Source organism: Phalacrocorax aristotelis, chromosome 7 (genome assembly GCF_949628215.1).
Source record: "Phalacrocorax aristotelis chromosome 7, bGulAri2.1, whole genome shotgun sequence".
NCBI classification, from domain to species: domain Eukaryota; kingdom Metazoa; phylum Chordata; class Aves; order Suliformes; family Phalacrocoracidae; genus Phalacrocorax; species Phalacrocorax aristotelis.
Window position 1 is genome coordinate 29,583,954 of NC_134282.1, and position 136,669 is coordinate 29,720,622.

The 136,669-nt window shown below is 48.9% G+C and overlaps 4 protein-coding genes and 2 long non-coding RNA genes across 13 annotated transcripts; 4 read left to right on the forward strand and 2 right to left on the reverse strand.

Annotated features, from left to right (window-relative positions):
- Positions 1–9,298: 9,298 nt before the first annotated feature.
- On the forward strand, positions 9,299–30,113 carry TRA2B (transformer 2 beta homolog). Of its 2 annotated transcripts, XM_075099563.1 has the most exons (9): positions 9,299–9,413; positions 16,318–16,451; positions 20,278–20,440; positions 21,282–21,470; positions 22,878–22,993; positions 24,120–24,203; positions 27,965–28,027; positions 28,761–28,834; positions 29,714–30,113. In XM_075099563.1, the coding sequence occupies exons 1-9, from the start codon at positions 9,378–9,380 to the stop codon at positions 29,722–29,724; spliced, it is 870 nt and encodes a 289-aa protein (XP_074955664.1). In that variant the 5' UTR covers positions 9,299–9,377; the 3' UTR covers positions 29,725–30,113. The 2 variants fall into 2 exon arrangements, with proteins under 2 accessions (XP_074955664.1, XP_074955665.1); XM_075099564.1 differs by lacking the exon at positions 29,714–30,113 and having other exon boundaries at positions 9,301–9,413; positions 28,761–28,842.
- Positions 29,769–38,145, reverse strand: LOC142060034 (uncharacterized). Of its 4 annotated transcripts, XR_012661581.1 has the most exons (4): positions 38,060–38,145; positions 36,864–37,077; positions 32,540–35,812; positions 29,769–32,405 (listed from the first exon to the last, which is right to left on the reverse strand). It is a non-coding gene; the product is annotated as an uncharacterized LOC142060034 (long non-coding RNA). The 4 variants fall into 4 exon arrangements; XR_012661580.1 differs by having other exon boundaries at positions 29,769–35,812; positions 36,864–36,967; XR_012661579.1 differs by having other exon boundaries at positions 29,769–34,035.
- IGF2BP2 (insulin like growth factor 2 mRNA binding protein 2) lies at positions 37,301–63,658 on the forward strand. 3 transcript variants are annotated; one of them, XM_075099559.1, is made up of 17 exons: positions 37,301–37,732; positions 38,255–38,315; positions 48,187–48,235; positions 48,586–48,637; positions 48,927–48,990; positions 51,843–52,115; positions 56,164–56,298; positions 56,726–56,848; positions 57,118–57,253; positions 57,454–57,582; positions 58,501–58,524; positions 60,024–60,092; positions 60,251–60,367; positions 60,652–60,726; positions 60,862–60,993; positions 61,298–61,411; positions 62,044–63,658. In XM_075099559.1, exons 1-17 carry the CDS (start codon positions 37,543–37,545, stop codon positions 62,137–62,139), a joined length of 1,839 nt encoding a protein of 612 aa, XP_074955660.1. In that variant the 5' UTR covers positions 37,301–37,542; the 3' UTR covers positions 62,140–63,658. The 3 variants fall into 3 exon arrangements, with proteins under 3 accessions (XP_074955660.1, XP_074955661.1, XP_074955662.1); XM_075099560.1 differs by having other exon boundaries at positions 58,504–58,524; XM_075099561.1 differs by lacking the exon at positions 58,501–58,524 and having other exon boundaries at positions 37,302–37,732.
- Positions 63,659–66,434: 2,776 nt separating this feature from the next.
- Positions 66,435–87,702, reverse strand: SENP2 (SUMO specific peptidase 2). Its single transcript, XM_075099562.1, has 17 exons — positions 87,561–87,702; positions 84,310–84,365; positions 82,578–82,711; positions 81,697–81,772; positions 81,098–81,176; positions 78,979–79,123; positions 77,964–78,067; positions 76,005–76,099; positions 74,710–74,767; positions 72,931–72,994; positions 72,076–72,225; positions 70,594–70,725; positions 70,272–70,475; positions 70,064–70,143; positions 68,552–68,636; positions 67,768–67,863; positions 66,435–67,198 (listed from the first exon to the last, which is right to left on the reverse strand). The coding sequence occupies exons 1-17, from the start codon at positions 87,659–87,661 to the stop codon at positions 67,136–67,138; spliced, it is 1,722 nt and encodes a 573-aa protein (XP_074955663.1). The 5' UTR covers positions 87,662–87,702; the 3' UTR covers positions 66,435–67,135.
- On the forward strand, positions 85,368–86,964 carry LOC142060035 (uncharacterized). The gene is made up of 3 exons (XR_012661582.1): positions 85,368–85,453; positions 85,491–85,503; positions 86,546–86,964. It is a non-coding gene; the product is annotated as an uncharacterized LOC142060035 (long non-coding RNA).
- An 18,461-nt stretch (positions 87,703–106,163) lies between the features above and the next one.
- On the forward strand, positions 106,164–113,891 carry AMOTL2 (angiomotin like 2). 2 transcript variants are annotated; one of them, XM_075099566.1, is made up of 10 exons: positions 106,164–106,282; positions 106,794–107,623; positions 109,069–109,303; positions 109,825–109,969; positions 110,123–110,215; positions 110,861–111,156; positions 111,265–111,557; positions 111,668–111,879; positions 112,046–112,201; positions 112,512–113,891. In XM_075099566.1, exons 2-10 carry the CDS (start codon positions 106,881–106,883, stop codon positions 112,568–112,570), a joined length of 2,232 nt encoding a protein of 743 aa, XP_074955667.1. In that variant the 5' UTR covers positions 106,164–106,282; positions 106,794–106,880; the 3' UTR covers positions 112,571–113,891. The 2 variants fall into 2 exon arrangements, with proteins under 2 accessions (XP_074955667.1, XP_074955668.1); XM_075099567.1 differs by having other exon boundaries at positions 112,049–112,201.
- The last annotated feature ends 22,778 nt before the right edge of the window (positions 113,892–136,669 follow it).

The window sequence follows — 136,669 nt, forward strand, 5'->3', positions numbered from 1 at the left end:
ATCTGACTTTACACGATTATATATCCCTATATATATATGAAGTGTGCGTAAATAAAATACATATTTCTACATTGACATGACGTCTGCATGGACATTGAGGTGCTGCAGCGTGTCCAGAGAAGGGCAACAAAGCTGGTGAAGGATCTGGAGAACTAGTCTTAGGAGGAGTGACTGAGGGAGCTGGGGGTGTTTAGTCTGGAGAAGAGGAGGCTGAAGGGAGACCTTATCACTCTCTGCAACTACCTGAAAGGAGGTTGTAGTGTGGTGGGTGTTGGTCTCTTCTCCCAAGTTGCTAGTGATAGAACGAGAGCAAATGGCCTCAAGCTATATCAGGGGAGGTTTAGATTGGATATTAGGAAAAATGTCTTCACTGAAAGAGTGATCAGGCATTGGAACAGGCTGCCCAGAGAGGGGGTCGAGTCCCCATCCCTGGAGGTGTTTAAGAAACATGTAGACGTGGCACTTTGGGACATGACTTAGGAGGCATGGTGGTGTTGGGTTGATGATTGGACTTGATGGTCTTAGAGGTCTTTTCCAACCTTAATGATTCTATGATTCTACACTACCCTATATATTAATATATAGAAATATAGGTAGCACTGCTGACCACACCAACCCCAGGAGCCCCAAGGCCACTCCTCCCCCATCATGTTTTGGGGTAAAATTGCTGCAATCTGCCTCAATTTGTACCTTTGGGGGCTCAAACCACAGCTTTGGTGGTTGAACGGGGATAGCTGAAATGAAAAGGCCTGGAGGAGCAGTGTGGTTAGCAAAGACTTACAGTCCAAAACAAGGGGTTACTGCAGAGTTTCCTCGTGTTTTTCTGCATGTTTCTGCCTTATTCAGCAACGTAGACAACTGCAGGATGGGGGCTGGTGGTTATTTAGTTGTTTACACCAGTGTTTTCATGCAGTGGTTCAAATATGTTGGAAGTGAACTCTTGTTTGCGGTAGTGGTGATGGCCTTGTACTGGGGAGAGGAGACGGGTGGCACTGAGCTCCCTACCTTCCTTGTTGCCACAGTTCGAGGTAAGTGAAAGGGTGAGAGATACATTACGTTTATCAGGATTGATGGGCGTGCGCTTTTCAGGAAAAATGAGGGATAAGTGGGTTAGGCACATCATCCCTCTGCATTTTCTTCTTTCTTTCTCTCAGCGCTGGGCTGCCGTCACACCCACAGACAGCTGGCCGGGACCTCAGGCTGGGAGGCCAGAGTGCAGATGTTGCACTGAGGTTTTTAGAGCTGGATCTACAAGCAGTCAGAGGCAGTTGAAACAATTTTTGGAGTTCTTGACTTTTCTGTGTGCAGCTGTTCACAGGCCAGCTGGCATGAGGTGGCTGCTGAGACGTGGGATTTGGCTACTCAGGCCATGCGTCGGTGAAGGCAACTGCAGGATCTGAATCCTTGGCATCTTGGGAGGAATAGCAATGTACATGGCTTTGCTGTACTGTCGTTCTTCAAATCCTGGGCTGTTTTCATTTCCAGTGGAGTATGGAAACACCCGAACACACTTTCAATTGCCCAGCTGTGCAGTCCCAGCCCCAGCCATGCTTTGCCACACTGATGGCAGCGAAGCCTGTCCCTGAAATAGGCTGAGTAGATTAAGGAATCTTCTCTAGGTGCCACAGAGGGATTTTCATACTCATTGCACTGACAAAAGTACAGTTCAGTCAGTTTAAACATACACATCCTCCTCTGTCTGCTCTGACATCTCTCCTGCAACTGAAACTGAAACAGGTTAATTAAATAAAATCTATTTTAATCCCCAGTTTAATATTGCAAGTAGTATCAATAACAATCCCAGACAAAACTCCTCCCCAGTCTTTTAAAAAAGAGAGAGCTTAAATAACGCATATAGGCTTGTAAAGCGCATTAAAGTAGCAGCCTGGAGAGAACAAAAGAACCACTGAGGTCTGGGGCCACATGGCCTCGTAAGTCTGCGTAGGATTGCCTACAGTCCCTGGTGCATCCATCTCCTGCTCACAGCCCTGCAGTGTCACCTAACAGATCTTTCAAGACTCCAGTGCAGAGACTGAATCTCCCCACTGCGAGCTCCCCAGGCTCTGAGCTTTTCTCATACTCGGCCGTGATGAGGTCCAACTCACTCATTAATTCCTGGTGGCAGGTTGTGCTCACTTCTTGGCTCCGTGTGAGCAAGAGCTAAAAGCTCTTTGTACACTTGGGCTTATATCTAGAGTATCTTCAGTTTGGTCTGCACTATGTGGTAGCCACACATTCTCTTTCCAGCTCTAGATCAGTGTTTTATATAATGAACCTTTTATCGCTTTTCATTATTGATTTTCCTGTATGATTCCACCAGCCAGCACTAGCACTGTTTCACTGGAGAGCTGTATGGGCACCACGGCAAGCGCTCCTGAAGCCACCTTGGGACTCATCACATAGGTCCAGTGATCTGACCAGGACGAAGGACTTCATGACAGCCATAACCCGTGGAGGGCTTTGTGGAGGGTCCAGGAAAGCCACTTCTTTCTCATAATCCTTAGGTGTATTTTCTCATTTCAGAAAGCTCTTTGTTCTGATCAGTAGCTTTTGCTGCGACCTATGATTCCTCCATGCAGGGTCTCATGCCTTACTTGTAATGCCTACAGCAGCTTCAGGAAGAGGTGTTTTGAACCCCCGGCTAGCCTGGCTACTAAATCGAACCTCCTCTGGGTGTGCTATGGGATCACTGTTGGTGCGTGAGTCACAGCAAAGGGAATATGAAAGAGCTGCCACTGATGACTGTGACAAGAAGTGCTGCGGGTAGTAATCCTAAGTGTTATCGTTCCTGCCAGGATCAGCACCTGCCCCTGCTGGCAGCAGTCACACCTCCACACCACTCTTCATGCTTGTCACCACCATCACCTATGGGACATCTGCTGTCACAGTTATCAGCGGCTACTTCCTCCGTTGGCCACAGCGGTACTCACTAACATCCCCATGCAGATGGCAGTGCCTGTAGGGACACCCTCCTTGAGTCTTGGCAGTAGGCAGCCTCACTACTGCAGCTGGAGGGCAACTCTCTTGGTGGTACCCCACTGGCAATGGTGATATTTGCTGGCAGCAGTTTTATGTAGTCCAGAAGCTAATCCCTACCGAGCACCATCCTGGTTAGGAAAAGCGGTTAAGTGGGGTAGAAGGAGCAGGATGGATTTGGGGGAGTCATTCAGAGAACCTGTTTTACCTTCCTGGTATCACCAGAAAGGTGGTCAGCTTTGCTGGAGGGGGCTCTGCTCCCTTCCCGCCTGCATGGTGTGTGGCAGGGAAGGGCAAGCACACCTTCAGGGCAGGCACTGGGGTGTTCTTGGGAAAGCCCCACTTGTTTGAGAATGTCTCAGCAATCTCTGGGCAGCAAGTTGTTCCTGTAACTGCTCCAATGTAACTTAGCATCATGGCAAGATTGACCATGTTGCGGTTCAGAGGATGCTTTGCTCATGGCAGCCCTCCAGCAGCTGTTCCAACCACAGGGCATTCCCCCTGTGCAACTGTCACTGCTCCAGGTTCAGCAACACCAGCTGGATCACTCTTTAGATGTTGGCAGGAAATGCCATGGTTTGGTAAGAGCTAATAAAATCTTGTCATTGTGGGGAGAGGCGTGTCACCAAGGACCTATGCAGGCTCCATCTGAAGCTTGGTTTTCTCTTTTGGAAGCATTCTGTTCAGCCTCTCTGAAAAGCCAGCCAAGAGGGTTGCTGTTTGTGCCAAGCTGACAGAGAGGCTTCTGCAGAAATTCTGGAAAAGAGCTTTGGAGAGGACTTTGAGGACTTCCAGGAAACCTCCTGCTACCCGCAGTCTCTACCTACAGAGATTTTCCTGTATGATCGCACCAGCACTAGCACTGTTTCGCCAGAGAGCTGTACGGACACCATGGCAAGCGCTCCTGAAGCCACCTTGGGACATCATGTAGGTCCAGTGATCTGATCAGGACGAGGGATTTCATGGCAGCCAAAACCCATCTAACCCAACAAATAGGAATTCTCAAGACAGCCATCCACAGTAAAAGGAGATAAAAAACTGGGCCTCTTCAATAAACAATAGCTTAAAATTGCATCCCTATCATATCAAGCTAAAACATAGAAAGCATTAAACTGAGAACTGGCAAGTTATTTATATAGCAAATTGCTATATTATTAAAAATTAATCTCATCAGAGCAGCTTGCTGTCCTCATAGCCAACTGCAGATAACAAGTATTCAATTTACTGTGTGGACTACAAAATTAAGAGTGAAGAGGCAAAGTCCACCAGATATGTGGAAGACTTCTTTGCTCAGACTGTTCTTCACTCCTGTGCCGGAGTTCTGTTGGTATTTCTTTCCTTTGTTTTATACACTGTCATTATACCCGGACAGAAATGGCACAGCACCATCACTGTGCTGTTGTAGTCCGGGTTTTGGTGCCTTGCCATACTGGCAGAGCTAGTGCCTGGTTATATCTGAAATGCCAAAATGAGCATCTGCAATTTCCGCTGCTCACAGTGCCCTGCAGAGACCATTATTATTGGTTCCTTTTGTCAATAATACACATCATATGAATACATTTACATGGGAATTGGGATCCTGCTGATTTGTGTATAATAAATGTAAAATATTACGCTTCTTTATGCAGAGTATGCAATGCTGTGACACTCACAGGAAGGAGCCTGAAGGGATCAGGGTGTTATGTCCCTCCCTTATAAAGAGTCCGAAAACCATGCAAAAAGGGCAGAGCGTTAGACTCAGCGGGTCGGAAAGCTCCCTCTTGCCTTCCTCCTTTCTGAAGAAAAAAAACCACAGAATTAGGGAAGGGAGCCAAAACACAGCAGGAGCTGTAGTGAACTGACTGCAGTCAATATACTGCAATGGGGGGTGAATAAAATAACAGGTACTGGGGAAGAGAGAAAAGGGAAAAAAGCAGATAAATCCTTTAAAAGGGTTTATTGATCATTGCGGACATGGGTAGATTACAGCACCAGCACTACAGCCACACATAATACACTAGATTTTGAAGTTACAACCAAGTGGCAAATCCGGTAGTTTTTAAAATCACATTTTTAAAAGGATCTGGAGGACAGCACAAGGAGGAACAAGGAGGTACAGGGAGTTTAACCAGCACTGTCTCCTCCACCCAGATCTGCCAAGGACAATGGCACTTTGCAGGGGAAACGGCCTTTTCAGCCCAGTTTTTTTACCTCTCAATCCCGCTCCTTCCTCACATCCCCCATTAGGAGGTCAGTGTCACGGAAGAACAAAGATTAAGTGAAGATTAAGAACATTTAAGTGAAGATTAAAGATTAAGAACAAAGAGTAAGTGAAAAGTCCTGAGTAGAAAACACATGTTCATGGCAAGGAGCTGCTGGAATAGCTCTCAGAACAGCACTTTCATTCTGTCCAGCAGCAGGAGTTACGTATAATCCCCCAAAATTGATCCTCAGTGGAGCAGAGGGGCTCATGTCTACACTGCTCAGGTCTCTGGAGCAGACTGGGCTGCTCTTGCTGCTTCAAAATCATCTCTTCGTGGTAACCTTTTGGCTGTTCCCCAGCTGGGGAAAGTACTGAAGTTCACCTGTAGGTCCCCAGCTGCTGCAGTAAGGTGAGCTGGGCCTTGTTCGCACTGCCGCTGTTTGCGTTAGCCATATCCATGCTAATCGAGTTTGACTTTTTGGTGTTAATACTTTCAGATTTTTTTTCAACAGATAATAGACAAGGGAAAAAGCGAAAAAAGGTGGAAGTTCCTTAAATTCCTGATTTCAAATGCATTTGAATACTTTTTAATAAATCCACCAACACAGTTTCGTTTCAGGATTGATGGAGTGAAAGTTATCTGATGCATTTGGTATGTTTTTATCAGTATTTTTCTGTTCCTGATCAGCTGTTGTACCAAATTAGTGAAGTTCGTGCTAATGGAATTTGTACACGCTGGGCACAGTACAAATGCAATAGCTCTTGTAAAACATGTCGAAAATAGAAGGTTTTGATTCTGTGCTGTTTAATGCTGCTGAGCAAGAATGATGAACAGCCTATGATCAGCTTCAGATGACTAACAGATATCATATGTAATTCGAGTAAAGGAAAAATCCGCTCCCATGAGTAATGCAAGATGAGGAAAAATTATTTTGACAAATAGATCTTTATGATGTAAAACGCAAATAGTGATGCTCACTTGGGAGTTACTAATTCTTTGGCATTTGCTTACTGAATTGCAGCCTATGAAAAAATACGCACTTCTGAAAGTTTTGAAAAGACCTTTTTTCAGTGGTGCACTGATTCCAACATGTCTGCAGCTGCAGAGCCAACCTGACAGCTCCCTGCTCCCCCTCCCCCTGTTCTTGCCCCTGCACCGTCCTGCACAGCGTGCCAATGTGCTTACTAGAGCACACAAACCATGTTAGGGAGTGAGCCAGCTCAAAAACAATTAGTGACCAGGAGTTAGATGGCTCTGCTGCCGAGGGTGACGGTCCAGTTTCTCAAACAGCTTTTCAGCAGCAGTGCGAGTGTAAGCTACCACCACCACCTCGCTGAACCCCTTCTTAGTGGCTGTGTGCTGCCCAGAACTGTGCCAGACCACACACTTGTGCAGCTTTTCACTGGAAGGGGATCGGAGAACCCATCCTATTAAGAATAACCTTTTTCCCTGAGCGCTGGCTCACCTTGCTGCTGAAAGAGCAGATAGAAATAAGGATAGAGATAAGCACAGTCACTGCTTGAATGCCAGTCATGTCTGAGCGTGCTCTGAAAACAGAGTGCATGACCTGAGCTGTTTGTAGATTTTGACAGATCTCTTCTCAGGAATGAGTTGCCCCTGAAGATGACGTAGCATGTGTGAGACTGCTACTTCAATTGCACAAGTGGTTTTTGTAAAATCTGACAGGAATATGGCTGTGGAGAACATGGTCAGGAGTCCGACAAGTGCATATTCACATCATAGGAATGCAAGATGGAAATGGTCCAAGCAAACCAGAAAACATCTCTTGAATCCGATTGCACTCCCCGCACAAAGGGAAAGGAAGGGATGCACCTTTGGGCGCCTCTGGGAGCAGGTATATAACCTCCTTGGGATCATCTCACACATCAGCATCAGTGTTGCAGAGGCCAAGGACAGTGGACTCAGATGTTTGCCAAAAGGTAGGTTTGCTTAGGTAGCTCTTGGTTGGTCAAGTTTAAATGTGAGTAGAAAGTATCAGAGTGCTCTCTGACCTGCTGTCCCTTTTCCTTTGCGCCCTGTTCTCCTCCTCAGAACTTTATCAGGAGTGTTGGGGTGCCTGCCGCCACTAGGACAGGGGAGCTGCAAGATGCCTGTGAGGCAAACTCCAGCTGATTTATCCCCAGTGGTGTCCCCTTGGTCCTGCTGGTGAAGGGGAAGAGCTCGAGGAGGGGTGAGCAGACCCTGCAGGTCAATGCCTGGATCTGCAGCGGGTGTTGTGGGCAGAGATTTGGCTTTTGCAGTTACAGGACCCTCTCTGAGGGTCGAGGACTGCCTAGCTTTATAAGCACAAGGCAAGGGCTGGAAAACAAATGGCCAGTAAATTTTTTTTGCAGCAAAAGCGAACCCAAGGAGATCCGCTGTAGAGTTCTGGTGCTTTCAGTCAAAACTCTCTGCTGCACATTTTGTGAGTGTTAAGGTTTCTAAAGTCAACCCAGAATTTCGATGTCATGCTCCTGAATATTAGCTCTGACAGCTCGTGTCAGATGTCTCTCCCTGCCCCTTCAGTACAGGGTGCTCCTTCTCCCCATTGTTACAAGCAGCATATAGGGAAAACTGATTTTTGTGAGCTTGAGTTCTCAGCGATTCAATAAACACAGCGCTGCTTTCTGTAACTACATCCTTTCACCCTTGCTTATGACTTTGTACAGTGCCGTGTATCACTAACTGCACAGTAATGCCAGCAAAGCATTGAGATGAAACCATTGAAAAGTGGCATTAAAAAAAAAGCTGTACTATCTTTAAATCAGCAAAAGCCAAGAAAATACTGTTCAACCTTCCTCTTTGGTTGATAAATTAATCTTTGTGTTTCGGGGCTGGGAGGGAGAAGGCAGGCAGACAAGCAGCCTCCAGCTTCTCTCTTCTCATGAGTGTCAAACCTAATAGAAATGGAGCTGGAGTCCCCCCTGGGCATTTCAGGAGTCATCACGTAGAAATTTGCAGTGCTCGAGCTGCTCGCCACGCAGCAGAGTTCAAAGCTGTCAGCCAAATTACTGTCTTCACTTTGCAGTTTGCTGCCAGCCTGCTGCCTGGTGTTTTTAGTGTTCCTGCTCGAGCACATTGCTGCCACCATTTAAATCTGTGTGGCAAATGGCGCTGGGAATAACCTTGGCAGCAAAAAAAACACAGTTAAAAAGAGGTACTGAGCCGTTCAGATCTCTGCCTTGCTGCTCGTTTAACAGCACAAATGCAGGGGTGTGCAGAGCATCATCCCAACTCTCACTATACAGAAAATGCATTTAAGCAAAGCAAAGTAATTGCTGCTGGCATGTCAGATAGTTACGGGAGCAGTCAGAGTGGGATCACATCCTTCAGCCCAGGCGCGATGACTCCTTCTGTCTCCAGACTTAAACCCTTGTGCAGTGCCGTGGTTTCAAGAGTGTTAAATAAGTCACCGTGGTGCTTAAAGTGAAGGGGTGTATTTCAAGTCGTGGCAGTCAACTCCCTTTGGGTGTCCTTGCTTAATACTTGCACAAGACAGAGCTGCGTTGACCCTTTGGGGATGATGGTGCTTTACTTGTGCTGCGTCTCTTGTCAGGGTGACATAAACCAAGCACCTATGACAACAGTCGGTCACAACCGGAGTGCCTCCGTTGGAGAAAAAGGTGTTTGTGTGGCTCCTCACAGACGCAGTGGTACGTGTCTTAGGAAGAAATAATTGAAGGACTGGGCAAAAATGACTACGTGATGCTATGCTGCCCTCGCGTGGCTATTTTAGAAATATCCCGATCATCAATCCCAACCTGCGGTAAAATAATGCTTTAAAACTCATGGGCATCTTCTCCAAGAAAGCGCCTTGCAACCACAATTATTTTTATTTTTTTAAAACGGTTTCCACAGCCCCGCGCGGCCCGTGGAGGGTGAGGGCGGAGGGGAATGAGGAGATGCAGGCTTTGGACACAGCCTCCCCCGGCCGGGCGGGCAGGACCACCTCCACCCGGCACTGGAGCTGGCTCTGAAAGGGGTCACTCGTAAGGCTATGACCGCCGCTGAGGACCGAGCAGCTCCCGACCCCAGGGCTGGCGACCACCGACCGCCACAACCTCCACCTCAGGGTGGGCGGGGGCGGAACCTCACCTCAGGGCCGGCGGGGAGGGGGCGGGACCTGGCGCGCGCGCGCGTTGGCGTCACTTCCTCTGCGGAGAGCCTTAGTGCCGGGGACGGTCGGGTCGGCGCGGCAGTGAGCGGCGCGGTGGGACGATGAGCGACAGCGGGGAGCAGAACTACGGCGAGCGGGTAATACACGGAGCCTGAGTGTGCTGCCCGGCCGGGCCCCTTCCCCTCCCTCCTCCGCCCTTCTCCGGGCAGCGCCGTCGCCCCTGTGTCCACGTCCCGCGGCCTGGGCGGAGCGGGTGGTGGAGCCGCCGCGGGTGAGAAGGCCTCGGCGGAGGCGCGGGGGGCCCGGCGGGCTCGGGGCTTGGTGGGGAAGATGGCGGCTGGCCCGGCCGGGGAGGCGGTGGGGGCGCGCGACGGGGACGCTCTAGATGCCCGCCCGCCGGCGCGCTCCATGGTGAGTCTGCCCGGCGCCATCTTGGGCTGGTGACCGGGTGCGCCGGAGAGGGACAAAATGGCCGAGGGTGGAGGAGCCGCCTGTCGCGGTGTCCGGGCCCAGCCCCCGCGCCTCTCCCCGGTGGGGCTGCCTGGGAGGGTGCGGGCAGGGGCTGTGGCGGGGCCGGGCGGTCTCCGCCAGCTCTCACGGCGGAACGGGCCGGAGGCAGCCGGCTCCGTTCCCCCGTCCCTCCTGCAGCAGCGCCGGCGCTACTCAGCCCCCTCCGAGGTCGCAGCTGGGCTGCGGCGGTCTCGGCTGGTGCCGTAGTGCTTCCTCCTCCATTCCTCGACCCTGTTAGCTAACGTCTGGGTAGGGAAGAAAAACCTCGAGCCGGCAGTAATCTGAGCCTTTGTTACATATGCTCTTTCCAAAGCTGCATTGCAGTTCACTTTTGGTGAATTACTTTCTAAATCGAGCTCCGATTTGCTGCTTGTCGCGCTTGCTTGTAAAATATTAACTCTGCTTCTCGATGTGGTTGCTGCCTTGCATCCAGGTGGCTTGGTCTCTAATTTAATTTAAGTGTGATCGCAGTAGTCGAAGGGTTAAACCTCAAACTGAACGCACCCAGTGGTAGGGCAGTATCCTTGCTTTGTGAAACCCGCATCAGATGATCTCTTAAACTCATGTAGTTACTGCAAGTTATTCCACTGTCTGGGTGGAATGTTACTAATATGACAGTAGACGGCTTGCAACGCTTCACATTTGCGATGTACATCTGCAATGCAGATCACCTATAGCTGGTTTTTCTTTAGTGAATCAGTCTTCTTTTCCTTTAAGGTCTTCAATTTTTTCTGCCACAGGCAAGTGCAGCGCAGGGATTGATACTGTGTTTTGGGGTTTTCCTTCAGCATCAGTCTAACTTTTTCAGTTATTGCAGCATCACAGGGAGTCATGAAGGTGATAAGTCGTTTTAAATTTTAAACCTTTGCTGGAGGTGGCAAAAGAAATTAGTGTCATAATTCCGAGCACAAAATTGCAGTCTCTTGCAGTGTTTTTCTTTGAATATGGCCTTACTCAGATGCAGTATCATAAGCTTCAACACTATGAGTGTTTCTACATCAAGGTAGGTTAGGAAAACTTTGTCTCCAGGAACCTAAAAATGCTAGATGGATATGAATACTGAAAGATGGGGATTAAAGAACAGGCTGTTCCACCCCCAGTATTATCTTTTCATTGATGTCTTCATGTCATCCTTACAATTGGTATATTTTTAGTGAGGGAGTATTACTGCTGACTTACTCAAGGTGGATTTCTGCATGTTTTAGTTTAAAACATTGATTTAATTGCTATTGTGCAAGTCAGACTGAAAACCAATTTAAGATGGTGGCCTAACTTTACTAAAGTTTGCCCGGGTAATCTGCACTGTATTTTTACTCTGAATGAGTGGAAGTGTTAAAACCTTTATAGCAAAGTCTTTTTGAAACATGATTGTGCAAGGTATGGTAGGACTGAAGTCCCATGTGCTTTTCTATTTTACCTTTTCTGTACTTCTATAAAAAAAAGTATAAATCATGTGCAGGCAGTCTTCACCACAGCTTAAAATGAGTTATGTCTGAAGTTCTGTGAATTGTGAATAGGTAAGTTGTATGCAGTGTATGTGTCTGTAAAACTAAAAGATAAAACCATAGATTTACAAGCCTGCCACTTTAGACTAGATCAGGGAGTGGCTTTTCTAATGCTATTTATTATATTCTTTGCTTACCTAAGGCTGGTATTTTACCAAGTCAGCGGCTTTCTACTTCTTCAAGCTGGGAGTGCTAAAGTCTCTGCAGAGTAGAACAGTCTTCGGATAAATAATCTAGGCATACAACTTTACAACTGTCTGTTAAGCTGTTCCAAGTCCGTGCTGTCAACAAGAATTGTGTTCCTGCTTTCTCCCTTGTACTAGTGTTTGTATAGTCAGTCAGATCTGGCAATTAAATCAGCTGAATTTTTTTTTTCTGATTCCATTTCCAGCTGCATTGGTTTGCAGGCTTGACTTGACTGTGTAGCCACGAGTCCTAATGTCAGCATTGGGGATGAAGAAGAAATACCAGGTGCTTTTGCAAGTAATGGGACTTGCTATTTCAGCAGCAACACAAACTTAAACTGGCTTATGTCATGGTTAAAAAGAAGAAAAATCCCCAGTCAAATTCTCTTTTACAGCTCATATTCCATAGTGGGATTAAAGTCTGGAAACTTTTTAACTGTAGAGACTAAAAATTATTAAATTATACTAATTTCAAATACTGGAACATATTTCAAATACTGTCAGTATGCTGTAGTTATTGTCATGTTTTTCAAGTCACTTTTGTTTTGTTTTAACTCAGTGAAATTGGGCTCACTGAAGTGCATGTGATTCAGGCATGGAAGGGTTGGAAAGAAGACTAGTTAAAGGGAAAAATACTGTGAATTCATCCTGCGAATTAGTTAATGCTGATGGTGATTACTTGGTATGTGTATGTATGATCAGGAGCTGTTTTGATATGGTAGTCAGGTTTTTTTGTTATTTTTTTAATCAGAGTAACTTGTACTCAATGAAATGCTCAATTTATAGATGTTCTTACAAGGTACTTAACAGATCTAATTTCAAAAAATGCTGATTTTATTACTGAATAATGAAAGAAGGTCTAAGGAAGCAGTTTGAGAAGGTTAGAAGCAAACTGATAGTTTCATGGCCCTAAAAGAATAGGTCATCCTCTGTGTTCCTCCTTCATCAACTGGCACTCGATCTGACCTCTAGGTGGGCTGATTCAGTTCCCTAAGCTGTCAGAAAATCATTTGCTTTTTGCTGATGGCTTAGTTTCCTGCCAACTTGGTGGACTGAATAAGCTCACAGGGTCAGGGCTGGGGGCAGAGGTGGTGGGAGGAAGCTGGGCTTCCATGCTTGTGGTCTGTTTGCTTGATCTTTTTAAAAAAAAATATGTTCTTGTCTTTTTTGATGGAGTTGGGAAACTGTTGTGGAAAGGAGTTCTCCTTTCCCTCTGAGTGGATTCTCAGCCCCCTCCCCTCCTCCCCCTCCTCCAGCAGTGATCTGATCTCGTGATCAGGTTCTTCAGGGGGGAAATGAGGCAAGAGCTGTAATTTTTCTGTTGGATCAATTACTAAATTCGGTAGTAGAGTTGTTGAAGGAATGTGAAGTGAGCACAATAACACCTCTATCAAATCTGCAGTCAGATTTATTCATGTGTAATATGAGGCTGCACCTTTCTTGAGGAAAACAAGTGGAAATATGTAAGTTTATAGGGATTTAGGATTTTAAATATACTAGTAATTTTGGCTGTGTCTTACATTCTTAAGTAACTGAAATCTGTAGCTTGTATTCCCGTGAGGAAAAAAATGGGTCTCAGAAGTGCGAAGAACACATGACCCTCACTTATATTCCTTACAGCTACTTCTGTCCATGGAAACCTTTTTCTTTCTACTGCTCCCCAAAATAATCCTGCTGTTGTGACATTCCCTGCTTACAGAGGAGATGGCTGGAAAACATCTTCATGAATGTGCTTAGAGGTGTTAAAAATGTCATCTCTACAGTATTACACATTTTTTAATATGCTTAAAGTATGGAAAGAATAATTTGGAAACCCCAAGCCTGGACTTCAGGGTTTCCACCTAAATTCCAATAGTGGATCCCCCTGATGAAGGGGAAGAACTGTTGGTAAAGATCAAGGGATCTGGTGGTTTTTAAAATCTATGCTTCAGAAAATCAAGTTTAGAAAAAAAAATTTTATAGTGACCGTCAGTCTTGATCTGCTTGCCAGCAGCATTTGAGTGTAGCTAGGATAAAGAAGGTTGTTTCTTCTACTCTCCCACATGCCATGACAGGAGCCTACTTTGGCAGTTCTTAAAAAACTTAAAATTCTCAAAAGAGCAAAAAGTAGAAAAAGAAAATGTATTAAGAACAACAAAACTGGATAGTAGAAACTCCAATTTAAGTGGGCTGTGGGAGTGGCTTGTGTGACCCCTCGGTGTTGGAATAATGGGTTGTAAACCAAGCTTGGAGTGCTGCAGGCTCCTGGTATGTGGAATTTTGGGTAGGGAGGATTTCCTGGGGGTTGGGGTGGGGAGGGTAACAACTTCGAAATTTTAGGGGTTAGTACCAGTCTTACTAATATCTGGAGCAGGTAAGATGCAATGTATTCCTTTGAGGCTGGAAGTAATGAAGAAGTGGCATAATCCTGTAAAATGTGGTAGATCGAAGATAAAGGTTTAGAAGTAGTATGATCTGGAAACAAAATGTGGATGTGTAAAAACTGGAAAAAGTGAAGTCCAAAGGAGGTAGATGAAAATAAGCCAGCTGTTTAAGTTTGATTTGTATATACAGTTGTCTTAAGTTTTTTTTCTTCCTGAATTTCTTCTTGGATCCTAGGTGTCACATCCCACATAAATCTTAGCATAATATAACAAAGATTGTCCAAAAAGTCTATCAAATAGATGAAGGCTTCAGTCATTTGCTTATGCTGATACCATGTCTCTACTGATTTTCTTCAAAGCTTACTGCCTTCTAAAAACTCTAAAAAAGGGTCTGGGGTATGTTTATGGGCAAGATCCTCTGTGCTGCTTCCCTCCCATCATGTGTTTCTTGTGTCCTTTTCAGTATGGCTCCTTCTGTCTAGCCTGAATCTGTCAAGAGTGTTAAGTTTTGTGAATGATTTTTTCCTCACATGAAGAACAGCCTTAGTTTTGTTTTTTTATCCCTCCTTCAATATTGCTTTGTCTAAGAGTTGAAGACTTCTTATGGCTAAATAAATACATTAACTCAGAACCCATCTCCATAGATTGTTTTCTTTTGAAGGTAGTCAGAGGTTTAGGTTAAATTTGTTATTTGTAACTTAGTTATCAATATTTGCACTGCCCTTTGCAGTGTTAGTATATGAGGTGGCTATAGTTTTGGACACCTTCTTAAACATTTTGCCAGAGAAAAATATGGCCTTGATTAACTTTGCTTTATTTCTGTTGCTCTTGGTATTAATTGAAAATCTGCTTTATCTTGCAAGTTGTGTCCCACCCTGTCTCCCCAGTATTGTATGGTAGACAATTGTAAATAGTTAAACTTTGTTTTAAGTTGTGTGGAAGAGGTTTAAGCATGATTAAATTTTGGTTTAGTGAATTATTTTCTGAACGGTTAGTATGGAATGCCCATGAAGTTGAGTGTTCAGCCTGAAGAGATGTTACAAAGATAAAACAAGTGATTTTTGAGAAAAATCTGGTACTCTGGTGTTATTGATCAGAATTGACACAATATTTAGAATGGTTTCTTTTTTTAGGAAAAGGTTGAATTCTGCTGCTGAGTTTTAAATTTTCTCTAATATCTTGAAATGAATAATACTTTCAAGTGTGTTCAAACCAATTGTTTAAGCAGTGTGACTGAAGTTAAGCATTATACTGAAAAAAATTACAAAAGTTGATAATGCTAATTAGGTTATATCATTACTGAAGATTACAAGTAAATAATAGAGTAGGTGGGGTGTTGTTTCAGAACAGTGTTTGAGTGTTTTGCACAGAATTGTGTTTTTGGTTGATGGAAAGTTATGATTTACTTGGAAGCATGAAGCCTGCATATGTAATTACACTTGTGTGGGCAGGATAGGTGTGAGTGTCCTCATAAACCTACAAACTAGGCATTCTAAACTGCAAGAATGTCCCAAAAAGTAAAGTAATTGTAAGTCATTGAAGGACAAGCAGCATTGAGCTTTCTGCATTCAAAAAGCACATCAGTTAGTTGTCTCTGGCTGCAGTAGGGACTTTACTTAAGTCACTTCTCATTGATTTTTGTCTAAGTATGTGGCTGACAGTGCAAACTATTTTCAGTTTCCTAATGCTAGAATTCGTTAATAGATGTGCATTTGCTATTAAATATAGGCATAAATAGCAAATTCAGTTACTTTAGTGCTAAAGTTAAACTGAATTGACTGGATCTGTTTATAAAATAGTAGGGCATTTGGTAGATTCGATTCTTGAACTGCATATATAGTAAAAGTCCACAAAACTTTTTTTTTCTAGTTTCAGTTTTGGCACTAGATTTTATCCTGGAGTTTTTAAATATTCTTCATCCTGTTCTTTTTCTATTAAGGTTAATGTTGAAGAAGGAAAATGCGGAAGTCGCCATTTGACAAGTTTTATAAATGAGAATTATTTGAAGCTCAGGAATAAGTGAAGCTGAAATTTGAAAAAAAAGAAAGTGAATGCATGCTAATTATCAGACCAGAAGTCCCACTTGTAGAATATTGAGCAATTTGTGTGAAGTGGGGAAGATGAAAGAAGTCAGAATTTGAAACGGAAGAATGAAGAAAAGGAATAAAAATGAAGTTAAGATAAGAAGTAATCTGGAATCTGAAAGCACTACGCTAAGTAATTACTAGTCTGTTTATGTGTCCCTGTATATTTTGCTAAACATGCATGCATTATCTGTTTAATAGCAAAAGTATATGCAGGGTAAAGAAGTGTCTACCAGGGAAAAAAAAAAAATCTACTTAAATCTAGGCAGTTCTAATGCCAACTGCCCGGACACATAGATATGAATTTTTACCATTTATTTCACTGGAGCTTGTTTACAGACCTTAGGTAAAGGAGAAATTGTGTACAAATTAGGCTTTCAATATCTGCGTGCAGGAATCCCGTTCTGCTTCCAGAAGCGGAAGTGCTCATGGGTCTGGCAAGTCGGGGAGACACACCCCTGCAAGATCTCGATCTAAGGAGGATTCCAGGCGTTCCAGGTCAAAATCTAGATCCAGGTCTGAATCCAGGTGAGTTTCTTTCTTTTACCTCTTCCTCCTCTTCGCAAGTCAGATGATTTTCTGAGGTGAAGTCCAATGTAGCCCAACTCTGTTTCCAGAGATAACTGGTGATCTGTGGATATTGAATGTAAAGGGGCATAAGTGGTGTCAGGGTTTGAAAAGAGAAACTGTAGAGTTGCATCTTTTTGTAGCTTTTTTCCAAGAGGTAGGCGGCTCTGTACGCTTGTACCTCTGCTGATACAGTTTGGAGGTGGCCTGCCTTTTAACTCTTAGAATAATGGCTAGTTTCTTAGCATGAAGCATTAGGAACTCTAGGTGTTAGTTTTTCTGTGCATTAAAAGAAATACATGCATCATCAGATTTTCCATTTTGGGTCACATTAATGTATTACATTTTCTCACTGGAAGCAGTGATGTTTCTGGAGTAGTGAATGGTATATTCCATGAAAAAGGAGCAGTAGAGATAAATGTGAATTTCAGTTGACACTTGTCTGACCCTTTAAATATATATTAATTTAAGTTGAAAATGAATGGGCTTGGAAGGCTTTAAAGATTAGACAGCTTTCCAAGGTCTCAAAAAAAGTTGTGGAGGAAGTAGCTTGCTTATTGTATTTGTTACATGGCAGTGCAAATGTACACTGTGAAAATGCTTTTTGCACTGTATTATCTATCCTTAACTTATACTCATCTGCTGAACAAGCTGTGTGCAGTGACAGAATTCCTCTTAAAACTGTTAAGAGATGTAACTGAGATGTAAAATATGCTGATAGTCGAAAAATAAGAATATAAACATCACTGCTGGCAACTTTACATTGGCTTTACGAAGTGTGTCATGTAAGAGGTATGCATTTAGTAAAGAATGACTAGAGAGGCAACAAAACCTGTAAATGGGTGAATGACCTTATTAAGAGTCTAGATAATTGAGTGCTGGCTATGGAAATGAGTATTGATAGTTCCTTTGCTCATTTGTAAGCGTTCAGGTTAAACCATGGGTTTCAGCAGTGGGGTTTCCAGTTGAGCTGTTCACAATATACTTTTACGTGTATAAGTGATGAATAAGGCTTGTCAAAGCTTGGGGGTCACACTAGAGGAAGGATGACAACTCTGGGAAACATTGTGCTATTAGCTATGACCTGTGTTTAGGTCTCCTTGCAAGATCAAAGTTATCAGTTTGAAAGGCTTTTGTGAGAAGTAAAATACTTGGGAAATTTTGTCAGCAGAGGAATAGGCTTACGACCGTGTCAGAAGGACACAGAAAAAAATAAGTGTCAAATCATGCACTTGGCAGTCCCTGTAGTGCAAGTACAAATATGTCAAATTACTTAAATAATTGGTAGAGTAATAACCACTTCATAAAGCATGAAATTGGAGTTGCTAGTAGTGGGAGATTCATAGGACAACTCAGGAACGGTCAGTCCAAAATCCTGCTAAAGGCGGAGTCAGCCCTGCGCTCAGACCATGTTCTCAGGGCTTTATCCAGTTGGGTTTTGAAAAGCTCAGAGGGTGGAGACTGCACATCACCTTTGGGGAACCTTCTAATTTTAAAATAACAAGCAAGTCAGGACCCAGCCAGCATGTCCTTCTGCACCTTAAGCCATAACCCCCAGGGATTCCATACTCTTCAAAGCACCGTGTTTCTCACTTGCAGAATAACTAATACTGTGTAAGAATGCAATCACAAATTGTATAAAATGCTGGAAGAAGCAAATACAAGATCTAGAATTTATTAGAGACCTGACAAATAATTTACTTTTACAAGAAATAACTCTCTAAATAATACCCTGGCAACTGACTTTACTTTTTGATGAACAAAAGAAGCTTATGACTACCATGGCTTCCTGAGCATTTAACAGCTGTCATGAAAATGCCTATCACTGGAAACACTGGGATTATGTTGCAGAGTTACTGTGTTCATTAGTAGGTTTGGGCAGAATTGTGTCAAGGCACATATTTAGAACCAACATACTTATCTCTTTTCAGTGCCGTCACACGTTTGGATGTGATCACGAGCAGGTCATCTAACTCTGGCTCTCACCAGAGAAATAACCTTGTGAGAACTTTCATATTTCTTGGTGATTTCTGTGCAAATGCATTTTTGAATTACCAACTTTAATTAATTAAACTTTGATTTGGGAACAAATCTGTGTCCTGGCGTATTTGTCAGTTGGGGTGTGGATGTACATGATTTAAAAATATGCTTTTATTGAAGTTATTCATCATCAGCATAGCAAGCTCGTTATCTTTGGCTGACTCTGTGAAATCTAAACAATTTTTAATGAAGGAATAGGTTTTCCAGCTGCGGTTGCTTTGCAACAAAGGACAGTAATGGCAGTATGACATGTAAGGCAGCAGTATAAGCGGTGCCTATTTAAAATAAGCCTTGTTCTCTCACATAATGGGCTATCCGGTTTAGAAGTGTCCAGCTTTTTTTCAGTGTAATGGGTGTATTCTGTTACCTGGGACATCAGTTCTGTGTCTGCCTTCCCTGCCCCCTCCCCCCCCGTAAGCAATTGAAATATGGCTGTATGCATGTGTTGAACTTCTTTTTTTTTTTTTTTTTAATTATTATTTCTGTCTGTCTTTACTGTCTTCCCTGCCTCAGGGAAGCTCTCTTTTTACTTTCTGTTGCCAAAAATAATTATTTCTAAATACATAGTTAGAAGTATTGCAATGGAACACGCTGAAGTAATTTCTCCTGGACGTGTATAAATGCTTCCAAGTTGAGGGTGACAGAACTTAGCTGGCTCACTTTTGACAAGGTTGAAAGCATTATTTTAAGGAGGCCTGTAACATACAGAGTGTATATTGTGCAGTTTGGCTGTCTGGTGACACTTACCTAGTGAGAAATCCTGACTCTGGAAGAAGCTGTTAAATGCTCAGGAGTAAAAACGGGTCCAGGTTAAGAGTTCCATTCATGCCAGCGTAGTGGTGGTGTTACTGTGAAACACGGTTGTGCGATGATGGTAGCTTATGGGCTCAGTCACTTGTTAACTACCTTGACTTCCACAAATTAGAGGAAGGACATTTAAGACACAAAGAAGTCTGAAGATTAACAGTTTATGACTAAAAGGCTTTGAATATTAAACTGTTTATTGCACTTGTTAGGCTTGCAGCTATTTTCTTTGTAGTTGTGTGGAATGCATATTATTCGGTGGCTGCCATCAGCGGGCCAAACTTATGTGTAATATTCCAGTTTAAGTGTCTACCCAGCTTTTCAACTAAGATAATGTGTTGGGAGGGCTGAGCGTTTAGTAGAAAGAATTTAGGTGTTTCAGAACCTCATCTCCTGACAGCACTAGGTCCATGAAGTTGTTTCTGGAACTGTTCTGAGGAGGCCTGTCATGAAATTAGTGAGCAGTTGCATCTTTGCCTAAATACACTTGAAGTGTGAACATGTAAACATTCATGAACAGCTAATGTTAAATAACTCTTAAAATACCAGAAGGTAAATAAGCCTAATACTGCATCATTTCCTCAGTCATGTTAAGCTCTTTCAGGGGCATTTGCCAGACTTCTGTGCTTGTAATTATGTACTGTGTAAAAAATTGTATTTGCTTTTCAGTGTCACTAAAAGCAGCATTAAGAGTGCTAGAATAAGCAGAAGTGTGCATCTCTGCAATTGTGCACGCTTTGTGTGGTCATATTTACTATTTACTCCTTAGTCACTACTCTCAAGAACCATGCACTAAATTCATTATAGCTGAATCATGTGGTACCACAGGTTTTTAGAAAATGGTTATTTGGTCTTTTTATTTGTGAATATCTGATGTATTTTTGAAGGGCTAAAAACACAAACCCAATACTGTACCTTTTTTCCTTTTTTTTTCCCCCATCAGATCTAGATCAAGGAGGAGTTCCCGTAGACACTACACAAGGTCACGCTCTCGTTCCCGCTCTCATAGGAGATCCAGAAGTAGGTCTTACAGTCGGGATTATCGGCGACGACACAGTCACAGCCATTCACCCATGTCTACTCGCCGACGTCATATTGGAAACAGGGTATGTCTGTTATAGAAGCAGATGGCTCCTATGTAGTCCTGAATACATCCTGAAATCAATTAATTAATGGGGGGTTTCCAGAAAAACATTCTGCTTCCCTCTCAGGTCTATTTAAAAGAGATTGTTGAGGTTAATTGTCATTTGGCTGTTGATAAGGTATGGATTTCCTTAAGATTGCTTAGGATTGTGGGGTGGGGGTGTCTTGTCTGTCTTCTTAACAGATGCCTTTAGAAGTGCTACCAGTGCAAGCTGTTGTCATTATACCTGATGTAATAAATGAGCAAATGTAGGCAGTGAAGGATGGGGGTAGAGTTAGGAGGGAGAAACATTTGTGCTTTTCTTGATTAAAAGCCTGGAAAACTAAAACATTTCACTAAAAGCTGTTTTGATGGTGGCTTTATTAAATAAGCATGCAAATTGGCTTGCTTTTAGCTGCTTTACAGGCCGAGTGCAGTGTGGTTCATGCTGAAGTAGCGGGGAAAAAATGATAACTAATGCAAATGAAGATGTGATCCAGGCCTCTGTGTGTGTATATATATCCACATTCAACAGTCATCAGCTAGCCTTTGGAGGGAAAACTTTTTAAAATACAGTACCTGTTATGTGTTGTAACTGTAGTTTGTACAGTACTCCCAAGAAATGCAAAGTATTTTTGTGAAAGGAGGCTTGTGTAGTCATAGGTTTGATTTTAATAATGTCTATTAGCAAGTTAATGCAACCTGAATCTCAGCAGGCGTTTTTGTTTTGGTTTGAAGCTTTGACACTGACAATTTATGAAATACCTGTACTGCAAATAAAAGCAATTTTATTATAACCCCTATCTATTTATCTGTTCCTTCAGGCAAATCCTGACCCAAACTGTTGTCTTGGTGTGTTTGGATTGAGTCTGTACACCACAGAAAGAGACCTGAGAGAAGTTTTCTCCAAGTATGGTCCAATTGCTGATGTTTCCATTGTGTACGACCAGCAGTCTCGGCGTTCAAGAGGATTTGCATTTGTGTACTTCGAAAACGTTGAGGATGCTAAGGAAGTAGGTTGGGGTACAGAACGTATGGCATGTTTGCTGTGGTTTCAGGTGCTGGGATGTATACTCTGTAACAGGATATAGCCCGGGGAAACTCACTGTTTGACTTCTCAAGTGGTATAGGAACCTTTAATGTTAATTCCTTTTGACCGTTTGAAATAATCATAACGCAAGAAAGTCCAAAGTATCTTCCCTGCCTTCTTTGGGCCTAAAAAATACTTGGCACCTCATAACGTCAGTCTTAGTTCAAAAGATACTTGTTATGTACCAGAGGAGAGAGGGGAGAGGCGTGAGTAGTGGTCCCTGTGGAGACTGAGCTGTAGTGTAATTCACAAAAGCAAAGTTCGGGCTAGCCATAGTGCAAGCTATGCCAACAAGAAAAGAAAACAGGAGCACAGGCTCTCTGTTTTAATTATGAGATGAGAGTCCTTCGTAACTCCACATATGATCCTATATTTAATAATACGCATGTTCAGAGTGGACTAGATGGCCATTTCAGAGCTCTCTATGGGAGTGCTAACATGCATTCTGCTGACTTCTAGTGCTTCAGCCTGAAAGGCGGTGGGGGGAATCTCCTCTGAAAATAAAAGGCCGGGCAAATGTACAGTGGCTTCTTGGTCCCTTCAGATGCCTATGGGAAACCCTAAGGGATTCAGTAAATTGAAGGAGTGTCAATATCATATAACAAATTACGGCATTTGGACTTACAAGTGCTACAGAATGAACAGGAAATTCTGTACCCGCCAGGTATAGAATTCTACACTCAGGCCAGCCCTTGGAGAGTAGTGTGCTTACGGGCTGTAACTAGGCTTATATTCTGCTTAAATTCCACTACCTAAAGTCTCTAATGTCTTCTTTTTTCCAAATTTGGCATGAAGACTTTCATGTTAGGCTGGAGCTTTGGATGTAGGTCCTGCTAGTTGGCAGAAAAAACCAGTGGTTTGGGGTTTTTTTGCTTCAAATTTACTTATGACTCACATATAACTATATTCAAGGTGATAGCAGGCTTTAAGGATGTATTGGGGAAAAAACATCAACGTAACTGCTCCTTTGTTAACTTGTGAATGCTTTGCTTAACATTGTGTGTTGGAGTAGTTACATCTCCCTCATTAGAATGTTCAGAGGTTCCTCTTAATCATGTTAGAAACAGAGGCACTGAAACAATTGTTAAATTACGTTCCTTTTAGGCTTCTGATGCAATAAAAGTCACATTTTAAGTGGTTACTGAAGCTTTAGCTGGCTTAAAATGTCTTCAGAGTGTAGGTTCAGTGTTCTGTATAAGGCATAAGTGAAACTTAGACATGCATCCTAACTGAGCCATCATAGGACTTAGTACTTGAAGCAGTTGTTACAAACTTGTATTGGTAGTAAAGTTCATACTTACAGCTAATTGTATTTTATCACCCCGCTCAGGCAAAGGAACGTGCCAATGGAATGGAGCTGGATGGAAGGAGGATTCGGGTAGACTTCTCCATAACAAAAAGACCTCACACACCTACCCCTGGAATCTATATGGGAAGACCCACTTAGTAAGTTACCTGTGTGGATTTTTTTCCAAATCAGTACAAGATGGGATTAATTATCTTGTGTTTTGGTAAAACTGTTCTGTATCCCCTTCAAGAGACCTGATATTGTGTATTTCCTAGTTTATCAGGCTTTTGCATTAATGCACTATTCTGAAAGCTGTTCCCTTGCTTCTAACTTGTGTGCTGTACAGTACATGGATGTTTCAGTACTAGAAACTAAAATACAAAATTCACCGCCTAATTTACTTCTTTTTTTAAAGAGAAAAGTCTCTGTAACGAGAGCCATGCTAACACTGATGGGGTTATCTCACAAAGCTTCTGAAAACTAAAAAACCTCCACTGATAAAGGAGACTTCAGAATTAAAAAACAAAAAGACTGCATGTGGACAGGCATCAGTGGTAATGATCTAGGGTCAGCCTGGATTACAGAGAGTGGAAGCCTGGGTTCCTAGTTATGCGGCCCAGACGTGAGTTATCTAAACATTTAAATAAGTCTACATAGATATTTTTTTCCCACAATTTCAAATCTATTTTCAATTGTCCTATGTACCTTCAAATATTAATGTCTTTTGCAAGCTCAAGTTTTCAAGAGTGAATAAACAAATAATAGTTGACCAGCTGTGTGACGAAATTTCCCTATCCACAGAGTATACTTTTGGCTTAAAGTAGCCAAAAACGTCAGTTGTTTTCCCAAGTCATTTCCCAGTTGTCCTCCCAAGACTTTCAGCTTATGGTACTGGTGGTTATGTAGTTGATGTGTTGAGACTGCAGGTTAGGTTTTTAATGGGAAAGTCCTTCCAAAAGGAGCTTTCTGAGAGTTAAAAGTGGATGAAGAGTTGTAACAGAATGAAATGTCTCAAGTGCCTGTGATATCAAAAGGTTAAGAGGTTTCAGACCAAGGAGGAAAGTAGCTGTCTTAAAGTTCAAGCATCGATAAAAAGCAATTATTCAAGTAGTTCTGTTCCAGTCTGCACTGATGGGAAAGTGGGAGCACTCTCAATCATTTCAACTGTGAGGATGCGAGGTAATAATACAACCCAGTTAAAATGGTGTAAACTTCACTGACAGAAAAGCACTGCAAACAGTGTTTTATGTTTTATTAAATATAATTCTCTTTCACTACTTGCAGTGGCAGCTCACGACGACGAGATTACTATGACAGAGGGTATGATAGAGGGTATGATGATCGTGACTATTACAGCAGATCATACAGGTGAGACAATATTCGTAATATTTTACTGCTTTTTAAACCATGCTTTCTCATCTGCATTCCTACCTATATTAAGCCGAGCAGTTCATCTTGTATGCCAAAACATTCTTGCACTCAGTCATTCTGCAATCTTAATATGACATCACCAAAATGACTGCTCAGTGTAAATCAGATTGGTTAGCTTGAGAAACACTTCGTGATGTTTAACCTGAGGCATGAGTTAGTCCATAATGTGGTTTTTTTACTGTGCATTAAATCTTGAAAAACAAAGTATGTTCTCTGTGGTCTCATTTTAAAAGAATCTTCTGTTGATTCATCTGTTAGCATTGAAATGGTGGGAATACAGGTGCAGATCAAATATTTGAGTTGGTACTGTAGTGCCAACTTACGTTTTGAGCATAATGTAGTAGACAAAATGGAAAGTGTCAGTGGTCACCAGTATCCCCTACTAAAAATTATGACACCTCAAATGTTGCCAAAAATAAGGAATCAGGGACTAGAACACTACCTGTTCTGTATTGGACACTTGCATTTTAAAAAAAGGGTTTTTTTAACATACTCTGTCAGGTTGGATGTGTGTGTGTTATTTGAAGGACTTGCACCTCCTGTTTCTGTCATCTTCAGCCTAAATTTCTGTGTTTGACAGCATAGTAGTTAGCCAAAAGAGGTCAATATTCAGGTAGCAATATACATTGCCAGAGGGCTAGTAAAGCTGATCCAACCATGTTTTCAACAGATTTTGTTATGTAATCGGTTTTGGTGATAGAGCAAGCTTGTCTTCTGCCTTTTCCATTAAGGCTGCCAATGCAACTTGTTCCCTTTTAAATGCCCACAATTTCTGGGATACTTCTAAGTTGGACGCAAAAATAAGAGTTCATTTTTTCTGCCTGCAATTACCAAATGTTCCTGTAGTTGTAGAATTCTATAGTAGTACTTCCAAAGTGTTTTGCAAAGCTTAAATGAATCTGCAATGGATGGATTTATGATTGTTCCCTGATGGTAACCATGTATTCATGGAAATACACTAATTCAAATGGCATTATCACATTATAGCTCAAAGACAAAGGAAAGAATACATTCTGTGATCTTAGCTTCTGTTGCTTTCTAGGTGTAAAAGAAAATATATCGATAGCTGTGTGGTCGTTCTCAGTGACCGAGGGTAGCTATTTCCTCCTTCCCCTCCTACTACTTTACTTTCAGCCACTGTTTCTCCTTCCCAGGCATGGCTTCCAATCTGTTCCTCCCCTCCCTATTGTCACTTAAATCAGAAGCCTTGCTGCTGCAGTGCTTAAATGCTGCTGTGGACAGGGAGGGGATCAAGGTGTGCTACATCATCACAGTGAACACAAGCAGAAGCGTTCTGCTCATGTTTCTGGGAAGCAGTCATAGAGGCAGAGAAGTACCCTAAACAGTCCATTTTCCTGAAACATCAGTGGTTTGAATATTTTGGAGAACTGTAGCAGCTAAAATCTGAAGCTGTTACTGGGTATACATAAAGAACCAAAATGTGCTGGGTTTCACTTTGCCAGTGTATGTAGGCTTTCATATGTGGCGCTCTGACCAAACTTCCAGTTTGTTTCAGAGCACAAGGTACAAAAACTTGCTTGGGATAATTACTTTTAGTACATTAAGTAAGATGAGGCTATGTTAACTAACTGACGCAGCTCATCGACGTGTTGGGAAACAGAAAAGACTTGCAATGTAGTCTGTTAAGTGGTGCTTCTCACTTGCTTCTCACACATTCTGGTTTGGTAGGGTTGGGGGGTGGGGAGTTTGGGGGGTTTGGTGTTTTTTTTGTTTTCCTCATGGGGTTCTGATGTAAACCTATCAAAATGGCAAAGGCACTTAAGGACCAGCAAAAGCTGTGGGGCTATGCGGTAAGGGTTTTACACCATCAGTCTTTCTTCTTACGCTTCATAGTACAGATTTCCTTATTCTTTCATAAAGGGTCAGTCAGGGTATACTGATTGTCCTTGAAATCTGTTGTTTGTTGCTTGCGTGTTCTTAGAATGTAATTTACTCCTTGTTTAGACTATAGTATGACCCAAAGTCTTTAGTGCTTAAGTGTTACTTTTCTCATTCCTGATAGTGAAGAGTGGCTCAGATGTCTGTAAAATGTATTCAGAAGTTTTAATTACATCAGTTCTGGGTGCATGCTAGTGAGAAGAGTTGCAGACCGTGATGGCGACTGAACATAAAGAAGAGTACATGCATTAGATAAGGAAGAGCAGACTAGTGAGAAGTGATGTAAGATGATGGATGACATAGTGTCCTAGTCTGTGTAGCATATCAGAATTCATGGCAATGCTTCGGTCCTGCATTTTGAGGCAGTCATATCCTGGGCAATGTTCTGACCTTCCTACACGCTCTCCCATCTTGTGTCTGTTGTGAACTAGGGCTTTGAGGTGGAAATAGTCAGAATATTGACAATTCTGGCAATTCATTTCCCATCTTAAACCCAAAACAAAAAACGAAAAAAAAAAAACCCACACCCCCATGTTTTAAAGTTCACCGCAGAACCTTTATAATGTCTCTTCATAGCTGATACAGAAAGGGTGAAAGTAGGCCACAAATGGTTTGTGTGTGGCTATTTCAAAAATATCATGGTCTGCCCACTTTCTCAACCTGTAGATATCGGTCATTTGAGGGAGGGAGAAGACTAGTGTTATGTATGTCATGAGTGCTTCCTTGAGGAAGGGAATGTTAGAATTGTAATGCTCTGCTGCATCTTTAACGTACTAGTACTCCACCCTAGAAGATCAATTGGTAACGATTACTTTGCATTTTTCCCTTCCTTGCCCTCTGCAGTGAAGCCTTAAGGGAAATAAAATATCAGATGGGAATTGTCATGTTAAAACTTCAATTTCTCCTTATTGCTGTGGGATGCTGAATCTTGGGTGCAAAAGTATCTGTAAACTGAAGAATAACCTTAAAAAACAAACACCCACAAAACAAAACCCCAAACAAAACCCCCAACTTGTACACTAGCTGGCTACCAGAGAAGACTTGGGGGGGGGGGGGGGGGGGTGGCAGGGGAGATTCCATCAGCAGGCCTCCTTTTTTTATAGCGTGGTATTGTGTTTTGGGCGTTCTTACAATTTATGGCCCTTTTGAACTGCTGTGAGACATCTGGGGCAGTGACTGTTCCGTAATCCAAGTTTGGTTTAGCCTCCTGGTAATGCTTTCCTGTGTCTAAATCTGTGGAGGTACCAGCCCAGCCACTTCATATTGTTAAATACTATAATGTATTATTTCAGTTTAGGCAGCTTCTATGTAAGGAGAAGTTGTACCACAGTTCTTAAATGGCCTTGTTTAAACATGATTATGAAGTGTTAAAATGTAAGGATGTGGGATTTCTTTTGGAATCTACTTTTTCCTCAGGACAGTGAACTGATCTTGCTACTTTCAAAAAATATAAGTAAAATTACTTACATCAAGTGGGTAAGCATCTGAGAACAGAAATAGTCTTAAAAGTGAAGGCTATGTAGTGATCTTAAATTGCTGCTCATTGGAGAGCATGATGTCATAAAATACAATAATGGTCAGCTGGAACCTAAGTTGTCTTTAACTGTTCCTTGACACTGAGTTCAGCTAACCGGGAATACATTAAAATGAACGTAGTGAAGTAATTTAGCATTATCCAATGTAGGAACCGGTGGTGGTTTTTCTTCACGTTTTCTTACGCTTGTTGCTGCTTTTTACTTATATGATGAACTTTGTTGTTTTTAAAATTTTCAAAAGTCGTTCTGCTTTTGTATTCACAGAGGAGGTGGCGGCGGAGGAGGAGGAGGATGGAGAGCTGTTCAAGACAGGGATCAGTTTTACAGGTATGATAGGAAAGCTTTCAGTGCCTGGTCAACAGTAGAAGTATTCTTGGATATGGTATTTTCTTAGTATTCTATGAATCAAGTCTAGGACATCTTTAAACACATTAAGAGAAACTGGGTGGATGCAGAGTACTTGCAACTCTTCAGTGAGCAGTGCAGTTAATTTCAAAGGTTCCCTCATTGCTATGTAAAGGGGTGAGGTTGATATAGGGACAGGTTTTGTGCAGCTTTGCACAGGAAAAACTCAAGATTTATGCCAAGAAGTCCTGAATGGTTGGGGATTTTCCTAGGCAAGGAAATGTAAAACTTGGGAGTGCCTGGCTTGGAGGGGTTTGGGGAAGGGGTTGGTTGTAGCAATGAATACTGCTACTCAAATCAACTCTTCATCTCAAAACAAATAATTGAGATGAAAAGTTACGGTGTGATTTGGCTTACACTGCTTGTTTGGGATGCTCTTGGCTTGAAACACTAAAATTGCTGTAGTCAAGCCATGAATGTGAGAGAACTTATTTCTTTTATTAGTGCAAAGTAGTGTTGCTCTGACCAGGTAATAGAGTACTAAGAAAATTGACATCTTTGCTTTGTTATCCAGTAGAAATGTTGATCAGCTCTTTATGTGCTCGTTAGATTTCCTGAATGCACTCTTGATACCAGGATCGGGTTAGAGGTATCCACATAGAGCTGCTGCTGCCGGCTTTAATGCAGGGATTGTTTCTGTTGCCTTCTTTCACAGGAGGAGATCGCCATCCCCATATTATAGCCGAGGTGGCTACAGATCTCGATCCAGATCTCGATCCTATTCACCTCGTAAGTAGTCTTTAGAGCTCGCATATCAAAAGCAAATTTCTACTTTGGCTGAACTACTTCTTTTTGAGGTTTTGCATCCATGAAGACTATTCAGCTTCAGTGTGGGTTTTTTAAACCACAATTCCCTTTAACAATTCATTGAGCAATTGGGATCCTTGAGGACAGACCAAATACTTAGTTTGAAAAAAAAAAAAAGAAAAGAAAAAGAAAAATTAGGTATACCACATGTTTGAAAAGTCTGAGGTATGATTTTTCTCTCAAACTGTCTTAAAACAGGAGTTTGTAGTATGCTGACGGTGTGGTTACCTCTAGGATACAAAGGCTGAATTCACAGCCTTGCACGTTCTAAGACTGGAACTAAATATCCTGATGTAACTTGTTAAAGAGGAGGTTAACTTCACCTGATGTCCAAATAGTGCTTCTTTTTCCCTGAATTGCTTATTTGCATGGAGGATAAAGCTGCGTTTTGATGGCAGAAATCTAATAGAACACAACAGCATGCCTGGCATACTCCCTTTGTAATGGATACAGGGTGAATGAAGAGGTGGTGGTCTCACGTTCCCCCGTTGCATCCAAACAAAAACAAGGGCAACGGCTTTTACTGATGCGTAGGGAAACTGGCCACTGCGGAGCAGTTACAATGCGAATTCTCATTGTGCGCTGAAACACCACGCCTGGGCGTATGATGGGAATCCGGGGCTTTCTCTCCACAGGGACTTAGCGGCAGAACTGTACTGGCTGCTGGACTTTGTCGTAGACAAACCGTAAGGCTCTGGAATTCGATGCAGATTTGAGGGGTGGCAGTGAATCTAGAAATCTTTAAAAAAATCTGTCTGTCCTTGGGAAGCCTGACAGTGTATATATTGTTTTTTCTTTCAGGTCGCTATTAAAGCATGACACAAAGGAATTTCTAGCTACAGCATTTGAGTTGAAACTGCAAGTTGTGGACAATATTTCTATTGTCTCTTCTGTTTAAACAAGTGAACAGTGCCTAGTGAATAGGTGACTTTTACACCTTTTATGAAGACTACTTCTGTGATGTTAAATGCTGTTTCATTCTGCATATTTGTGTAGTTTGGTGCTTTGTTTCAAGTTGTGTTTTGAAAGAAGTATGTTTTGCATGTATTTTTTTAGTCTCAATTTTGACTCCTGAAAGGTTTCTATTGTAAAGACAAACTGTTCGGTTAGTTTTTTCTACTGATTCCAAGGTATTCTGAAGATCAAAACCTGTGTAAAATGCTTTCAAAAAGTGAAAAAAAAAATAAAAAAAATAAGTTTGGTTTTTCTTTTCCTACTTACTTTTTCCAAGTGTAAGTTACGGGTTGAAAAGAGACTACAGCACTTATGCTGGGTATTCCGGAATAATGTTTTTAAAGCCCAGAAGTAAAACCCACTGTAATTTTGTGTTGCTGGGTGGTTCTTGACATCTAGATCATTTGTTTTTCTAGATCATTCTAGATCTGAAAAACTGTGTAAACCCAGGGTGTAGAGAAGTCCCTGTACAAACTGCAGGAGCAAGGGGCGTCATTCTGCAGCACTGTAGGCACGGAGCAAGACTTGTAATAAACTCTTGGTAACACTGTTGAGCTTTCAGGTGGGTGAGCTGTTAGCAGACTATTGTCTGTAACACACAGAGAGGGCTTCAGTGGAAGTAGATAACTGTACACTTAGGCAATGTAATAACATTTTGATTACTTTTTTCTTATTCACTGATGATTGTCCTTTTAAAGAGTACACATTTATCGCATTTTAGCCGCATATGTGGATATAGCTATCAGGTTACAATCTCCTACCACTACAGTGCCATTTTGCCTACTCGGGTTCATGAACTTTATACGCTTACTGGAAAATGATGTGCAAAATTTGGAGCGCTTCTGTCAGACTAGAACTTCCCTCAGCCTTGTATCATAGCTCTGATGGTGACCACACATGGAAGACTGGAAAACTGAGCAAGAGCAGTGAGGCTACATCTGCCACTGTTCTCTCAGCTTTTGAACCCCAGTTCCTCTGCCTCTTTCCTGGGTAGTGATTTCCACACTTTTTTTTTTTTTTCATGGACTAAGAGCAGTTACAGGACCCTGTTGACCTGCAGCCTTGTGACCTTTTGTTTGATTTCCACTGTGTTGTTTTACCTTGTACCTGTTTTACCCTGAAATTTTTACTCAGTGGGAGCTGTTGTTAATGGTCTTGTTGGCCTAACAAAAAAACAGGTAATCCCAGGGCAAGTGCTGGTGTACTCTGAGCTACATCCCATTTCTCTTGGGAGGGGCCAGTCATTTGCTGTGCCGTGAAGGATAAATGCCCTTAAGGTTCTTCGTCCATTTCTCATTTTTAAAATGGGCACGGAATCACTCATTTTGGATTTCAGCTGTTACATTATCTATTGTATTTAAATGATCTTAGGCAAACACTCCATAGTGTATCTTGTCATCCTGCACAGTAAATCTATGCTTTAATTATATTTTCAATCTTTGGAGGAGGTGCATTGAGCTTTCCACATCAGCTTACACTGAGAGTGGTTTGTTTTTTTTTTTGCATAGAAGTAGTAGTATACTTCCTGGAGTCAAAAAAACCTATGTTCTCTACTAATGTGGGGAAGAAAATGCTTTCCACTTTTGCACTCTGAAGCAGTTTGGCAAATAATAAGCAATTGCATGAAGCAAGAGACTGAAGAAATAAGCCTTACCTGCTGCAGCTGCCTGGAGACGAAGGCGGCTAACAGTATCCCAGGTGTCTTAGGAAGGTTTTTGCAAACACCTGGATATTCTTTAAGAATCTGTATTGGTTTTTTCTGTCTGGATGTAAGACTGGCCAATGGGCTTTCAGCAGTACCATCCCCTCCCTAGCCAAGTTGGTGCTCCTTTCTACACACCCTGTGGGTTATGCAGCACTGCCCCACGCTGAGAGCGTCCCTGATCCCCGCCCAGTTCCCTGCCTGGCGTGAGCGTTGTGGGGCCACGGTGCTGTGGTTCGCATTTTGGACGGTGCAGGACTGTTCCGTGGGAAGGTGAAGTCCCCGCCACTGGAGATGACCTTTGCAGTCTTTTCATTCTTTTTCACCGCGTTTTCTTAGTCATGGCCTTACGCTTCCTTTGAGTTACTCAGCAGGGGTTGACAAATGCAGAGTCAAGAACACGTGTCCTTCGGTACGCGTCTATGTTTTAGTGAAATGAGGATTTTGCAACTCGCGGTGCAGTTCCTGGCAGTTCATCTGATGGCTTGTAGCTGCCAGAAGAGCATCCTCCCGACCCTTCCCCGCAGAGTGATACCTGGTACTTTTGGTTAGGCTTGGATCTTTTGCAGAGCTGTGCTCTGGTGGGGATGAAAGTGAGCTTTTCCTCTACAGAGGCGTGAAAGAAAATGGGGATGTTGTGTCAGTGGGGGGTGGTGTGCAGAGGCGCGCCCTAAAATCCATGTTAAAGCTGTATCTAGAATTTGGGAAAGCATCGGCTCCGGTAGCCTTGCAGCAGGGAGAGCCTTTTGTCTGGATGTTTCCTGCTGCTGAATCACTCCACTTGTCGGTCCAGAAAGAGCCCCTGGTCAGATGCTCCCTGGCGTGTGTAATGTTGCCCTGTTATGCGGGAATGACAGATTGCTGTGGTATGTGATGCGCTTCGAAACAGCGGCTGAATCACTGCTGGATGTCCTGATGCCCTGCCAGCGCGTACGCAGAAATTCATTGTAGGGGAGGGGGAAAAAGCGTACCCTGAACTTCGGCAGAAACCCCACCGGCGGTGGGGGAGCACCCTCTCCCGTGGCGGCTGCAAAAGCAACGTCCGCTGGGGTGGATGTGAAGCGCTGTGCCCTTTGCTGACCTGCTTTCCTGTCAAGAGTAGAACAAATAAACTTCAAAAGCACATGGGGAAAAAGGAAACAGGGCACTGGTCTCTCCTCACCGTGTGCAGGTGGAGTTTCCTCTGGGTCAGTTTGTGCCTCTCCCAGCGTGAGGGATGCTCCAGTCCCCATGGGACCCCACAGCACCTCCCCGGTCCCCTGGGCACGAAGGGGGTCCCCACGGCAGGTGGCGTAGCTTGAGGGAGCTGCTGAGCATTAGCACGCGCAGATTGATATAGTCAGGGGTAGTCATGGGTTTAGCATATACAGAAAAGCATTAAAATCAACTGGTAAGGTGGTTTACAAGCACAAATTGACTTAAAACTGGGTATTAAGAGCATCTGGGTCCAGCACGGCACTGAGCATGGTGAGTGGAGACTGAAGGGAGAGCACAGGGCTGCGACTCTGCTGGCACCCCTTGCACAGCAGTGCAGCAGCTCTCTGCTCTCTGCTGAACCTCACGAGTTATAAAAAAAATAATGTTTTCTGTAGTAACCCCTTAATTTAAGTAGTTTATTTTGGTGGTCACGCTTTAGTTCCAGCATATCAATCGCACAAAAGGCAGGTACTCCCTCCCCAACAGAGCTGCTTTCTGGTGCCAAGAGAAGCTGACCCTTTCTTTTTCCTGCTTCATTAAGTACGGCTCCTCAGGGCTCTCTTGGGAGTCCACCTCTGGCACCTGGCCTTTGCTCCATCGCTTTGGTCCTAGATATCCATACCTTTGAGATCATCTCAGGAGAGTCAGCCTGTTGGGAAGGAGCTTTTGGTACATCACTACTGACAGTCTCTGTCCATCGTTCCCATCGTTAAAAATGTTGAAAGTTATTTTTCAGTCGTGCTCAGCCCCCGTACAGGTGTAATTAATGAACACCCAGTTATTAATTCAACTACCTGGCCACAACAGTTACCTTGCATCTCACCAGTTTTAAGGGCTGATGACCTGAAAGCTGTTAGTAATTTCCACTTGGGTCCTAGCAAATGGTGAGCAAAATGATTCCACCATGGCTTGAAAAGTACAGAAGCAATTTTCAACCAAATTAGGCATTATTTTCTCAACTACCCTGTTTGTGATGGATCATCTCACCGCACCGAGCAGACTGCCTTAGTGCCCTGCTGACTGCAGCCAGTTCTGTGATGCTCTTCACTTGTCTCCGTAGCAGCTGCTCAGTTTTCTTGCTAGGCGGCTTCTAAAAGCCAAATGATACTTTAAAGAGAGTTCATCAGTGCTTTATTGGATTTTGGGTTTATTCCAGTCTCACGGTGCCTCACCCCTGGCACGTGGCGATGGAGCACAGGCAGGAACCGCTCCACCAGCGCACGCCGATCCCTCTTGCAGCACGTCATGGCACACGAGGTCACTTCTGTGACTTGGTCAGAAGGAACAAAAATAAGTCCTTTTGTAAAGGAAACAAATTTTATTTGTAGTTCATTTGTAGGAGTGTGTTTATATGGGGCGTTTTGGTTTTTTTGGTCCTGCCTCTCTGGCAGTCTCGTCCGCAGCCAGAGGTGTATCCTGCACAGTGACGAGCAGCTGCACCCCATTGTGCTGCCGAAACCAAGCTGGGACGGGCAGAGATGGGGCAAAGCTCTGCTGAGATTTCTCCCGCGTGACAGAAAATACCCATAAGGATTCGGGGAAGATGGGCAGGTCAGAGAGGCGAAGCAGGTTCCTCCTGAGCTGGGTAGCTGGGCTTTCTCTGCCAGATTAATGCAGCCACCCCGGAGCATGGCGAGTGGGGGTCTGGCCAATTTTCCTCCCATTGCACAACCCATTTATCCACCTCTGGGGCGCGTACCCACAGCTATAACCCTGCTGCATTCAGTTGCAAAGAGTACACGTGTGATGTTCTTGTCTGCTGGCAGAAAAGCCGCACTCTTTGCCCACCTGGGTTTGACCAAGAGATCTGGCCAGACCACAGCCAGATGTTATGTTTTCCCACAGATGCTTTCACATCCCCTCCAGCTGCAGGGGATGCCTGTGCCTCTGATCCCTGGTGACAATGAGGGATGGCTCACAGAGGATGTTCCCCAGGGAATCATCCCCGAGTCCAGCTTGCTGCCAGCCCTGCCAAGCACACCACAACTTCTGGAGCCCCACTACTGACGGAAATGTGGTGGCTTCACCATGTCCTTCGCTCTGGCTTGAGGCAGGACCCACCATCCCCATGCTGTCCCATTCTCTGTCCCGTTTCCAACACGCTCCGGGAACAGATGCTCCACTTGTAGGATCCAAGGAGGGATCCCAAGATGAATGCCCCGACGCAGCCCTAGCTGGGTCCCCCCAACAGGAGCTGAACCAATGCCCAGACCACAGGTCCCAGTAAGACCAGTCCATCAGAAAAGGGTGATGAAACCTAATTGATCGCAAGCTGCCTGCTCCGAGAAAGGCTTATCAAAGGCTCAGGGTAAAACAGTTGTGGGTCAACCATTTATCCCAAGCTTGGAGGGGACTTTGGAATCCCTCAGGCCAGCCCTCAGCACTGGGGTGGATGTAGTAGACTCAGATGTTCGTCCTACCTCCTCCCAAAACCTCCAGCCAAGGAATGGCACCACCTCTTTCTCTTCCTGAGTCTGATCAACCAAACACTCATCTTTTTTTCCTAATTTCGCCTGCCTTTTCAAAGCAGCCCTTCACACACACAAGCCTGTTATCATGTCCTTCTCCAGACTAAATAAACCCTCCCTCAACCTTCCCTGGCTCTCAAGTTTTTTTGCTCCTTTTATCAGTCTCGCCACCACCTCCTGGACTTGTTCCATGTCAGTAACTCTTTTCAGAGAGGAATGATTTCACTGCACATCTAATGTGCAGGGCTGCCTTTAGAAGACAACCTGCCTTTCCTGCTGGATCTTGCACCACCTTTGGGACCATTTACCCTGAGCTTTGCCTGTGTGGTTGCTGCCTTGACAGCTGTTTCACATCAGTGCTCATAAATCTTCCTCTCCAAAGTGCGTTCTTCCCTTGACTGTCTCATCTGGACCAAGGCCGGTCCACCAAAACTCTGGGGAAGAGAGCACCAGCTCTGCAGGATTGGGAAAACACCTGAAGAAGGCTGTTGAGGTCCCTCTCCAAAGCCAAAAATCAGGGACAGGAGGGATGAGATCATGCAGGTAATTGCAGGAGAATTCCTACGTTACATCCAGCTCCTGCAGAAGACCAAGTGACAAGTCATTTATGAGTATTGCAACCCTGTAGGCACTAATTACTCCAGAAACCTCAGGTTTCTCCTGCCGCTTCCCAGTGGCAATGACCTCACGCAATGAAACAGCAGCTCCCTGCCCCGTTACTGCCGATAGCTCATCACTGAGGATGAATTAATGACCTGAATGAGAGTAAGCCTTTATAAAAGGACATTATCGACATGTTTCAGCCTAAAAGCACCCCAAAAAGGTGCTGGGGACGGAAAAGCCCCCAGTCCCGCTGCTAAACGGCAGCCCAGCAGGAGCTGCACTGAAAGCAAAGACGAAGAAATTGGAGGAGAAAGGATTCTTCTCGCTTTGCATCATCGCAGTCCAACCACATCTATTTTTGCTACACGCGTGGCATCAAGCACCCGTCACTGCTATTCCTACTCCATCCAGCACCTCCACATGACAGGGGAAGAGTAGCAGCAGGATGGAGCATGGCCGAAGGGAGCGTCACTTTTAATTGTCCTGCCACACAGTTTAAAATCTGGGGAGTTCTATTACCGCCCTTCATCCCACCCCCCAGCCAAAGGCGACTGGCCCCAGGGCACAACGCTCCGCTCCAAGGACACTTGTCCCCTCCCGTCACCCAGTGTTACTTCTGCATCTTATTTTAGTCTCTGGTCACAGCCTGGATGCTCTTCCATAAAGATTTGCCTTTGTATTCTCAAGAAGAGAGAGCAAAAGTCATTTAACCTGCAGCATCCAGCCTCAACCAGCCAAGGCAGATTGTGACGCCAACTCTTGGTCACCTGAGGACATCCTTCAGAGCCCCCGAGAGCCACGTGCTCCAAAAGCAACAGCAACCCTCTGAGTACTAGGCTAAGAACATGCAAAACTCAGTGCTGGGATATCAGAGCACTGGCTCACCATTTCTTGAAGCCTTTCGGATGATGGGTTTGCACGTAGCAGTGGCTGCTCGGACCTTGGCTGGAGTGGGTTTGCATGCTTGTGCTTTCCAAAAAAGCGCATTTAATACAGGCTTGTATTTATTTATGATATTTTTTTTTACCTTGGTTCCTGAGCAAGACGGTTTTCCTCTCCCTGAAGGAACTCCTCAAGTCATTTCGAGCAAGGACAGGAGGATCTGCCAGTGGGACGCCAGAGATGGGCAAGCTGTTGGACACGGGGTGTGATGGGTTTAAGGGCAGAGGCATTGGGGTGCGCAGGCAGGGGAGTGTGCTGCAGGCAAAGGTGCTGCAGGCAGGGCCGGTCCTCCCGATCCACTAGGAATAAAAGACCTGGTATGGCTGGGACCCCGCTCCAGGGGGCTGCGGGGCCCCGCTGGAAGCCGCTTCTCCCCGGCCTTGGCAAACCCTCCCGCGGAGGGGAGCTGACTCCGGTCGCCGGTCGTCCGTCACCCCCTCCCCGAGGCGGGGACATCCCGGCCCGGCCCCACGGCGGGGGTCTTGGCAGTTCCACCTGCTCCCGAGCCCCGCCACCCGACGAGGCGGCCCCGTGGCCGAGCTCCCCGTCCCGGCGGGGGCGGCGGGCTGGGCTGGGCTGGGCTGGGCTGGGCTCGGCTTAGCGCGGCTCGGCTCGGCTCCGCCCGCTGCCCGCCGCTCTCGCAGGCTCCTGCGGGGCTGGGGCTGGGGCTGGGGCAGGGCGGGTGGCCCAGAGCCGGACCCTCCCGTCCCCGCGTCTCTACCGGCCGCCGAGGGCGGGGAGGAGCCCGGGGGGTGCAGCTCCCCATGAAGCGACGGAGGATGAACAAGCTATACATCGGGAACCTCAGCCCCGCCGTCACCGCCGACGACCTCAAGCAGCTTTTCGGGGAGAGGAAGCTGCCCCTGGCCGGTCAGGTCCTGCTTAAGTCGGGCTACGCTTTTGTGGATTACCCCGACCAAAATTGGGCCATCCGGGCTATCGAGACCCTCTCGGGTGAGCCAGGCGCCGCAGCCCCCCCCCCAACCCCCCCCGCCCGCCGTCCCCCGGCCGGTGTATCGTCCCCCGCCTCCTCCGGGGCTCCCCCATCCTGCTGACCCCCCTCCCCGGCCACCCCTGCCGGTCCCCTGTCCCCGTCCCGTCCCCCCCCCCGCGCTCTTTCCCGCGGCCGCCCCGGCTCTTTCCAACCCCGGGTATTTTTCGCTGATTTTTTTCTTCGATTTTATTAAGAGGCGACCGGACGTCGAACCCCCCGACCCACCGCCCCCCCGGCACCCGCTCCCCCTCGGGGACCATTTTACGAGGTGCCCTGGCCCAACTCACCGGGGGCGCGGAGCAAAGGGCGGCCGAAGGGGGGGCTGGGGGCCGGCGGCGGCGGCGGCCGGGGAGGCGCAGGCAGAGCACGGGCAGGGCGGGTACCGGCGGGGGGGGGGGGGGGGCAGGCAGGGCGGGGGGCCTGGGGGCGTGTGGGGGGGGGCTGCCCCGGGGTGATGCTGAGAACCCCACTGTCTCCCGCAGGGAAAGTGGAGCTGCACGGCAAAGTGATGGAGGTGGATTATTCCGTGCCTAAAAAGCTCAGGTAACCCCTCGCTATTCCGCCACCCACCCACTCGCTCATCCCACCGTGGGGTGTTGGGGGGGGGATCCGGGAGTTTGGGGGGGGGAACCCCGCAGGGTTTTACTTTCGCTCCGGAAAGCGGAGGCGGGGGGAGGGAGCTCCCGGCCCACGGCAGCGCTCCCACGGAATCGGGACCCGCTCCCACGGGGCCGGGACCCGCTCCCGTGGGGATCCCGGCCGCGGGGCCGGGGGTGGCAACGGGCCCCCGGGGGGGGCCGGAGCGGCCGGGTGCTCCTCGCCGCTGCCAGCGGAAAACAGCTGCTTGGGGTTTCTTTTTTCTTTTTTCTTTTTTTTTGGAGGGGGCAAGAATAAAAAAGCCCTTTTCCCCCTATTTTTCTCCTTGGGGGCCGGGTTTTACACCCAGGGAGGCCGCGCACAGCAGTGGGGCTGCCCGCGCTCTTCGAGGATGTTGTTTTTAATAAGTAACACAGCAATTTGCTCATTCCAAACGCCTCTTTCCCCCTTTATACTGCCAAAAGATCCAGAAACTCAATGCATTTATACATTGCGTCGAAGCGCAGCCTCTTATTTTAATCAGGTATAGTTGAGCGCTGAGGCCGGACGGATGGGGACACGCTCGTTTAATAGAGAAAATAAAACCCAGGACCGCGTTGCGTAGCTGCCTCATCGCAAGATTTTTGACCCCCCGACATGCATCGGGATAAAAGGTCCGTGCGCCGGAAAAATACACATCGGATGGTCCCACCGGATAATTTGCTGTCGCTTGGCCTGGAGGTTGGGCCCGTGATTGACGCTGTAGTATTAATTTTGAAGTTACTGGCGGGGTGGGGGGGTTGGTGGAAATGCTGTTGTGTAATTGAGGCTTGGTGGGGGAACGGCTCGTGCCCATCATCACGTGTGCCAGAGCGGGATTTCTTCTTCATCAGGGATCACAAGCTCTCTCACCTTAAAAAACTTTCAAAAACAAGCAGAAAAAAAAATCCCAACTGTAAATAATATTTCTAAGCTAAATCTTTGCAGCAGCCTCAGGCTGGTCAGGTGATGACTTTTTAAGAGTGATAGAGCCAGAAATTGTGAGTTTGGGAAGATAGTACGGACCCAGGACTCGACCTTTGTCATGTACGAAGGGGATGTAAACAAGGAATTCGTCTTTATTGAAATTCTCTTGTCAGGCTGGGGTGCTGCTGCTTTTCCTTCCAACCTTTAAAAGAAAAAAAAAACATTTAAATAGCCCAGAAATAAAGTGCTGATTTATTTTGCACCAGTCTGTTTTCAGCTGGCTCCAAGTTTTCTACTCCAGCTCGGCTCCCCAGCTTCCTCAGGTTATTGAGATCTAATTTAAGCTGATATCTTTTTTCCCAGCTAAAAAAATATATATTGCTTTATATAAACATACCCAGTTAGGGGGCCCTTTGCTTTGGTTGATTATAGATTTTATTTTTATAACGTGATCTTTGGCAAGAAACAGAGCCTCACGTGGTCATGTTTCAGTTGTGTCGTCCACCCCCCCTTCAGATTTGTGGAAAATCCAATTTTTGTAGTTGCAATCAAGTCCCAGCGAGGTGCCCGGATTTCAGGGTGAGGCTCAGTCGGGGAGAATCCCCATGTTATTTAAATGAGTTTGAGCTTTAATTGGGTTTGGGGAACCCAAGCCCCTCTTGGCTCCCGTCCCCCAGCATTTCTGCGTCACGGGGATGGGAACCAGGAGGTGCCGATGCCCGGCGCTTCCCCTCTGCGCCCGTGTTCACCTGGAGTGTTTTATAACCGAATCTAATATAGATCTATTTTACCAATGTATTTATATGCATATAAATATGGTTTGATAAGAAATGGGCCAGAAAACACCTCCAGCGTGTATGTAGGGAAGGGGTTTCCTCGGGGCGCCACTGGGAGTTGCTGGCAGGGGGTTGTTTCTGTTAAAGCGGTGGGAAGGAGCGTGAATCCTGCCTGCTCGGCCGATCTGCCTCTCACGAGTTAAAAATCAGCCATTCAAATGGTGTGGGCTCCTATAGGAAGGATCCAACAGTGTCTCGATTGTTGTTTTTTTTTTTCTTCCCCTTGTATACACTGTATTGTGCCTTAGAAAATTAGAGAAAAAAAAATCACCCTATTTTTTAATCAGCACTTCAAAATTTTAATTTAATTTTTAAATTGATTTTTTAATTCAGCAGGAGCAGAGAATACTTTTATTTGCTTAAAGCAAGGTGATGCAATCCTGCTTCAAGACTATTCTGTATCTGGAGTGTGGCAGGGAGGAAAGCATCGGCATCTTACCCCTTAAAGCCAGGTTGTACATCTCTGAAATCTTTGAAAATCCTGTTGATGGGAAAGAAAGACTGTAAAAAAAATTAGGATCGGTTGTGAAATATGGAAAGTAAAACCCAGCCACCCCAGTGCTGACTTCTGTACAAGGATTGGATAAAAATGATAAGTTTAATAAGTAGCAGGGATGAGTGAAGCCCCATTTAATGTCTCCAAACCAGTGGAATTTTCAGGTTCCTGACTGCAAAGGTGCCTTTTAATTTCTGCTTGCGCTGTAACTGTCGGCTGTGAGAAATAAAAGCACGAGGGACAGCTTAACAGTGCAGAGTGGGAGGCTGTTGGAGAGAGCTTGGGCTGGAATTCCCTATAATACTAAAAATAATAGTTTTGTCTGGTTTAGTAAATGGCCAAACTTGGGTGGTTTTGCCCCGGACAGTGGTCGCTGGAGGGGCAGCAATGAAAATGCCTGCCCGATTGGCTTTGCTGGGGGTGATTTTATGGGATTTGCAGGATTTTCTCCTATTTCAAAAGGAGTTATCCTTAAATAAGTTTCCTCTCTTGGGCATCAATTCAATTCTCGTTTCCACGTATTTGGCTTCATTTATTGATTTACTTTTTTTCCCCCTCACCTCCTTGTTTTTAAACCCAAACTGCTGGTGACATTAAGGCTCAGAATAAATGTACAAGCCCTTTTGTACCCCCACGGGCAGCTCATATTTTCTTTCCATATTCTTAATTGCTTGTCACCAATTAGATGCTTAATTAGGGGAGAGGAAATCCTCGTGCAGACCAGTTGCTTTGCCAGAAAAAGCCCCCAGCACCTATTCGTGCATGCGTCTATAAATACACACGAGGAGCACAAAAAATACTCCCATGGATCTCCAGTCCTAATATCTCTATTTTAAAAAATCTCTCTAATTAAAAATAAAGTTAGAGAAACCTAAAAAGCACGAAGGGATTTTCTCTGGCCACAGTGTGGGGAGCGTCTGCTTTGCTTCACCAAGAGAATTAAGCTTGCTGGAGATTTTCTTGTATATGGTATGTTGGGATATGCTGGATTTGAAATTGAATTCAGAGTGCTGGAAGTGGGGCTGCTGTCAGTCCTCATCTGGGTTTTAAATATATATTTTTAATACCATTTAGTATCTTTTATAATTATATAAATCAGTAACGTATCTTTTAGTATTTCAAATATTTAGTATCTTTTTATATATATATAAATAGAAGATACTATATAGAGATACTATATATATAAAAAAGATACTTCATATATATACTTTCACAATATGAATATAAAAGACTTTTAAAATATATCTCAATATATATATATTTAAAAGATACTTTTAAAATACCTATTTATATGTACACACATATATATGGCACTGCCAGGGTGATGCTGATGGCATCAGGCATGGGGAAACCCCCTCCTGCTGCTGGCTGGGTGCACAGCAGGTTTCCTATAGGTCTTGGATGCTGTTCCCTATGAGCTGGCCAGGAGAAACCCTGTCAAGCTGATCCTTTCCTAGATGGACGCCGGCGCTTGTTATAGCTAGGTGTGATGCTGTCACTCTCTCTATTTTCTCTATTTTCACGTGTTGGTAAACTGGGAGCTGGTGGCATTCAAGTTGGTTTACTTTTCTTTAGCCACCTTTTTGCTTGGCTCTTTGCCGCCTGCCAGGATGCAGGGATGGGAGCAGGGTGGCATCTGGGATGTGAGATGGGGCATGAGCATGGAAGGTGCAAGGGGGTGACCCGAGGCCGTGCCGCCCACGCCATAGCGCCTTTTGGAACCACTGTGAAGCCTACCTAGGTTTGAAGGCGTTGGGGAGAGACCAAAGCCGAAAGCGAAATAATACATAAATATTTATCATTTATTCCCTATTATTTTTGTCATTTTATAGTTCTTCCAGTGGCTTGAACGTGCCCTTCTGCCCCATTGGGCATCACATTGATGCCCCGCTTACCCCTGCTCACCGTCTGTTAGCCCTCCCTGGGGAGAGGCGGGTACCAGGGCTGGGGGGACGTGCTTGGATGGCTTTGGGGGGTAAAGGAAGGGAGCGCAGTGCGGCCGACTGCCCCTCGCAGCAGCTCTGCATGTCTGGCACACCAGGGCTCACAGAGTGCTAGGCTGGCAGCCCTGCTCTTGCACCACACTTGGTTTTGCCCTTCATCCTAATGCTGAATAGGGATACAGTGGGTGATTTTCCCCCTTTCCTCCCCCATCTTTTTTTTGCTCCTCTTTCCCCCCAACCCTTAATCTTGAAAAGCTGTGACAGATGGGATGTTATTTACCATTCATCCCTATTGTTAATACATCCCCAGCTCACAGGGATGTATCAGTCACGTGCCGTCCTCGCCATCCCCCGCCGGCTCCGTCCCTCGGCAGGTTGTTCGTCCTGCGGAAGAGGATAGGGCTTTAACGTGAACAGATTTTAATTCCTTAAGAGCGTCAAGGCAAAGCCCCTGGGCTGGGAGGGGAACTGGAGCGGATGCATCTGCAATGCTCTTGGCAACTGGTTGAAACCGGGGCAGCTCTTTAATGCTTATCCAGCCTGGCGCTGATGGAGCTGTTGCTTGTTGAGATCTGCTGCTGGATTGGGTTGAATGAGAGCAAAACATGTTGAGGATGACCCTGATAGACCAAAAAAAATAAAAAAAAAAGTCAAGAGAGGCAAAACCAACAGATGATTTCTTCCCTGCCTGATTAGGGGAGTGTGTCCATCTCAGGCTGCAAGTCGCTGGGTCTGAAAAATTCAGGTGGGACTGAGTCTGGACCTCACCTGATGATTAGCATTATTTTTTGTAGATGTTTTCTTGCCTGGGACAAATATTTCATAAAGCATGCAGGGCTGCCGAGGAGACAGTTGGTTTCCAGCACGTTTCCTCTCTTTTTTTAAACCAGTTCTCTTGAAAACCGATTTTTATTGAAAGCAGGAGCTGCTGGACAGTCTTTCCTCTGTCCTCAGTACTGATCTGAGGTGGAAGGTGATAAAATCCCTTTATGGCTTTAACACAGTAAGATAATGAAAAGCTTGGATGGAAAATAATCTTCATTTTTTAGGGCAAAGAGCAATGAAGCCATCCCTTACATCTTGTTGTAAGGCTGTATTTAAGACAGCTGGGTGAAATCGAGTATTCTGGTTCCCAAACACTTGTGGGAGGGGAGGTGGAGGTGAAGCCCCTCTGGAGCAGGAGACCAGGAGATGGTGGGTGGTCCATGGAGCTGCAGCCCGATGGGCAGATGCAGGGAGGGCTCCTGAAGGTTGGGCAGGGGGTCTGGTGGCTTGTTTTTATTTCACAGCTTCATCTCATCTTTGTGTTTCTTCCTTTGTGCCTCTGGATTTTTGGGGGTTACCTGTTATTTCCCTGGGAGCTTTCAGGGGGTAGCCACGAAGCTGTGCAAGAGCTGCAGGAAAGGGGAGAGATGTGCCAAAAAAAACCATAATCCACCTGATTCTGGGGAATAAACCACAAGTTTTAAGGCTGCTTCTGTTTTATTGCTTGATTTCAGCAAGTACAGATAACTGGCACATGGCACGTGGACATCAGCCGGTGATGCTGGTGGGGCGCAAGTTTTCCATCCCCTTTTCCTGCACGGTTACAAAATCAACCTCACTATTTTGGTCTAACCGATGCATGAAATATAGCATAGCTCCAACATGGATTCTTTCATGAACCCAGCTTACGGCCTCACTTGATTAACAAGCCAGCTCCTTTGTTCTGTGTGTGATGCTGGCTGGCACACGGTACCCAAAACCCAGCTCTGAGATAGAGGACATGTTTCCTTCTTGAACTGGAATAGCTGCTAGTGAGCGGGACCGGTTTTGGTTGAATTTAGAAGGGCAAAAAAGCAGGTAAACCTATATAGATCTGGTTTCTTAGGCACTTGAGGCTGATGCTCAGCTGCCACCGGGCATTTCATCCTGGGCTGGGCACTGAGGTGGCTGGTGGGAGCATGCAAGTTGGGAAGAGCAGGAGGGTGATGCAGAAGATGCAGCTCTCATGGTTAGCTGGGGGAAGCTCACTACAGCAGGGCTAGTGGCACCATATAATTAAGTATTTTTCCACAAACTCTGTGCCTGTAATTCCTGGTTATTATGATTTATTATTTTGGGTTTTTAATTCCTACCAGCCTACTGCAAAACAGGTTGGGTAAAATGTGGCTCTGCCTTCGTCATGAGGTCCTGTACCAGGGATTGTGTGCGCGCACTGAAATCAATCCCGTCTCCCATGTTTTGGAAGGAGTAAGGAAAATTAAAATAAAGGGGTTTTCTGCCTCAAAGTCCTCCTGAGAGTGGTGTTGGAGGAGGGTGGCCTTGAGCTCTGCTGCCCTGTCCCACAAGGACCGCGTGTGGTCCGTGCCCCAGCCCTGGAAATAACACATCTGTCCACCATGACCCCAGATATACATCCCTCAGTCTGTCAGTGATGGCTGTGCGTGGTCCAGCATCACTTCAACCAGGTGGGGAATTACAAGAGCTATAAAAAATACACCCGGTAGGAATAATAACCCTCTTTTGAAAGCGGAGTCCTGATATTGAGCTGCTGGGACACCTGCCAGGTGGTGGAGGTGAAGCCTTGAGCACCATTTGGGTATCTTTAAATGCTCTGCATCAGCTCAGTTGGATGTTGGAAGTGGGAAATCTTGGGATAAGGCAGGTGAAGGTGCCACCTGTTCTGTTTTGGGGCTGGAGGTGGCAGAAGTAACTAGGCAGCATGTCCGGCTCTCTCCACCAGCAGGGAGAGGCCAGTCCTGGGCTGCGGTTGGGCTTTCAGAGCGGAGAAGGGCTTTTCCCTGGAAAGCTTTCAGGTTCTGATGGTTTGAGACTCGCTGGTGCTTGGGCTGGGGTTTGCTCGGGCAAACCAGCCTCACTGTGTGCCACCACTTAGCTTGGGAGCAGGATGCGTCACTCGGAGCAGGCAGGACTGGTCCCCTTGGGAGCTGAGTATGCAGCACCTCCTGGGCCTGGTCCTGGATGCCTTAAAATAGCCCCTCTGGGAGATGTTCGTGGGTTTTAAAAATGAAAGATGTCCTGTTTTCCGGAGTGGGCCCTGTAGAGTGGTTGTACTGGGATGGGAGGTGTGGGGTCAGCCACGGGTGGCTGACAGGGGCAGGCAGGATAAGAGTTTAGGCTGTTGGTGAGTAGAGCAGGATTGTCTTTGCTGTGGTCCTCCTTGGGCCAGGTCCTCCTCACTGCCTCCTTCCTGGCATGGCAGTGGGTGGGAATGGCTTGAGGATGGCATGGGTTAGGATGGACGTGGCTGGGGTGGAGGGGGTGGGATGGGGTGAGATAGGATAGGATGGAATGGGGATGGGGTTGAATGAGATGGGATAGGATACAATGGGATGAATGTTGCTCCTTTCCTCACAAGGATCTTACGGGGCATGCCCAACCCTGAAATCCCTGGTGTCAGCTGGGGGCTGACAGAAGGAGTCAGAAGGAGTCTATGGCTGCTGAAGGAGAGGGGTTTGATAAGGCTGCAGGGAAGCACCATTTTCTCTAGCTCTGGCTTCCTCACTTTTTTGCGGTGACTGATTTCTTTCCATGGGCAGAGCCACCCTTGCAGAGAGACACGTGGCATGGGGGCAGATAGCAAACTGGGCAGGGTTTTTGGCCGTGGTGTGGAGGTGACCATTCAGCAATGACGGCCGTATGCAGGATCCGTATGCAGGAGGAAGATCTGGCAGGGGCTGGCCTGGGGAAGCCATCTGTCAAACCCATGCAGGGTTTTATTTAGCACACCTCCTTGGTCATAGGTGAGCGTAGGGTTTGTTGTCCATTTCTGACTGAGCAGCACCATGAGACGTGAAGCTCCTTGGTGGTTTCAACTGCTTTGCTTGACCATGGCCCTTCTTGTGGGACGAGCTGAGGATTTTGTCTTGCCCTCACAGTCCACTTCTCAAGAAACATCCTTTCCCTCCTGTCCCTGTCTCACTTGGAGCCTGCGTTTTATCTGCCATGTGTGGGACGGTCACCCCAGATCGCTGCATGTATTCTCCAGCACCCCTATATTCGTGTTGCTTGTGCTGCACCCCAAATTCATGTTTCACAAGGCTGGTTGTCCATCACAAGGTTCCATTTGTCCTGTGCTATTAAATAAGGAGCAAGTGGAGCATGCTGCTGCTGTAGAGGCAGAAAGATCATGTCTGGAGCATGCCAACCTCCAGCGCTGCGGTGCATGGCTCTCCCCAGCCCCAGCTGCCTTGGGTCTGCAAGGGCCAGTCTTTACTCTAGTTCTCACTGTCCCTCACATTTCCTCCCTGTCCCTGGTCTCTGGCCCCAGGCTACCTTAGAAGCTCTTTATCTGTCGGAATTGTTTGTGGGGTGCAGAGGTTCGGAGTGTGTGTATGCAATGAGCAGCGAGTGCAGATACTAGCCTCGCCGCTTGGTCCAAACTTTGAATGTCTGGTTTCCCAGCTCTTGAAGGCTGTTGGTGGAATCAGGGAGTTGGGTGTTGACGGTTTGCAGGCGAGCAGAGCTCCTCCTGCCTCTTCCTGCAGGGGTCGTCCTGCAGGATTTGGCACAAAGCCCCTGAGTGTTGCTGGCTGTCTGCTGATGGCTGCTTGCATGTCCCCACGTAGCACTCAGGCTGGTGGTACCAAGTGTCCTCCTTGAGCTGAGCCCAAGGAAGGTCAAAGCTTCGCAAAACCAGCTTCCAGCTGCTGGTTGGCTCCCAAAACGCGGCTATGTGCATGTACGTGGGGTGGCTCAGTTGGAAAACTCATCCCTGATGTTGGGAGAGGTGGTCCTCTGATCAGAGCTGGACCAGGTTAGAACACATTACACTGCTTTGGTCGGAGCTGGTTGACTATAAGCAGGATTATGAATGCTGGTCTGGGTGAACAGTGGACGAGTTCATGGCTTGGCTGGATTCCCTATGGACTTGGGTATCTCAAAACTCCCCACTGCCCAAGTATGTCTTCTTTGCAGCCAGGCTGTGGAGGTGTTTGGTGGCCACTACGTCTTGGGAAGCCTTTGCAATGCTTCCTGTATATCCATGCCCCAAGGCTGCACCATGGCAAGGTTGTGAGTGCAACTACAGCCGGGTTGGGAATACAGTCATGTGAGATTGGGAGTACAACCAGGCAAGGTTGGGTGTGTTAGCCATCTCCAAAGGCAGGCCTCTGAGGATGTGCATTTAGGTTTCCTATGGACAGCAGCCCTGCGTTGCTAGGAAGTGGTGGACATCAGTGGGACGTACCTTTGTAGAGCCCCCCCAATGGATAGCAGTGCCGTAGTGGGTTTCAGGGTCCTGTCCCCCCACAGCTGGCCAGTCCGGGGCAGTGTGGTCAGTGGCATGCGTACATGCATCCTGGCCATGCCTGTGCAGCCATGACTCTGTAGAGGCTTATTTCAAGAGGTTTCCTTGGAAACCCAGTGGCCAGTACAAGTAGAGAGTGTTCCCAAGGCAGCTTCAGCCCCAGCTGGAGGTGACGGGGGCAAAGCTGGGAGGAATGGCTTTCCCCAGGGCTGAGCTCCTCCACTTCGGTGCAGGGAAGTGGGATGCTTTGGCAAGCTCTCACCAGCTGCCATCTGATTTCCATAAAGCCCTTTGTCTCCTGCTGTGGTGTGCCTGCAGACCCTAACCCAGGGCTTTGTCTTTGCAGGAGCAGGAAGATCCAGATCCGAAACATCCCACCCCACCTGCAGTGGGAGGTAAGAAACAGACGATCCTAAAAACATCCTGTTCATCTCCTCCTCCATCAGTCACACTGAGCAGCATGAGCTCTGCTGCCAGAGCATGTGGTCTGCACATGGGCCAACCCTTTACCTTCCCAGTAACCCCAGGAGTGAGGTGGAGCATGAACTGGACTCCATCTCCTGCCTGCTTGTGGGTCCTGGAGACCTGCGGCAGCTTTGAGCAGTAGGGCATCATTGGGATAATGGGTTGCAGGTGGGTGATGCTGGCTCTTTGGAGTGTGTCTGTGTGAAGCAGGCTCTTCCCCTGCCTTCTGGCAGCCTCTCCTGCCTGCCTCACCTGACCTGTTTGCTGCTCTCTCCCTCAGGTGCTGGATGGCCTATTAGCTCAGTATGGGACAGTGGAGAATGTAGAGCAAGGTAAGATGGTCCAGTATGCTCCTCACCTGTGTGAAAGTCCCAGAGCTTCTCCCCAGCTCTGCCCACGCTAGAGAAAACCCAATGGGGTGAAACCTGGTTTTCACAGTCACTGGTACTGGGCTAAAATGATTTTCCCTGTGGACACAAACCCTGCTGGCAAAGGTGGGGCTGCCCATTTGGTGGTGGGGTGGTGGTGGCCATCAGTCACCAGGGCATACCAGCAGGGCCAGAAGGAGCAGTGACATCTCTCTCTTCCCCTGCTCTAATACTCCTCTTGCTTTTCCCCCAGTCAACACAGACACAGAAACAGCTGTTGTCAACGTAACGTATGCAACTAAAGAAGAAGCAAAAGTGTAAGTGGGTTTTATTTCATTTTGTCCCTATTTTCACACCACCTGAACTTTTCCCAAGGAGTCCCAGGTATTTTCCCCTGGCTGTTTTTCCAGGCTCCTTCTTGTCTTCTTCCAAAGTCTCCTTGAGTGGTTTCTAAGCTCTTACAGTGTAAGCTTCAAGTGTCTTAAGGGCTGTCTATGTATCTTCTCAAGATACAGCAGGTAGAGTTGGTTTTATCTTGAGCTGTGTCAGCTCCCATGAATTCTGCCAGCTCCACCTTCTCCTCTTCCCCCCACTGCTGGGTGGTCTCTTGCCTTCCCCCCTCGCATGGGAGATGGGGTTTCTCGTGGTGCCCCATTGTACATGCACAGGCACCGCTGGACCAGCCTGGGCCATTCAGCCATGTGGTTGTCCCCTCTTCCTCTGTGCCATCTCCTCTTGTCTCCAAGGGGCTCCCAGAGTGCCATCTTGCAATTTCCTTTGGACACTCCTTCCTACAAGGTCCTCTACAGGGTCACAGTGGCCTTGTCTTCAGGTAGCAAAGTGCACTAGAAAGCTGAGGGTCAGGTCAGATAAGCAGTTCATCAAGGAATCATCTTCCCAGGTTGGAAGTCCAGACCTAGACTGGGAATGCACCAGATGAATCATCAGTGCGACCACCTAGCCCGAGCTGCTGAAGAGGTGGAATATGGTGAAGGAGGTGGGAGAGATGGTGAAGAAGTGCTGAGATGATGGAAGATGCAAGCACCCCCACCAGCTGGGGAAAACTCAAGATGGAGACCAAAATATTCAGAGACTGTCACCTCCCGCTTCCTGGAGCCCAGAGAAACCAGCTTCTAAAAGGCTTTTGGAAAATTCTTCTGCTGTGGACAAGAAAAGAGGGCCTCTGGGTGGATGAATAACTGGTTAGGGGAGATGAGAGGAACCAAAGGGGCCCATGGCCAGTTTCTGCAGGGGAGGGAGAGCAGCAGAGGGTAAATCACCTGCGTGTTGTGCAGAGGAGTCATAAAAATGCCATCTATCAAGAAAAACTTTAAAAGGACAGAAGAACCCATGGAGGCTGTGCGTCAGTGCAGTATAGCTGTGTGAAGACATGCTTAAAGATTTGTCATAGCCAGCAGAGTTAAAAAAATACAAATGAGGGGTTATTTCAGAAATGCAAGGACTATTCCAAGCAAAACACTTTGTTACAGCCCTGTGCTATAGACCAGCACCGTTAGCTGTGAGTAAGCAGTGAGCACATCTCATACTTAGCAGCCAGGGTAGTTTTGATGTGACCAAGAGCCACGTCCACGCAGACCCTGTTCAGCAAAGAGCTGTGGATTGTGAGGCCGGTTCCCGAGTGCAAATGTTACCAAGCTGGGAGCAGCTTCGTGTCCTGTTGCTTAACATCCAGCCACAGGGCACTGCAGTGCAGGAATGTGGTTGTGGTGGAGAAACTCTTGTAGCAAAGGGTTTTGTGGACGCTGAGTTGATGTGCATCAAAAGTAGGATTTTCCAGTGCAAGCTGGAATATGAGCCTTATCTTTGTTTTAGGAGGATGTTGGATAGTGAGAACTGCCCAGGACAGAAAGCCATAGCTGTACAGGATGGGAGCAGAGATAGATGTCCCAAGGCTGTGGTAGGTCCTACTTTGAGTCCCTTTGCTGCTGGCTGTTCCAGCAACTTCCTGTCCTTGTTGGACCCATCACAAGGTTGGACCTGTGAGGATAGAGATGGGGAGAATGATCCACTGGTCCAGGAGGCCAGAGGAAAGTCCACCTTGCTCCAGTTGGGGTGGCTGCCCTGGGCATGCAGTCCAGCATCAGCTGGCCAGAGGATAGTGTTGCCAGCAGATGAAGGGAAGGTGCCGTGGACCACAGATAAACATGGCATGAGCTGCCATATCTTGGAATGTGTGGCAAGAAAGGAAGATGAAGAGTCACCAATGGAGCAGCGCTTCATGCTTTGGGATAAGAGGCTTCTGTTAGCGAAGACATGCTGATTGGTTGCATCCAACTGGGCTGAGTCCTGTCTCAGGTGTCACTCAGCAGCTCAACACAGAAGCGAGTGATGGGAGGAAAGGCCAGGGTGGTTTGTGGGTGCATGTGTTTGGTTTAAAGCCCATTGTGATAGGAACAGGTTAAAGGAAGACTTCAGCAGAGAAATCAGACTGTGGGGCACTGTGCTGATTTCGGAAAGGGACGGCAAAGCTGCAGAAGTCCTCGTTGGATGTGATGTTCAGACCTGGCAAGGAGCTGCTGGCAGTGGTGCATTCGTACACCTGCCTATAAATTGCTAAAGCGAGGTGTGGAAGGAAGAGGAAATAAGTACGGCTGAAGCCATCACCACTTGCAGAAGTCATTGCAGGCTCCAGCACAGCTGAGCATCACCCCACTGAGGAGGGGCTTGGGGGGACGAAGACCCCAGGTGCTGCACCCCCAGCCTCACCAGAGCTGGAAAGGGAGTTGGGGTTCCTGCCAGAGGGGCACTACATGCCACATCCTTCTTCTTGGAGCAGGAGCTCTTGCTTGGAGCCCCCCGCCACCTTTTTCACATCCAAAATCCCACGAGAGCATTTCCACACTGTGATAGCTTCTCACCAGCACTTTCCCTGGGTGAAGTGGCAGATCCCCAGACTGGCATCCCACCTCTGCTGGGAGGACAAGCCATGTGCCAGCCCCAGCATCACCCACATGAGAGGGGAGATCCACCACGCTATGGGGCTTGCTCTGCATGGGAAAGTGGGGCGCTCTGGCTTCCCATAGCCACCTTCTCCAGACTGGGGAGGGAGGAATATTGGTTGGGGAGGGACCATGGTCTACAAGGGCAAGTGCTGGGTGTGCTCTCCCTGGAGAGCCCCTCACCGCCCCTGCCTCTCCCTACCTTGCAGAGCAATTGAGAAGCTGAGCGGCCACCAGTTTGAGAACTATTCCTTCAAGATTTCCTACATCCCGGATGAAGAGGTGAGCTCCCCTCCGCCCCCACAGCGATCCCGCCGCGGGGGCCACTCTTCCAGGGAGCGGGGCTCCTCCCCGGGGGGCTCCTCACAGCCCAAACAGCTCGATTTCCCACTGCGGATGCTGGTACCCACGCAGTTTGTTGGTGCGATCATAGGAAAGGAGGGCTTGACCATAAAGAACCTTACTAAGCAAACCCAGTCCAAGTAAGTACCTCAAATGGTTTTGTTTCCTTCTGTAGGGCACTGTAGGTCCCCGGCATGGGTCCTCCGTGCACTCGGGGCTTTTGAGTGCCAGCCAGCACCGTTTTCTTTGGGTGCAGCCTTCAGGGGATGGTGGCAGAGCCCATGTCCTAGATGGTTCCTGCTGGCCAGGGGGGTCTGGGTTTGGCAAGAGGGGGATGCACACCGAAAACAGCCAGGAAGGGGTTTCTAAAGCCTAATCACGAGAGCAGCTGGGGATGAGGCTTTAGGGAGAAATAGCAAGTTTGGGGATAAAATGCTGAAGTGGGATCCTAGGTACAGTGGCCAATGCCTGCATGGTCTTTGCCCTTGGGATCTGCTCATCCCTCAGTGCCCCGTATGGGCTAGAGCTGGTGGAGGGGGAAAGAGGGTACCATGGGACCACTGGCTTGAGAAGGATGTGCTTTTCATAACTGTTTGAAGGCTTTTTTTTTTTTTTCAATCTAACATTTTTACTTTTGAAGAAAAAAATAAAAGGGAGGGGACTGTCTTGCCAAAGTTTTCCATGTTTCTCTTGTTGTTGTTCACATTGATTTCACCTCTGATTTTCTGCATGGTTTTCCTGCATGGTTTGTTCCTGCCCAGATTTGTTTGCGTTTAACCCAAAGCTGTCTTCTGCCATGCTCATCATCCCGAACCTGGTGGTCCCACAGGACATAGGACTCCTGTACCAGAACATCCTTCAGGGCGTCCTAGTTCTCAGAGAAGCTTTTTGAGGCAAATTATTTGGTAATAGTGCATCTGCTTGAGCAGGAGGTAGGAAGATGAGCTGCTCTGCAGCCAAGCAAGCTGAACAAGCCAAATCCCAGTGTTGGGTTTGCAGGAAGAGGTTTGTACAGAAAGGGGGCAGGTGCACAGGGAGAGGAGCTCTTCGAGCCCAGCTAGCCCTAGAGCATGGCCACCTATTAGCCCTGAGGTGGTCCCAGTTGGCCGCAAGCCCTTCTTCTCCAGGTGAGTCCCCTGGTATGATGAGCAGCGAGTGTAGCTGCGTCCTTGCCACCCAAGACTGGAAGGTTGCCCTTTGAAGCCCTGAGCCTGGCGAGGAATGTAGGTGGCACCAGCTGCCAGTTTCTCCCAACCACGAGGCCAAATGCTGATGCCTAGGGTAGTTTCTGCCACTGAGCTGTCCTTCCTTGTGGGTTGACCTGCCCCGAAGACCAGGTGCAGCGCTCCATACACTCACCTCTCCTGACATGCCTGAAGAGGCCATGTGCCATGGCGGACCACCACCTCCACTCCAGCAAGGGCAAGGGGGACCTCATGCACCCAGCCCGGGCAGTCACAGGAGACCGTTGCCTTCAGTGTGGGGTGTCAGCCCAAAAGTCTGTCCCTGCTCAGACCACCCATGCCCATTGGTGTGATGATCCTGGCGATGAGGGTGCTGGTGGCATCCTATTGCCTGGCCCCTGCTCCTATACAGAGTAACGTTGGTTCCTGGATTCCTCTGGTCTCATAGGACTTCTTCCCTGTCTCCACACATAGTGATGCCCAGAGATGCTCCTGAACTCAAGGGGACAAAACTGTCCCTAGGTTGAGCCATCTTCTTCCTTGGCTGAGGAGGAGCCCAGACCAAGAGCACACCCCACTAGACGACCTTCCACAACGATTGCAGCCCTTGCAACTTGATGAGAAGAGGACCATTGCTACCAAGCAGCCATGGGGCCAGGATAACCCTACATGCACACCATACCGTCTACCTTGAGATGGCTGTCCCTCGTGATCACTGCACTCTGAAGCGTTCCCAATCCCCCGTAAGGTGTCTTGGAGGTTTTTCCTGCTGCACCATGGGCAAACCTGCCCTGTCCCTGTCCCACCATCCCGTTTGTCAGCTACCACAGTCTCCCCTGCCGGCAGCACCCTGGGTCCCAGGCAGCTGCTGATGGGGCAAGGGTCCCCTTCTCCATCCTTGTGCTGGACTGGAGGTGTGCAGCAGCAGCACTGGGACACGTTGGGAAGTCCAGAGCCGCCCTCCACCATCCAGCTTTTCAGGGTGGGACGTGCCTGAATGCAGCAGCCCTTTCTGGCACCCCATCTCTCTGCAAATTGAGCTTGTGCCTGCACATCCAGGTTTGGGATAGGTTGGAGGTCAGCCAGAAACCTGGTCCACATACGTCTCCTAGGCTTGTCCGGGGTACTCATCACTGTGGCACTTTCATTCAGCCCATCCATGGCTCTCGTCCCTTCTTTGGTACAAAGGCTCATGTGTGCCCTGTCTTCACCAGCCTCAACTGCTCATGGGTTCAAGAAGCTGCCTGACTCCTGTTTGTGGGGTTTATTGGGCAGCCATGGATTCCTCATCAGTTCCCCCTAGCTGGGAGCATTAACCCAGCACCGCTCTGGAGCAGGGGCCTGTCATCGCGTTTTGTGGCACGTTGTGATGCGATTGCCTTCTCCCCAGCAGCAGGGGTGGCAGTAGGTGTTCCCATGCCTAATGAGCGCTGCCTCTAAAGGAACAGATCCTCCGAGTCGACCTGATGGAGCTCCACAGCTGGGAGCGCCTTAGAGGGTGTCACACAGCATGCAACTGTGTCACTGTGTGCCGCAGACGTAACGAAAGAGCCGGGAGAGCTCGGCAGTCCCGGTGTCTCCAGCACCTCTTTGCGCAGTCCAGGCAGGACCAGTCACCTGCCTGAGAAGCTCTGACTGAAGCCATAGGAGATCTGGAGAGATGTAGCCTGCAAAGGTTTTGTCTTCATTCCCTCTTCAGTACTCAGATGAAAACCACCCTAGGGTCCCTTTTGAAGCTGGTGGGGTAGGCTCTTCCCTTATCTCAGGGAAGGTTCATCCAGTTGCTCCCCTTCTACCGGCAGATGAAGCGTCCTTGTTCCTATACGCTGGTTCATGACCTCCTGGAAGAGTTGACCTGTGCAAACCCACCGTGACCCTGCAGCATCCAAGTGTGGCGCTGGTTAGGGGTGACTCTGCCCCACAACCCTTGGCCTTGCATGCACAGCAGCACCCATGAATGATCCCGGTCAGGATGGGGACCTCATATGAAAACAGAGACGAGGCCGGAGGGCACTGTATTGGAGCTGAGTGCTGGTGGCATGCACTGAGTGGCCACTACTGCACCTTTTCAGAAGATCTCTGCTAGCCCAACCCTGGCTGCAGCAGTGACAGGGACACTGAGGTGGTGGCTGATGGCAGGATGACTGCATGGCATCATCCTCCAGTGGGAAGAGTGCGGGTACTCATGTGGAGAAGATGAAAAGGTTGCTTTCCCCTGTTCTTCAAGACACGTGGTTGACATGCGGGAGTCTCCTACCCTGCTTTCCTCTCTCCCTCTCTCTCAGGGCCTTTGCCAGGTACGGTTGAGCGGTGAGGAGCGAGCTGGAGGCACGTGCCTCCTCCCCGCCATGAGCTGAGGGGAGCACCAGTGGAGCTAGAGCACGGTCCCTGCCGGTGCGCAAGGGAGAGCTTTCTGGTCTCCCATGGAAGGGCGTGAGTACAAGTGCTATTGTTGATGTGTGCCTCCATGTCACAACAAACGCTGCCTATGGGTAAGTTGTCTCTCTGTCCCGAAGGACACACAACGGTCTTGGCAGCCGCTGGTCGCTAGACAGCCTTGGGTGTTGTGCAGAGAGAGGTTTGAGGTTGGAAGGGACCTCTGGAGACCTCTAATCTGGTCTCCTGCTCAAAGAAGGACTGGCATCAAAGATGATAGACCAGGTTTCTCAGGGTTTTGTCCAGTTGAGGATTTGTTCTGCCCATTCTTGATGCATCGTTTGACATTGACTGACATCCCTCAACTCCCAGGCAAACCTCAGGTCATAAAGGCGAATGTAGCTCAAATCTAATCTAGACCAATGGAAGCGAAATACTACCTGGGCTTGCATGAGATCACGTGATGGTAGACGTACGTCAGCGAGACCCAGGTTCACCCCAAAGCTTGAGCAGGTTTTGAAATGAGCCTTTCTGTGAGTAGCAAGCTCAGCTCCTGAACTCTCGAAAGCCTTTGTGTGACTCCAGACGCATCTCAGGGGGCTCCTTTCTGCTGGTTGTTTCGCTGTAGGGTTGACATCCATCGTAAGGAGAATGCCGGCGCCGCTGAAAAGCCCATCACCATCCATGCCACGCCAGAGGGGTGCTCTGAAGCATGTCGCATGATCCTTGATATCATGCAGAAGGAGGCTGATGAAACTAAATCGTAAGTATGATATTCAGTGGCCCTGGCTCAGCAAGACAGGCAGGTTTGGTGGAAGGGAGGTAAACTCAGCCATCGGTGGAGAAACCCCCACGTCCATCTTCTGTCACCCCCCACCTCCTGAGAGAACTGCTGGCATTTGGAGTTTCAGGATAGAGTCATGGTTCAGCTAATAACTTACAACTTAATAACTTCTCTATGGTGTGGCTGGCAGCAGTGTAGTGATCAGGTGGGTCCAAAGAGCATGTAGGAAAACTTGGAGAACAAAACCCAGTGAAATATAGATTAGGGAAGTCACTTAGCTCCCATTTCTCAGAAACTAAGTAGATGCAGAGGTGGTTATCCTTTTACCACATCACTACTGGCCCTTGCTGGAAATCGATTTCCTGGCCAGAAGGACCTTTAGATTTTATTTTTTAATCCATTTCAGAGCAGAAGAGATTCCCTTGAAAATCCTAGCACACAACAGTTTGGTGGGGAGGTTGATTGGCAAGGAGGGCCGCAACCTCAAGAAGATCGAGCAGGACACTGGCACGAAGATCACCATCTCCCCGTAAGTCCTGGTGAACACCAAGCCATGCCCCTCTGTCCAACACAGTACAGGCAGTGCTGGAGCCAGAAGATGGAGCAGTTGTGTCCTCCCACGGACATTCCCCATCCCGGTTGGGTGTTCTCCATCCCAGGTGGATGGTAGCATTGGGCAGGGAGAGGGTGCATGGTCCCACACTGTCATTTGGGGGAACCCTCATCTTTGAGTTTTCCTTTTTTCTTTTTGACCTAGAAAAAACTGTAACCAAATCTTGGGTTTTGTCTGTGGGCTAGTTTGCAGGATTTAACCATTTATAACCCTGAGCGAACCATCACAGTGAAGGGCAGCACAGAGGCGTGCTCCAATGCTGAAGTGGAGATCATGAAGAAGTTGCGAGAGGCCTACGAGAACGACGTGGTGGCTGTCAATGTAAGCTCCCAGCCCTCCTGCCTGAGATGCCCCTGCTTCAGAGCCACCGCTGAGGTGGCCAGAAGAAAATTGGGGGCGTTGTCGGTCTGTTACAGCAAGGGTTGGCCCTCATCCATCATGTCCACATATGAACATGTGTTGAGAACCCCAAAACCCCCACTCTGCCTTTTACACATTTCTCCATGTCTTTGCTGTCCCAGCAACAAGCCAACCTGATCCCTGGACTGAACCTCAGTGCTTTGGGCATCTTTTCAACGGGATTGTCCATGCATCCATCCACCCCTGGGGCCCGAGGGGCTGCGGCGGCTGCCCCATACCACCCGTTTGCAGTAAGTGCAAGAGGTTTTGGGGTGCATGGGACATGTTCTTGGGGGAAAGAGTGGTCTGTAGGCTCTCCTGCTGTATTTCTTGGGTTTGGGCAGACACTGTAGCTATAGGAGCCATCTCATGGGGAGCCTTGAACAAGAGCTCTGACTCTTGGCCATTTGGGGAGCATACTCATCAGAGCAGTGAAGTGGAGAAGACAGTGAATGAACATGGATTGTCCCTTCTTGGATTTATATCCCTGGGAAGATCAGCTGCATCCACACGTTGCATTGAGCTTGGTCTCACATGTGTTTAAGGACTTGCTGTGTCCCAAGGGTGCTGCTCTCTGAAGGTGCCTGTGCCGATGCTGGCATGGAAGAACCATGTAGGTGGTCTTCAGTCCTGACCCCAAACCCACCACTGGGTTGTGATGGTGTGGACTCGGTTGTGCCTTGCAGGTCCAGTCCTGGTGGCCACACGAACACGCTGGCATTACCGCAGGGCGTGCGGAGCATGGCATGAAAGGGGATGAGCAGTGGCCCCTGTGCAGCCATCAGCCTTGATCCCTGCCCTAGCACCCAAAAGGTGACGCTTTCTGGGAGTTGAGCTTCACCTGATTTTGTAGGCAAGGGTTTTCCTTTGTCTTGGGGTGCTGTGGCTGCTGAGGCCTGGGGCAAAGCAAGCCTGCAAAGTGGTTTCAAAACCACTGAGGTTGCACGCAGGCAAGGACAATTCAGCATTGGGAAGACACATTAGCCAAAGTGCTGATGGGGAAGGTCCATCCCCAGCCCACTAGCACTTGCTGAGCACCCTTAGGATGGCCAGGCTCTGCGGTCTGTCTGTTAGTCTCTCTAAATACATCTGCTGAGATGTTTTGGATGCACGGCAACTGGCGTGCAGGTTAATTTACTTGTGCTGTTTTCTTTTCCTGGCGACGCCAGCAGCAGAGCAGTCGGAGGAGAACGGTGAGTGCCGGGCTGGTGGTGCGGAGGGGTGGATGAGTGAGATGTGTTTGATGGCCCTGGAGGGCACCAAGAGGGTCTGTCTGTCTGCGCACTGCCAGCCCGTGGAGGGGAGGATGCTCTGCCTGCGTCAGCCGCCTGAGCAAGCGCAACCTTCGGGAAACATCTGCTTGAGCGTTTGTTGGTGTGATGGAGAGGAGCTGGGCAAGTCTCCTGAAGAGCAGCATTTGGTGTGGGCTCCTTCAGCCCAAAGCTTTGCGTGGCCTTTTACAAGCCACCCTGGCGAGTCCAAGAGGAGTGGTTGCCTCTGCCGTCATTTTTTATAGTAAAACAAGGGGGAGGCAAAAAAAAAGAACCCAAAAAAAAAGTAACTGGCGCTTGGCTCCATGGTGGCTCCTTCTCCCCGAGTACTTTGTGTTTCACACCTCAGAGTGGTCATTTCTGACCATGTCCTCAGCAGGTCCTGGAGCCAGGGGCTATAGCTTAAACCAGAGACCTGGCAAGGATGGAGGAGAGGGAAGGAGTCTCATGGCGAAAAGGGGGAGCTGGGAACATGTGGTGCCCTCCCTGGCTGTGAGGGACCAGCTGGGCAGGAGAGGACACATTGGTGTAGGAGACATGGAGCAGCTATGGCCAGAAGCAGAGGTGGGTGTGGGGAACATGAGCTCAGTGCAAGGAGGAGCAAAAAACCTCAGTGCAGCAGGTTTAGAGGGCTGAGAGTTAAGAGTGGTGTCTGCTGTGTGCAGGGGAGCTGGGTGTTTTCCTCCACCCAAGTAACCATGGTTTGCAGGTTGCATCTGGTTGCACTCACCCAAACCCAGAGCAGGAGAGTTGTGTCTGCTGCCAGGAGAAATACCTGATGTATTTGAGACATGGAGAAATTGAAGAGGGATTGGGTTGGGGTGAGCTGTATGGGATTGGTGTTCTGGCACGCACCCCTTGCTTTTGGCCGTGGAGAGATCTGCATTTTCCCCGTCTCCATCCTGGCTCTTGGGGGAACAGCTTCCTCAGTCTGCTTTTTCTTCTCTTGGAACTGGAGAAGGGAAATGGTGATGGAAATTGAAGCCAAACCAGATACCTTCCTCAGTTCTCGCCAAACCCCCACCTTCTCTGCAGGGGTCAGAGGTTACAGCATGGTTTTGTCATTCCAGGGTTGCGGCTGCTCCCAAAGACCATAGGGGCTGGTTTTCCCCTATGAACAGTGGCAGGACACAGCTGAAAAAATAGCAGTGGGGAGGGACTGGGGGTAACTGGAAGCCTCCATCCACCTCCCAGCCCCATTGCACTGTGCTGCAGGCACAGGATCTGGGATGCAGCTCACCCTGCTGCACCCTCGGGTGCACCTGCATTCTCTGGGAGGGGTTTCAGGGGCTGAAGCATTGTCCCTGTGTCCCTGCCAGGCTCACGGTGGTGACACACTGCTCCGTGTCAGGCTGGGGGCGGCTGGGAAGGGGCTGGCACGTTGGGGATGTCACTGACCCTCATTCTCTCTCCTGCCGTAGAGCTCCTCGGCGTACCTCTCGGGTCTGTATGGAGCCCCCCCAGCCAGCGCTTTCCCCCATCAGCACCCCGTAAGTGCCTTGGCACCTCCCTCTTGGCGGTCTTCACTTGGGCACCTTGGGAGAGTGGGCACGAGGCTGGGGTGAGCAGCCGCTGCCCTGGGATGCTGGCAACCACCCCTCCGGTCCGGCTGGTCCTCTGACCATCTCACTTTTCCATGGCCTTGCAGCTGCCGGAGCAGGAGGTTGTGAACTTGTTCATCCCAACGCAGGCGGTGGGGGCCATCATTGGGAAGAAGGGGCAGCACATCAAGCAGCTGGCGCGGTTTGCAGGTGCCTCCATCAAGGTGAGCAGGGTGCTGCAGGGCTGATCCTGGGGCTTCATGCCTTGGTTTCTCCTTCCTCCTGCTGAAGGCAGCAAACAGGAACCCTTGGGGAATGGTTTTGCTCCCCAAATGAGTAGAAACACAGTCCTGCAACATCCAGTTTTTGCCCCTGCTTGCGTGGGAGGGGGTGTCCTTTCTTGGGAGGGGATGCTTGCTTAGGTGGATGCCCCTGCATTGGGGGACATCCCACACAGGGAAGGTCTTGCCAAAGCAGGGCCGCACTCATGCTCCTTCTCCCTCTGCAGATCGCCCCGGCAGAAGGCCCTGATGCCAGTGAGCGGATGGTCATCATCACGGGGCCACCCGAGGCACAGTTCAAGGTGCGCTGGTGCTTTACTCAGTACCGTGGTTTTGATGCTGCTGGTCATCGGCGCATCATGGGCCTCAGGAAGGGAGGGCACAGCAGGCACGGCCAGGACTGCTGCCCTCTGGTTTAATTTATGTCTCCTCCCCAGGCCCAGGGGCGAATATTTGGGAAGCTGAAAGAAGAAAACTTCTTTAACCCAAAAGAAGAAGTGAAGCTTGAAGCCCACATCAAGGTGCCTTCCTTCGCTGCCGGCCGTGTGATAGGCAAAGGTGGCAAGACGGTAGGTGGGGGTTGCAGGGATGCTCCCCCCTGCCCCAGGGCTGCAGAGCTGGGCATCACCCATCACCCCTGCCCACCCTGGGGGGCAAAGCCCAGGTGCTGTAAGGTCACAGCAATGTCTTGAGTCCAGCCCCACGTCCTGGTGGTGGCTCTTGTTGGGTGGTGACCGTCCCAAGGTGGGGGACAAGGTGTGACCCTCGGCAGCCTGGTGGTGTGTGGTGGCTTGGAGCTGGGGTAACATGGGTGGCGGAGGATTTTGGCTCTTTCACAGCACAACCCACCTGGGGCTCTGTCGTTTGCTCCAGGTGAACGAGCTGCAAAACTTAACTAGTGCAGAAGTCATTGTGCCACGAGACCAAACCCCGGATGAGAACGAGGAGGTCATTGTTAAAATCATTGGGCATTTCTTTGCCAGTCAGGTACGGTGTGGCTGTGGCTTCTCTGATATTCCCAGCCAGTTTCATCCACCACGGAAAGCCGTGGGGCTGGCTGGCAGCCCCAAGCACGGCACGGCCTGAGCATCCTGCCACTCTGGTTTAGATGGTTTCCATGCACTCAGGATGCACCAAAGGTGTTTTGTCAGCTCTGCCCAGCTGTGCTAGCAATGAAATTAAAGACTGGGTGAATTTAGCTAAAACACATGTCTTAGACACCATGCCGTAGTGGCATCCAGGTTGTGAATCAGCTCCTCCCTGGCATCAGTGCTGGCAGGGAGCTCCCACAGGCACCTGCATCCCACCTGGGTGCATGTACCACAACGTTGTCTGCTTGCAGGGGATGGCAGCACCCCAAAATTCAGGCTCTGGGGGCATGATAGAGGAAGCACAAGTTAAAACTCTGGAGTGCTCCACTTGCAACTGTGCAGGAGCAGAGTGGCTCCTTCTTTAGCATATCCTTAATTGCAGCTGTGCCCAAACCACATGCTTGTCTGGTAATTAAAAGCTCAGCAGGTGATGAGTGGCAAGATGATCAGTTGTGGCTGGAGGGGGAGACAATCACTCAGGCTGCTTGCGGTGCCTGCCCTGATGCCTGGCTCTTGCTTCCCCCCAAGACTGCACAGCGCAAGATCAGGGAGATCGTACAGCAGGTGAAGCATCAGGAGCAGAAACACGCTCAGGGAGCCCCGGCCTCACAGCACAGCAAGTGAGGCTCCCGCTGTGCCGGCCAGCACCACCCGATGAATGTAACGCTGCCGCTGCCGCCGCCGGGCCCCCCAGCAGATCAGGGGAGCAAACCAAAGACCCCCCCCCCCGAGCCTCCGCCGTGGCCGGGGTGCTGCGAGGATGTGCAGCAGAGGGGTACAGGGAGGACTCTCCATGCCACAGCCTCCTCCTTACTCCATTGCCTCCTGACGCTATCCCTTTAGTTGGACTAACATAGGCAGAGATTTTTTTTTTTCTTTTTTAATTTCCTAAAAGCCACCCATTTCATCCAGGCACGGCCGGAGGAGCTTGCCCAGAATGGGGGGGCTGCAGCATACAGTGCGGTGCTCATCAATTTTAGAATTAATATTTTGATAACGAAACTAATGCTGGTTTTTAAGTTTTGTAAGAATTTTTTTTTTAATTCTTTTTTAATTTCAGAGGGGTTGGTGGGGAGGGGGAGGTTTGTTTTTAGCAAAAGCAGGCTTTTCTAGAGTTTTAAGGAAAGGAGCTAGTCCATTGGTTCTCTAATGCACGGTAGAGCAGATGTAGGATTGCCAGCAGGGGGAATAAAGGTATATTAAGTAAGTATTAAAAAGTGACTTCTTAAGGGCTTTGAGAAGAGCAGTGCCTGTATGAGCCAACAGAAGGGATACCGTCTCCTAAAAGAGGAGTCTCTTTCATACATCCTTTCCTCTTCGCTTCACAGAGTCCGAAACTGGGGTTTGCATCTGTCCTATCCCCCCCTCTCCAGCTGTCTGTCTGTCCCCCCTCTCTTTCCATCACTGTTCAACACAGCCATACTTGGTGCTAAAAACCCCAGAAAACAATGGGCAGTGGCGTCTTTGGGAAAAAAGCCCTGTTGCAGGGAGAGGAGGGGAAAAGGAGAGGGGGGAACCCCAGATTTACAAGAAGTTTTAAGCCCAGGGCTAGAAAAACAACTAGCAAAATTTTTTTAAAATTAAAAAAAAGAACAAAACCAACCCTACACAACACACGCATACACACACAAAACTACCTCAGGTTTTCGTACCTCAGCACCTTGCGCTTGTGTTTCCCTTTTAGAGACTTTTGTATGCCTTGTAAAACTGATAGTTGGAGCATTTTTTTATTTTTTTAATAAAAAAACAAGTTGGAAAATGATCTCGACCAAGTCAGCTGCGAGGCGGGAGAAGGAAACCATCCCGTGTCCCAGAGCTCTTCCGTAGTTTCCTTCTGCTAGCTGAGAGCCAGTGGCCATTCCTTCAGAGAAAGCTTGAGAAATGTTTAAAAAGAAACAAAAAAAAAAAAAAATCACCCAAGCAATGAACGAAAGCAGTGAAAGCCGACGGGCAAGAGGAGCAGGACAGGAGCAGCGTGCTGCCGGCAGGTCCCGTGCTGCCAGCTGAGCGTGCCAGGGTGAGGTGCCGGTGCCAGCGCCAGCCCCATGGGCTGCAACACCACATTTTCCTCTACTTCAAAGTGTTCTGTGAAAAAACACACCCAACAGCAACAACAACAAAAAAATATATCCAGCTAACAAGAGCCTGAGCTTGCTATCTGTTGCTTTCTTTTGAGTGCCTTGCGTTGGTCACAGCCAAGCTGAGGTTGGGCAGGGGGTTCCCTGCTTCTGGCACTGGGCAGCCAGAGCTACGCGCTCCTGGGGGAAAAGGGGTGACTGGGGGTGTATTTTGGGGGAGGGCAATGTTTGCAGGCATTGCTAGGCATAGCTGTACCCAATCAGTTGCGAAGGTGTTGCCATCATGCAGCCATGTCTCCCTGCACTAAACCAGGGACCGGTGCTTGTCCGCGGTTAGTTAGCAAAGCTGAAACGATGCTGTGGCACTGCTGTGGTTATTAATGGCGCACTAATTACACTCATGTAGCTGGAAAGCTCAGGTGCCCCTATGCACCTCCACAGCTGTGTCTCCAGCTAGCCAAAAGCTTGGTCTCTCCAGCAGCAGGTAGATGGCTGGCTCTGGGATGGGTGGAAGTGCAACACTGACTGTGGAAAGGACCAAATGGGACTGGGTTGTCCCTTGCATGAAATTGTGGCATGGCATGGGGTGCTGATAAGCAGAGCCATGCTCGTTCCCGCCAACCCCATCAGGTGCCAGGGACAGAGTGCCACCGGGGAGGTGGCCCCTGGGGAGGGCAGGCTCTGGTGCTACCTGTGTAATGCCTCAAAGCACCAAACCACATCGCTTGTCATGTCCATGTTTTGGAACGGTACAGGGAGGAAAGAAGTCCCTTCCCCACCTACAGTACAAGCCATCACAAAAAAGAGCATCAGTTTTCGTGTTTGCTGTCCCACCACCATCCCCAGCCCCAGGCAGTGAGGAATGACTCCGCTGCTAGCAGGACTGGCGCAGCCCTGGGAAAACCTGTGCTCACCATCACTGCAAAGATGGATCTGACCCAGACTGGCTGGCTGAGCCCCGCCACGTCCTTCCTGTGAGTAAGGACCATGTCACAGGGCAGATGGCATCAGAAATGTGCAGAGCTGAATGACGAGCATCCCCCCAGCCCAGGGGAGCAGCCAGGGGACACAGCATTACTCACCGAGTACACACATTCTCCCATCAGCACAGTAAAGCACAAGCTTATCATCTCCAAAAAGCCCTTTACTAAAGAGGAGCAAGAAACAGACCCTGCACCCAACTGTTCATCCGAAGCACAAAAGTTAACAGCCTATTTCTCTCCATAGGGCGTTCTCAGAGCACATTGTAGGGGCATAAGGACCCAAGCCACAGCCGAAGGGCCAGAGCCCACGAGATGACCTTGCAGACAGAGGGGATATTGACTGGTATGTGCACAATTTCCCCACCGTCTCATACACGGAGGCTTTCAGCAGCCACAACCACACAGGCACTTCTCAGTGACCGGCAGTGACAAGTGCAGGTATCCCCTAAAGGGATTTACACCACAAAAGTGCTTTTTGGTTTGCATAGAGGACGGGGAAAGGCATCCAGGTAAGGTCCTTCCATTTAACATCTGAGCCCCCTCTGCTTAAGGGGCATACACAAGGAGTACCTGGAAAGCATCCTTAACCCCCCACTGGCCCCTCTGCAGGGGCTGTTTAGTTGTTGGGGTGTTTTTTTTTTCCCCAAAAGAAAAAATCTGCTTTTGTCATCAGCAGACAGCAGGGTCAGCCTCAAAACTGCATCCCCCACGAAGGCGAGAACGGAAGCAAAGGGGAAAGGATAGTTAAAACATTCAGCTACTGGGTCCTAGTGTTAATAAACAGCTAAAAATCTTCCAAATCCTCAAGGATCCAGGGAAGATGAAGTATCTCATGTAAGGACAAAAGAGGGCAGACTGCCTTTGTAATAGTCCTCTCTTTGGAGGATCTCCTCTGATTTTGTGACGGATTAAGCTAATCATTCTGAAAGCAAGGACTGATGCAGCTGCTGACCTGCAACACAGATAAACAACCTTATCAGCTTTCCCAGGAGAGCAGACCTTCAGGCACAGAGCAGCACCATGAAAGGCTGACTGCACCTGCAATGACAGAGGGGATGTCCCCAGATTGCCATCTTTCCCCCAGAGCTGAGGAGAGGAGATACCTCGTCACCAGTCAAGAATCACCGGACATTATGGTAACTATGCCCTTAGAGAAACAATCTGACAAGGTTATTTATACAAGCATTCAAACATGCAGCTTCCCAAACAGCTATGGGGCAATCTTTCTTCTGCAATGGTACACGAAAGACCTGAAATCCCACTCCAGTTCTGGAGTGTAAGCTAAAGGAAAAAAAAAATGAAAGGGGGAAACACCATGTTTAAGCTGATCTAGCTCGGTCTGACCGCAGCAGAGTGAGGATTCACACGAGCTCTTCACTTGGCAGAGGCGTGGAGGCAGCACCTGCGGCACAGGGGCAACAAAGCACTAACACATTCCAGCAGCACCACTGAACCTGGACACGCCTCCATACCCTGGCACATCAGTGCTAGAACATTTTATTCCACTTCCACAGCAGTACACTGCAATACTGCATGGAGACACCCAAATTGGCCTTAGATTCCAGCACTGGGCAGCCTGTGTTCACCAAGCTGCACACACAGGCTTTGTCCCACTGAACAGTCTAGTGAGTTACTCCAAAGAGAAATCTCCTGCTTCGGTATTACCAGGACTGTGCTTGCTCATCTCACTGCTGAGCAACATCCTGATTGTCCCTTCAGGAATATGTGATGATTGCTTAGAGGCTTTTGTGCTCTGATACTCATCCTGGCCAGAGTCTTCCTCCTTGTAGATTGTAAGTGAGCTAAAAACCACACTGATATGTCAAACTTCTTTTCAATTAAAAAAAAAATCACTCTATTTCATTACCAGGTAGAGTTTCATTCCAGTAAGGCTCTTTATATAAGTTACATATTTATTTTAATAAAAAGAAATAAATACTTCTCTTTTCACATTAGATAACTCCCCGGAGACAGCAAAATAAAAAACCAACCAAACAAAAAACCAAACCCAACAAAACAAACAACAAACCAACCCCAGCTACAGAGGCTTCACTATGGATTTGTTGCAAATCAAAAGATGGTAAGTGCTTTCTTTCTATGGTCACCACAAATCCAGTTTTAGGAATCAAATAGATCGTAGATATTCCAGAAACAGAAGAAAACTCTCCTCGAGGAAACAGTAGCTAAGCACATTGTCCTTGGGAAGATTATTTGTCCATTTGTCCATAACGTGGCCACGTGTGCTGCGAGGTATGAGCATCCACCTCAGCGATGGAGGTTCACAGCGTTTGTTCTTAACCGTTCCCTTGGCAACGTCACAGCAATCTTTCTGGCTTGCACTTAAGGTGCATTAGCTAATTTCAAAGAGAGTTACTGTCTCCAAAATCGGGAAGATTAAAAAAACAAAAAAAACAAACCCAACAACTTAACTGCTACTTCATAGTCTAAAGAGGAAAATTTGTGTGCCTGCTGCCTTTTCAAATAAAGTACTAGAAAAGTAACTAAAATAACAGTTAGTCACCCTAAGGTGATCACAGTGTTACTCTAATAGTGCATGTCTCACAGCAGCTGCTGATGGATTATTTCCCACACCATCTTCTTGCGGAAGTAAGGCATGTGATTCTGCAAAGAAAAGAAAAATCCATTAAATACAAAGTCACGGCAGAAAGAGGCAGAAGATATGCATAAACACCAGTTAATTCTTTAATATGAAGTTCCTTTTAAGAACTGTCAACGCCTGCCATTTGGGTGCAACATGGTTTTTACCCACACAGCTCCTCAGAGGGTGACATGACAACCCAACAAAACCAGATTTACTTGACTACACAACAGCTTACAAACACTTTAATAAAAGATCACTGCGTTGGAAATAACCACTGTCTTAACTGGTCAAAAGCTGAAATCCATTTCTCCAAAAGATACACAGGCCAGATACCACAAAGCCACTGGCTGCAGTATCTTGCCCAAGAGGAATCTCACGGATTCAACTAGGGAGCAGATACCTAAGGATGGAGAATACAGCTCTGACCTGCTGAGGCTGCTTTGAAGTTCCAACCCCAGCAACCATGCATGAAAAACAGAGAGGTACAAAACCTCAGCCTCTGCCCCAGACACAATTAACAGCTGTGGCATAACTTCCCTGGCTCTTGTATCTGTGAAAAAGTCTGGAGCTGTTTATAACCTTTACTCACCTGTGTAAAGTTTATTGGTTTGTCTCTGGAGATATAATCTGCGTATTTGCACATAAAAACCCCGCAGTCGCTTCCATTCAATTGCTGAGGGATTTCCTAATGAATGCAAAGGAGATGGAGAATTTTCCTCTATCTTAAGAGAAAAGCAATTTGGAAGCAGCACACAGTACCCACACCAACAATACATTAACCAGACACTCATGAGGCTAACTGCATAATCCATTTACCGCTCCCAAACACCAGGAATAGACCCAATTAACTGCTCATCATCCCTCCCCTCCGCTTCCTTTACTTGGATGTTACAATCCAAATTCTTGGCAGGCTGACAAGGGATAGCAGCCTTCCTCTCTGCAAGGTGTCTTGAGGTTTGCACCGTGTCGTGTTTCTTAAATCAAGTCTTTAGATACTGCTTTTTACTATTAACTTGAGAAACATCAGCTCAACCCTTTGCTTTGTCAAATGCCAGGATTTGTGCTCCAAACATGCAGCCTATGTTCCCTGACAACAGATTTTTAAATTTGACTTGTGAAATGAGGGCAAAGCCAGATTCACCTTCATGTGGCAGACTAATTTAAAAAAAGAAAGTATTCAGCCAGCAAGGAGAGGCACTGCTTAAAGGTTTTTGTCCCAGCATGGTTCCCTGGTCCACTTGCAGCCCGATAAGGTACCATAACGACATGAGATGCTTATGGCCATTCTCTAAAGGTTTGGACTTATTTGAAAGTGTTAAGACCTTTGTGATGAGTTACAGTTCACATTTCAAATCCAAGTAATGTTCACATACATGTGACTCCATGCTGTGAAGAGTCCACTCTGAAAAAGTCAGCTCCAGATTTCTTTTTTCCCGGCTTTCTTCTTGCAGGTATCGTCTGTTTAAAACAAAACAAACAAACAAAATCACTCTTCATGTCAGTAATTTAGGCCAACAAAAAAACCAAGCTGCTGAATGATCACAGGAAGATGAATGGCAGGACAGTAAAATGTCAAAGGATCCTCACAGCAGCTGATTTAAGGCATTTGGAGGAAAAATCCAAATCTTAAATTTACACACACAGTGAGAGGCTGCAAGCTAATGGTCAGGAATGAGACCCCAAATCACATGTTCTCAGAGGAGGAACAGAAAAACCAAGCAAGGAACCAGAGTGCCGTTAATTCCACCATGTGCCTTAATCCCACATACTGTGTGCACTACCAGAAGAACAAATACAAAAGCTTTTGGGCTAATACCTCTGGCTGAGGAAGTTCCCAGACCAGCAGTTTCTGGAAGAATACTCTTGAGGAAAAAATTATTTGATGCAGGCCTCTTCTTATACCCTTTCCCAGGCATGTGTTGTTAACTCTTCAGGAGAGCACAGGACTAAAACAACATTTGATTTGTCTCTGTGGGCCTGCTCTCCAGCTTTTGGTCTATAAAGCTGTTAGGTTAAGGGTTTTTATTACTTCTGCATCTGTGGCAAAGACATCTAAGGATGCTGGCTTGCACAACATGAAAAACTGTACCCACTACATTTAAGATGTATGCCGTGCCAGCTGATACATCTGGAAAGGCTTGCTACAAGACATCTGTCTTGAACAAGAATGTCAGAAATACAAATAACACACAACAAGGACATGAGGGTAAACTGCTGGGGTAAGCTGGAGGGAAACATGCCTTTGTTTAAAACACTGAACAGGACAGAAGAGGTACAGACAAACTGAGAAGTACCATGTTACATCACTCACTAGAGCAGAAAGAATGAACATTACGAGTGTGTGTGTGGGAAAGGTCTCAATGCAAGAAAAGGATAAAAAAGCTACGCAATGAAGAGTAAAAGTCTATGTGTAGCTGATCTCAAATAGCGTATGTGCCCTCAGTCACCAATATTACTGAGTTGCAATCTGAAAGTTCTTAAAGAAGGGGAAGTAAAAAAAGCTCTTGGAAGACTGTAATCCTTTTTCAGGTTGGCATTTTGAAACACTTCCCTGAAATTCTTCCCTTTCATCAATAGGCCAGTTTTATTGCCTACTAACAAAGTCAGTGCACGCGTGCCACAGGGCTATCATTTATTTGACAGTGACGCTTTATCTATGTGTATAGTGGGAAGGTGGCAGAATCCAGGCACCCAAGACCCTGGGTGGAGAGGACATGTGAGACTACATAAGTAGTCCATGTCACACAACTTGCAGCAAGCGAAGTTCAGATTTCTGTTTCTTTATCTACAGGACATACGAAATCTTGCAGTCGTGTTAGAGGGAGGAAATCCAAAAACCTTCTCATAATTCACAACATAAAAGCAGTGCCTGTGCAGTTACTTACAACACAGTTTCACAAATCTTGTCCCCTTTTTGTCCCATTGAGTCGAAGTATTTGATGGTGGTCTTTCTGACATCTATGACCTGTTATTAAAAGGTGACAGTTAGACAAAGCACAACCTTGTGCTGCATACACAACAAAACCTAAATGACTTTTCTTGTGATTTTTTTTCTCCCCATCCAATTCTAAATAAAAAGCCAGTTTGACTCACCACTAGTGCCCAGTGCACTCTCAGGTGAATGGGCACAAAGATGAGGTCCTGCTTGAAGAGATCCACTCCCCTGGTCCATCTTCTTACTGCTTTGTAGCCCCCAGAAATTAGTTTGGGATAAAAGAAAGTACTAAAAGCATGGACTGCTGGATATCCTTCCTTCTTATTTCTTTCCACCAGAAGACTCATGTAGAAATTAATGACCTGTACCACAAACAGTAAAACTCGAGATGTAAAATAAGACACTAGTCACTAGACAGTGAAGGGGTATTTTTTAAATAAATGCTGAATTAGAATATCACTGTGCTGCAGCTAGTTTCACCTCATCGTTTAGCCAGCGAAGGTTCCTTAGTGTGTGGATGTCCTCACGAGTGACCTTTAGTTTGAAGGCACTGCTCATAATCTCATCCGGCTCACCTTTGCCAAATGCAGCAACCACCTCTCTCTCCATGGCCTGAAACGAACAATTAAATGGGGAAGGACTTGTGAAAAAGAGTATTGAGCGTGCTAACCTGTGGGCAGCTTTCAACTGAAACAAGGCCTGTAAATTAAGCTTAGGTGACAGAGCAACTGGCTTTGCCAGTCTCCTGCTAAGTTAGCAATAGCCGTTTTTTGTTGGTTGGTTTGTTTCAGTGTCCTAGCTTTGAACTTTAGAGCTCAGGTTTGCTTCAATTTGTTTTCACAAAGGAAGCTGATATAAAACGCATGGACTAGCAAATGCTAAAGCAGCTGAAAAATGACCAGAAGTGCAGCGAACACCTTTCCCACATGATGCTGCAGCTCTTGCAATACTGAGTTTAAGCCAACCACAGTAGGCATTCTCCATACCAAGGCAGCTAAGTCAGAAGCTGAAAGAATTTGAAGGCGGGGGACTTCAAAGAGAACTGAAGTAACAGCAAAGGTGGAAACTGAGGCAGCTACACTGCAGGCAGGCAATCAGGAGTCCAGGTTGTGCAAGCAACTGGTTGTAATATGGATGTTTCCACCTAAGACTGCTTAAGGAATGCAAATAAATCACTAGGTCTGTTAGTAAATACTCTGATCTGCAATAGCATCTCCTTCTTGGTTGAATTTGCACTAGCAAAATAAGAAAAACACCTGGTTTTCCTTTTACTGAGCATTACTGCGCAGACTTTGTAAACTCTGGATTTGCTAGCCCTTTCAAAGTTAATCGTCAATGGGAAAAAAAAAGGAGGTGCTCAGTTAGATCAGGATGACTGCAACTCTGAAGAATAAAAGCAGCCAAAATTCATACAAGCAGGGAAACCTAAACTCCTACTCCCTGTTGCATAGCACAACAAAGTTAACCCGTGACCACTGTTACATGCAGTGCAACCACACCCAGTGTGCACACATGGCTCTGTGAGATCCTGAGGACTTACACAAGATGCCCAGGACCCCCAAAAGCAATGCAACGCTGTGGATCAGCAAAAGCTTATTTGTCAGGTTCTATCACCACAGTAGCACAGGTTAAGAGGCAGTGCCAATATAACTGTACAAATCAGGTTAGCACTGCTCTGGACGACCTTGTTAAACCTGGACTAATTTTCGCCCTGGGAGCAGAAGCCCCACAAACACTTAGGTTAGCACAACTGAAGGAGCGTGTGGAGCATATTAAATCCTTAAAACCAGCTTTATTGCTGACCCTTGCACTGTGAAGTCACAGCCGGACACACTCAGTAACAGGTTAAAATGCAAGTTCCTAAGGTTTCAAACAGCCTTAAGAACCACCTATAATAAATGGAGTTCCTTGCAGCTGTTACACAGCCTTCTGTTTTGTCTAACAGACTATCAGCTATGGTACCTCTGTGAGCGGCGAAAAGTGTTCTACTGTTTTTTCTGAGCTTGGGAATTTCTTTTCTTCCACATCAAGGACAGATGTCTTTCTGGACAGAACAGGTGCCAGACGTAATTGGAATAACACCCCTTCTGAGACTTCAGCTCCATCCTGTCTCTGTTAGACAAAACAACATTAAGCTAGCAAGCAAGCACAGATTTGTTTGCTAGGAAATAGTGCAGAAAATCTTGCTCATGTATAAAACCGGAAGGGGTTTTGTACACATATCCAAGCAGCAAACTCCAAAGTTACTTTTTACGGATGACTGCGTTCCAACTGTGCACCCACATAGTGTGGCACTCAAAATTAAACAGAGGCAAGAGAGGCAGAGAGTTAGTTTGGCTTGGACTAGCATTAAGAACCCCAGCAAAGACTCCACATGTAGGTATCAAGTTGAGATTGAGGTTAATGTTTCTGATTTTCATGATTAAAGTTTTATTCTTTGATCTTAGTCCTGAGCAGAAATGACAGTCAAAAATGTTCTTCCTGTCTCACAAAACAAGAGAAGACTAAAGATAACCACAGTCCAGCTTTGCAGGTCAACTAGGTCTGTGCACTGAAGATTCTGAGGCTACACCAAACACATTCAAAGGGGTAGAATAAATATAGTGTGCTCATAATAGTTCAGAAACAAAATTAATGGCAGCTGGAAACCCTTTGTGATAGTGCTACTCATAAAACAATGCTCCCACTTTCCCTGGGAAAAACAACCAGGACACATGTATTGTTGAGTAAGTAACGTATTTAAGTGAAGAGTGCAAAAATTTCTGATCATAAATAGCTATATTTTCCTAAAAAGTGAAATGAGTAACACAAGCTTACCCCTGCAATGGCTTGTTTCACTGGTCTTCCCTGTTCATAAGAGTTTTCTGCTGGTGTGTAACACCTGCAAGGAGAGTGGGAGAGAGAGAGAAGTGAGCTGCATATCTGTGCTGTCCCATGTAATTCTCAAGAATTCACCTTCTGGATATGCTTTTTCAAGGCTGATTCTGACTAGAGCCTCAGTTGCACACATGAACTCGTGACACATCATCTCAGCCTCCAGCACTGTTCCTTCTTAGCAGCAAGACTGGGATAGAATGAAGAGCTGGAAGCTTTGCCAACTTTTTTTCCATCTGCATGTGCAAGACTCCTTTTGTTTCTCTTTATCAGTTTCATTACTTGGAAAACAGGGAAGCAACCAGCACTTCCTCTATCAAGTGCTTTGTGATCTACTGCTGATAAATACTGCATGCTAGGCGTTATACTGCAAGGTATAACATGAACATCTGCAACTATACTTGCATCCAAATATAGTTAGCTTAGGGAAACTAAGACCAGCACATCGAATTAAAAATGGGACAGCTACAAGATGTTTACTTGCCTTCTATAGGCTAGTCAAGAGAGTGACTATCCCCATTTGCAGAGGATTATCATTAAAACCACGCAGACTCTGAAGAGCAAACAAATGCACAGACATTAAAGTTGTCCATATATATGACCCTTCTTCAAAAACAAGAATTTGCATTGTCACCAACAATCCCCTTTTTCAGCAAGGAGACCTACAACAGACTCTCATGGTATCCTGCACTCATTATGCTTTAAAGGCACAATGGTAAGAGTAGATATCACAAGCCTTTTCAAATTACCTCAGTTAGTAGCTAAATCTGTAAAAAAAGGCAAGAAAATGTTCCTTTTACTTGAACCCATCATACTCTATCAGTTACTTTATCTCCTTCTCTCCCCTCGAGCTTAGGAGAACCGGTGACAATTTAAGCACAGGAACAGTGCTGCAGGCTAAATATAGCACTAGTATTTAAAGCGGGGAGAAGCACAGGGACAGAATTAGCTAAAAAACAGGACTGCCACAACTGAATCTCTCTCTGCTCCCATTTACACTTTCTCTTCTCTCTTTTAAGGGCAGGTCACTGCAGAAAGATGCATGCATCAGACTGCCATACAAAATCTCTCCATGTTGCTGCGCTTAGCAACCAAAAACCCATTTCCCTCAACAACACAAAGCCATCTGAACTCATAGTCCTGACAGCTCAGACAGCCAGTACAAACATGTCCACTGGCCTCCAAAACAGCAGACAAACCAACTGCATGCTTCCTTTTGGTGTCCTATTCAAACCCAAGGCATCCTGTAAGTCACAAAAACTGCCTCAGTCCCACCAGGCTTTACCAGGTCTCTAACCATTATACTAAGGGATCCTAGCTTCAAAGTGCAAGAAATTAAATGTCAGCTAATTAATGGTTTGTGAAACCACTGATGGTTTGAGGTGATTGAGAGGAACACTCACAAGCAAAAATGGGTTCTCCAAAACCAAGGACAATGTGGTACAGCCACCACTCTCACCCTGACTGGCTTTCTTCCCACAGTGAAGGACCCCGCAAACACCACACCAGTACAACCCTGTTTGTCACACAGCACAGCTCTAGCACGGGAGCTGTGTTTGAGATGCAACTGGCTGGTGAGCAAATCAGAGCCACAAGCTAGTTACTCCTCTTCCACAGCACTGAGACGATAAGTATGATTTGTCTTCTGGACATTACTGGAGGCTGAAAGAGACGTGCACACAGAGCGAAAAGAAACAAGAACCATGAGTAAAGAGACCCTACCTGATCATATCATTTCTCTGAGACCACTGTGGGCTGCAAACATCTGTGCATTTGATACCTGCAAAAAAAATAGGAGTAATACAAAAACAAGAAGTCAACTTTAAATTACCATCAGATAGCTCTTGGCTTCTGGGTGATAAACACAAAAAAAAGCTTTTGATGATGACTGTATGGTCAGGAAGTTCGAACCCTGGCAAACAGTTTGGACTTTGAATATCATGCGTGAGTGTATCAGAGCTGAAGCAGGGCATTTATTGAGTTTTAAATTCTTGATTGCACACTTGACTCAACAAACAATTTTTGCAAAACCAGATGCTTCTCCAGCCTCAGAACAGCTTGTAATTTTCCACAACAAAACAAGCCTTCCCCAGATTCTAGCACCTGCTCAGAAATAATTTTAAAACCTAAAATTGCATAATAAAGTCACCGACATGTAAAAAGAAGTATTGATGAAAAATCGTTTAAGTAATGAACAGGGAAAAAAAAGACCGGGACACCAGATGAATACACACGAACACATGGTATTGTAACACACTGCTGGCACGAAAGAAAATAGCCTGTCAGCAAACCAGTTTAAGTACTGGTATAAACACTGCAGAAGACAATTAAGGTCACCTTCAGTAGTTAAGTATCTTCAACTCGCTAAAGATAATCTACAAAAGAAGCTAACTTGGTATCAACGGTGGTACTGTGCAGTTAGCTCACTTGGTTTCAAATCTGTATATGACATAGAAATAGTGATATATATATATATATACAGCATTAAAAAGGGTTTAAACAGTAGCACATAACTGCAACTCTGAGTTAAGGAACAGGCATCTAAGAGTGCACAGTAAGGTATCACCCTCCACCAGTACAACAGCCAAGGAGTACGAAGTTCTCCTGCATAGTGCAGTTACGTCTACAGCTACAAACATGACCGGTACAGTAATGTCTCTCAAGGAGAATTTTAAAAAAAAAACGTTTTCACTTCAACAAAAACTTTACAAAACCATTTTAGCCAATAACTAGCTGTGGTTTTGGGGTGGGGGGTGTGTGTGTGTTTCTCCCCTCTTTTTTTATTCCCCTTTCTTTCCAGAGACAGCTCATTTCATTCTAAGAGCTGACATAAGCTATACTAGCATAAACACACTGGCTGGTTTAGATTTTCTTAAAAATAGACACAGATTAACGATACATTAGCATTGACAAATCTCTTTAGTATAATCTATACCTTCGAGACTTAAGGAAATGGTCTATTTTGATTTGAAGTCTACCTACAAAGTAGAACAGATATGAATCATGCGGATACTCACTGGTCCTTAGTGTCATACGTGGATAGACGTCTCCATATTTTTGTTCTTCCAGGTGACTCACAGTCATCACTGGTTCCTTAGAGTAGGCTTCAACACTTTGGTACAGCAAAAAACAGAGAAGAATCGCAGTTTTTATATAAATGACATTTCTTATCAGTGCATACCAATTCACAAGAAAGGATACAGTTTATTTGTACACAACTGTCCACATTAGAGTTGGAAGCCATAGTTAAAGCGATAGAAATATGTAAAGTAAAATCAGGCTGTTTAATCCCTTGACAAAACCATCCTGTCTCCTGCACTGGTTTCGTGACAAAATGCAAAGGGCGTTTCCATGAAGATGCAGTTTACCTTCAGAAGCTTTGGCTACTTTCAACTCAGGCATACTGAAGATACCGGAGTCAAGTTTTCTGTTTCCAGAATTTCAACAGAGACTAACCAATCATGAAATTTGATTAATTTACCTTTTCACCAACTAATCAGTGGCCTTTTTGTTTTTTTTTCTTTAAAAAGAGAAAGTATTCTTTACACATCCTACAATACCTGGATTAATCTGAGGCGGCCACTTTATTTTATGGGACAAGACAACATTACAACCACGCTCGACCAATTCTTTTCAATCTACTTGTTAAAGATTATGCTGGCACTGAGAAGGCAATGTTCACAAAATGCATACTTCTGGGACATCTTACTTCAGACCTGCTCTACTCTGACCTCAGGGACTACATGCTCATTAGAAGTTGGAGTGCATTAGACACATTCCACAGGTACACTCTTTGGTTTAGCTTCATGTGAAAGGAATCTGTTTCACATGCTTCAGGTCTCCTCTGAGGTATGAGCCAAAACACAATCATCAAAGACTGGAAGATTAGATGCTGAAAGCAGAGTCTTAACCCAGCCTAAAATGCTATTGCCAGTACACCTAAAATTACATAAGATACTGTTTTCCATATAATTTTCATGCATCAGAATGTTTAAACATGATACACTGTTCTGAAGCCCTGTGTCTATACATTTTCTAGCTGTGAACCACTGAGTGGAGTTTTTTTCTAAGCCTTGGTAACAACCCATGTTTCACAGCATTTAAGGAAGCTGCAAGAAAGCATGGCATTTTCTACCTTCTCACTGTGTAGAATGGCATGTTGGAAATTCAGCACCATCTGGGCATCAGTATTCTACAAGAATTAGGCCCCTTCAATACAGCTTTGAAGTGTAATCATTCCACTAAGATAATGGCTTCTATTATTTTTGTGTTTTTTACTTGCGTAGTTAACTTGTGCCATCTCTCAACACAGTTATTAGATATCAAATACACTGATCACCAGTAATAGATGAATCAGAATTACACAGAAGTTCCCCTTTGCAGGGTGCTTTAAGAACTGGAATTCTACATGAGTGGGATTTTGTCAACTCAGTGTACTGCAAAGAGAAAACTTCCTATAATTTGTGTGAGAAGGACTGGGGGAGGCAGAAAGGAAAAGAGAAAATTCTGGCATTCCCCATGTTTACCTTAAGTTTCACATTCTCAGATAAAACCAGATTGCTGACCACAGAAAAACTCATAAATTGCAAACAAGAGGAAGATAAATTCTTTTTAATGGTGCTTCAGAATAGCCAGTGCTGTGATCTTCATACTAGAAATTACACTGCCAGCACTAGATCTAGATACTACCTCCCTTAACAAAGAGACAAGAAAGGAGTATCAGAGAAACACACGCATATCAACAAAGGAATCTTCACCTTTAGAATACACATTCAGAGAATATTAATGCTTCACTGCAGGGAGCAGAGAGCTGAAGGAGGGGTCTTGATCTTTCAAAAATTAGTTCTCCCCAACACCTGCTGTGGGACACTGCCCTGAACCCCAAAGAGCAGGAAAGATTAATTCCCCTCCACTTCCACATACAACAGCTACAAAGTTACCACCAAAAAGTTAATGGTTATTTTTCCTATAATTACTTGCGGAAGCTTGTAAGCTGTGGATTCGGGCGGCTTCTAGGGTATTTTTCCTTAACCAGTTCCAACAGCTGTTTGTATTTCGCCTTTTCACCTCGCTGAACATCCTAGCAGAATGGAGGGAAAAACCAAACAGATTAGAAGAACTGCACGCAAAGCAAATGTTTGAAATCTGGATATAGTGTGGACTGCACAGACTGTTCCCAAAATCCTGGCACGTTATTCAAGTTTACCTTAGCAGGAATTCGCACACCTTCATTTTGTGTTAGCCCTGCTCTAGGAACTTGTGTCCCACCATAAACCTCAAAATTCCTCTGCAACTGCTTTCCCAAATGGGGGCCTCTTCCCTTCAGCTGTGGTCTGCACCTCTTGCGTAATAATTCAGACTAATATGGATTCCCGTCCCTATACATAATGACTGGGTGCTATGAGTCCCCAGGGTATCTTAATCATACTCCATAGCTTGCCATGGCCTGCTTCTCCAGTAGTTTGGTGTAAGTTCTTCTCCTGCGTAAGCTAGGTTTATCAGGAATTTTCCAATAGTTGCTTCAGATATTGGAAGGAAAGGACAGGGAAAGACCTCTCAGGTAGTCCTGTAAGGAAGGACTGAGCAGTTTTTTGTCTACGTTATCTTTTAAAAGTTGCTCTGTAAAGATCACAGTTGAGCTAGGTTAAGGACAAAATAGTGAAACAACCCTGCAACAACTACATACTTAGTGACAAGGCAGCACAGCTCCACTTACAAGCGAAACTGTCTGGAAGATCCTTGCTCAGTACACCATTTCCAAGAAAATGGTTTAAAATTCAATCTTTTGGCAACAAAGCACTGCTCTGTTCCAAGACTTGATGCATGTAAAGGCAAATAAAATGCTATATGCTGATTTTCCAGAAGCATTCCTTCAACTTCATTAATTACACACACTGTGCTGTTTCATACCGCTGCTTCAGCATTTACTACAGCTTTGTTAAAACTGCTAAGTTGTTTCATTTCAAAAGACACCTTTCTCACCCAGCGTACCTCTTCAGCAGTACATAAAAGCCTCCCCGTTTTGCTGACTTCTGAAGTCGTGGATTCTGGCACAGTGCGCTCCTTGATGGGTGGCCTCAGTGTTAAGATGCCATCTGGAGCAGGTTTGATGTGGTGTTTGCCACTCCTGCTTGAGCTAAAAACATCAACGGCAAAAGAAACAGTGTCAAGAGAACATCAAATACATACCTTCTGATTCAAGCTCCAACAACAACTATTTTGTAAAGTGTATACACTGATGATGGAGTCAGACACAAGAGGGTTTTAACTTCAGATGAAGACCTGCTGTCTTCAACTGGCTAATAGGAAAAGAAGTTTAAGAGAAGTTAAAGCAAAAATCAGAACTGCATGGAATATACACTGTTGTTTGATCTGCATGTCACAATTGCACTCAGAGGCACATGCTATGTCCATGGCAGTCCAAGCCCTGAGTGAATACAGAAGACTAAAGAACCATGCAGGAGTGTTATTCATACCATACCACCCTTGGCTCTTCTAAAAGCTAGTGCACTGGCACCAAAGCATAGTTTCTGCTTGCCTCACAGAATCATTCTGGCAGAGATCTCTGGAGATCATGTGGTCCAAACCCCTGCTCAAGCAGCATCACCCATGGCAGATTGCCCAGGATCATGTCCCAGTTAGCTTTTCAAACATCTCCGATGTCAGAGACTCCACAACCTCTCTAGGCAACCTGTACCAGTATCTGACCACCTTCAGAATCAAACAGTGTTTCCTGATGTTCAGATGGTGTTTTCTGGTTTTCAGTTTGCACCTATTGCCTCTGACCTGTCAGTGGGCATCGCTGATGTCAGCCTGGCTCCCTCCTCTTTATTCCCTCCCTTCAGATGTTTGTACACATTGATGCGATCCCTCTGAGCCTTCTCTTCTTCAGGCGGAACAGTTCAGGCTCTCAGCCTCTCCTCATATGAAAGACGCTTCATTCCCTTAATCATCTTCGTGGCTCTTCGCTGGACTCGCTCCAGTATGTCCACATCTTCCTTGTGCGTGATGTGCCAGCACTGGACACAGCACTCCAGAGGTGGTCTGCATAGAAAGCAAGAAGGATCTCCCTCGACAAGCTGGCAACACTATTCCTAATGCAGCCCAGGATGCTGTTGGCCTTTGCATCAAGGTTGTGTCACTGGTTCATGGTCAGCTTCTTGTCCATCAGGACCTCCTTCTCTGCAGAGCTGCTTTCCAGCTGGTCAACCCCCAGCATGTACCACTGCATGGAGTTGTTCCTCCCCACATGCAGGGCTTTGCATTCCTGCTTGTTAAACTTCGTGAACTCTCTGCCCGGTTCTCCAGCCTGTCCAATGTCTCCAGCCACTCCTCCCAGTTGTGCATCACCTGTGAACTCTGTCCCATCACCCAGGTCATTCATGAAGATATTAAGCAATGCTGGCCCCGGTACTGATCCCTGAGGTACACCACTACTGACTGGCCTCCAACTGGACTTTGCAACTTTGTCACCACAGCATCTCCAAGCTGTGGTACACATGAGACTATCAATCCAGTTTTGAGACTGGAAGGCAAACAGTAGCATCAAACCACATCATGACCCATTCTCTCCTTTTTCCAGCTATTTCTGACTCTGAGGTAAGTGTAAAAACTGTGTCTCAGCATCCCCCATACAATTATTCAAAACAAATGCAATGTAAAGACTAGTTCTTTTATCAAATCAGGAACTATTTTGTGCCAAACATCGTGGAGGACTTTTTGAGAGAAGATTGTTGGGTTTTCTGTTTTTTTAAAAAACAACTTTTTCCCCCCATCAAACTAACTATATAGGACCTTTTCACAAGTAGTCCCGGTCCCAGTCTCTTATCAAGTTCAATACTTCCTCCTACCACAGACCTTTAATCTTCATCTAATATCCTGTGTCTATGAAGTATCCAGATTTAAAGAAAAAGTTTGAAATCAGGGGAGGGGGGTGGAAAGCAGCTGGACACCTCCCTTAGTATGGCAGCCTGGAGGAGTTCCAGAATACCTTGGAAAAATATTGCTGTGTGGACACAAATACAAATGTTAGGCAACATAGAAGTTCAAGAATGAAAGCAAAAGACAGCAAACCTTTCAGAGAAGTCAAAGAAAACAGAAGAATTTTTACCTCAGATATGGAATTGTCTTGTGAGAAAGGGACAGTGTTTCCTTATTCAAGCAAGTATTGGTTCCACAAGGCATTTTATCTACAAGAGAAGAGCATAAGCCATCAGTAACTATAAAAGGAAACTGAAGTTTAGTGAGTTTACAGTAAAGAGCTTCACCAAAGATAATTTCCATTTTCTCTCTTACACCATAATATTATTTATATTACTTTAGGATATTTTCAGATTTTCATATTGGCAACCACAGAAAGTTGCGCACACAAGGTATTGCCAGCCTAAACCTGAAATAAAAAGGGTTATCAGGATCTACTACCTAAAATTAGCATTTAAAACAACTTCTGGCAAGCTAACGGTGGACATATCTGAACTGAAGGACTGCATCCAATGCAGCTCTTTGTACTGGGATGACAAGAGAAACGCCTGACCCCAATCCAGATGCAATGCAAGGATGCAGGGAAGAAAGAGTTCACGCTCAAGTATTCCTAGATGCTACCTAGGCATTGTGCCTGCAATAATCTGTATGTAAGCCTAGGGGTAGAGTCGCACAGTATACAAGGCAGGGTGAAAAAGGAACAAGTTAATAACTTGGTATCAGCCTTACCAATTTGTAGCATTTCTACGTCTAAAGCAGAACCTGTTGGTCTTTTAGATGAAGGGTCAGAAGAAGTGGACCGAGTCTTAAATAAAAACAAAAAAAGTACCAATGTGAGTATAACCTGAATCTGAATCCAAGCAAGCATAAACTTCCCGAAATTTAGTCGGCTAAATGGGACTTGGGCCCATGATTTGCTGGTTCAGACTGTAGCAGAATGCAAATCTTCACAGGATCTCTGACAACTACACTTTAAGTTTTTAATAGAGGCTCTCATACATACAGCAATTAAAACAATACAAGCTTATCGCTGAGTTCTCAGTCAGCTCCTAAACATGCCACAGTGTAATAATATAGGCCTTGAAAAATAGATTTTGTACAAATAAGAGTTTATTATTCCTCTTATCCTCTCAGGCAATAAGAAAAATAACACTACACCTTTGAACCAAACTAGAGTCAAGCACTTCATGACTCATTTTTACAGAGCCAAAGTCCTACAGGAATCCTCTCCTGGGCTTGTGGATAATGAACCTAGCAGAAAGAGGTTTTTCCAGAGGAAGTACGCAGTTTTTCTTGTACTGTAATGTATTTTGACTCCTTAACTATAAGGTTAAGAAAGAGAGTAACAGTTTACAAACACACTAAAACTTGAACAACTGTAGTGTCTGGAAGACAACTAACATTTAGCTCCTTCCTCAGCTGCAAGTGCTAGAGCAGGGTACACAAACCTGAGTAAGGCAAACCCAGAACACAAGAGCTGCCTGCTATAAATTGAAAAGAACCTGCCGCTGTACAGGCTCAGAGTGGGCCTAACTTCCAGATGCATTAGGGAGAGCTGCTTCATCTTTCATCTTGCACAGGTTCTACCTGCTTTCAAAATCCCTGCCTACCTCTTCTGCAGACTCTGTGATTGGAGCAGCATTGCTGACCGAAGCCTTCTGGCATTGACTTGATGCCTTGGCTGGCAACTTCACCACAGCAGCAACTTCTTCAACTTTCTTTTTACACTCAGAGATGGCATAATCTAAAAAACAAAGACAGGCCATATAAGAACATGATTTAAAAGGGGATTAGGATTTCCATTTGCATTAAAGTCCATCTCCCTACTCCCACCTAAAGTAGTGTAGCTCATTTCAAATTACATACCCTTTTGCCAGTGGCAGTTGGTGGTGATATTTCTATTAGTTGGCTCACTGTGCAGTCCTTCAGAGCTGGAGCTCAAAGACTAACCCCTGAGCCTGCCAGCCATACCTGCAAAAACACCCTGCTTTTGGGAACATTCCCTGTTTCTGGAGAAGCAGCATAGGGTGCAATTTATCCTCCTCATCCCCTCCACACATGCATGTACTCTTGCAGTAGATTACATATCACTCTTGTCTAGTTGAGAAAAGCTGTTTGCTGAGGCCTGGAAATCAAAGCTACCCAAGCCTGCTCGTCTCGGTATTAAAGAAGCAGAGACGTGCAACCCCTCAGACAGTACTTCCAAACATCAACAAGCCAGGGCTGTCTAATAAGGGCCTGTGTTAGAGATGAAATCATGTTAGACAGCAGCATTTGTTTGAGGATAAGAGAACAATATTTTAGCAGATGAGGGCATAGATGGTACCCTGTTCTTAGAAGCAGATCTGGCCTACTTGCTAAGATGTGGGAATTGTTCCTACCAAGAGTTGGTTATGTTGCTAAAAGGGGAAGGGATAGGGGAGCAAGATATCAGTTTGACATATATTTTAATAATTTCATGCTCTTAAGCCTGAAAAGCACACCAACAGTTCAGCAGCCCCTACCATTAAATAGGGGGCAGCATCGTTCACCAAGCCGTAACAAGTCTCCCTGCAGAACTTGTACTAGGAAATGTCATACAGCCTAAAAAGCAAATTTTCTCCCTCATTATCAGTAAAGACAAAAAAGAGAAAAATGTCCATCTCAAATCACGATCAGTGCAGCTGGCATCCAGAGGCACTGATATGGCTGCAGGCAGCTGTATAATTTTACCCTTAAATGCTTTGTGGGTATCAGAGAAAGCCTCATTGAAGAAAGTACTTCTCTACCCTGCTGTTCTCTGCTGCATCTCCATCCTTCTTTACTCATCCTTCCTCTATCTTGTCAAAACGCATGTGCCAAAATTTTCAGATTTGAACTAAACTGACTCTTCTGTTTTCAGTTCAGCTTTTTTTTCCCCTCAAATCCACTAGCTCACCAAAATACCATTTTTCTCTGTCTGCCATCAGTTTGAAGTTACCTTCCTTCACATCCCAGATTCTACGTGATTTTTCTTAAGACATATGGGCATTTTGAACTGGCAGAGGTACACTGCAAATACAGATAGGAGGGAACACATGGCTTTGATTTAAAATACTCTCTGCTGACATGCATGGACTCACCGCCAGAGAGACCCAGGGTATCTCCTGCTGGCCTTGCCACAGTCGACACAGATAATACATACAGGGTTAGGTCCTACGATACACCCTCAGGCCACTGGCTACGCAGACAGCCACGAGGAAAGAACAGCTTGAAAAACCACAGTTTCAGTAATAATGCTGAAGTACAAAAGCCATAGTTTTCTAAGGTGCATGAAACCTAAGAAAAATCAGGCATATTAAATATTTCTGTGATGTGCAGTACCTGATCTTTGCTTTTTTAGTTGAGCCTGGTCAGGATCTTCCACAGGTGGCTGAATGCTGAGGAAAGAACACACAGAACAGTGTTTTGCAACCACAGGTAAGCTTGTAACAGGCTGACTTCAGAGGGCCCAACATCCAAAGTTAGTTTTCTTATCCCAAAGGTCTCCCCCTGCAAATGCCCCTGCAACCACCTCAGACACGCACCCCCAGCTGCCGAGCATCTCTCACCAACAGCCCCCACCTCTCCCACTCAACAGACCACTCGCTGGGACCTCATTATCCCACTAAGGCATACCAGGCCTCTTTTTCTCATTCTGTTAATGATTCCTTATGTTTTACATTTGGTGCTATCACCAAAAAATTGCTTAAGTTAATATGTAAAGTCTTCCTCTTTCCTCAAGAAGCATACCAGGCATCTAAGTTCGTAAATCACTACACTGAGTTGCAAAGAGAAGTCTAAGGAGGACAGGAAATAAAAGGTGGGAAAGCAGCTCCTCCATATACCCACTTAACTTACTGCTAAATCGGTGCTCGCGAACTAGTTCTTGAAATAATTCTTTAGTTGCACCCTTTCTTATTAAGAGTAAGTCCAAGTATTATATCAGTTGATAACAATGCTAAAATCTAGTAAAAATTTTTACTTTGGGAACAGAGAGCAATGGTTGTGCCTAGGCTGGGGCTGGGTTTTTTTCCCCCCTATTTGCCTCCAAAAACACCATGACAGACAGCAAGGATTCTTTGAAGAATTCCTTGGTCTTCCTTACAGAAAATAATTTATTTTAAACTGTTATGCTCCTAAACCCTGCTGGTATCATTGCTTCTGGACTATCTTCTGTCTGTAACAGGAGCACAAAAAGTCAATTATATCCTTAACAGCACCTTTCATACAATATAAAAAATATTTGTTATTACTATGCTATTAAAGTCAGGCAGAAAATATTGGTGGGTAGGTGTTCAAGACAAATATGTTCCTATAAAGATGCATATTTGGTATTTCAGAAAGTAAAACTGACGAAGACAAAATATTTGTATCCTCCTGCTCAACTTTTAGCAGAAGCTAACTAATTCTGAGCCACTCATCAGCGAAAACTTTCCAGCATCAGTCAGTCTTCTGCAGGGATAAAGCACAGTTCAACCTCCTCTACGTAAAGGTAAGAGGCTCCTCTACGTAGCCTCTAAAAGGCTACGTTCTGAGGTAAGCACAGTTTAAATACCTGACTGTGATTAAAATAACTGTTTTTGATTGGAGGGGCCTTTTTCTCCAACTTTAGCAGAGCACCCAACACCTGTGACAACATTGTTTTGTCCTTCTTTACCAGCCGCTTGGAGGTTTAGAATTAGTTTGACTGCAAGAAAAGATGAAGCCTCTCTTTGGTAATTCAGAAATAAATTGGGGAATCTTTGATGTTCTGAAGTATGGCCAGGGAACACAGATGGGCAAAAGGCGAAGGAAAAACAAATCTGTGCTTAGCTACCTCTGTCTCTGACAGGGATACACAACCCTGTGAGAAGGTTAAACTGTGTCATTGCAACTGGGGTTTTGCCAAGTGCCCAGGAGAAACAGGTAGGTGCACAGGGTGTTGAGTAATCTTTGAAACACTGAAAAAATGGGCCAGGAAATAAAAGCAATTTGAGACCGCTCTCCATGTAAAGATGCATTCCTGTCCTTCTCCATGCTCTAGAGAACACAGTGCCTATTTATGTCCAGCATTTTACTTGCCTCCTCAGCAACTACAAGGGAAAAATAAGGTATTAGAAAAACTCAGGGACTCCACAGACACCCTTATAAGCACAGGCCCTCTTTTCCAAAACTTCTCCCCTGTGGTAAGAGAACGACCTGGTGTTGAGGACAGTTCATTAAGATTTATAATTTAAATCTGTAAAAAAATTCAAGTTTTCACAGGTTAACCCCCACAAAAAAAAAATTGCACACAGCACTTCACTGGTGCAGTACAAGAGTAGCTAATGCTTATCTACTTTCCCCACCAGTTTCACCACCCATGCCCATAATTTTTCATCTTCAAGGGAAAGCCTCAAATAGCAGAAACAACGACCACCCCTGTGGTTTAGGTTCCCTTGAAGAGACACACACAGGGGAGCTGGGAATATCTTTGCCATTTTACAGCATATTTTAAAGAGCACTGTTGGAAAACTTATTTTCAGCAGGACAGCTTTTGAAGCCACCGAACGCAGTTTCGCTTGAATGTCATCCTAATTACTTTGCCTGTCATTCCCAGTGATCTCTCAGCAAAACTGTGTCTCCTGGTCAGATCATGACATGACAGCCTACAGAGTCTACAAAGGCGTTTTCTTCAGTTTGGGACTGTGCTCTGCGCAGCAGCTGTGAGCAACTACTTGTGCAACAACTGGCTCTTTCCAGAAGATGTTCACTTTCCTCTGGAACATGAGACGCTAAGCAGAGCCTCCTGGAGCACCAGTTTCTCCCAGAGGGAGCAACCATACTCCCCAAAACATGGCATGTGATCCATATGTTCCCTCTCTTCAGAGGGGGCGGAAGCAGCAGGCACAGAAACGGCTTAGCCACCTGTCACTGGGAGCTCTGGGGCACCAGCAGTGGTTAGCCCCTGGGAAGGCATCCCTTCTTCCACTCCACACACAGGCCGTATCCCCATGCCGTGACTTTCCTCCATCCAATATAACCCTATATGTATCTATGCTGTTCCCTGCTGCTTCAACACACGTACTCCGAGTCTCCACCCCTTTTCTTCTTTTCAAATCCCCGCAGCGGAGACGGAAAGCGAACGAGAAGGTGGGTTTGCCAACGGATTTATCGGGAATATCTGGAACCCACGATCGTCTCGATATCAGACGTGAACGACTGTGATGGTGAACACAGGGCGACCCGACAGCGATATCAGCCCCACAGGCCAGCAGCCGGGCCACAAGGAGGGACGCAGCCTGCTGTTTCACCCACTTACACCAGTTTCACCCACTCCCGTGCCGAGGCAGGAAGGGCGGTGGGTGGCACGGCCCTTCCAGGCCCACCCGCCCCGCAGGGGGGTTTCTGGGCGGGCGGAGGGGCCGAGCCTGGCCCGGGGGCGGGCAGCCAGAGCAACTAAGTTCAGCTCGGCTCAAACGCCTCAGGAGCCAAGGAGAGGCGGCTGAGGTGCCCGGGCGGGCTCCCGCTTCCCACTAGGGATCCCGCAGGCCTCCCACCCCGGCAGCCGGCGGCGGGCCGTGACGGGGCGAGGCCCCCCGGGTGGCCGTGAGGCGGCGGGGCGGCTCGCTGACCTGGGGGGCGGCCTCTTGCGCGGCGGTGGGGCCGGGGGCGGCGCGGGGCGGCGGGCGGCGGCGAGGAGGGCGCCGAGGGCCCCCAGCAGCCATTGGTACATAGGCGCCGGCCGCCCGCCTCGCACCGCACCGCGGCGGAAGTGCGCCCAACCCGCGCGACGCACGCCCCGCCCACCGGCGGGCGGAGGAGCGCCTCTCCATTGGCTCCCACCGCTGTCGGTTCGGGGGGGACAGCCCGCCGCCCTTAATGGGGCGGGGAACGGGGGGGGGAAGAGGGAGGTGATGCCTGCGCGCATGCGCAGTGCAACCTTTCCGTTGGTTGAGGCGGGCGTTAACGGCCGGCATCCTCCCTCACCGCGCCGCCTTATCCCGCCCTATCCTGCCTTTTCCGGCCCTATCCTGGCCTTATTCTGCCCTTGTCCCGCCCTATCCTGCCTTACCTCATCCCGCCCGCCCCTCGGCGCCCTAATCCTGCGGCTGTACGAGAGGTTTGCCCCCTTAGAAACACCCTAACCCACGCCCTGGCGGGAGGCCGGGAGCAGCCGGGCCCTCTCCGGTGCTGCCGGTGGGGAGAGGCCGGGCTCCCTTCAGGGAAGAACCCTCTCTTGCTCCGCACCGGCCGGAGAAGCTGCTCCGCCTCCTCGGGGACGGAGGTGGGCGATACCGACCGGCGCCGCGGGCCGCCGCCCGTCCGCCCCCTCCTGCCTGCCCGCCCCCTCCTGCCTGTCCCCTCCCCGCAGGTGTTACCGAAATGCAAATCCCGGGCTTACCCAGCCCTGCCCCACTTAAGCCACCGGCGCTTTGCGCCCTTGCTCTTGCCCGCTCCCGCCGAAGCGGCCGGCTGGGACATGGCTGAAGCGCGACTGAAGGGGAAGCGGGCGGTTCCCGGCGTTCCACCATTGTGACCCAAGCCGCGGTGCAGACGTGCCCAACCGCCCGCCTCGGCAAGCCAACCCGAGGGCTCCGCTTAGCCGTTCTGCTTCGAGCTGGCTGCTGGTGGGTTTAGGTAACTGCCAGGGCAAGCCCTCACCCTGCCCCGCATGGAGAGGGCTTTTTAATACAGCGCTTTATTTATCAGCTGTTACCGCTGAGGTGGAAACGAGCAAGGGGAGCTGTAGGTGTTGCTGCAGCTGTCTCCTAGAGAGATTTTTGCACATGAGGAGCGAAAATGAATTTTTTTTTTTTTTTTGAGTTTAAGGCAGGCGAAGAAGGAAGCTGCAGAGCAAACGGCAAATTCAGGCAGGAATGTGCTTTGGGGCAGCCTTTGTCGCAGGAGGTCCCGCCAGCTTTTCAAGGCCTGCAGGGAGTCTAAGTGATGGTGGTGTATGGTTTAATTTGAAACGACCTTTCTTATTACTTTAGGAACTTAATTACCACTCCACTTATGCTTCAGGGCTTTGGCCGGGGAAGATGCCTGAGCCCTGGACGCAGAAGCGCAGTGTGGCAGCAGGGTGCAGGCAGGCTGTAGTCAGGGTGGTGGAAGCAGCCCGGCAGAGGGCATGGCAGCCCTGCGCAGGGCCTGCCCTGGGCCTGCAGCTTGGAGGTGCTTCTGTAGTCGGCTTCTCCATTTGTCTCCTCTCCCCATCCTGCGTGTTTTAGCTGAATCCTGCAGGCGAGATCTGGAGGGGGTGCGGGGCATTTGTTCAAATTCCTGCATAAGGAAAGATGCAAGGTTTTTCTTGGTTTAGCTCTGCGAAGCCTAGACTCATCTGCAAGTGTCCTGCTGTTTCTGTCCACAGCTAAATCTGTGGAGAGAGGGCTGAACCCACCAGATGATATCCTACAAACTAGGAAAGGAGGAAGGATGGCCTTTTGGGGAAAGGGGTCTTCCCTGCCTGTGAGGCAGATGTGGCACACCTGAGGCTCATACAGCTGCCCTGCACTGCTTGCTCCCCTGTCAGCAGGCGTTGTGCCAGGAATGGGGATGGTGCCAAGGCTTCTTTCCTGCCCTGAGACCCCCAGCCTCCAGCGCAGGTGTAGATACAGCCCTGGGGCTGCAGGATTGCTCCAAAACACATGTCCCCCCAGCTGCAGTTTGTTCCATCATGCCATATAACCCACCTCAGAAGAAGTCTTGGGGTTCAGAGAAAAATAGGAGAAATCTCAGCTATTGTGTTTGCTATTTTAAACAATCTCCTCTGTGCTTCCTGATAACACCACTTCCTTATCCTCACCAGGATGTTGTAAGGACAGGGATTTTTAAATGCTGTTAAATGACTTTAAAACATTTGTGTGAATGGCTTTGCATGTGCTGGAAAAGTACCTGACTGTGACAGCGGTGGCTGTGCGAGCTGTGGCGCCCGCCCAATGTCCTCTGTGGCCTGAAGGTTTTATCGCAGGCTTGTGGGGACAGTTAATGTGGAGCTGCGCTGTGATGTCTAGAACATCAATAACTAAATACATTAAAGAAGTTAGGATTTCATTAAATTAATGTCACCAGACTGAGAATCGTTCTTCCTGGAGTTGTGTCTTGTTGCACCTTACATGAGATGCCTTATTTTTTATTTCTTTCATGTATATGACAAAAATTTCCTTTTTTCCCTAAAGGAAAATACAACAACAGCTAGATGTATGGGAGACTCTATGTTGTAACTCCTGGTGTGTCTCTACAGTGCAGTTTTACATTGGTTACATTTCTCAATCTCTGTAATTTATGCTGATGGGTAACTTCATGACTTAATTCTTTACTATGCCTTTGAGCTCCTTGCTCAGTACATTGATGTGTAATGACTCAAAATTATGACATTTGGTGCATGTAAATCCAGAATCCTGTTACTAGTCATTTAAATACACATGGATTACCTGTGTCCTGTCTCCAGTCCAATAGTGAATGCAGATAATTATGGAATTTGGACTCATTAATTGTGTGTTACCCAAAGTCTCTACCTTTAGAGCAGCTTAAGTGCAAAAGCAATATTGTTTACGTGCCTGGATACTAAAACAGCATGTTTCAAATTAGTGGGATAACAAAGTAATGCCATTGAATAATTAAATTTGGAGCTGTATATATACAGATATATAGCTATATATCTGCGAAATACCAAAGCATTCCTAGAGGAAAAATTGTTTCCCCATTCCCCCACCACCCCTGGTCTTACACTGTGAGGGCCCAGGTTAGCTCAGCAGCTGCCGTCCCTGGTGGCACGTGGCTCTGGGCACTGCACCCTATGAAAGCTGCTGCTGCCCAAGCATGCTTGCACGCACTGTGGACAAACGGGCTTGGCGTGAGGGTCTGGAGCTCAGTGCTCCCAAACCAGCACTGCGAGTCTCAGCAGTGCACCTTTGCTGATGCTTTCACCTCACTCACTCGCTAATCTTCATGATTCTTTGCCTTGGGTATCATCCCACTAAATATGATTCAATTTTTCAACATAGTTGCCTTATGACTCGCCTGCGTTCAGGCGGTCAGCCCATTTTGTGTGCGACAGCAGAAGCGGTTGGAAAAAAATAGCTTAAATTTCACGCTGGGTAGCTCTGAGGCTGAAACTTGCCTTGCTCTTTTCCACTGCCCCAGTTCAGCAAGGTTACGGCGTTATAATGCAGCGCCTGTAGTTAAGGTACATTTATAATACTGGTTCACATTGGTTGCATTTTTCATTCCCTGTAATTTACATAGCTGAAGGTTAAGTTCATGGCTTCAATGTGTATTATCCCTTTCAGTTTCCTGCTTGGGACGGGAATAGCTCTAAGCACATCTCTGTCCAGCAGCCCGTTTAAGCCTGTGTTCACGTGCATCGTAGCCAGTGGGGTGTATTTGACCCAAGCACCTGCCTCTCGTGCGCGCCTGGCCGGGTAGCCTTGTTCTTGTGTGAACATGGCACCTACAGCACATTGCAGGGGAAATGGTGACATTCCTTTGAGGACCTCGCAGCTCGACCGTGCTGCCCACCCTAAAACAGTCACTCTGGGAGACAGACTGTGTCTCACGCCCAAGTCTGGGCAGTCTTACTCAGGGTGTAAAATTGCAGACTCAACTCCTGGCTGAGCTGAGAAGGGCACCCACCCGCTGACACTTCCCAGACATTCCTCTCTCCCCACAGGTTGTCGTGGTGTCATTTGTCACTCAGTGCAGAAGGGACACCACCATCTCCAGGACTTTGTGGACCGTGGAGGACTCTGAGCACAGGGCGGGGTCCCTCAGCTTCCCGTCAACATTGCCATGGCAGGGGTTCACCTGGAGGTGGCATGTCATCTCACCGAACCCCAGCTGTGTAACAGCACAGTGTCTGATCCACGTCTGATCTTGGCTCCCCACCATCCTCATCCTGGGGTGACGCAGCTCATAGCAGTGCAGGATTCACGCTGTGAAATGCTGCACTCCCAACCAAGCCTGGAGAGCTGGACCCCTGTGCCCGCTCTGCAAACAGCCAAAGAAAGGGAAGCAGAATGGGAAGGGAAGAGATGGGATAGGATGGGAAGGCAAGGCAAGGCAGGGCAGAGGGCACCTGAAGCACCCTGGCCAGGTGTCCCAACCCCATTTTGAGGCCAGGATGGGAAGTTCCACCTTCCCTAATATTTCCCCACCTCTCACCCTCATGCACTCCTAGCCAGGAAATGGGCCCCAGCGGGGCAGCAGCGACGTGCAGGGCAGACATGCTGGTGCTGGAGGCCTCTGTGAGAGCCCAGAGATGTCTCTGCTCTCAAACTGTGGTTGGAAAAAGGCTGCAAGCTGAGACCTTGGAAAGTGTTGGTGTGAAGACAGAGTGCTTAGCTGAGGCCTCCAGCCTGCCCAGCGTCTGTCCTGGGTGACAGCAGCGCTCTTCCTGACACCAGGTCTCCTGACCACAGCACTCCCACGGCTTTATCCCTGACCCTCTCTAGCGCAAACGAGCGATTATATTGACCGCTTGTTTCCCAGATCCACCACTCTTTATCATGTTCCATCAACGGCTGCTGGATTCATGGACCCTCTGGTCCTTGCGTGGCACAGTCCTGAGTGGTGTGGCGGTGGCCATCTCCCTTGGGATGGCTTCTCAGCTGAATGGTTTGACTTTATTTACCTTTTCCTAAGAAGATGGGACTGCAGCTAGTGGGCCAGGAGCTGCTTGTCATGCAGCAAGCTAAGTCATGTCATCCTTCTGTGGTTGAGGGCAAACAAAAATACCGTGGCTCAGAAAACAATGCTGGCGATAATGACTCATGTCCCTGCAATGCCACATTACACTTCCTAAACACAGCCAGCTTTTTCTTTTTTGAAGCAGATGCTGAAATTTGCAGATGTGAATTGCCAAGCTAGAAGCCTTGGAGGACTTGCAGAAGCCCCAGAAAGGGAAGGCGCTGGCAGGCTCCTGGGAAGGGACTGCACACTCAGCACAGCCATGGCTGCATTATGAGGATGCTGCTGGGAAAGCTGACATGGAAGCAGGGTTAAACTTGGCTGCTAGACGGAAGGGCACAGGTACTGACACATGCAATTGCAGAAGAAATGCAGAGCCACACATTAAAGCCAATGTTATTTACTGGGAAAAAATCAGTTTCTGAAGGATGCATTCACGTCCCAGCCATGAGCCAGCTGTCGAAAGGTCTCCTGGACTTCTACTGCATTGGCCGGTGGTGGACAGAAGCAGGAAAGACTGGAGGACCACAAGGAAACTGCTTGCAGTAATGATATGATGTCCTGAGATGCAAACTCTCGATAGTTTGAGTCATGCTCCCACAGCTGGATCCCATGGAGCATCCTCACAGCCACAGGGAGCTCTGTGAGAGCTTGGGCTGCTGGAGGGGAGCTGGGGCAAGCGTTTGGGGGAGAAATGCCCAGGGCCATCTGCATCTTCTTAGTGCACAGCAGGTGACTTGTTGAGTGTGTAAATGAGGATTTTATTCTAGGATAATTACTGCATTCAGCTCTGGGGTCCCCAGCACAAGAAAGACATGGACCCATTAGAGTGGGTCTAGAGGAGGCCACAAAAATGGTTCAAGGGCTGGAACACCTCTCTTGTGCAGAAAGGCTGAGAGAGAGTTGGTGTTGTCCAGCCTGGAGAAGAGAAGGCTCTAGAGAGACCTTATTGCAGCCTTTCAATACTTACAGAGGGCTTATAAAAAGATGGAGAGATACTTTTTACCAGGGTCTGTAGTGATAGAACAAGGGGCAACAGTTTTAAACTGAAAGAGGGTAGATTTAGATCAGATATAAGGAAGAAATTTTTTACAGTGAGGGTGGTGTGACACTGGAACAGGTTGCTCAGAGAAGCTGTGGATGCCCCATCCCTGGCAGCGCGCAAGGTCAGGTTGGATGGGGCTTTGAACAACCTGGTGTAGTGAAAGAGGTCCCTGCCCATGGCAGGGGGTTGGACTAGATGGTCTTTAAATGTCCCTTCTGACCCAAACCATCCTGTGATTCAATGATCTTAAGCACACGCTTCCCTTTAACTCTCACTTTCAGCAGATGACTTATTTCCTTATCGGTCCCCTCCGCCGCTCTTCCAGAAACAGTCTGGCTGGGAGTGGGGGCTGGAGCTTCCTGCTGGGACAAGACACCAGAAGCTGGATTCAGAGCAGAAGTGGACAAGCCATATGTAACTAGGCGAGGTCAAATTCTACTGTTTGTGCAGTGTTTTGCAGAAAGATTAAAAAGGAGCCTTTATGTAGCAACCAATCCTTTCAGAGGGGAGAATATTTCCAGCTTAGAAAAATTTCTGAGCCTTCTTGCTTTCTTGCCCTGCAGGGCTTCTTCCTCTTCTTCATCTAAAGATTCAGAGCCTGATGTGGAGTCCAGATTATCCCACAATACATAGTCAGGACTAACTGCACGAGTGTGAATTCGTTGCACAGATAACCTGACAAACAGGAGCAAGTTCTGGGAAATATAGCCAGAGAGTGAACTCCCTTGAAAAATCATTTCAATTTGAAAAAAGGAAGTTCAAAAGAGCATCAGAGAAAGGGGAAGCACATCATTTGGACCAATTTTTTTTAAAGAAACCAAACTGCTGTTTTCCTCCTGCCTTTCCCATGGTCCCTCGAAAACCCATAAATGAAAAATATTGCTGCTGTTTGTCAAAGAGCGACAGTTGGGGACCAGCCAGGGAGTGAGATGGTCAAGCAGCCCAGGAGATGGGTTATTCTGTAGAAGTAACTGAACCCACTGGTGGGACCACTGCTCTACCTGCCCGTTTCTCTTCTCATTCAAGCCTGACGATGCTCGAGGAGTATTTCAGTGGGGGTAAGCATTTGCCGGTGCATTGCTGCATCTCTTGGGTTGGCATTTGGGACCAGAGAGGACAGGAGTGTTCTCATTCGCTTCAGAGGGCTTTAGGGTAGGATGGGAGATAACAGGTATCAACCCAGCACGACGACCGCTGCTCTCAGGCCAGGGGTCTCGGCAGTTGGAGCTGGAACAGTGATCATCGCTGTTCTGATGGGCTCAGATTCGTCGTTGCATCGATTCAGAGTGACCCCTGCCCGACTTGCTAAGGAGCAAGGCTGAGCGATTCCAAAGGAAAACTCACATTAAACTCTGCCAGAAGGCTCTGGTGACCATATGGAGCTGGGAGAGGGGTGGGGGCCAGCCCTGACCTTAATTGTACAGAGGGCACTGCTGCTGACCCTCTCTTGGCCCCCCCCAGGGTGGCTGTTCCCATGCAATTCAGGTTGTTCCACACAGTGCTCAGGGCTCCCTGCTAAATAAGAAAGACAATTAAATCCTTGAGTCCAGCTTTTAGTGTTTCTGCGTGCTGCCAAGTATCTTAATCTAGGCTGTTTGGGGAATTTTTATCCCGTGGATCCCTTGGTATGCCTGGAATGTTTGCTTTTCCTACTGTGTGCGTGTGTTTGAGGCACTCCTGTAAAAACAAGAGCTTCCTGCCTGCTTTGTAAATCTTTTCTTGATTGGCAGAGTCGCCTTTGGTAATTAATCAAGGGGTGAGCTGAAGCTGACACCCTCAGGGAGCTTGCTCCTTGCAAATGCCCAGCACATCGGTGAGAGACCTGAGAGGGGGACCAAGAGAGATGGCTGGTCTCCAGAGCCTGCCGAGGAGACACGTGATAACACAGGTTTTTGGTAAGAGCCTGGGAGAGGAAGAAATAAACGGAAATTCCAGCGAGCTAAGGAAATGCTCCAGAGGGCTGGGACTTCAGAGGCATTTTCTATTGTATCATTGAGCACGCAGCTAAAACATGCAGCTCCACTTGAAGGTCTTTGCTCAGTGGCCAGCCTAACCTTTCCACCTTGCACTGGGCTGAGGAAGGGTAAGGTTTACCCCATGCATGGATGAAGGTTTCTCCAGGAGACAGGCCCAGGACATCATAAAAGGAGATGCCACTGAGAAGACCAGGACCACCTTGTTGGCGTACTCAGGCTTCATCTCCATGTTCCCTTGGAGGCTTCCAGGTGTTGCAGGCTCTGCAAGTTAGCTCTAAAGAACAGGTCATGGTCACCTCCAGAACAAAAATAGCTCCAGCATCCTGGCCAAAGGGACTCTAATTCACCCCAGCTAATGCAGCTATTGCTCTTCCAACAACTGAACTTGCATGCCAGCAGGGTTCTTGCCCAGAGCTCACTGTGGGATTCCTGAACTGATGCTGCGTTCAGCAGGGCAGATGTGTGGATGTGTCCCCAGAAGAGGCTCACCTTGGCAAAAAAGCTGGCTCATAGAGCAGAGCTGCAGGCTGCCAGCCACAGTGCCAGCCACAAACTCATTACCATAAGCAAGAAGACTTTCAGCATGGGAGTCTGCTGGAAACTTGCCACCAGAGAGTCCAGTACCCATCATTTTCAGGTCCCAGCCTTCCCACTTTTTTCTTTGCTTTTCTCCATTGCCAGAGGCAGCATCCATGCTGTGTGCCCCAGGGGAGGGATCCTGCCAGGATGAGAAGGTCCAGGAACAGAGCATTTAAGCATGGTGGTGTCAGCTGAGCAGGTAGCTGAGGAGGGTCTGTACATCCACCCCAGCTGAGCTGCAGGAGGAGGGACAGGTAGCAGCACAGGAGCGCTGGGGACATACGTTCCTGCACAAAGCAGCCAGTGTGGCTGCTGGCTGCTCCCTGGAGCTGAAGTATAGAAGGAAAGAGCATTTCTGCCATGCACAGCTGTGACAGTCTGGGCAGAGTGCTTCAGCATGTCCCTGCTCTGAGACAAACTGCTCCCGAGGCCCTGCCTCTGTTTACTCTGCCAGCTAATAAATAGGTGCTAGGTATGGGTCTCTCCACGCCTGTCTGTGTGCCCGTGACAGACAAGACCAGAGGCAATCAGCCTGTGGGTTTATCTCTGCTGTATCTTTGCTGGGTAGTGTTGGGTTTGAAGCTGCTGCTGCTCCACCTTCCACCTTTAAACCCTGCTTTGCCTCAGCTGTTTTTCCTCCATGCGTTTGCTGGACTGCAGGGACCCATAGAGAGAGATGCTCTTTGCTGTCCCTTCTCAACATCTGTCCCAGTGCTACCCCAGCCACTCTCAGGACCATCGCCCTGTGCAACAGAAGCTCAAAAACTCATGATGAGGGGGTGAAGGGATGTTTCACAGTTGCTTTGTGCCCGTGCATGATTTGCCTGGAGCTGAATCTGAGTAATGAACCCTCTGGAAATCCATCTGCGTATTAGCAGTGACCAACCTGGTGACACCCTCGCTGGCATCATGCCAGGGGACATTCAGTGCTGTTAAGGTGTTACCTTAATGTCTTGCACACAGTTTGCTTGTGTTTTCACCACAACACAGCTCCCAGGCACGGCTCAGGTGTTTGGATGTGGCTGGGACCGATCCCAATAGTGACACAGAGCTAATCTGTCTCGAGCTGCATGGCCTCAGAGCCAGTGGCATTCCTGGACACATCTGATTTATTAAAGCAGAGTAGCTGGGAAGCCCTCTGCACTGCTATGAGACCAAGCGAGCAGGAGCAAACGTGGTGGCAGAGCCCTCAGCCAGGGAAGCTCCTGCAGACCTCTGCCTCCTCCTTTAGACCATCAGTCTAAGAGGTGCCATTTCTTACCGAGGCTTTTCCTGCCATCCTCCTGAAATCCTGCTGGATTTCAGCACTCACAGCCTTCTCCTGGACAAACTGGCGAGACACAAACTGGATGGGTGGTCTGCAAGGTGGGTAGGAAATTGGCTCACAGGCTGTGCTCAGGGTGTATTGATCAATGGTTTTGACTCCAGCCAGGAGCCTGTCACAAACGGGGTCCCCCAGGGATCGATACTGCACCCCACACTGTTCAACATCTTCATAAGTGGTCTGGACAATGGGATTGAAGTCATCCTCACCAAGACTGTTGATTACACCAAGTGTGTGGTGAAGTGGACATGTCAGAAGGGAGAGACATGAGCCATATTACAGAGAGACCTGGACAGGCTGGAAGAGTGGGCTAGCAAGAACTGAGTGAAATTTAATGAAGGCAAGTGCAATATCCTACAGCTGGGATGACATAACCCAAGAGCCCAGCACAGGCTGGGACCTGTGTGGCTGGGGAGCAGCCTTGCTGAAAGGGACCTGGGGGTCCTGGTGGACAACAGGCTGAAAATGAGTCAGCTGGGAGCTGCTGCAGTGACTAAGGCAAGTTGGACCCTGGGCTGCATCTGCAGGGGCATTACTAGCAGAGATAGAGAAGTCATCATCCTACTGAGTGCTTGTCAGGCCATGCCTGGAGTGTTGTGTCCAGTTCTGGTCCCCACAGTTCAAGAAAGATGCAGTCAGACTGGAGAGGGTCCAAAGGAGGGCCACAAAGATGATCAAAGGGCTGGAGAACCCGCCCTATAAGGAAAGCTTGAAGGAGGTGAGTCTTTACTCACTGAAGAAGAGAAGGCTTAGGGAAGACCTCATCACAGTATTCCAGTGCTTCAACGGCAGCTACAAAGAGGATGGAGGCTCTCTCTTCACAAGGAGCCACATGAAGAAGCCAAGGGGCAACAGGTCAAGTTACTTTGGGAGAGTTTCATCTCAACATAAGAAAGCATTTTTTTATAGTGAGAACAAATCATTCACTGGAACAACCTCCCCAGGGACGTGGTGGAGTTCTCATCACTGGAGGTTTTCAAGACGCAACTGGACAGGGTGCTATATACTCTCAGCTAGGTTCCCCTTCCCATGGAAGGTGGGACCAGAAGATCTTTCCAGGTTTCTTCCAACCTGGGCTGTTCTGTGATCCTGTGATCCTGATCTCCTCCTTTCTTCCCTCCTTTACCCACTGTGTGCAGTTTCTGCTGTGGGGAGGACATTCATCATATCTTTCTCCCCTACCCACCACCCCTTTTTCCAAGGTTTGTAGGAAATGTGTATTTTTGAGAGCTCCATGCCTCTATGGGTGCAATGGGGCAATGTTTTCTAACTTCACTAGAGGGGACAGGCTGAACGCCGCACCAACACCCTCCCACCCCGGCCATGTTACCCGCATCTCCCAGGCAAGCCACGAACAGCTCCCAAGAGTTTCAGGGGCAGATCTGGTGACTTTCATGAGCCTTTGTGGCTCTGAAACCCAGAGATGCTGAAAACACCATGACAATTGTCAGCTTTGGGCTTCAAAGGGAGAGCAGCAGGGAAGCCGGGAAGCCCATCGCCATCTGTCAGAGATGCCCGCCCCTCTGTTTGGGGGGGAGGCTCTGCCATGGAGTTGCATGATTCATCTCCAAGATGTGATGAGCTGCTTATGCCAGTGCCTTTGCCACTGGCTGAGTTTCCTTTGTTGTGCCAGTTCTTGTTGTGCAAAAAAACCTCGTTAGCACAAGCCAGCCAACTTCTGCAGCATTCCACAAAGAACAATGACATTTTAATCTGACCTGTGGAGACAGCCAGCAATAACACCACTGAGCCCAGTCTCCAGGGTTTCTCACTCCCCCCAAGGATGCCTGGAGGCAGGCTGCCTCTCCCCAAGGGATGGCCACCATACTGGGGGACCTTGAGGTGACAGAAATGCTGCTGACCTCCCTCTTCCCCAGTTCAGGGGGCATGGCATGACACATGCCAAGAACTGACCTCTGGGGCATCCCTCACCCTCTCTGCCCTGTTCTGCACCTCGTCCCAGCGCCTCTCTCTTCACACTTCTTTCTGTTGAGAGGTGCTCATACCCATCTCCTCCTTTCATGATAGCTGAGCAGCCCTGCAGAAATGGAGGCATCATCAGAGCTTTGAAGAGTTTGGCCTTTTTATTGGCGTGCTGATAAGACATAATTATTTATATGGCATTTAAATGGGGGGAGAAGGAAGTTCCATCCATCCATCATCATTCCCACTGTATATTCCATATTCTTCAAAACAGAGTTTGTCTTTACAATTTCGCAGGCAATTGGAAACCTGCTGCTAGCTAAAAATACCAGCCTAGCTGCCCTGAGAACAAGGTCTGTTGGAGGAGGAATGTAGTGAGGGCTTGGGGGAACACCTGGTCTTTCTCCTGTTTGCTTTTGTTATCTGTATTTGCATGAAAATTTAAAAGCAGGTTGATGGGTGGCTGCTGTCTCATTCCCGGTGCCAAGCTGCTGTATGAAAATGCCTCTCACTTCTGGAGAGGAGCTGATGAAACAGCAAACAGGGCTGTGGGTTCAGCTCTATGATCCCACATTAGCTATTCCCCCCCATACGCAGGAGACAGCCATGTATGTGGGCGCACCTGGACCTGCTCCCTTGCATCAGGCACTGATTCTCCCAAAGGGGAGGTCCGAAGAGCACCTGGTGCTTCTGCTGTCACCAGAGAACAGGGAAAGCAAAGTCCTCCCTCCAAATCCCTATCTCCTATGGCTTCTAAGCAAAGGGCAGATGGTGGCAGGGGCCCCGCAGGAACTGCTCCAGGAAGCTGCGGTCCTAGGGTTTGGACACACTCCTTCCACTCCTGCTGGAGCCATGGGACAAGCCGCTGCCAGGGAAGTGCCTAATTCAATGCCCCACTCTGTGGTGGAGCCCTTTTCCAACAGGAGAGGAACACGCTCACACCAGGAGCTTGGTTCCCACCTTGGCTGCCCCAGAGGGTACACTCCAAAACCAGAACATGGTACCCAGAAACGAAGCGCTGCTCCCAGGCTGATGCTGTCCAATGTACCTGCCTGTGTTATCCCTTTACTTTCCTCCTGTGGGTAACGCCTTGAGGTGGGTAACGCCTTGAGGTGGGAACACCTCCGGGTAAAGCTGCATGGCATGGAGCAGGAAATGAGATCCTAGATACCCTGTGTGTGGGAGCCAAATTCATCCCAGGGAATGGCCTAAAATTCCTCTAGACAGACGATCAGGTCTCTTCTAGGGCAGGCAGGAGGCAGAAAAGGCATCAAGAAAGCAACAAGTTCCTGCTACACTTGGGGTCCAGTGATGAATAACAACTCCTGCCCAATGCTCTCCTTCCCACTTCTTATTTCTTTTAGCCTGTCCATGCATTGGAGACAGCTGTTTGGCAGCCTGCTTTGTAAAGCGTCATCACTAGGCACAAGAGTGAACAGTCCTTTTCTCTCCCCCAAACCACCTCTGCATGACTTGGCCAGGGCTGCTCTTCCAGGATGGATAGTTTTCACTACTTCTCTGTTTAGGAACACAATGCTGAGCTGATTTTCCCGTCTGCTTCCCTGGCAGGTTATCCTCACAGCCGGGAAGATATGAAGCTTCCTTAGGGATCAGGATGTGTGCACTTATTTTCATGGCAAAAGAGCTATGAGGAGCAGGGTGGCTGGTGTCCCTCTTCCCCTCTAGGTGCTATCCCCCTCCTTTTGTGGGTGATGGCTCCAAATTAGGCTGCTGATCCCCAGTTTGGCCATGGGGACAGGGTACAGACAAGGAGGCCACATCAACGTCGAGCTGCTCCAGAGCAGAGACAAGTGTTCAAACGTGGCCAGCAAGGGGATGCTGCCTGTGGCACCTGCCCGTGGCACTTTTCTGGGTGGTACTCTCCCACCCCATGCTCCCACCCAGCGCTGGGCAGGGGATGGAGCTGCCCCCTCTCCCACTGATGCTGGAGCCACGAGGGGTTCCCTGCCAGCTCTCCCAGGAGCAGGAAATTGCACCCCACTCTTCGCATTTCTCAAGAAAGAGTGAAAATACCTCAAACATGAGAACGTTGTCAAAGGACAGTGAAGGGCTTTGCTATGGAAATGCCGAGCGGTGTCCCCCAGGGCTGGTGGCTCCCGGCATCTTGCTGGGACGCGGCAGGCAGCTGTGCTTGACATTTGTTGTCGCTGGCATCTCCTTGGCGGATGCCGGTGACTGAAACCAAAGCCACAGGTCCCACCATGCCGGCGCCGGCAGGTCAGGAACAAGGAGCCCCTTTCAGGAAACAGGGAAATAAAGGAAAGCAGGGAAGGACAATTTAACATCCAGGAATGGAAATGACTCAGGGGGTTTAAAATGCAGAGAAGAGGCAGAGAAGGGTCCTGCCCCTTTCTGATGGCCACGTGGCTTTGTCACAAGTTTGCACATTGTCCCTTGCATTTCCTACCTTGTCCCTTATGTCAGGGTTTGGCCTGTGCTGCCTCTTTAGTGGGGCTGGAGGGCACAGAGGCTTCCAGCCTTGCTGCCTCTTTGCTGAGCTCCTGTGATGATGACTTCCCAAAGGCTGGGCAAGGCTTGGGACTGCCCCCGCTGCTGGGAATCACTTTTTGTGCTGTAGAGCGGCTGCCAGAGCCGGCAGCAGGGACAGCTGGGAGGGTGAAGCTGCAGCACTGTGGAAGACATTGGTGTGCACAGCTAGGAGCACATCCCTGACTGGGTCACACTCATGCATCTGTGTTATACTGTGGATAAGCAGCAGCCAGGGAGTTTCTAGAGGTGCTTTTCCCCCCTGAGAAGGGGCTTTGTGAATGTAGCTGTGGCATCACCTCCCTGGGTGTTTGAACTGAGAACTGATGCAAAAGTACCTTTACTGGGAAGTGGGGATGTCCCCTGGCTTACCTAGGTGCCAGTTTTGGGACATCCCAGCTGTGTGGCAGCCCTGCCCTGCCCTGCCCCAGGAGAAGAGGATAGCACCCAAGACAACGTGGGGAGGGGAGCAGGAGCACCTCAACCTTGTGTGACACTCACCTGGGGCCAGACCCAGCATCTCCCCAAACAAGGGGAAGTCTCAGGGATCTGGCTCCAGGCCAGACATCTGAGGCATGAAGCCAACCTGCTCTTTCCCAGAGCAATGGGGCAGGCAGGAGCAGCGCTGAAGGCATATCTTGGGGGATGGCTGCCCATGGGGACATCCGCATCAGCCTGTTTCCAATGGGACCAGCCCTGGTCCCCTCATTGCTCCAGCTAAGCCCCCACCAAGGCTGCTTTTTTTCCCCCGGGCAAGGAGGTATCTTTCCTCTCTTTCCTCCACCCAGGAAGAGCTGTATCAGTTACCAGCTTATGAAGCAGGAGTGAGGGGACCTGACAAAAGCCAGGAGGACCCCATTCCCACCCATGCCCTCCCCTGGCACAGAGAGGAGTGTTCCCCATCTGAGTCATGGCTGTGGGAAAAACCACAGGTATGGGGCTTTCCCTGTCGCACAGCAGCACCCCAGGTCACGTATCCCCATGGGGGACAGAGCTGGGACACCCCCAAAATGGCGTGATTCCCCTTTCAAGTTGCCAGAGAGAAACTGGTATCAGAGGACATGGAAAAGGCATCATGATCAGGCCTGGAATCTTGTGGGGATGTCTCCAGGACTGGAACACCTGGCTGGGATGCTGGATGGTGAGAGGAAGGGCCTGGGCACTGCTTTTGCTCCCTGCCCATGAGGATGCAACGCCTTCATACCCCCAGGGGTCAGCCTGGGGTCTCTCCCTGCTGTGCACCCCGCACAGATCCTGGCACCAAGAAACAGCACAGGAAAGGTGCTTGTGTGGTTCCTTGAACTCCAGCTCTCCTTTCCACCTAGTTGCACTTCAAACAGGGAGCTTGGGAGAGAAGCAGGTACCTGGAGGGAGCTTTATAGGGCGAACTGGCATGGAGGGGTTTGGGGAGTTCAGCATCCTGCAGCCCAGCAGTGGGGCTCAGCAGCTGGGGAACACTCTCACCGCCATAACCATTGCCCCAGGAGATGCACTGAGCCCACCCTAAAGCTGGCTGCAAACCTCTCCATCTCAGGCACATTCAGCAGCCTGCAACGCCCTGGTTATCCGGGCTCGGCATGGCCGAGGCATTTTGGGAGCTGCAAAGACAGCCAAGGTGATCTCATCCCACGAGTATTTTCTTGGCTCATTCGTCTCACTCCAACGCCTTGCCGATAAGGCTCGGCAGTGAGGTCAGTGGGAGAGTTTTGCATTGCAGAGCTGTGTGTCACCCGGGAGCCTGGGACACCGGCACCTGCACTTGCCCGCCACTCCCATGGATCCAGCAGAGCTGTGAGTCCCTGCCCCACAGCACAGCCTCAGCTGGGCTTTCCACCTGTACACTCCTACCTTGGCAAGAGGGTCCATGTCAGCAGCCCCCACAGTGCCCCCACTGCTGCCTGCTTCCCACAGGTCCAGCCCAGCATGGGGCTGCCAGCTGCTGTTTCACCTTCTCCAGGGGAAAAATGAAAACCCCCAGGCTTTTCTTACCTCCAGCATTAGAAAGAAGAAGAAACTCTTCAGATCACTTTCCAAAGGGGCATTATCAGCCCAGAAGGGGTTTCCTGCTGCCAAAAATAGAGTGGTGTTAAGATAGGAAGGGAAGCAGGATGACGCAGACATAGATAAGGCTGGTGGATGAGCTGGGAGAGGCAGCCTGGCTGCCAGGCAAGCTGGGCTGGCTCCCTCGGGGCTGAAAGTGGGTCACCCCATCCCCTTGGGAAAGAGCAGGGCAAGAGCCACAGCCAGCCCCCCTGAGCTGCTGCTGCCAGGCTTGGTTTCTCAGAGCAGTGCATCTATCCATCCATCCGTTCATCTACCTAGTGCTGGGCCTGGGCTGGTGTTTCCAAGCTCAGCATGTGCTTGGGGACACAGGGACAAGAGCCATGTCCTCCTCTCCTCCCCTCTCCACAAAAGGGTAGACCCTTGCCGGGGTTTTGGGGCCTCCCCCACATCCACAGGGCTGATTCCCACCTCTAAAACTCCTGCCAGATGGATTTGACTTGTCATCAGTAAAACTGGGCTGAAGAAAACTTGTTTCTTGAACCCCATTACTGTTTGATGAGCTCCCGGGCACTAAGTAGAGGCTCAGGACCTGCCTGGGTGGGGATGCTGTTAGGCTTTGTCAAGCCTGAATCCAGATTGACCATGCCAGAGCCATATCCTTCAGCTCTGGGTCTATAATGCAGTCCTCCTCTTCCTCCAAGCACTGACTCATTGTCCCTGTGCACCTTCTCTGCATGTTCCCCTGCCTTTGACTTTCTTTCTTGCTCCATATTGGAGATTAATTTTTTTCCCTATTTTTTGGAAGAAAACCCAGAGGAAGAGAGCTGCCTCTGCAGCTCCCTGCCTGCCTTCACATCCTGTAGCTTTTGGGGCACTTGGAGTGGCCTGGGGGTGATGCTGTGGTGGGATGGGGTGGATTTCACACCAGCAGGAGCAGCAAAGCGAGGAGATGAGGCTGGAGACCACCATGTCCCCCCTCCCCAGACCTGTCTCCTGGGTCTGTGCCGTCAGAAGATGCCGAGTTCCATCTTGCAAGAATGAGAGCTTAATGTCCCGTAGCTAATTAGCAATTTTCCCCTGCACCTGCCTTGCCACCGCCTCCCCTCTGACCATCTGCCGTCTTGGGGCCCTGCAGGCAGCCATGGCTTTGGGCTCTGCACTGGCAGCCTTGGGCACTCAGGGCCGAGATGGGGGTTGCTTTTCTCTGCTTTGGTGTTGGGCTTTTTGGTGTCCCGCCAAAGACAACCTGTAGCTCTTGGGTTTTGAAAGGTGAAAAGGAATTTGCACCCTGATGACTCCCTCCGTCCTCTCGTGTCCCCAAGCATGGTGGGTGGCCAAGCCCTGCTGTGGTCCCGTGGCTGTGCTGCAAATGGCATCTGCCCAAAAAGGGAAACTGAGTCCAGGAGAGAGGCAGGGGCTTGCCCAAAGGTGCCGACGCCAGGGCCCTACAGGCAAGAGCTGGCAGAGACGGCTGTGCTCACAGCGGGCTGACATCCCCCATGCAGGGGGATGTGAGGAGGAGGGATGTGAGGAAGGGGGGCGAGCGGGCAGAGCAGATGGGGCCGGCAGGTTTTTGTGGGGCTGGCTTGGTGCTGCAGACAATGGCATGTCTCTCTGAGCTGCGATTAAACAGAAAGATTTATGCTGCTGGACAGCTGGCAGGCAGAGCTTGCCGGCCCCCCCATCCCGGCAGCTGCGAGCTCCCTGCATGCATGCAGCACGCTCCGGCCCCCAGCGAGCTCCTGCATCTGCCCCCAGGCTCCCTCGCACGCCTACGAGTGCCCGTGGCACGCGTGTGGCCCCCTGCACACCCCGGGCACACGCTCCCGCGGCCCAGGCCGGCCGAGCGCCCCGAGCATCCCTCCACGCTCCCGGCTCACTCCCAGTGCGCTTGTGGGTCTAGGAGTGACACCCCCAGAGCTCCCCGTGCCCGGTGGGCTCCGGTGGGCGCGGGAAAGGCCTGGGCGAGTTTTGGGGTGATTTTGAGGACGATGGGAGTGGGGATTGGGGATGCACATCCCTCTCCTTTCCCTTCCCCGGGGCACTGGAGCTGCCAGCCCCGGGCCAGCTGCAGCTGCCCCACCACCACCGTGTCCTTGTCGGTGTCGGTGTGGGTGTCCGTGCTCCCCCTGCCGGCAGCGGCCCCGGCGGGCCGGGAGGGGCGGTGCGGAGCGGAGCGGGCGGGTCCGGTCGCTGCATTCCGGGCATAGCAGCGCCCGGGGCCGGCCCCCGCTGCCGGCGGGACGCCCAGAGCCGCCGCCGCGCTCCCCGGGCAGCACCGCCGCCGCCCCGCTCCGCCATGCCCCGGTAAGTGCCGCCCTCCCTCCCCCCCCCGGGGCTCCCACCGGCACCGGGACCCCGCCGGACCGGGAGCTCCGTGCGGGGCCGGCTCGGCTCGCCCCGGCGGCGGGGGCGGCGGGGGGTCGGATCCTGCTCGCCTCCCCGTGGCTTCGTGCTCGGTCCCGCGGGGCTGCCTCGTCCCCCGTCCCCGGGCCGAGGGGCAGCGCCGGGCCCCGGGGGAGGTCCGGGGTTCGTGGGGGAGCCAGCACCTGAGCCAGCACCGCCCCCGGTCCCGGCTCCCGGAGCCGGCCGCGGCCATGGGTGTGATGAAAGCGCCAGGACTCAGCCACGGCAGCGGGGAAGCTGCAGCCGCCCTCCTACACCGCTGCTGCCACGGCCTCTCTCCCGGCTGGCACGTCGCGGGTAGCCTGCCAGTGTGCTGAGCGGGATTCCTGGAAAACAAACCCTTGTCGATCAGGGTCTGCGCTGTGTCCTGCCTGAGCCGGTTCCCAATTATCTCCTCTTTTTCCTCATGTAGGTGCCTTGGTGTGGCCGACTGCTGCTAGGGTCCCCAGGGACGCCCTTCTCGGGTGGAAACGTGGCTTTGCCGACAGTACGGGCGGAGATGAGGACAGCGGAGGACTCCAATGGGACGGTCCTGCACCGCCTGATCCAGGAGCAGCTGCGCTATGGGAACCTCACAGAGAACCGCACTCTACTGGCCATCCAGCAGCAGGCCCTGCGTGGCGGTGGTGGTGCTGGTGGTGCCGGCAGCCCCCGCTCTTCCCTGGAGAGCCTCAGCCCGGAGGAGAGCCAAATGGTGCAGCAGTCCACGCGGCAGGAGCCCCAGGGCCAGGAGCACCACTCTGACCATGCGTACTTGGAGAACAGCATCTATCAGATCTGCCAGCCCCAGCACAAGGGCGAGGAGCTCCCGACCTATGAGGAGGCCAAGGCGCATTCCCAGTACTATGCCTCACAGCGGGGTGGGCAGCAGCCCAGAGGGGCCAGCCCAGGAATTCGGGGTGAAAATGGTCTACGCGGGGCCGAGAGCGGTGCCCGATGTACTGACGAGGGGCTGAAGGACCTGAAGCACGGCCACGTGCGGTCGCTGAGCGAGCGGCTGATGCGGATGTCGCTGGAGAGAAACGGAGCCAAAACGCAGAGCCCCATCAGCGCCTCCCACAGCTACCCCCAGCTCTCCCGCCACCACCAGCTTGCTGCTCTGCGAGGGCAGCACCTCGAGGAGCCAGAGCCACGGGGACCCCCCCCAGACTATCCCTACATCATCCCTTCCCAGGATGCTTACCTGGCTGAACCTCGACCCTGCTCCCAGGAAGGTCCTGGATTTCAGCATCCCGAAATCAGGTAACCTGTGACCCCTGGGCCCTGCTTTTGGGGTGCCCACCGGGTGCCTCCCAGCTGCGGTGCCCCAGGAGCAGCTGGGATGGATGCTTGGAAGATGCATAGATCAGTGGGGTGCCCATTGCCGAACCTTTCATCCTCATGGGGCTGTATCCGGCTCAGCCCACAAGGGTCTCTGAGGACCTCTCCGGTCCTCTCCTCTCCCCAGTTTCCCCCAGCACAGTTGGGGTTTTCCAACTGGTGATGAAAATCCCTCTGCCTCTGCAGACCCTGCCCCCTTCCCATGTGCTGGGAGGAATTTGGGGTTAATTTAGGAACTGGAGCCAGCTCAGGAAACAGCTAAATTTAGTACAGGCATGGGGCAGAGTGGAAGGCAAACATGCTTCCTACTCTGTGGAAGCCCACACCGGTTTGCACCCAGTGCTGCAGGATTGCTGCCGAGCCAAGCCCGGGCTGGTGCAGGCAGTTAGCGGAGGCGATGAGCAGCACTGGGCAGCTTTCCCCTTCCCTTCAGCAGCTTGATGCATGTGGCAAAGCCCAGGTTGTCTCCAAGAGGGCCATGGAGAGGTCTGGGGAGCCCAGAGGTTCAGGTATTGCCTGGCATTTGGGGAGGGCTGGAAGCAACTTCTTCCAGCATGGAAAACAATAGGAAGAAGGGAATTGGAGATTCAATGGGAGGATGCATGCTGCTCCCAACCCTGCTGACCTATCTGGGCAGAGAGCGATAGCATCTCCAGCAGGAAAGCCTTCTCCTTCCAGGGAACAAAGAGGGGAAGGGGAGCCGTGAGGAAGATGTATTTATTCTTCCTTGCTCCTATATCATCCCGCAGGAATGCAGGCCCTTGGCGGGCAGCCCGCAGCAGAGCAGAGCCAGGCCGTGCACAGCCGCCCCGCTTGGGGTATTTGAGGTGGCTGTGGGATGTCGAGGAACTCAGAGCAGCTGTGCAAGGGGCAGCAGGGCTGGCCCTGCTCCTCTGGATATAGTGAAGACTTATTAATAGTTTGGTGGTGAGGAGACATGTTAGGAGTTCTCGCTTTGCCCAGAAAACAAGGAAAAGGGCAGTGCTGCTGGCCTCCAAGGTGCATCCTTTGCTGAGCTGTCGTCCATCTGCAGCATGCCCAGCAACAGGGTGGGCCTGGGGGTTCTGGAAGCCCATCCTGACCCACCAGCCAGGTCCTGGAGTTGTCAGGTCACAGCACCCCTGCAAGATGGGGTTTATTTCATGTCTGAGGGTGCTCAGGGAAGCACCTTTTAAAAAGCAAATACTTCCTAGCTCTGAAAAGGAGGATAGGTGCTTCCCGGAGCCTCCCTCCTCCTGTGGGGTGACCCAGAAGCACTGGCATTCGGTTGGCCCATGTGTTTGGTGCAGTCAGTGGGACGCTGGAGATGCGGTTGGCTCTACCGCCCTGCCAAGCCCCTTGAGCAGCCCTCTCCTCCCTCCCTGCAGGGTGCTGCCCACCCATGTCCCCACTGCTTTCCTGCCGCCGCCAGGCACCCTGTGCCCCAGCACACTGGGTCCCACCAGCGTGGAGGCACTGGTGAGTGCCCAGGCAGTCTCAGCTGGCAGCCGCCTGGCCCGGGCAGATGCAGTCCTGCGGGAAAATGAGAGGCTTCAGCGGGAAAGTGAGAAGCTGCGGCGGGAGCTGGAGAGCTGCACTGAGAAGGCGAGCCGCATCCAGAAGGTGAGCAAATGGCAGCAGCCCCATGGCCAGGGCTTCGTGTCCCCCCGCCTGGGGGGATGCTCAACCAGCTGCTGTGAAAATTCACCCCCTTTAGGGTTTTAATCCCTTCTCCCCCTCCCTCCGGCGGCTTGTTCCCCTCCAAGCAGCTGCATTTGGGCGGCATGGCAGCCGGCATGGGAGAGAAGGAGCCCATTCCCCTCCCTCTGCCTGTCCCCCCCAACCCCAGACTGCCACAGAAAGCCCTTTGTGTGCCCGTGTACAAGGGGCAGCTGTTCCCTGCTGGCCGGGCTAGAGCAAAGCCAAGACCTGTGGAGGGACTCTCTGCAAGAAAGGCAGAAAAAATCAAGTTTTCTCCCCAAAATGTGCACCGGGGGTCAGCCTGGGAGGTCCCATGGGTGCACTGAGCACCTCTGGCAGCTCAGATTGGGCTGAGCAACCCGAGTGAGCTTTGGCCAACATCTCCTTTTCCTTTCCTCATTCCACAAATATCTAACCCCGGCCTGTCCCTTCCTCCACCCCAGCTGGAGAGCGAGATCCAGCGCATCTCGGAGGATTACGAAAACCTTGTCAAGGCGTCTTCCAAGCGGGAAGCCTTGGAGAAAGCCATGAGGAACAAAAGAGATGGCGAGATGCGGCGGCTCCAGGACTTCAACCGGGACCTGAAAGGTGAGGGACCCTCTATGTCCCCATCCCCACGGGTGTTCTCCTTTCCCCGGTTTTTGCCCCGGGGTGTTTCCATGAGGAGCCAGGCTGCTCCTGCTTCCTCTGGCCAAAATCTTGTATTTAAATCTTAATTGAGTTTAATTGCCTTTGGACCAGAGCGGTTGGAATCAGCAAACAAGCAGCTGGCCAGCAAGACCCAGGAAAGCCAAGAGAGCAACCAGGGCAGTGTGGCCAAACTCCTGGCACAGAGTAAGTCCCAGGGGACGCCCGTCCTTGCCCAGCTCCCCATGGTGGAAGCAGGCTGGTGGGGCTCAGTGTGCTCCCTTTCTGCTGGAGGAGGCGGGTGGCGGGCGGCAGCTCTCACCCTTCCCTGGGGAGGATGGAGCTGCTCTTGGCTCTGGACTCGAGCCATTAATCCTGGCCGGCCGGCGGCGTGACCCACATTCTCCACATTCCTGCCGCTGCGCTGGCTCTTCCAGCGCCGAGCCCGCACTCCCGCCCCATGCCAGCCTGGCCCTTTTCTCCCTCCTCCCTCTTCTGCCTTGCAGCTGCACAGGCCTGGGCTTTTTTTGGGGAAAATATACCTGAATCCATTATCTTAGCAGAGAGACACAGTGTTGGTGTTACATAGGAAGAATCGCATCCCCTTCCCTGAGGTGGCTGGATTCATGCCGGGTGGCTTTCATGAGCAAAAAGTTGGGCTGGAATGTGGCACTTTGAGGCTTTTGCTGTCTGCCCAAGTGACTGGGATGCCCCTGGCCCCCATGTATGTTGTGTGCTGGGGGAGGGATGGCATGGCCATGTTTGGGGGAGAAAAGAGCTCCTGTGGGGCTTCGTGAACCAGCCTTCAGGCAGTGAAGCCTCCTCGGCTGAGACTTGAGGGCTCTCTTGCAGGCTATGAGCACCAGCAGGAGAAGGAGAAGCTGGAGCGGGAGGTCTCCCTGCTGCGCAGCGCCAACGAGGACCAGCGGCGGCGGGCAGAGCTGCTGGAGCAGGCGTTGAGCAGCGCCCAGGCGCGGGCAGCCAAGGCAGAGGCTGAACTGCGGAAGAAGCGAGCCTACGTGGAGAAGGTGGAGCGCCTGCAGGCAGCCCTGGGCCAGCTCCAGGCCGCCTGCGAGAAGCGGGAGCAGCTCGAGCTGCGGCTCCGCACCCGCCTGGAGCAGGAGCTGAAGATGCTGCGGGCTCAGCAGGTGGGTGCTGGGGAGACACAGTGGTGGGTGTCATCAAGATGTGGTGGGTGGTGCATCATCCCGCACCTCCTCATCCTCTCCTTTTGGGTTATTTTTTTGCCACTGCAGAGGCAGGCAGGTGCCGCAGGTGGGGGGATGCCAGAGCTGAGTGCCCACACACTCTCTGAGCAGCTGAGGGAAAAGGAGGAGAAAATCCTGGCCCTGGAGGCTGACATGACAAAGTGGGAGCAGAAGTACCTGGAGGAGTGCACCATGCGGCAGTTTGCCATGGATGCTGCGGCCACCGCAGCCGCCCAGCGGGACACCACCCTTATCAGCCATTCCCCGCGGCACTCCCCCAACAGCAGCTTCAATGAGGACCTCCTTCTGGCCAGCCACAAGCACCAGGAGATGGAGAACAGGTAGGCCCACCTTGCCGATAAGCTTGTGCCATGGTCTGCCTGGGCAGTGCCTGCATCCTCCTCCCCTACCTCCAGCTCCTCTCTCAGATTCTGCCTCTTTTCCTCTCCAGGTTAAAAGTCCTTCATGCCCAAATTCTGGAGAAAGATGCCATCATCAAGGTCCTGCAGCAGCGCTCGCGGAGGGACCCCAGCAAAGCCCTCCAGGGCTCCTTGCGGCCAGCCAAGTCTGTGCCCTCTGTCTTCGCTGCCTCTGCTGCCCTGAGCTGGCCAGGGGCTGGCCAGAGTGACCGGCTGGCCGAGGGCAGCTCCCGGGGTAGCACAGGTAAATAGAGGCACCTGCCCGTTCCCTGCCTTTGCTCAGTGGCAGGGAGTTGCCTGCAATTTCCCCTGCAGTTTTGGAAGTAGAGAGATTGGGGAGGGGGGATTTCTCCGGTGAGCTGTAAGGACTGGCTGGAGGAGCTGGTAATCCCTAACAGTGTTTCCTCCAGCAGGCAAAGCCACCACTGAAGGTGCAGCGGCACCCACTGCCCTCCCCCTGCCCTCCCACTCCAAGCACGGCAGCAAGGATGGCAGCACGCAGACGGACGGGGTGGCCGAGAGCAGCGGCCAGGGCGAGGGCACTGAGTGCCCGACTGATTTGCTGGGTGAGTCTCCCGGTGGTGGCATAGGGGGGGAGCCGGGGATGCTCCAGCATGTGGGCTTGGCATCCAGGAGACAGGCTTTGCACAAGTATCAGTGGTTTTTTAAGGCATTTTAAAGGCCCCACTTGAGTCCGGTGGGTTTAAATCTCTAAAATCACTTCTTGCATTTTTATTTTTAAGGTGCAGAACTTTTTTTTTAATGCCTTGGCAGGAGGCTGGACCAACAGTTTTCTTGCTGCCGGACCTTTGGTGGGGTGGGTGCCGTACCGATGCTCTTCACCTCCCCTCCAGCTCTCTCCTTCTTTCTCTGCAGAGAGCTCGGCCACTGACAGAGCCCCGGACCTGTCTGACATGGTGGAGATCCTGATTTAAGGCCACCAAGGGGCCGCACACTGGCCCCTCCACCCTCCTTGCCTGCTGCACAGGCAGAGCCAAGCTGCCTGCGCACCTGCCCAGGATGGAGGAGCCTGCGGGAAGGAGGACCGAGCCTGGAGCTCAGCAGCGTCCCCGCGGCTGGTCTCAGTGGGTAACCCCCATGCGTGAGAGGGCCACCGTCCCCGCTGGGCACCCACATGGGTCCACAGCTGCGCGGGGCGCACTGGAGCCCAGGGACCCCGCAGTGATGACGAGGCCTTGTGACCCCCCTGTAAATACACCCAGGTTTTGTATGATGGGAGGAAATGTTTTCATCATTTCAGCATCTTCTCCTTCCCAAGGCGGGGGGGCTTCTTCCCATCCCCTCCCTTGTCAGCTCCATCCCCATCCCACCTCTGGCTCTTGGCCATCTGCACCCACCCAGGTGCTTGGCCTTCGATTGGAAAATCCCTCTCTGTTTGCCTGAACTGTACCCACAAGCCGATATCTCTGTGTGAGGGCAGAGCTTGGGGGGATCCTCCATGGGTCCCATCAACCACCCCGATCCATGTCGCCAAGCCGAGTGCTGGGAGCCCCAAACCTCCATCAGCTGCATCTATCACCTGCATCCTGCCTCTGAGATTTTATCACAGGCTGGCAAGGCTCTTGGGATGGGGTGGTGTTGAAGCAAAAGAGAAAATGATAATCAAGGGAATTAATCTGGAGAAGAAAACCCCTTGAAACCAGAGGTGAAATGCTCAGAGTGAACCAAGGAGGGTTGATGGAGGCGGTGCGATGCACGGCCCCTCCCGTGGCTTCATCCCATCATCACAGCCCCCGGCTACTGGCAGCTGGCTTCTGCCTGTAGCCAGTGCCGATGTCTCGCTCCTCCGAGCTCAGACACTTCCCATCCTTGCCCTTGTTGTGTGTATATATTTATATATATACATATTTTTCTTTCTTTCTTCTTTAAACATTTGTGCATTTGCTGGACAACTGCATTTTTTATTTTTCTCTCCCAGACACGTAAAAAATGCGTTCGGTTCTCGTGCATTGTTTACAAAGTGGAAAACAAACAAACAAAAAATTATGAAAGAGGAAAAAAAAACCCCACAACTTAATATATTTTATATTAATATTGGTATTTCTTTTTAAGTATTTTTTTCATGCTGTGAACTTTTTTTTCCTGCCAAAGACGATGAGTTCTTGTTTGTGCGTTTTAAGTTATCTTAAGTATTTAAACGTAAACCTGGCTGTTTCGTTATGCCGCCCTATACCGAGATTGCTGTAGCATTCCACTTGGTATAACAATATTTTAATAAAAAAACCCAAATATTGACCCACGGGTACTCTTTTTTTCTCGTGTGATGGGGCGAGATGGAGGTGCTGCCAGGGGGAAGGGGTTTAGGGGTGAAATGCTGCCCTTCCCAGCTCCCCAGGACAGTGATTTGGGGTGCAGCTGCATGGGAGAGGGGAAAAAAACGCTCAAGAGCATCTCTGCATTCCCTGAAATCCCATTGGGATCCCATTTCCCCCACCTTGATGGAGGAAAAGGATGGAGTTGCCTAGAAATGTAGTTTCCTTCCTGCATGTGGTGCTCCAGTAAATCCATCCTGGTGGGATTCTCCTCCTCCTTGTTGCAAGACCCATTCCTGCCCTCCTAAGCCTCTGCTTAGGAGTCCCTCTGCTAGGGACTTCTCAATGGCATCTCCAAACACAGCTGCTGGACTTCCCTGGTCCCCAGCCTTTGACAGCCACCTCCAAGCCCTTCCCACTCCACTCAGACCCTTCATCTTCTGGAAGACCAGATGTTCTCCTGGTGTTCAAGCCAGGGTTGCCTTAAGTCTTCCACAGCCACACCGTGCTGCCTCCCAGCCCTTCCCCTCTGATTTTTTTGTTTGCTGCTCTCATTTGACTGCCATTTTTAATAGCTGTCGCATTAATGCTTCCCAGGGAGCGTCCCCAGGGACTCTGCTCTGGCTGCTTGGGTGCTGGCAGCCTGGCTGGAGCCATCACCAGCTGGGCTGGGGTTTTCCCTTTTGTGCATCACTTGGCATTTATTGGCAGGTTTTTTTTTTTATCCTGCTGTCGCTGGGGAGGGGATCTTGTGCAAGTCTCTGCAATGGGCTTTAGCTTGGATTATGCAGAACAATGGCATAAGAAACCAGTTTTGCTGCCAACTCCTCCCTGGAAGGAGGCTTAGGATTCCATTGAGGCCGGTCTTGGTGGGACCATGATGCTGAACATAGGCTCAGCTCTACCCTTCCCACCCAGGAATCTCGATGGAGTGTGGCTGAAAATTTGGGGCTTCCTGTGGCCATGGGACAGGTTGCCATCCCTTCAAGAGCTGGTTAGAGAGACACGGAGCAATGGAAAGCTCAGAGTTGGGCTCCTCCTTCCACCCATGGCTGTTCCTGGGTTTTGCAAGCAGGGAAACAAGCCCCCCCCCCCATGCACAGGGCACGTCTGAAGGGGACCCTTCTGCCCTCCCTGGAATGGGGCCAGCAATGGGAGGACTGGGTGGGAAGCTCATGGGGAGCTGCTGGTGCTGGGAATATGTTGGAGGGGGGGTCCCATGGCCCCTGGCCAGGGGCCGTACCTGTCCTGCCTCCCCCAGCTCCCGCTGCCCCAGAGCTATAGGCAGCCGCCTGGGAAGGCTTGCAGCATTCCTGGCATACCGCAGCTTTCACGCCCCATGCTTTATTTACTCGAATCCGGATGCGGAGCAGCCTTGTGGCTGGTCAGGCTGTTTGCAGGCAGCTTTCCGGGTCCAGGGATTCAGGGGATGGGCTGCTGTTGAGAGCTTTCCCCACTGCTTGGTCATCCTCCGTCCTGCCCATCACCCTGTGGACCCCCATCCGCAGGGCTTTCACAGTCTCCAGGAGCCAGAAAATGGGGGAGTGCAGCCCTGTATGAGCAAGGCAGCAGAGAAGCATTAAAAAATGGGAATGGAGAGGAAAACCCCAAAGCCCATCTTTGAATGTGGGAGTCGGGCCATGGGGAGAGGATGCCTGAGCCTGGCAGGTTGGGGCAGGAGGTCACGGCTCTTCCTGCTACACCCCCAGGGATGCAGCAGCAGCACCTGGATTAGTTTATTTTGGTAGGGTTGCTTTTCAGCCAGAGCAACAGCTCAATGGAGCTCCATGCCTTGGCACAAGGAAGGTTGGTGTGGGTGTGTGTCATCACCTGCTTTATCACTCAGTTGTCACAGGCTTTTCCCTCCGCTCTTCCCATACCGTCTCACAGGGTTTCACCATCAGCATTGCTCAGACCTGCAGTACTTTATCACACATGGGTCCTGCTCAGACTAGGACATGTTCCTGTCACCATGATGTAGTTGCCGGTGACTCTTTTGCTGTTTCAGTTGAAATACCGTGCAGGAACCAAATTCCTGCTCCTGCTCCCATCCCCATGTCTATGATCTCTGTGTCCTTGATCCTTCTGCTCCAGCATCCCTGCCTCCCTGTGTCTTTGACCCTTGCATTCCTGTGTCCCTGCAACCCTGCATCCTTGCACCCCTGTGTCTTGCATCCCTGTGTCCTCAGTCCTTGCATCTCTGCATCCCCATGTCCTTGATCTCTGCATTGCTGTGTTCCTGTATCCCTGTGTCCACAACCCTTGCATCCTCACATCCCTGCATCCCCGTGTCCCCATGACCCTAAGACAGGGTGGCTAGAAATGTCTACCAAGCTGCTGGCTGGGCTGGTGCTTGGATGCAACACCTCCTGTGGGCTGCACATCTGCAGCCCTGGAGAGATGAAAAAGGGCCAGCAGGCTCTGCTCCAAATGCCACCACTGTCACCCCAGTGGCTTTGAGTGAGACACCCTGTCCCAGGGCAGCAGCTCTCTCACGAGTGAAAGAGAGATGGCTTGTCTGGCCTGGGGCCTGTTCAGGGAGGGACAGTCCCTCCCGTGGTCACCGCAGGTCAGGACAAGGCTGAGGATCTCATTGGGGCCCGGTGGCTGTCCACTAAGTCCCATTCCCAGCCAGGAGCACCTCATTCCCCTGGTACCACACCACAGAATCTCTGCAGTTTTGGTTCCTGCTTTTCCTCATTCTTCCTTGGAGCCTGGAGGTCTGAGCTTGGTCCTTAGAGCATCCTCAGAGCTTGGCAAGTCCTTCATTGGCCCTCGTCCCTCCTCATCCTATCCTCATGCACCTTCTCTCCATTTCCGCTTACCTTGCTTCCACTAGAGCTGGATGGGGAAAGACAAGTTCATCACAACCTCCTTATGATGGAAAATGGCTCTTTGAAAAGCCAAAAAATCCCCACCAGGATTTGGGAGAAAGGGAATTTTATTCCCCTTCCAAATAATCCTGATTCTTGTGGGGGAAGTTTGGCAATGCCTCAGGCCAGCCCCGCAGCTGGCTTCCCAGCAAACCAGTTGGGCAAACTGCGGTGCTTTCTCTCACCTCAAGCCCTGGCTTGCTTCCTGGGCTGGCAGGAATGAAGCTCTCCCCGCCAGGCCTGCTGAACCCTTCCTTTCCCCCTTCCTCCCTCCCTCGCCCCACCGCCTTCCCTAGGGGCTCTGCCAGACACCCAAGCCCACGGGTTCCTCTCTGTGACCAGGGCTTGTTGGGGAGGTCTCTCCTGGCTTCCTTCTGCTGGGGGGCCAATGCTTCCCCCGCCAAAGTCCTTGAGTCGGGCTTTGCATCCCATGGCCGTTACAAGCCACCCCCAAGATGTCCCCTCCCTGCAGAGCATCATTGCGTAGCAGGCACCAGAGCAGAGATGGGACCCGCAGGGTGGAGTGGGTATTGTTATTTAGGGGAGATGCATGGCCCCACATGCACAGGGATAGCCATGACTCCCTCCAGAGTGCTCCAGCCACCCAGCCACGGAGCAGCATGAGGATCCTTCAGCACTGGGGGCTCCTTCTCCATCCTCCACAGCCCCAGGTCCCTCTCGAAGCCCCTCCTGGCCCTGTGGCAGGGACCAGCCGGGCATCATGGCAAGGATGCCTGGCTCCTGTCCTCATGGCCAGTGCAGGCAAGCCAGGAGAGCCACTCGGTGCTTTGCTGGGCTAAGCAAAAGCGGTTGGGCCATGGCGTGAGCGCCGCAAATTCCTCATTCCTCTTCCCTGCGCTGTGCTGCCTGCCTGCCATCTTTGCATGCAAACAGTAAACAGGCTGTTATTATCCTGGATGCTTTGAATAACTGTGGCTATTTTTTCTCTTCCCAGTATTCTAAAAAGGCAAAAAATTCCCTGTGGTTTCTGAGTCAACTTTTTTTTTCCTCATTCTCTTTTCTTTCCTTCCCACCACCTCTGTGACCTCGAAAAACCAGGCAGATGAGCTCGCTGGCTCTCTCCTTTTGCACCCACTCCCCAGCCGTGCTCCAGCTGCCGTTCTCACTGCTCCCTGCAGCCAGCAGCAGGCGAATTTGGGGCCAAGTGTGGTGGCAGAGAAGCCCTGGGTTGGTGTATGCAGGCAGGATCCCGCCTGTTGGGAGGCTGTCCACCGTCTCCCGTGGCTGAGAGGTGGCTGGGGATGCTTGAGGCGGCTGGGGATGCTTTGGGGCTGCAGCTCATGCAGGCAGCTGTGGCAGGGGTGCAGGATGCTACCTGTGCACCTCAGTGTGTGTCCCCAGGGATTGGAAGCCATGTGCCTGGGGACAATGCAGGCAGCCAGGAACCAAGGGCAGCATGAGATCAGCCTGACCATCCAGCCCTTGCAGGCAGCAGGTATTCTCCAGTTTGCCCCACAGGTCCCCTGGCAGGGCTGGGACTCCTTCCTCCCCTTCCCTGCCTGTGCTTTTAGGTGTGATCTCCCAAAGCCATCCCTGGACCTGATATCAGGGCCTTTGGGTCAGCATGTGGTGGGCAGGGGCCAAGCAGAGGACAGCTGTGGCCGAAAAACCCTCTTCAGCCTGGGCTTCAGCACCTGCAGGTCTCCAGGAGGTCAGAGCCGGTGACAAAAGCCATAGGATGGGTCAGGGCTCCCATGTCCCCACCAGCTCCTCCAGCTCCTCAAATGCAAGTGTTTGCTGGGTTGGTTTTTTTGGAGGCTTCCTTCCCTCCCCCGGGTATGTTAGTTTATGTGAAAAATGAGTCCAGGCCATGCCACCGAGTGCTGGTATGTGGGTCATGCATCCCTGCCTGTGTGCAGGGGCTGCCGCTGCAGGCAGCGCCAGCACAGTGGAGCTTTGGGGCCAGGTCTGGCTGCAGGCAAGGGACGACGCCACACTCAGCTGCATCCCTGCCTGCCAGAGCAGGAGGTGCCTGGTGAGGAGGGCTCCACAATCAGCCCCAGGCTGTTTCATCTCGGCAACATTTTCAGGGTGTTTTGGATGCTCTGGTGGCTGAGGAGCAATCGTGAGCCCAGCCAGATGGCAGCGAGGAGGCAAGGAAGACGAGGTTGGTGCCAGCTGGGATGTGGAGGATAGGCAGGATCCACACTGTGTCTCTCTTCCACTGGTGGTTGAATGCCAATATGCAATGGTGCAACTGGATCTCTCTTCAAGTTTCCAGCTGGAGCTAGGGCTTGGTTCAGATGGTGGTGGTGATGATCAATGAGCAGCTGATGTATTCATCCTTGTGCAGCATCGCCAGGGGAAAACCAGTGCTGGGATTTTGCAGGGGGGGGTCTGTCCATGCTGGGAAGGCAGCAGGGTGGGAGCTGGGAGGCAGGGGGTCCCCAGGATGGGAGGGCTCTGGACACCAGCTCTGCAAGGGAGGAGCGCCCACATGGATGTGTCAAGGCAAGAGTTGGATGAAGGGCTTGGGGGCTGACAGCTCCCTTGGGGTAACAAGGAGGTGCTGGCAAGCAGGATGGGAGCAATTCAATATCTGGAGATATCCAAGTGCAAGGTCCCACCTCCAGGACAAAACACTTCCCAGGGATACAAGAGCAGCAAAACCAGGCAAGAGAGCAGGAGCAAAGGGCTCTCTGCTTGGCAAAGCTGGGTCATTGCTGAGGTTGGCAGGGACCCCTGGAGACCCCAGGTCACCTCCCCACCTAGAGAAAGTCACCGCAGGAGACTCAGGAGACTTCTGTTGCCCATGGGGATAGGGGTCCCCCAGTATCCAGGCAGACCCAAGTGGTTCATCAGAGCAGGAGCACACAGAGGACTCCCAGGATGCTGGCCACAACATTGCTGAATGGAAGGCAGGGGACAAGCTGCCTGGAGGTATGACCACTGATGACAGCCAAGCACACCATAATTTTAAGCTCCTGCTTAATAGGAGGGGTGGCTTTGAGATCAGCTGGGGCGCAGGGACATCTCCCACATGCCTGCCCCCTGTAGAGCTCATGTGATGCCATCTCTTGCTGCACACAGCACCCGTTATACTCCTCGTGTGTAAATGAAAGTGTTTATGTATCTCTATATTCCCTGACAGCTGCAGGCAAGTTTTGTTATATAGGGCAGCAATAAGCATCCCTGATGTCATGCACATTGCCTGGGATTGACAGTTCAGTGTGAGCGAAGGGGAGAGATGCAAGAAACATTTTCAGGTGAAACATTATTCATGCCACCTCCGTCAGTGTTTGAGTTGTCCCTGGCCCAAGATGCCTTTTTATTTCTTCATTTAATTTGACCAAAAAAACAACCTTAAGTATTTCACTGTGACATTTTGGAAGCCCAACTTTCCACCGGGCAGGGGTTGTTTCCCAAAGCTTTTCATTTTTGAACGTGCCACTGAAAATATTTAAGAAGAAATTGGAAAGAAAAGGAGCCAAGCATTCTGCTAGAGCTGATGTGGGGGTTGTTTTGTTTGCTCATTGGGTTTTGCTGCAGCAGGAAAGTTTTAGAGGTTTGTGGCAGATCCCAGCACACTGTCCTGGCAGGACTGGCATGAGCACACAGGGCTGAAACCGGCATGGAGCAAAGGGCAAGTCTTCAGGGCCACAGGGCCAAGTCCCACCACAGGGTGCTGTAGAGTGCTTGGGCAAAATATATGAAGACAGCCAGGGATTGATTAATTGAATGGAGAAAAATCGTGGCTGTTAGAAGCTCATTTGGAAGCAAAAGGGCTTGGAACAGGGATGAGGCTCACGGCACTTCCTTGGCGGGATGGGCAAATGATGCCCAGCCCAGCCACAGGGGATGGAGATGGTCGGAGCCATCACTTGGGGCAGGGAAAGCCTTTAAAAATGACTGAACTTCATTTCCCAGGTCTTACACAAGCTTTGAGTCACTACACAGTAACACTGCTCAGGAAATTTCAAGCGAACCATTTTCCCATACAGAAGTGGCTTGGTTTCTTTTTCTTCTTTTCCCTTTGTTTTTTTTTAATAAAAAAAAAAACCCTGGCTTAATCCTTCGAGGAAAAATTGGATGTTTGGCCTTTCTGCCCACTGGGGGGGAATGTTTCATTGTAGTTTTGCTTCCCCTCTCCACTTTAGATCTAAAATTCTTCTAAAAAACTAGTGTGTAAGTATTTGTAATCGTTAATCGAAGAGAAGGTACCTATTTATCACTGTTCTCATGCTTAGGGAAATCACAGAAATACTTAAATTTGGGGAAAACAATTGGCTTCGGGCTGAAGGAAAGTTTTAACTCCTGATGCTTGAAATTTTATGTGTACAAGGTTTCCTTAAAAATTTTCACTGGGTGGAGGGGAGGAAAATCACTTCCCTTGAATTTCCTAATTCTTCAGTTGAGAAAATCAAAGCATGTTTCATCTCAAGCTGATGCTTTGAAGCAAAGAGGGCATGTGACAGCCACCATCAGAGCAGGGATGGGGGAGATGCCTGGTCCCCATGGCAGGTGCTGGGGTCGACCCCGTTCCCTGCGTGCCACCTCCCCAGGGCGCCTGCCGTGCCTGGCTGCCTGCCTCGCTCACTCCCTCCTGTTGGTGCAGGCTGGAAGCTGAGGGGAGGGGGGTGAGAAAGGCATTGCAGAGCCTGAAATGAGAAAAAAAAAGAGTTTCAGGGAGAAAAACACAAACAGTGAGAGGCAGAATGTGAATTTTGGCCTCGATGGAAAATGACACAGGCTGGAAAATATTCCCACCCGCGTTTTTACAGCCTTAAAGCACGATCCTTTTATTTTTCCCTCTTGCATAGGGTCCAGCATGAAGTAACACTACACTGGTGATCCCATGGCATGCCCCAGGAATTTGTAAGCAACACTGTATTTGCCAAGTAAACAGGGGTCGGTATGGAGGGGAGGTCAGGGCCACGTATGCCTGGACCTGCTGCAGAGCAGTGCCTGCCACTTTCAGGAAGGGAGGGCAAGCCTCCGCCACCATGACTGGCCATCCTGGAACTCCTGGCATGTCTTGGACCCACCAAAAGTTTAGGAGCATGTTTCCACGGTAACCAAAACATATTATTTTTTCCAGCTGTCCAAAAAAAAAAAAAAAGTGGAATTAAAAAAAAAAAAAGAAGAAACAGAACCAATGGAGGAAATTCTAAGAAAATGAAATGAGATGGAAAACTGGCAGGCGGGTCCCTCTCCGCAGCCCTCCCTGACGAGCATTGGCTGGAAGCAGGCCAGGAAGATGCTCGTGGTGTGAGTGAGGTCCTCTCCACGCAAGAAAGCGCACCAGGGCCATGCTTGCCAGCCAGGACTATTCCTGAGCTGCTGCCCCGTGCACCAGACCAGGAGTGTCTCCATCCCGGAATAGAGCCACCACAGAGACATTACCCCACGGCAGCTATTTTGAGTTGTGTCCCTGCAGAGTTAACTGTGTGTCTCCAGCACCCGGGAGGCTCCTTCCTGGGGCCCAAACACAAATTGCTTCTGGCCAAAAGCCCCTATATTTTCACCTTGGTCCTCACTCCTCTTCCCCTCATTTTTCTCCCCATCTTGCTTGGCTTTACGGCACGTCTGTTTAACCAGCAGTATTGCTTTTTCTTCACCACATTCATACAGCTCTGAGGCTGAGCAGTGTGCGGATCCGACCAGGCTTGGGGAGGACTATGGGCTGGTGGGGAGGAAGGCTCAGCATTGCCCAGCACCCCGGCCTCCCCATGCACAGCTCACCAGTAGGTAGGGAAGACATGATCACAAGTCCCAGATTTTTTTTTTTTTCACTCTGCTTTCATGTTTATCACTGCTTGCAAGGTGTAATCCCTGTTGTCCTCCTCTTCTATGCCAAGCATTTGCTGGCAGTGCTGCCGGGTGAGCTCCAAGTTGGCAGTGAGTCCCTGCCCTGCCGCAGAGCTGCAGCCAGGATGGTGCAAGGGAAGCCAGGCAGCTAAGGCAGGAGAGCCCACTTTGGCTTTGCAAGGTCCAAGAGGACTGTAAGAGGGAAGACAACCTATGCAAGAGAGGGGTGTCTGTGCCACGGCCGCAGCTCAGCTCAGGGAGGCAGCTGGTGGCTTTGTGGGCATTTGTGCTGCAGAGGAACAGGAGTGAGGGCGAATGAACACCACCCTCAGGACTGCTGCACCATGGGCAGCAGGAGGGCTTGCTCAGGAATCTGAGGCTGCAGTGACCACACATCGCTCTGTGGTAAAGCAAGTAAGACATCACATCACTTGCCTTGGCTTCTGCTTGCTTCCAGGCAGGAGAACCAGGCTCCACCAAACACTATCTCCACTCCCATGGTCCAAACACCATCTCCATTCCATGGTCTGTCTCCACTGCCACTGCTCCTTGGAGGTTGGTGTCCTGGCGGGTGGGAGAGCACTGAAAATGACTCTGAATCTGTGGAGCATCTCCAGCTCCACAACCCATCTTGGCTCCAGCACTGGGCATCCTTGGTGCTACAGCTAGGGATCCTTGGCGTGACCACAGCACAAATACTTAAGAATGGAATCATGAGCATACAGGCTCATGTTGTGTTGTGGATCCCTCTTGCTGCCTCCACACACAGCCTTGCATTGCACAACTGAAGCACAGCTGTGCATCTCCCTGTCGGATCTCGCTCACACACCAGGGAACAAAACCCTGGGATGACAAAGCAGCAGCATGCCATGGTGAGCTCTACAACTGCAAAACAAACATGATGCTTAACCCTTGAAAGCCATCAAGGGCAGAGCATTCCTAAGCATCTTCATTTGGGGCAGACTGTTCCCACTCTTGGTCCAAAACAAGCTCAGTCCCTTCTTTTGCTGGAAGAATGTGGGCAGATGGCCTTTGCAGTGGGTCTGCTTTCTGGTCTTTTCTTTCCCTTGAAGATGTCATTTTGGGGCAACAGGTCTCTCTGCAGCTCGGCCCTGTTGTCCTCCTGTCCTAGGTGGCCAGGGACATGGGTCAACTCCTACTGTGTTTCGACAGTGGTCTCTGACCCCTGAAAGACATGGGCTTGATGGTGCTACTCTGGGACACCTCAAGGGCTCAGAGTAGTCAGTCTTCCCTCCTGCAGACAAGAATTTGCTGGGTAACCTTTGATGCTCCCCAAGCTTTACTTTAAGAGCTAGACTTTAAGACTAGAAAGTGTTGGCTGGCTCCAGTGTGCCAAGGTGAGTGCTGCCTCTTCCTTTAGGTTCTGCAACAAACCACTGGTGATTTGCTTTTGTGCAACACCTGGAGACTTTCCAGAAGCTGGGGCAGGTAGGGGAGGTACGGGAGCCTGCAGAGCTTGTGCTGCTGAGCCTCCTGGGAATGCCAGGTCAGCCTCTGGCATAAGGTGTTTGCTGCTAAGCTCCATCCCTGGCACAGAGATTTGGGATGGTGTTGTTGCTGCACTCACCTCCGCCCCGGGCACAGAACCAGCGTGGATTTTGTGACAACTTATTTAAAGTTATCCTGTTCTTGAACCACAGTTACCCAGGGGCTGGGGATAATGCCTCTCTCATATTCTGGTGTTGTTCAAAAATGAAAAGTCCATAAATTCCTTCGAAACTCCCCAACTTTCTCAGTTTCCCTGCAATCTTGGGGCTTCACTGCCCTTGAAAACCAGTGGAATGAGCAGCATTTCCCTGGTGTCATAATGCTGACATAACAGGGTGGTGAATCAGAGGGGATCTTTCTGCCTGAACCGTGTTGTATCATTGTTATTGCTGAAGTTTTGCTATTTTAAGACGCAAAGCCCCATACTATCTGGTCTAAGTAGATTGCAAGTAACTCCATCGTATCTGATTTCAAACCTGTGAACTGGTGAGAACTGTATTAACGCAAAACTATTCTGGTTCATGAGACCCTGCTCCAAACAAACTGGATGCCATGTGGTAATTCAAGCAGTGTGTAACATTATAAAGTGTATAAATAGCCCTTGCCAGCCTTTGCCTGGGTGTGTTGGAGGGGTAGGGGGAATTATAATGCCTGTGTTTGCCTTAGAAAGATGAGCCAAAGCCAGCAATGGGTTTAGGTCTTGAGTTTACATTCAATTGTGGTTTCTGCCACAATATAGATGCCAAAGCAGGTCAGCTTTGCTTAACAGAAACCTCATGAGATCTTCAGCTTGCACTGCCTTTTTCGGGTCTTTAAGTAACACCCATCAAACTGGGGTGCTCAATTCCTAAACAGTGGACCCCGCTTTCCTGCCTGGCTGCAGCATCTCTGCTTCTGGCCCGCCATGGAGGGGTTTGCCACATGCACCTGCCTTCTCCAGATTTAGAGCTGCCTGCTGCTTTTAAACCAACCCCTCCAGCAGCCTCCAGCACACCTCCTGCTCTCCTGACTTTTCCAAGAAAAGGCTGACATAGCTGCAGATTAAGGGGCAGGGGCCACGGTGCCATCAAAACAAGGAGAAGCGATTCCCCAGATGCCATAGCAAGACCGTGGCCTGCATGGGTAGATCCTTTGAGTGCCTGGAGGTGATGGGGGAGTGCATCAGGCCCTGGGTTACAGCAGCCTTGCCACCGAGGGACAAGCCCCACTCAGATCCCGGCACATCCCCCTTGCTCAGGGCGCGGGGTCAATGAACTCCAGCACTGGAGTTTGGAGTGGACACGATGTCCACATTCTTCAGCCTGGGGCTGGGAATGTCAGCTCCTGTCCCAATGCCAGGGGCTTGCATTCCTCCCTGATGCTGCTCCCAAAAAATGCCAGCCCAGAACGGTGCCGGGGAGAGGGGTGCCGCTTGGTCCGGGGGGACGGGAGGAGACATGCTAAGCCTGCAGAAAAACCTTTACTGTGCTGGCGGGTGTGTGGCAGAGCTGGGCAGGGGTTAGTATGTGTGTGCTCGCATGTGTTTACTAAACACTGCTCCCGGCAAGAGGGAATGGTTGGAATTCACCCCCCTCACTCCCCGCCAGACCCCAAGGACACGCGGGCGGACTCCGGGAATTTGCTCCTCCAGCTTGTTGCCATGGCTGAATATTTCAGAGACCCAAGCAGTAAAGAAAAAAGAAAAGAAAGAAAACCAAAACATTTTATTGGGTATAGCAGGGGGAAAAAAATGCAGAAGAGTAATGAAAAGGGCTAGCGAGTCCAAGAAATGCATTAGATCATCCTTAGAAACTGGTGTCTGAGGAGTTCTCCGTAGCTCAGGCTATTCTAATATTTATTGTGTGTTATTTAAACCATGACTCCTGGCACCATCTGGGGTTCAACAACACTGCGTGCTGTACAGAAACGTTATGAAAAGCTAGTCCTGGGTTCCAGGACCACTTGAGAGGTGCTGGAAGAAACCCATCCACATTGGCTGGGGAAGGCAGTCTGCTTCCAGATGAGCTGCTGGCAGGCTAGCAGCAGGGGTATATCTAGCAAGCGTGACCCAGGGCAGAGCTGGCAAGCAGAGTAGTGTGGGATATAAACTATGAGCAAGATAAAATCCTTGGAGAGGCTAAGCAAGGACAGGCTGGTAGCTGGCTCCAGCCAGAGAATGCAGCTGAGCTGGGGCAATACTCACTTGTACGCCTTACCATCATCGATTGAGAGGCAGCGAGATGCAAACCTGTAGGCAAGCAGGTATCCCTAATTCCTCTGATCCTGAAGGGACTTGTTTATATTGGTGCACTAAAAGTATTTAAAATCACTCTGTGGGCAGTTTGATACAAGCAGGTTTCGGCACGCAGATTGCAAGACATTGCTCCCAGCACTTCATGTCTGTGACACTCCGGCAAAGCATCTCTTCCTCGTGCAGAGGCAATGCATGGCACTGGGAGTCCGGAGTTCCCACTCAGGCCAAGATGATGCAAGTCTGACTAATATGCCCCTGTGCTACCAATGTGGGTTCACATGGGAGTGACAGGCATGCCAAAACCCATCTGGTTTTAAACCCCTGCAACGTTATGGCACCCTTGGCTCTTCTCATATCTTCTGGGAGGAATCTGGCTCTGCAGTAATGTTTATTCTCCCCTGGGATTCCCCATCCTTGGTTTTAATTACAAGACACAGGCATGGAACGAGGGTGCCACAGTCTCTGCTCCACGCCAGGAGCGCTAGGGCTGGCTGACCCCATGCTCTCTGGGGCTGGGTGCCCACGGGAGCGTTTTCGCTAGGGATGAAATCAGAGAAAGACCTGTCGGGCTGACGGTCGAACTGCAGAATAAGGCACCCTAACACCAAGAGGCGAGGCCAGCACTTGGGGGTGTTCCCGTGGACCCGTGGCGGGGAAGCTTTGCCCCCCCCCCCCGTGTCTGCACTCGGCCTGCACGAAGAGACACTGCCGGACACCCCCGGCGAGATGGGGCTTCGCAGCAGCCCGACCTTCCTGCCGCTATCGCGGCGAGGGGACGCACCGGGAGCCGGCGGTCTGTGCTTCCAGGGGGTACCCGCTCCCTGTGCAGCGGGCCCGGCGCCGGGAGGCGGCGGCGGGGCGGCCAGCCCGGGCGGGCAGTGACACCTAGCGTCCCGCTCCGCCGTGCCGGGCTCCGTCTCAAACGCTGCTTTGGTGGCGCGACATTGGCGATATTTGACGATAGTCCGTCAAATTGCTCTCTCCGAGGGTGTCCGGGGGGGGCAACCGGCGTCTTCAAACCCCAGCTCGCACCTGGGGATGGTGAAAAGCCGCCTCGGGCCAAGGGTTTGATGGAGACCATTTCCAGGGTTGCTCGTTTCCAGGGTTAACCCTCCAGTGCTGGGACCTGTCACCGCTCCGTCACAGCCATGGTGCTCCTCTACCTGTCTGGTTACACCACCAAAACCATCTGGATGCAGAAGACATCTGCCCCCGAGTACTCAAAACCCACACGCGATTATTCCACCCACACCTCCTTGCTGCAAATATTAATTGTATGTCAGGAGGGGTCTTTAAAAATTGCATTTAGTCAGTGATTTCCCATGTCTTAGTGTAACGATGATGGTTTCCAGCTGAGGGCTTTTTCGCATGATTCATTAAAAAGCATTTCTCCCTGTCTGGTTTCATTCTGCGCACAGTAACAGGTCTTTAATGCTCTTGCCTGCACACGTGAGAGAAAGCTTATAAATTAGGGATGGGAAATCTGTTGCCTTCTCCAGGTGGGATTATTAACACGAGTTGTGAGATGCCAATATTACCAAAATAACAGCAGTCTTGAAACTGAACTGCATGACTGTAAACTTTCTGAATGGCTTTCACCCCATAAAAATGCCTGTAGATGGTATTCCAAGAGCAGCCTTTCGCTTTTAGTGATGTTCAAGAGATGCTAAGCACCACACCCACAGCAGAAAGCTCGTTTCTACCTGACCCAACCCTCCCCCTGACCCACAGAGGGAAGCGCGGAGATGCCTCAAGTAGGAAATGGGAGATAGAATTGTCTGATCCATCACTGGATGCTAGGTCCAGTCCTGTCAGCCACAACTCATTAAAGAGTCTAAATAAATGGAAAATGCTGAAATAAGACCTGTGGAAGCAATTCAAGGTCAGGCTTCTGCTTTGCAGGGAAAGGCCAAGGCAGCTTATTTCATAGAATCATAGAATCATTAAGGTTGGAAAAGACCTCTAGGATCATCAAGTCCGACCATCAACCCAACACCACCATGCCTCCTAAACCATGTCCCAAAGTGCCATGTCTACATGCTTTTTGAACACCTCCAGGGATGGCAGCTCCACCACCTCTCTGGGCAGCCTGTTCCAGTGCCTGACCACTCTTTCAGTGAAGGCATTTTTCCTATGACCCAATCTAAACCTCCCCTGACGCAATTTGAGGCCATTTCCTCTTGTCCTGTCATTAGTTACTTGGGAGAAAAGACCAACACCCACCTCACTACAACCTCCTTCCAGGTAGTTGCAGAGAGCGATGAGTTCTCCCCTCAGCCTCCAGGCTAAACAACTCCAGCTTCTTCAGCCACTCCTCATAAGATTTCGCTTATGCAAGAGAAATGGCTGATCACAGTGATCGCAAAGCAAGAAACTTCCTGGTAGCCAGTGATTTTTAAAGACAATGAAAGCTGGTTAGCAGGGAAAGCTGAGGCAAAATGCATCAGGGCGAGAGGTTGCACTGCTCTGCCTGTGGATGGGAGACCCCAAAGCTGCCCATCTCTGCTCCCTGCAGGACATGGTCTCTTTGGGTCCCCTGCCTCTTTCTCCCTTTATCCATAAATCTCCACCTGACTATCAAGGGTAAATGTTGGCATGGAGCAGAAATAACCTCTGGCCCATGCAACTGGGGACAACTCACAACTGGACTAAAATTCAGCCTGCAGGGAGAATGGCGGCATCCAGCAGAGAGACTCTCCCCATTTCTTCAGTCCATTAGGTCAGTGGCTTGCTGCTGAATCACCTCGTCTAGAAAATGCCTGGTTTGGGATTTTTGTCACAACAGTGACAAAATTTTAACCAGCAGAGGAACCAGCTGGTGAAATTGTGAGAGGATCCTGCAGCTGTCATCCAAGACAGGGAGAGACCTGGCCCAAACAAGCGCCTGCTTACAGGATCCCTCCTCGCTGACTCTGGTGCATTTTTAAGGCTTTTCAGCACTGAAACCTATGTGGGAATACCAGATATTTTATGAAAAGCATTTTAAAAATGTTTTGGGTTTTTTATTATTGTTGAAAGAAGGAGTTTTCATTGAATTTTGGGTATACATGACTTCATACAGTGCAAGCCGCTGGAGTATAAGTGGTCTGGTGGGGACTGTGAAAGCATGCAGCAACAGTTGGATAGGAGGAGGCAAGGTCTTTCCGCAGCTTTTTCCTTGACCCTTACCTCATTTTCAAGATGAGGATCTACAAAAACACAACAGCCCTGAAAGAACAGAATACAGTCAAAAGCACGAAGCATTTTAATGAGGCAAAACATCCTGCTAAGTCTCTCGGTTTATTGGTATTGAGTATGTTCCATGCCCAAAGAAAAGGATTCAGGAAGAATCTGTTAAAACAGTTGGCTTATGGGATCTGCAACATAAGCATGATTAAAATTGATCTATTTTTATATATATGAGAATGCACCGGCTACAGGAATCAGTTTTTCGGAGGTAAAATATATTTGTCTTCAATAAAAGGTGTCCAGCTGAGCTTAGGATGTAACACTATTGCCCAGTGCTCAGAAGAGAAGCAGATACCTTCGTTTGGCCATAACATAGCGACTCAGATCCTGTGTGCGGCTGAGGAAGTTGATACCAATACTCTCCTTCATCCCCACAGGCAGGTTCTGGTGGGTTTGAACACCCTCTGCTCTAGTCCAAAGGCCACCAGAAGCCACAGGAAGATTCCTGTTGCCCACAATGAGTTCATTAGTATCACCTAGGATTCACCAGAGTCTAGTATATTCAGTTACACCAATAACTTAAGTACTGCCAAATCTACAGTATCTAACAATAGGTGCCCAGCCTGCAGACTGGAGCCCAGGTGTCTCTCTGGTGTGTACGCAGAGGCAAAAATCTCCCAAGTATTCCTCCTGCTGAGTAGGAGTCACCTAGGAGCTGCTATTTGGAGCATGCAGGAGAGTGTGGCCATCTCAATGGGGATTGCAGGCAAGAGATTTCATCCATGCAGGATCCAGAGTCCAAAATACTTGCTAGCAAAAGGGTCTGTTTGTCCCCCGCATGCAAGGATTGAGCAGAGTTTGCTTTTTCCCAGGCACTTTGTTGGACAGTACCGGTGACATTGCAAGAACTATAAAGCCACTTGGCCAGAAAATTAGAGACAACTTAGATCTCTGCAACCTGAAGAAATTCAGACTTGCTGCTCCCCAAAATGATCTAAAACCTGAGAGGAGTGAGAGAGTCATGCTCTCTTGTGCTTCCTGTTTTGATGGATCTAGGGGTTCCACAACCTCTTCTGTAGAGGGTGTGGGATTCACTGAACATGGGTGAGTCAGTCAGTACTTTTTTCTGGTTCTCATTCACAGTAACTTTTATCCTACTGAAAATGGGGATTTTAATACTTTCCCAGAAAGGAAGTCAAATAAATATTTTCCACTTCCTGGGCAAATGCTCCACTTGTGCTTTTGTAAAAAAAGGATGGGATACAGTGACTCCTACAACTCTCTATCTCCTTTCCCATATCATGTGTGGGCTCTGGAAAAGCTCTGCTAAACTGTAAACCAGCTCAAACTGCCAGAGCACAGGGAAAAATTTACGTAAGTGATCTGTAAAACATGACCACGTAAGTTGGTTGTTGTTCAGTGTTGTTCACTCTGTTGTTCAGTTGACGTCCCAAGGGAAAAGGGAAGGGAACAGAGCGGAATGAATGCTCTGAGGATGGGTGCTGCATTTGGAGCCATGTCCTGAACTACAGGGCAAGGTCTGCCTTTTTAGCAGAGATGTAAGAAAGCCCCCGAAGACAATTTTTGAAGGTTCATTTGCACTGAAAAGCCAACAAAAGACCAAACAGGAGACAGAAACCCAAGAGTGTCAGGTGCAGCACTGTTGAGCCAGTCTTGGGTCTCTGCCACCGAGTGATTCTCACGACATCTGTGCCACGGTGGTTTTAACACAAGGGTTGTAGGTGTTCAGGGGTTGGTTTTGACACCAACAGCCCCTTGATGAGCTACAAGAAAACCAATGTTTTTCAGTCTCCTGCAGATCACACTGGATCTGACAGCCTGTGCTAGCCACAAACCCAGACAAAGCCATACTAAAGACAAACTCTTCGACAGAAGGTGAGACGAGGTACTCTGTAAGATGGGAGGTGATCCCACCAAGCTGGAGCTGGCAGTATCCATTGCCAGCCCCTGAGATCTGGCATCCCTCTGCCAGGAGGGAGCCCCCAGTTTCAGGTGCCTGCTTGCCTCTTCTGTTGCCTCCAGCAGACATCTTTCCAAAATGCAGCAGCTCTGCCCGCGCTGTGGGAATTACCCAGGCTGGTCAGTGTGTGTCACTCATGCTCTAGATGCTATGTCTACTCTGAGGGTCCATGAAGTGACATGGGTGCCATTGCCTTTTGGCTCTATACCTCTGCCTGTGTAAGAGCAGGGGGGCAGGCATGGGACTGGCCAACATGATGGAGGACTTTCTGGAGCAGCATCTGGAGCCTGGGGGATAGGTACCTCAGGGTTTCTCAAGCAGTAGGTGTGTTTAGGCAGCTGAATCCAGCCTCTTGGCCTGCCTCACTCCCTTTGGGAATAGCACTAGACCAACAATCGCAAGGAATAATGCAAGACTCTGATCATGTGACTTTCCCCTCAATCTTGTCATCAAAATGGTTTTACTCGTCCTTTTCTGGCCTATCCTGATACCAACCGTCCTGAGCATTAAGCTGTGACTGTCTGAGTGCAGAACAAAATGTAACAGCATTACAAGCCTTACTGTGCAACCCATGCCTTAAAATGGCCCAAAATCCTGGCATCTATTGGCAAGGAAAACGCTTCAGATGACACATGGCCCAGCCAGCATCCCCCGGGTGTCCTGGGGAGGGAAGAGGTGAGATGACCAACCCCCAAACGCAAACAATCTATTTCATATTTAGCAATATCATGGTGTGCAACACTCCCCTTATAAGGCAAACAAAGGAATAGCATGTGCCTTCACAACCACACACTGAAATCGTATTCTGACACTCTGCTTTCCTCCATCCTTTGTTTGTTTAATGCCATAGTAGCTCTCAGCTAGCTTAATGTTCCCAGGATGTTTTTTCCATTAAATGCTACATTTCCAGGAACTTGTATACAGCATTTCCCTCTGCTGCTGCATGAGTGACTTTTCCTCTCTTAATATATTCCAGCCCAAGAGGTCCAACTCTGCAGTGACTGATCATCCAGTCCTTCCTTCTCAAGGGCAGCTTTCTGGACCTGCATGGCCAATTAGAAATTAAAAAAAGAAAATGTAGAAGTCTGTCGCAGAAGGGAGCAGCAGGCTGGAAGTCTGAGGCTTTTTACATTTACTTCAGTGCTTGGTCTCTACTATTCCAGAAACAGGAACACCAGCCTTCCCAGCTAGTGCCTTCTGTTTATGGCTGATGAGATGGGATGAAGAGTTTGTGGGGGGGTTCTGTATGCTTTGAACTTTGAAATTTCAGCTCCTCCCTGCCCTGGAAGAGTCCATGGGTGACTGCTGATCCGAGTGAAGCCATCTGTCTATTCATACAATCCAGTGTGTAGTCCATTCCCTCATTTTCAGTTCTCTTCCTTGGTTTGTGGGAAAAGGGATAGCAAATTTATAGGTGGCAGAAAAAAAGCAGCAAGACCCCAGTCTGTTCCACCCGGATGAGAGAGGAGAACTGGAAACCATGGGACACCTTGCTCCTTCAAAGACAGAAGTGGGACACCCATCAGAAAATTGCAGCAGGTGAAGTGTGCAAATGGATGGATTTTATCCCTACTCAGAAGTCTATGCATGTCAGGGTCCTTGCCCATGGAAAGGAATTCTTGCTGCCATTACAGAGCCCTTTAGAAGCTGCCTGAGAAGATGAATACTAAATAGCTTAGAACGCCTCATGCTTTCACAGGCTCGGCTGTGGTATCTTTTCCTAGGTCTCCTAAAATCCCTTTTGCCCATTTCTAATGACTGCCCATGAGCAAAGCCAAAGCTCCACAGCATTTCTGTGGAGAAGTCTAGCTGACAGAGGTCTTTGTGCAAGCCGTGAGATGAAGGCTCCTGGGCCATGTAACCAATGTGCAGTTTTGTTGGAAGCCATCCATGCGCTGAGGTCACCTGGTAGTTGTAAAAAAGAGAAACTGTTGGGAGGCAAAAATGTTGGAAGACTGATTGAAGGAGGCAGAAGGGCTTCATTCCTGTGTCTATGGGAAGGGGCCAGTTCTCCTCTACAGGGAATGTTACACAGTCATTTACAATTGTAAAGGGGAGGTGGGAAAAGCTACCTTTTATCTTAGCAGTGCGTGTAGGTGAGTCTGGACACGGAGCAGTGATTACCAAAGTCCTGTCTCCCATCTTCCAGCACCCACATAAATATCCCTATATCGTATATCTTCCACAAGGTTCTAATGTATCAAATTCTCATTAGTGCCATTAATTGTCAGCTATTTGCTTTTGCTGATTTGTTTTACATCCAGAAATGAATACCAGCTCTTCCCTGCCTCTTGGGACACAGTGGTGGTAAATGCTGATACAGTCACGCTCAGAGCACAAGCAATGATGCATCCCACTGCCTAGCCAAGGAAAACTTTTCCATGCGAGTGCTGTGAATTCACATCTATTGCTAGCAGCTTTCCATGGAGAGACTTTGTGTATCCTTTTGCAATATAATCTTACCCAGAATGGTTTTGAAAGACCGTGAACTCGATCCTGCCAAAAATAGTCCATGCAGCCAAAAAAAATCAACGGAAGATCTTTAGCATTTGAGCTGGCCCATGAGTTGCATTTTTCACCTTTTTCCAATATGTTTCTTGACATCTGTGAAACTTCAGTTGACTTCTAATACCCCTGATTATTCCTCTAAGTGTAGCAGACTGCATTTTAATTACAACTTCAGGGCTCAGTGAGCAGCTTCATGGGCATAACGGAACAGACAGTGACTTTAGCCCTAAAAGTGTCTGTGTGCAGGCTGGCAGATGTATCCTATGAATGCATGTATTTTCATTTGGGTTTATGTGGTTTTGGTGACCTTTTGTCAAAATCAGCCAGTGACTTCCAGGAGGCAAGTTACATGCTCACTAAAAAGAAATGTGGTAAAATAACCTAGCATGGGTCCTTCTGCTGAATATTACATTTCTGCTGAATATCATATCCCTGTGTCCAAGGCAGGGATGACTGAGGTTAAGGTTAATGTAATGTTATTGGCGGACATGATGGCTACATGGATATTGCCCCCGTGTTCCTAACAAAGAATGGCAGCCCAGAAATGGGTTACATGGAAACTGGGGCCCAGTGACCGAGTGGGGCTTCCTACAGGTCTGATATCCATTACAGGCTGTTTTATAGCTGGGATGCACCTGCATTGTCCTGTCTCTTCTGCCAAGTCTTCCACAAGCCCACAGGAAAAAAAGAGCAGTTCGCCTCCTCCCTGGTGCCTACACCACATTCTTCTGTCTTGCTGGGCTCATCCTGCTTCCAGAGAGCAGCAGCAATTTCTTGCTGTTCCCTCATTGTTCCAAACAGACTGCGAGTGAAGCAGGGATCTCTCAAAGCAATAAATCCATGCCTACGCTCAGGTGGCTTTGGCAGCATCTCAGCATGTAAGCTGCCTGCTGACTTCACCAGAGAAGGCTGTCAAAAGTTTGCTGGGTCTCTGGGCAAGCCTTTCAGAGGGTGCATTGTTGGAACCCAGGTGGGAGTGGCTGTGCCCGAGAAAACACTGCACTAGGAAGTTGCCAGTCTGTCCATGAATCCCTAAGTGAGATGCATTAGAAAATACCTGAGGCCTGATATTTAGACAATGTCTGAATGGCAAGTAAACACACATGCACAGACTCTGGGTTTAGAGGCTGAGGAAATAGACTGTGAGGAACCTGTGGTATGGAGGGCTTCCTCTCAGCAACAAGCGCTGTTTGGGCTGCTCCACGTCCACCCAGCTAAAGACTTGCACGTAATTTGCAACTTCATTTTCAGTTTGCCATTTTATTTTTTTATGCCTTGTGCTGCTAAGTAAGTGATGTTTATTGTGGGGAGGTGTGCAAGCAACTTCTTTTTCACCACAGTGACTAGAAGAGCAAAACTTCCTGTACATTTTCCACTCTTGTGGAGAGACTCACCGATTAAAAACCCTCTGTGAACAATTATCCTGCAGTGTCCTCCTGTCATGGTGTCCTGTGTAGGTAGGAAATTCCTCCTGGCAGATCAGAAGGGAGTGTATAATTCAAAGCTATTAACTGATTTAATGGTCATAAATGAATATTGTGACACATCTGCTGAAAAGCTCGGTCCAGCAGGCAGCTACCAGCAATGAATTTGCTAAGACTGAAGCTGTTACTGCTCTTTGGGGAGTCCAGAGGAACTGGAAAGCAGCCAGGTCTGAAAGCAGGTAGGAAGGTGATGATGGAGGCAGCTCTTCCATCATCAGCCCAGAGGGGTGAGGGACCAAGCACATTTAGGTCAGCCGTCAGTTCAGAAAAACAAGATCCACTTGCCGAGCTGATTGCAACAGAGGTTTTGCGTTTCAGGTGAAAGGTAGACATCTTGAAATGGGGTTTTGCACCAAAATGTGACAGAAATACCTACTTTTGAAATTCTGCGCAGAAGAGAATTTCAGGAAAAGTTCAGGAATGTTTGTATAGGAGATTCAAAGTCTCTTGCTGGTATTTAATGTTGTTTTTGTCGTTTGACTTGATTATTATTGCATTCTTTCAAAATGTATTAGCTGCCATGCAGCACTGCTGCTGGCATTTCATAGTATAACAAAACAGCAGATGTGTTTACAGTTCAGATTTTACTTTAGGATCATTACCGGCAGCAACAGCTTGGCTAGGATTGAAATAGCTATCCTTTGTAGATCAAAGGCCCTCCTTTGTTACAGTGAAACGAAACACTGCTGCTGTTTCTCTAGTTGTGAGAATAAGTGCAAGATAGAAGCGAAAGCAGATTAAAACATTAACTATTACACCAGTACATGAAAGTAGTAAAGAAGGAAATTTTCTTGAACTAAAATGCTGGTGTCCCAGGAGTTATTTCCAGTTGGGTAGCTTTCTGATGTGTGTCAGTTAGTTCAGGATACCTTTTTCATGGATGTTTTAGCAAAGTGTGGAAGAGACCCCACAGGTTTGGCTGTCAGGCCTGCCTCCAGCCAGGAAGGTGGTAGATGAACAGGACAGGTCGTGGTAGGCGACCAGGACTGTGGGGCTGGAAGCCTACGGGATGCAAGCCACGGCAGCAGAAAAGGAAGGCCGTGTAGGGAACTAAAGGCAAGTGTGAGGGCAATTCAGCGGTCAGCCCGGTGTGTGGTGTCCACCTCCTTCCAGCCTGCCTTCCCTCAGGAGGGGCACAGAGCCCCTACAAGCCATGGGCCGTGAGGCATTGGTGGGCAGCCCGGGCCGGGCCGGGCTGGGCTGGGCGGGGCGGGGCGGGGCAGGACCTGCCTGCCT

What these genes read in the sequence shown, in the direction of transcription:
- TRA2B (XM_075099563.1), top strand. Translation starts at nt 9,378, where the DNA reads ATGAGCGACAGCGGGGAGCAGAACTACGGCGAGCGG. An exon ending in AGCAGAACTACGGCGAGCGG is followed by an intron (nt 9,414 to 16,317) that starts GTAATACACGGA and finishes ATCTGCGTGCAG; the next exon opens with GAATCCCGTTCTGCTTCCAG. An exon ending in TATATGGGAAGACCCACTTA is followed by an intron (nt 22,994 to 24,119) that starts GTAAGTTACCTG and finishes CACTACTTGCAG; the next exon opens with TGGCAGCTCACGACGACGAG.
- IGF2BP2 (XM_075099559.1), top strand. Translation starts at nt 37,543, where the DNA reads ATGAAGCGACGGAGGATGAACAAGCTATACATCGGGAACCTCAGCCCC. An exon ending in ACTAAAGAAGAAGCAAAAGT is followed by an intron (nt 48,991 to 51,842) that starts GTAAGTGGGTTT and finishes CCTACCTTGCAG; the next exon opens with AGCAATTGAGAAGCTGAGCG. An exon ending in ACTAAGCAAACCCAGTCCAA is followed by an intron (nt 52,116 to 56,163) that starts GTAAGTACCTCA and finishes GTTTCGCTGTAG; the next exon opens with GGTTGACATCCATCGTAAGG.
- SENP2 (XM_075099562.1), bottom strand. Translation starts at nt 87,661, where the DNA reads ATGTACCAATGGCTGCTGGGGGCCCTCGGCGCCCTCCTCGCCGCCGCC. An exon ending in CGCAAGAGGCCGCCCCCCAG is followed by an intron (nt 84,366 to 87,560) that starts GTCAGCGAGCCG and finishes TTCTTTCCTCAG; the next exon opens with CATTCAGCCACCTGTGGAAG. An exon ending in ACTTTTCGCCGCTCACAGAG is followed by an intron (nt 70,726 to 72,075) that starts GTACCATAGCTG and finishes TGTTCGTTTCAG; the next exon opens with GCCATGGAGAGAGAGGTGGT.
- AMOTL2 (XM_075099566.1), top strand. Translation starts at nt 106,881, where the DNA reads ATGAGGACAGCGGAGGACTCCAATGGGACGGTCCTGCACCGCCTGATC. An exon ending in AGATGCTGCGGGCTCAGCAG is followed by an intron (nt 111,157 to 111,264) that starts GTGGGTGCTGGG and finishes TTGCCACTGCAG; the next exon opens with AGGCAGGCAGGTGCCGCAGG. An exon ending in CAGCTCCCGGGGTAGCACAG is followed by an intron (nt 111,880 to 112,045) that starts GTAAATAGAGGC and finishes TGTTTCCTCCAG; the next exon opens with CAGGCAAAGCCACCACTGAA.